Source organism: Plectropomus leopardus, chromosome 9 (assembly GCF_026936395.1).
Source record: "Plectropomus leopardus strain MGB_pleo_1.0 chromosome 9, ASM2693639v1, whole genome shotgun sequence".
NCBI classification, from domain to species: domain Eukaryota; kingdom Metazoa; phylum Chordata; class Actinopteri; order Perciformes; family Serranidae; genus Plectropomus; species Plectropomus leopardus.
The window spans coordinates 4,760,000-4,863,090 of record NC_142184.1 but is presented as its reverse complement, the minus strand read 5'-3'; the positions used below and the strand labels follow the sequence as shown (position 1 = coordinate 4,863,090).

At 39.4% G+C, this 103,091-nt stretch overlaps 7 protein-coding genes across 10 annotated transcripts; 3 read left to right on the top strand and 4 right to left on the bottom strand.

Annotated features, from left to right (window-relative positions):
* Positions 1-5,038: 5,038 nt before the first annotated feature.
* fitm2 (fat storage inducing transmembrane protein 2) lies at positions 5,039-8,091 on the top strand. Its single transcript, XM_042491360.2, has 2 exons — positions 5,039-5,251; positions 6,735-8,091. Exons 1-2 carry the CDS (start codon positions 5,079-5,081, stop codon positions 7,342-7,344), a joined length of 783 nt encoding a protein of 260 aa, XP_042347294.2. The 5' UTR covers positions 5,039-5,078; the 3' UTR covers positions 7,345-8,091.
* An 8,909-nt stretch (positions 8,092-17,000) lies between these two features.
* Positions 17,001-61,950, bottom strand: gdap1l1 (ganglioside induced differentiation associated protein 1-like 1). 3 transcript variants are annotated; one of them, XM_088081751.1, is made up of 8 exons: positions 60,242-61,950; positions 41,968-42,077; positions 41,499-41,877; positions 34,803-34,995; positions 27,914-28,087; positions 23,481-23,575; positions 21,178-21,292; positions 17,001-21,083 (listed from the first exon to the last, which is right to left on the bottom strand). In XM_088081751.1, exons 3-8 carry the CDS (start codon positions 41,676-41,678, stop codon positions 20,740-20,742), a joined length of 1,101 nt encoding a protein of 366 aa, XP_087937877.1. In that variant the 5' UTR covers positions 41,679-41,877; positions 41,968-42,077; positions 60,242-61,950; the 3' UTR covers positions 17,001-20,739. The 3 variants fall into 3 exon arrangements, with proteins under 3 accessions (XP_087937877.1, XP_087937878.1, XP_087937876.1); XM_088081752.1 differs by having other exon boundaries at positions 41,499-41,872; XM_088081750.1 differs by lacking the exons at positions 41,968-42,077; positions 60,242-61,950 and having other exon boundaries at positions 41,499-41,961.
* jph2 (junctophilin 2) lies at positions 51,320-78,078 on the top strand. The gene is made up of 6 exons (XM_042491345.2): positions 51,320-52,152; positions 56,357-57,173; positions 71,991-72,109; positions 73,921-74,834; positions 75,303-75,403; positions 76,409-78,078. The coding sequence occupies exons 1-5, from the start codon at positions 51,774-51,776 to the stop codon at positions 75,381-75,383; spliced, it is 2,310 nt and encodes a 769-aa protein (XP_042347279.2). The 5' UTR covers positions 51,320-51,773; the 3' UTR covers positions 75,384-75,403; positions 76,409-78,078.
* Positions 78,079-79,125: 1,047 nt separating this feature from the next.
* On the bottom strand, positions 79,126-82,719 carry LOC148188655 (tubulin alpha-1C chain). The gene is made up of 4 exons (XM_088081748.1): positions 82,579-82,719; positions 80,558-80,780; positions 80,318-80,466; positions 79,126-80,187 (listed from the first exon to the last, which is right to left on the bottom strand). Exons 1-4 carry the CDS (start codon positions 82,579-82,581, stop codon positions 79,210-79,212), a joined length of 1,353 nt encoding a protein of 450 aa, XP_087937874.1. The 5' UTR covers positions 82,582-82,719; the 3' UTR covers positions 79,126-79,209.
* A 1,505-nt stretch (positions 82,720-84,224) lies between these two features.
* Positions 84,225-87,453, bottom strand: LOC148188654 (tubulin alpha chain-like). The gene is made up of 4 exons (XM_088081749.1): positions 87,295-87,453; positions 85,768-85,990; positions 85,522-85,670; positions 84,225-85,381 (listed from the first exon to the last, which is right to left on the bottom strand). Exons 1-4 carry the CDS (start codon positions 87,295-87,297, stop codon positions 84,404-84,406), a joined length of 1,353 nt encoding a protein of 450 aa, XP_087937875.1. The 5' UTR covers positions 87,298-87,453; the 3' UTR covers positions 84,225-84,403.
* A 2,031-nt stretch (positions 87,454-89,484) lies between these two features.
* On the top strand, positions 89,485-96,151 carry LOC148188653 (tubulin alpha chain-like). Of its 2 annotated transcripts, none has more exons than XM_088081747.1 (4): positions 89,485-89,642; positions 94,025-94,247; positions 94,345-94,493; positions 94,935-96,151. In XM_088081747.1, the coding sequence occupies exons 1-4, from the start codon at positions 89,640-89,642 to the stop codon at positions 95,913-95,915; spliced, it is 1,356 nt and encodes a 451-aa protein (XP_087937873.1). In that variant the 5' UTR covers positions 89,485-89,639; the 3' UTR covers positions 95,916-96,151. The 2 variants fall into 2 exon arrangements, with proteins under 2 accessions (XP_087937873.1, XP_087937872.1); XM_088081746.1 differs by lacking the exon at positions 89,485-89,642 and adding an exon at positions 91,148-91,299.
* A 2,110-nt stretch (positions 96,152-98,261) lies between these two features.
* Positions 98,262-101,329, bottom strand: LOC148188652 (tubulin alpha-1A chain). The gene is made up of 4 exons (XM_088081745.1): positions 101,177-101,329; positions 99,998-100,220; positions 99,758-99,906; positions 98,262-99,617 (listed from the first exon to the last, which is right to left on the bottom strand). The coding sequence occupies exons 1-4, from the start codon at positions 101,177-101,179 to the stop codon at positions 98,637-98,639; spliced, it is 1,356 nt and encodes a 451-aa protein (XP_087937871.1). The 5' UTR covers positions 101,180-101,329; the 3' UTR covers positions 98,262-98,636.
* Positions 101,330-103,091: the final 1,762 nt, after the last annotated feature.

Genomic DNA, 103,091 nt, shown 5'->3' with positions numbered 1-103,091 from the left:
AAAAAAAACAGGTTAAAAAGACAGAAAATTGCACGCTGGCATCAAAGCAACACAGTCAGAAAAGCTGCAATAATTTCATTTCTGGTTTCCAGGTTGTAAATGTGGTTATTTCTGCAGGAATGTGAGCAGAGACGCTCCTGCAGGACAGTGAAATGGTTCAGATTTAGCAGAGGATGATTCTCCAGCCAGCCGACACCAGACGGTTTCCCCTGAGAAACTCCCTCACCCTCCTGCAGCATGACATCATCTGTCTGGTTTCGAGACGCTGCAGGGCGTCCACTTACAAAAGCTCGCTGTGACCTTGTGGTATCTGAAAGGTGACGAGGGGAACTCGGTGGCCTGCTGTATTTGTCTGAGAGGGAACATGAAACAAACCTTGTAACAACTGTATTTGAGGTCCCTGAGCAGCAGTTTTTCAGCTGTCAGTTGGACTTTTAAGCCGTCTGAGCAGCTGGTGTCTCTCACAGAGTTAGAGTCCCTCAAACCTCCTCACACACAGCAGCACTAACACCTGAATTATGGCCCTTTGAATTAGAAGCCAGCGTTTCTGGAAGTGCTACAACGTGTAAAAACTGTGTCAGCTGTGGGTGAAGCTATCCGCTTTTGTCTCAGACAGGAAGAAGATTCACGCTTTAATCAATGAAGAACTCACAAAGAATTATCACCCGACTTGGCCATGAACGTTACTGAGCAGGCCAGCTGGGCACAGGTCCTACAAAATGTCACTCAAATTAATAATAATAATAATAATAATAATAATATTTCATTTTATTTTTATTATCTTTTTTTATCATGGGCTGCAGTACGTGTTAATATAATGAACACGTACAGACCCAGAAGACTCAAATTGACCACAAAGAGACAGAAAAAGGACCCCAACGAGTTGCTAAGGAACTACAAAAAGACACAATATAACTACAAAAACAGGCAAAACAACTGCAAAGAGACACAAAGTGACAAAAAATCGCATAACAATCTCAAAGAGAGTAATTTTCAACACAAACCAAAGCAATAAAAGAGGCAAAATCCCCACAAAAGTCTACTTCTTGATATTGAGCTGCTACGGAGTCCCTTCTTTATGCTGCTCTTGCATTTTTACATGGAAGTAAATCACCGTGGCAACATGTATGCCGGCATCCCAGTAGCAAAAGTGGCGTGATGGGCATGTTTTGATTGGATTTTTGTCATGCCACTATGTTTTTTAAAGAAAAAAAAAATCACAAGAAATTGATTATTTTCAATATACTTCATGCTAAGTAGATTTTTTCCCTGATTATCACAGTCAGTGATTTACAGCAACACTGATTGTGACAATGCATCTAGTGGAAACTGCATGCATTTTTTTTCATTTGACAAATATGGAGAAAATTTGGTGGAAAACACTGAGCAATTCAAGTGCAAAAAATGCACCGTTGAAACCCATTCAAACTGCAATCTGCCAGCAGGACAGGACGTCCTGTCACAAACGCTGTTTCGGCACTGTTACTGCTCCACTGCTGGCTTAAAAGTGAGACAAGTGTGTTTCCCCGATTCTCCGATCGTACTTTTATACAGAACAGAGAGGCGGTATAATAGCACAATATTCCCGTCTTGAATGTGCAGTGTAAAAGGGGCTATCTGTGTGTCCTGGTTCTATGCAGGAGAGGTGGTGGGGCCTTTTGCATGTCTGTGCCCAGGGGCCCACTGTCTCCTAACACACCCATGGACTTAAACACTTTACAGAGCATTTTTAGCATCTTTTAGCTCGTTGTTTTGGTTTTCCAGCAACTTAACTGTTTTAACTCACTCTCATCATTTTTGTCGATGCTTTCCAGCAGAAGCAGACAGACGTTTTCAGCAAAAAAAGCTCAGATAAACCGACTATACGCCACCTGCTTTGCACCAAACAGCAGACAGAGAAAGTCAGCAGCCAGCTGGTGAACACAGTCGATCGTTTAGCTGCTAAAGAGACAGATATTTCCCTCCGGAGCCGGCGCAGCGTGCGTATTCATCAGGCGAAACACAACTTCAGATGAATGCTAATGAAGCAGGTAACAAGTTCATCACCACAACTTTATAAGGTCAATGTTGTGTTTAACCCTTTGAAACCTGGATTGACACCAGTTTTCTTTTGCTGCATTCACAAGCTATTTAAACATTTTAAATCCTGAATAAATTGTTTTGATTTTAAAAATGTAGGGGGAAAAGAAAAGAAACAGAAAGCAGCACAAGAATCCTAAAGCTGATCAAGGTTTCAAAGGGTTAACTGGTCAGTCATAGAGGAAAAAAAACATATTACAATAAGCTTTTTCTGCAGCGTCAGCAGGCGTTTGGACAGTGAAACAGCATGGTCACCTGGCAGCGTCTCCTCCTGACTGTTGGAATAATGTCTGAGCTCAGTCAGGGGAGTTTGTTTGAATAATTCACACTAACATTTTCCACTCTGCACAGCGAAGCCTTTTGATCAACCGGCCAAGATGTCTGCAGGAGAGTTTCACCTCCTTTCTCATGTTTGCTCGAGATTTTCCTCCTCAAAGAGGGTCCGGTCTGTGTTTGCAGTTAGCATGTTCACAGTGGGGATATCTGCAGTCTGGAAGCTGCAGAGCCAAACTGTGAATACTCTGTATTTTAATATGCATCAGATTTTTCTCTTTAATCTAACCACAGAAATCCTTTAGAATCAATTCTTTGAGTGAGATGTCTGAACTGTAATATGCAACCATTTCATTTAGATGCTTTTTCCACATCCAGCCAGAGTTTGTAGTTTGGCATCGGTGCTTAAAGAACAATAAGCAGGCGTGCCTGGAAAATGTCATTTCTAAAGGAGGTTTGTTTGCCAAGTGTGAGTGCATCGAGGACAAACTTTGTCCTGCACTCAGATGCTGCAAGCGGAAAGATTCATCTTCCTCCACTACAATCGCAATGACTCAGCAAGTTTGCCATCACCAGCAGCAGCAGCAGCAGCAGCAGCGGTCAATGAGTTTTACACACAGCCAGTGAACATTTATGCAGGTTATTTAGATTTTGTTTTCGCCCATCCTTTATTGAAACAGCTTGTGCGCAACTGATATACACAATTTTCATTGGTTCCACATTAAAGGAAATAATTACACGTAGTATGCCGTAGCTTAACCATTTGAAACCCAAGCAATTTGGCTTAATTTCTTTCAAAAACATGGGAAGAGGGCGAGGAGCAACTTAACAAGAAATGGCAAAAAAATAGCAAGAAATTAGTAAAAAAAATTACAAGAAAATCACCTGAAAATAAGCACAAATAAACCTAACAAAACCCAAACTGCAAAAAAACCAAAAGGTTTTAAGGTTTTGAAAGATATCAAATCGCTTTGCTCAGGTTTCAAAGGGTAAAAAATCTATTTTTGACTTTCAGTTTTTTCCACTTGGGCGTGTTTTTGAGCCAGACCTCCCAAATATTTGCAACATTAAAAAGTTTCAAACTGTTTACATTTTGTCTGTGACCATGGTTGCATTGCATTGTGTTGGCCTCTTGTATCGAGGTCAGCATGCTTCATAAAAGTCGACACCTTGACCCCTGAGTTATATCCACATGCTGCACTAGAGGGCTCCGTCTGAGCAAACATGACCCAGAGCGAGAGACAGGAGTGTCTGAGTGTCTCTCTGCGTCTGTACCAAAATATTTGATCTGAAAGATCTGAGAGATGCTTTATTCTGTTATCTCCATGGTCCTGTTTTTGTTTTTTTTAATTCTAGTTTGTCATTGTAGCCATAATGGAGCACATTAGACATGATTTGACATCTTGAGATAATTATTTTTAATTGAGGCCGGTTGTTGACTCTGATTTTTCGTGACTTTGTCCCAGCATCTGTCTTGATGTGGAAGGAAGTCAAATCCCTGCCAAAACAACAACAACAAAAAGGACACTAAGGACAAAGTGCAGCACATCCAGCTGCTCTAAGACTACTTCAGATAAATCACAGTAAAGGAAAGTGAAAGTTAAATCTATCATAGACAGGGAGAACTTAAAAAAAACTTTATCTACTCCCTTACACACATTGAAGTGAAATGTTACTTTTAAAACTTGTAAAACCTAGTTTTAAGCTCTTGCTGAGCTCATTTTAATGATTTTACACACTGTACATAGTTCAGTCTGTCACAAAGTCAAAGTCAAAATCAAAAATTCTTTATTGTCATTATTAAAGCACAATGGAAAAGCACAGTATCTCCTGGATACATAAAACAATACTTAAGAGATACGAGTAAATAGCAATAAACTAATTATTATTATTATTATTATTATTATTATTATTATTATTATTATTATTATTATTATTATTATTATTATTATTATTATTGCCTCTCTCCCCCTCTCCTCCCCCTCTCCTCCCCTCTCTCTTTCTCTTTCCTTTTTGCCATGATTGTATTTCATTTGTTATTTACAACATCTATTGCACATCTGTCCGTCCTGGAAGAGGGATCCCTCATCATCCTCTGCCACTCTTCCTGAGGTTTCTTCATTTTTTTCCGCGTTACAGGGTTTCTTTTTCAGGAGTTTTTCCTCATGTGATGTGAGGGTCTAAGGGCAGAGGGATGTTGTAAACTGTACAGCCCACTGAGGCAAACCATGTTTTGTGATAATGGGCTCTATAAATAAAATTGACTTGACTTGACAGAAAAATGCACTGTAGGAACTGAGCGACGCAACATGCCCGAGCGAGCAGATGTAATCTGAATATTAGCTGCTGATTTTAAATCAACTCATCATTCAAGATTCAAAGATGTGATTTAAATGTAATAAATCAACCTTCTACCTTCTTCTACCTTTTATAGCTCTAAAGTAGCAATCTGAATTCATACAGAAGCTTGTTTGTTATTGTTGACATGTCGTTGCAGGGCCCACTACCTAACGGGCCCCCTCACCCCGTGGGCCCCTATATACCTATATTACGCCCCTGGAGCAGTGCGCTGATCTGAACAGCAGGTGGCGGTACGCAGTTTGACTCGGCGGTTTACGCTCCGCTTTTCAAAACAGAGCGAAGAAGAAGAACACGGCAGCCGAGGAGCCTGATTGGAGGAGCCGCGGTGACGTCAGAGGGCTATCGCCTGGTCAGTTTTCGTCAACATGGCGGCGCTGGATGTCATTGTGGATAACTTGGTGACTCTGTGGAGGATCCCGGCCGTCAGACTCAACTTCCACTGGATTTTTGTGCTGATTTCGGTCGCGGGGTCGATCCTGAAGGAGCTGCAGCTCGTCCCGCAGACATATTTCAGCAGCAGCAGAAACGCGTTCAATGTGTGAGTAACGTCTTTGTCAGAATAATGCGGTAATGACGAGAGCTCACCTGACAGGTGAGCGCAGCCACACGAGCTGACCTGATGTCATCCGGACTCTGTTTAATGGAGTTAAAACGCTCAGGTGAAAAAGGTCACAGGTAAACTGGACCTGTGGGGCTGCAGCTGTTTGTTGTGCCCCCTCTGAGTCCGACCCAAACTCTGATGTTTTAGGATTTAATATTAAAAGCACTTATCACTTTATGGTTTTATGTCGAACCTAAGTGTGTTTTAATGTGTTTTAATTATTTTAGCACTTTTTTTTTAAACCTGAAACACATAATTCTGTTTTGAATTATTTATGTTCTTAATTTATAACTGTCATTTATCTTTTGAGCCTATCTAGTATTATTATTATTATTATTATTATTATTATTATTATTATTATTATTATTATTATTATTATTCAATTTCTTATTATTCTGTTATTTTTCAAATATTTCCTATTATTCCTTTTTTCCTCATTGTTTTCTCTCTTTTTCCCCCACTTACCCTTTTTTCATGAAGTATTTATGTCACACATTTTACATTACATGCAACATTTTTTATTATTTAAACGGTCATTTCAACACTACAACTTTGATCAGTGCACCCATACACTGGTAAATCATAGGAGTTACATAACTGATCCTTCCTCTGCCTCTCCTGAGAATGTGGATTTTATTTTATCTTTAAAAAAATTATACGGAAAATTTAAACTATTTTTAACTGGCCTAGTCCTTTTGCACCTGTGCCCTTAACAAACCGAACCACTGAGGTGAGGACTACGCATTAACAGGGGGAAGCACTATTCCCAGGAGCACACTTTGGTACAACAACGGTAAAATCACTATTATATTGTATAAAATTAAATTATTAAACAGTTCAAAACCAGACAAAAATGTGGTTTAATGAGTCGCTGTTCTCAGTCAGTATCAGTCAGCCTGGTAAATAAATGAGTATTAAGACAGTTTTGTTCCTCTGTATGTTGAAGACAGTCTGCTAGATAAGATAAATATGAATTCATCCTGAGGGAATATTATTGTGCAAAAGTAGTGCAAAGTGGGGAAAGGTACAAATATATTAACCCTAAGGGACTGCTGGGCGCATTTTACAAGCTTTTCATTCTTTTTTTATTTTTCATTTTATTTTGTCTGTGTTCATGCATATGGCATACATTTTGGAAAGATTACATATTTTTGTTTAATCTTGGGATTCGCAGCTCAGCCATTACAATAAGTCTGAAAAACACTAAACAAAATGTTTTTTCTCTTTTCATCTAAAAACAAACAACAAACAAGGATCTGCACATTGCCACTTTACAGAAGGGCTGACATCTTTAAATATTACACTGTGGAACCAGTTTAAAAAGTGATGTTTTTGCATCAGAGTGCAGATTATGTGATGAACGTCGTCACTAATCAGCTCTAATAATGAGCGTTATCTAAACACGCTGTTCCTCTTGCAGGTATTTCGTCAAAGTGTCCTGGGGTTGGACGTTGCTGCTGCTGACCCCCTTCCTCCTCCTCTCCAACTCCTCCTTCAGCAGGAGCGTGTCCTTCCTCGGTCGGCGTCTGCTGTCTCTGGCGGTGGCCACAGCCGTCTGGTACGTCTGCACCGAGACCTTCTTCTACATCGAGGACGTGACCGGCTCGTGTTATGAAACCGACACCATGGACGTCATTAACACGGAGTTCACAACCAAAACCAGCTGCAGGCGGGCCGGCCTCCACTGGCACGGCTACGACATCTCAGGACACTCCTTCATCCTGGCGTACTCTGCGCTCTTCATCGTGGAGGAAACGGCACCGATGGCGTCCCTGAAGACGGCCAGTCTCTCGGCGCTGCCCAGGACGGTCCTCAGCCTGCTGTACGTGGCCTTGAACCTGATCGTGATCGTCTGGGTGTGGATGTTCGCCTGCACCTCTGTTTACTTCCACGACCCGTCCCACAAGTTGCTCGGCACCATCTGCGCCCTGTCGGCGTGGTATCTGACGTATCGGGTTTGGTATCCGAAACCTTTGTCACCTGGACTCCCCCCTCAGCGCCACCCGAAGGAGCAGAAACAACACGCCTAAACTGCAGGTTGTTTTGTTGCTTATGTTCCACAAAACAACACACTACAGCTGATGTTTTCCGTCTCCGGGTCCAAACTGGCCGCGCTATTTTAAGCTATTTTAAGTTATTCCCTCCTCACAGAAAGGTCGTTTTGTACAGGATGGTGTTTGGCAGCTGCTGTTCCCAAAATGACTCGTGGTAATCTGAGACAAAAGCAGGACGCTGCTCTGCTGTCCGGCTTCAGCCGCTCACCTTCAGCCTCCGAGGCGCGCATGATTAACCACCGTTTGTCCCCCCGGTTTGTTGCCTTATTATAACGTTGCACTCGTGGATGAGTAATCGCAGTTTTTTGATGCCCGAGTGGAAACACTTGAATGTTTACAGCTCCAGTTGTAAAGCACTGATAACATGTATTTTTGCAGACCAATGTAAAGTAGTTCTACTTTGTTTTATAGGAAATGCCTTCAGAACAACGTCACATCAGACACGACAGCGGGCTTAAATGATGGAAAGATTTAAACGAGCTGTTACGGATGGTTTGGGGTCACTGTGACTGAGTCAACACTTTATGTAAAGTTTGCTCAGAGGACGTAGAGCTTGTAAAGCAGATAATATATTAAGATCATTTTAAAGTCTCATCGTGCACAGACTGCAGTTGAAAATTATTAAATTGCTCAAATGGCTGGAAGAATTTCCATTATTTTACATTTCGAAATATGTCCATCACAATCTCCTTGTTAGAGCCATTTTTTGGGTTATGTGTATTTGTGTTTATTTTTTTTTTGTTTGTCTGGAAGCCACAGTAGGTGGCGCTCTGCACTGTGTGGGCAGGAATGATTAAATAGAGCAAGACGTAATTACTCAGCAGGTGTGCTGCTGAATGAGAGAGCAAACAGTTTTTGACTGCCACGCCACGTCACGTCGGATCGTGGTCGTCGACTTTATTTATGCGTTGTGGCAAATATGTGAGCCCTTTTGTTTGTATGTGCAGTTCAATTATCGGCGCATTGTGTCAAGAGCGTTTATAAATAAATGTGGATGATTACAAGAAGTGTTGGATTCATTGGACCCGGAAGACGACGGACGCGTCAATTATCAGTCTCAGCAGGTAGCAGCAGCCCCTCAGTGGCTTAGGTTCGTTTTGTTGTTTTTGTTAAGAACAAGTCACTATAATTAAGTCAAAAAAACTTCGCTTCAGTTAGTCTAGTTAGTCGCGGAAAGGCTACCGCACGGAGGCAGAGCCAACGCTGGAGCTAACGCCGGAGCTAACGCCGGAGCTAACGCCGGAGCTAATGCCGGTCGAGCCGCATGGAAGACGCCAACAACAGCTGTGTTTCCCGGAGTGACACCGATCATCATCAGCTGATTCATCCCGCCACCGGTCCATCTTACGGGCGCCCACGCTTGCATTACAGGTATGAGCAGTAAGCGCTACCAGCTTATGGCCATAATAAAAATAAATTAAGTGTGCACACGATTTTGCGAAGCGTAATCCCAATGCATTGGTCGCTAAAATAACAATGACGATCATCATAAAACGAACCTTTCTCATCGAAAGTGCATATTGATTTTATTATGGGAAAATAAAAAAAAAAAAAAAAAAGACATGATGGACGGTAAATCTGATGATCCGTTGCTCAAAATGACTGTCACTGCTTCTAGTGAAGTGGGAAATTAAAATGAAGCACTGTTGGGTAAAGGTAAAAGAACTGTTAAATTGACCCACAAGGCTTATGTTGAAAAATGTGAAAGGTTGCAAAATGTAAGAAAGATAAACTACACAAGGTAAAAAATTTAAGAAAGGTAACTGAAGATCATATGCTTGAAATTAATGTTGCAGAGGTTAAAGGTGCACTGGAAAAAATTATTTGTTTGTGTGAAGAAGCAAAAATTGCTCATGATTCTCTGGTGCCTTTAATGTCCACTGAAGAAAGTGAGAAACAGAATGTGGTTTGCTGCAAAAATGTTGGTTGAAATGGTTTCATTGACGATGTTAAACAGTGGTTGAGAAATAATGAAAATGGTGGTGATGTGGTTGATGATGTTCATCCTGATGATAGTATATCAAATGTTGCCAGTAAACGTTCTCACCAAAAAAGCATATGCAGTGGTAAAAGCAGCAAACAAAAGTGGTCACATAACAGCTTCTACTGCATTAAAATCGAGGCAGAAAAGGCTGCCCTTCTTGCTCGATCTGCAGTAGTTAAGAAAAAACATGCTTTGGAGAAGCAAGAAGCAGAACTAAGGAGACAAAGAGAGCAGCTTGAGCTTGATGCTGAAATTGCTGCATCCACAGCAAAGCTAGCAGTTTTGGAAACTGTTTCAGAATGTTCACGCAATCTCAAGCATCCAATGGAATGAATTCATATCTACAAAGGAAAAAAGGAACAAAACACAACTTTTCAAAGAACTCAATTCTGCAGCAAAGTCATATGAACCTTGGACAGGGACTGCATAAGTTGCAAACCGATTTCAGCACTTCATAAGGACTCAAGTGCACAGAACACACACACTGTGGAAAAAGGGCAGGAGTGCATCCCTGGATCAGGGCAGGAGTACAGGAAAACAACAGAAACGAATGGAACAACACAATGTGGAGATGCACAACATCAGATTCTTCATTTGCCAGTAAATAATGAGCAGACTGCATCAGTTGAGCAGACGCAGTTGCTTTCTGCACAAATGCATGGAGATCTATGCACCATAATGCATAAACAGAATGAAATAACAGCAGCTCTTGTTCAACAACAACGCCTACTGTCCTTACCATCTCGAGACATTCCTGTATTCGACGGTAAGATCCTCTCCAGTACAGAAACTTCATCAGAGCTTTTGAGCATGAGTGGAAGCAAAAAGCTAACAAAGCTGACTGTCTTTATTTTTTGGAACAGTTTACAAAGGGTCAGCCTAGAGAATTGGTGAGGAGCTGTCAGCATATGATTCGGATAGAGGCTATCAACTGGCTAAAGAACTTCATGTGAACACTTTGGAAATGAATACAGGATTGCTGCAGCTTACATAGAGAAGGCTCTGGCTTGGCCTACAGTGAAATCAGAAGATGTGAAATCACTTCAGGCTTTTTTCTCTGTTTTATGCGTGATTTGCAACGTGATGGAGGAGTCACTACATGCAAGAACTAGACATGCCAACTAACATGAGAGCAATTATGACAAAGTTGCCATTTTTAAATATAGGGAGAAATGGAGGACAAATGCACATGAAATCTTGGAGAGGTGCAATGAAGAGCTGAAAGACCTTGTTTCTTTCCTTGAACGCGTCAAGTTAAGATCATTTCTGATCCACTCTTTGGGGACATCCAGGACACAAGTGTTTCACCTACATCAAGGAGTGTAAGCAAGTTCAAGTCTCAGCCCAAATTTAGCAGAGTCAGAGGTAACAGCTTTGCTCACTACATTACTGTTGTGGATACAGCAGAAGGTTCACACTCAGACCCACAGAGAGGCAAGACTCAATGGAAAGGTCTGAGAAAGCATGCCTGTTGTTCCCAGTCGCATACATTGGAGGAATGTCCAAAGCTGAAAAAGAAAGAAACATCGACAAAATTACTTTTCTAAAGGAAAGAGGATGTGTTTTGGCTGCTTGTGTAGTGGACACATGAGTAAGGATTGCGACAGGCGCCTGACTTGCAAAGAGTGTGGTCGCAATCATCCCACTGTGCTTCATATTTCTGAAAGGCTAAGAACCAGCACAGAAGGTGAACACTCTAAAGAAACAGTTAATGTTAAACCACCCTTTTCAGAAACTTGTGGTCACATTAGGCCGGAAAGGAGGATAGCATTTTGTCCATTCTGCCAATCCAGGTTAAATCCATCAAGGAGACAAAATAATACAAACCTATGCATTTCTGGATCCCGCAGTACAGCTACGTTTTGTTCAGAGCACCTGATGCAAAGGTTGAACATTGATGGTAGAAGAACCAATTTCCTTTGCGCACCATGGGCATGAAAAAAGTTGTTGTCACTCACGCTTTGAATGGTTTGGAGGTGGCTGGCCTTGACAGTAACCACTTTTACAGTCTTCCAGAAGTTCTCACACAAAGAAAAATGCCTGTGACCCTAACAACATTGTCACAGGAAGAATTGGCAAAGTGGTCGATTCTCTCTAATCGTCCGCATCCCCTGCATAGACGCCCAATGTTGACATGTTGATTGGTACCAACGTCCCTAAGGTATTGGAACCCTGGGAAGTTGTCAACAGCCAAGGAATGGCCCGTATGCAGTAAGAACTGTACTTGGTTGGGTTGTTAATGGTCCCTTCAGATGGAGAGCACAGTAACCCTAAAGCAAGGTTCTCAGTGGCTGCCGTCAATAGGATTTCTGTGTAAGCTGGAGGAGTTGTTGAACAACCAGTACAATCATGACTTCAATGAAAGAAGTACAGAGGAAAAGGGATGTCGAGAGAAGACATCAGATTCTTAAAGATTATGGATGAGTCAGCACAGTTTCAGGATGGCCATTACAGCTTAAAAATGCCCTTCAGAAAAGAACAGCTTACTCTTCCTAATAATCTTTCAATGGTCAAGCAAAGGTTGTTTGGATTAAAGGGGAAGTTCAGAAAGGATGAACTGTTTCACCAGGAATACACCAACTTCTTCACTGATGTTATACGGAAAGGCTATGCAGAGAAAGTGCCTCAACATCAATTGGATGGAGAAATTGGAAAGGTTTGGTATATTCCCCATCATGGTGTGCGTCCATCCCAGAAAGGGTACTTTATGTGTTGTCTTTGATTGTTCAGCTGAGTTTAAAGGAGCCTCACTCAACAGCCAGCTTCTTCAAGGCCCGAACCTGACCAGTTAAGCTGCTGGAGTCTCGGCCAGATTCAGGCAGGAGCCAGTAGCGTTCATGGGAGACATTCAGTCTATGTTCTACCAGGTTAAAGTGGTCAAGAGGACAAAGACTTCCTTCGCTTCTTGTGGTGGTCTGATGGTAACGGTGAGCAAGGAGATTGTGGAGTATCGAATGTCAGTCCATTTGTTTGGTGCCGCCTCATCTCCAAGTTGTGCCAGTTACGCACTTAGGAAGACAGCAGAAGACAATCAAGCTCACTTTTCATCAGAAGTGGTGAAAACAGTCAAGCTTAAATTTTTATGTTGATGACTGTTTGAAGAGCCTGCCTCAGAAGAGGAAGCGGTTGTGATGGTTAAAGCTCTCAGTGACCTCTGCCTAAAGGGAGGTTTCACTTTGACAAAGTGGATCAGTAACAGCCGGACAGTGCTGCAAAACATTGAAGAGGAACACAGAGCTAAAGACTGGAAAGAGCTGGATCTGGAAAGAGATGAGCTTCCAGTGAGAGCCTGGACTACAGTGGTGCGTGGAGTTGGATACGTTCAAGTTCAAAATGATGGTGAAAGAGCAACCGCAGAGCAGAAGAGGATTGTTGTCGATAATCTGTTCCGCTTATGATCCCTCAGTTTTTGCACCAGTGACACTGTCAGCAAAGGTTATGCTGCAAGAGCTCTGGTCGGAGATGCTTGTGGATGGACGACAACATACCTGCAGACATTAGCCATCAGCGGACAGGATGGTTGGAGGATCTGAAAGGGTTGTCTTCATTCAAAGTTGAGAGATGTATCAAGCCCAAGCACTTTGGACAGGCCATTGTGCGCAGCTGCATAACTTTTCAGGACGCCAGTGAAGATGGTTTTGGCACTGTCACCTACCTCAGAATCGAAACAGCAAGAGCGAGGTCCATGTCTCCTTCTTGTTGGGAAAAGCGAGAGTTACCCCTGAAACAGATAACTATTCCTCGTCTGAGCTTACAGCTGCTGTCCTAGCTGTTCGGAGTTGATCAGATGTTGAGAGCAGAATTGAGCTGCCATTGGATCAGTCAACTTTCTGGATGGACAGTACTTCAGTGCTAAAGGACATAAAAAATGAGGACATGACGCTTTCCACACATTTGTGGCGAATCGGTGTCAACCATCAGAGATTCAACTCATGTCTCTCAGTGGAGGTACATCAATACCAAAGACAACCCTGCTGATTATGCCTCTAGAGGTATGAAGGTTGGAGATCTGCTGAATGGTGGGAGCTGGATCAAGGCCCAAGGTTTCTCTTCGACCCAGAAAAGGATTGGCCTGCAGACATCACAGAGGCCACACTTTCAGTTGATGATGTAGAGGTCAAAAGGGATGCCACGGTAAACACAGTCATCACTCAGAACTCTTCTAATGCTACAGACCAGCTTCTATCATACTTTTCAGATTGGAGGAAACTTAAGGTGGCAGTTGCATGGTTTCACAAATGGAAGAGGATCCTTCTGCAATTGAGTCAAAAGAGAAAGAAATTGCATGCTCTTGAGTTCAACAGAAAGGATGCAGATGGGTCACATGTGTCACTGGAGATGGAGAGGGCTAAAAAGCAATGTGTCAAATCTTGTCAGCTGAGAATCTTTGGATGCTGAAGTTTCCATCATTCGCTATTGTCAGCAGAAAAGGTTCAAGGTGGAGATTGCTGCCTCATCAGCTGGAAAATCTGTGCCAAGAGACAGTTCTATTTACAAACTGGACCCATGTCTGAGGATGGACTTGTAAGAGTTGGAGGCAAGTTTGAGTAAGGCAGCTCTACCAGAAGAGACAAAGCATCCACTCATCTTGTCAAAAGATCAACACATCTCCACACTCATATTAAGACACATACACCAACAAGTTGGCCATGGTGAAGAAATCACACCTTGTCAAGATTACGAAAGAAGTTCTGGATAACAAGTGCCACTTCAGCTGTGAGAAAATCATATCACAGTGCAGCTTCTGCAGACGATACAAAAGGGAAGTTGGGTGAGCAAAAGATGGCGGATTTCTACCAAAGGAAAGGTTCTTCCTGATCTCCCTCCTTCACGAATGCGGGAGTAGATTACTTTGGGCCTTGGAGGTGAAGAGAGTCGAGGTTTGTGTCGCTTATGGTGTCATCTTTTTATTTCCTGTTTGGCCAGCAGAGCTGTTCATTTGGAAGTAGCTCCATCCTTGGATACTGACGCATGTATTAATGCCTCACAAGGTTCATCAGTCAAGAGGACAAGTGTCATCTATGCTACTCAGATAATGGTACCGAACTTTGTTGGAGCCAAGAAAGAGCTGAGAGAAGCACTTGCATCTTTAAATCACGGCCAGATACAGAGAGACTTGTGCAAGATGGGATCCAGTGGAACTTAATCCACCTGCAGCATCACATCATGGTGGTGTTTGGGAGCGTGTCATTTGTATGGTAAGGAAAGTTCTCACCTCTGTGTTACATCTTCAAACACTGGATGATGATGACTACACCGCTTTTGTAAAGCGAGGTTGAGGCTATTTTGAATGGACGCCCCTCACTAAGTTTTCAGATGATCCAACTGATCTTGAATCACTCACCCAAATCACATTCTCTGATGAAAGGGAAACCAGTCTTATCACCTGGACTGTTTAACAAAGATGATATGTACTTGAAGAGGAGATGGCGACAAGTCCAATATATTATGGATTTGTTTTGGAAAGATGGGGTACAGGAGTACCTCCTTTGCTCCAAGAACGGCAAAATGGGAATCACAAAATTAGAAATTTTGTTCCTGGAGACATTGTTGTTGTTATGGATTCTGCTGCTCGTGGATCCTGGCCTCTTGGCAGAGTTTTGGAAACTTTCCGACAAGAAAGGTCTAGCACGCCCAGTCGCCTCCAGACGAAGGCAAATATCTTGGAAAGACCTGTCACAAAGCTGTGCCTATTACAGGAAGCTGCAAGTTGTTAGTGTTGACTTTATGGTGACCTCTGAGTCAAACCAGGTTGTTGGTGCACAATATTGGGTATTATTTGGTACATTTTTTTGTATGTTATTGGGATAATGGCTCTGTAATTAAATTTTGAAGGTAATTGTAATGTCAGCTGTCATTTACAATTAGGGGCCGGCGTGTTAGAGCCATTTTTTGGGTTATGTGTATTTGTGTTTATTTTTTTTTTGTTTGTCTGGAAGCCACAGTAGGTGGCGCTCTGCACTGTGTGGGCAGGAATGATTAAATAGAGCAAGACGTAATTACTCAGCAGGTGTGCTGCTGAATGAGAGAGCAAACAGTTTTTTGACCGTCACGTCACGTCACGTCACGTCGGATCGTGGTCGTCGACTTTATTTATGCGTTGTGGCAAATATGTGAGCCCTTTTGTTTGTATGTGCAGTTCAATTATCGGCGCATTGTGTCAAGAGCGTTTATAAATAAATGTGGATGATTACAAGAAGTGTTGGATTCATTGGACCCGGAAGACGACGGACGCGTCAATTATCAGTCTCAGCAGGTAGCAGCAGCCCCTCAGTGGCTTAGGTTCGTTTTGTTGTTTTTGTTAAGAACAAGTCACTATACTCCTAATGCCCAAAGTTACTAGAGGCAATAGTAAAAAACCCAAATCTGTTCATTTTAAAGTCACATAGTACAAAGAAAGGCAACAAATCCTCACAACTGTAAAAGAGGAAGGAATCAGAGAGCTTTTAAGGTTAAAAAATAACCGATTATTAAAACAGTTGCATGTATTTTTTTGTGGTGATGGAATAATCAGTTAGTTGCTTCAGGTGTCATTTAATTCATTGTCAGCAACACCATGAAAAGACCGAAAATAGACGGATTCTACCAACAAGTACTGTCAAATATTGACAAAACTTTATTTATCTTAGTCCTCTGTTCTAAAGAGCTCTATTGTTTCCCAAAAAAAAAGACAATATATTGATATCAGTATTGGTTATCGGTCAAATTATTTGTGAAACATCAGCATATCGGTAAACTGAGATTATTTTAACAGCCTTGTTAAATCATCCTAAAACACTTTTCATTCAAACACAAAATACATTTCAACTAAACAATCTAATTTCGTCTTTCCACTGCTCCAACAATCACCAACCTGTTACGTTATCCCCACCGCTCACAGTCACCATCTTTCTCAGCTCAGCTGCCTGTGACGCCAGTGCAGACTGATCTCTGGTGGTGTATGCTGTGCACTACAATACATTGCAATATTACAGCATTTCCATATCAGTTTAATAGAAAGACGCACGTCTGTTTTTGATGGTATTAATAATCATACTGTCAGGGTTTCTAAATACCATCGTAACAACTTTAAAAACCTTTGAAGCCTAATGGATGCCGAAATGTGTTTTCAGTCCCACACGCACCCTCCTGATGCCATAAATACTAGTTTACAAAACTGTATTATTGTGCATGTGAAAATAGTCCAACAAATGCTCTATTTCCTCCTGTTTGAGTAATGTTTGCTAAAAACGTCCAGCTGCCAAGTAATTAAGTTGATTAAAAAAATTTAAAGTTTATTTGTTTTTAAAAATGTACGTCCTCAGTAGAAACAGAAGGCTTGAGTGCCAAAGACAGGAGGAAAGCTGTTAAGAATTAAAAGATGGATAGATATTTGTTGGTTTTGGTCTTTTCATGAAATTTGTTGACAGATCACATAACGCCAGCCACATTCTGTAATAGGGGATTTTGGGAAACTTGGGTGTATATAAATCATATTGCTAAGAGTGTTAATTTACAATGTCACAAGCAAACGACTGTTTTCTAGCTCTGATGTGTGGATTTTTATAATGTGTGAAGAACATTATTGCAAGCTCAGTGCAGGTAACACGATGGTGGTTTCTGGTTTAGAAAAAACAAAATTAAAAAACAGGATCTGTGTATTCCATTTTCATTATTTATTTGTCATTGATGGCAACTGAATAAATTAAGGCTTATGAACAAACATCATAAAAAGCACCATAAATAAATGCATATATATAGAAATATAAAAAATAAAAAGTAAAAAATAAAAAAATACTATAGTGAAATATAATGGCCACAAATCACAACTAGGATTTCTCGACTCAAAACTCTTTGCGTGTGTTCAAAGAAGTACAGATCGGACCCGTCGGGTAGCGCGATCTCAGTCCGGAGAAGCGGTGGAGTCGTAACAGGTGTGCTCGCAGTGATCGAAAAGCGTTCGCAGTGATCGGCTGGTTATGAAGTTTCTTGACGTTTCCCTCCCAAAGCATTTGTCAGTTAAAATAAGTAAATGTCTGAGGATCAAAAAAGTCAACAAAAATAGCTAATTTTATGACTAAATTGTATCAGTAAATAGTATTTTACACCTTTGCGTGTCCTGCTTGCTTCAAAACTTTGAAAAAAATCCATACATATTTTGTTTTAATCTTCTCTTTTGTGCGATTTACGTCACTGCTGCTCATGCAACAACAGTTTGAAATAACCTCCCCGTTTCCTTAAATCTGTATGGCTATACTGCACTCTCAAAACATGAAACTGGACACAATGAACTACATCTTCTACACTTATTCTCTGCATGAAAAATCAAATTTCTTATCAGATGTGACACAGCAAGGAGATGCTGCTATTAAAGGAGCATTGATCGTCGTCTTTGGTTCAACGTTTTCTGCCACAGATGCAGCTAATCAGGAGAATACAGGGAGAATCTAACTGAAAAAATAAAAACCTTCATTATCCGAGGCTTGTACAGAAGCTGTACTGTGAGTCCTTAACTGCAAGAAAAGTCTGTATAACCAGCCTTAAAACCAAAAGCAGCTTACAACTCCAGCCACATAATGAGTTAAAACATAAAGAGCGCGCGGTTCAGGAGCAGAATTATAAACCCCGGAGGTCTGACGAAGAAAAAAAAAAGCAGAAAAAGGCTCCCATTAGGGGTGAACAGAGCGTGGAGCGAGAAAAGTACACTGCATCAACAAACAACGAGACAGCTGGCGAGGCTCGCCGGGGGGAAGGCTTTTTCTTTTCCCCGCCTCTTTTAAAGCCTTTAGATGAGTCAGCTTTTCCTCCTCTGTTCCCCTCATTTTAACCTTTGAGCTCATTAAAAATTCAAATAAATGCGACAATGTATAATTAAAAATATCTTGTCTGTAAAAACAATCTTGCATCTGTCAGGAGGAGTCAGCGACAAACCAACAGCAGTAAAATCCTTTTGCTCAGTATTGCTGAGAGGCCATCTGCACAGCGCAGGTGCTTCAAAGGTTACAATTAGCCAAAAAACACAAAACATTTAGTGGTTCAAATGTTTGGTAGCCATCATAAATTCTGCCTCTGGGCAGTGTCCGTCCGTCACGAAACGCTTACACAATAAGAAAGAACCCATGCAATGAAATATACATCCTAAACCTAATGCAACACTATTGTGCCGTAGATGCAGAATTTACAATTTTACTACCAGTTCAGCCAAAGTGTAACTTTTCAAACACCCAAAGTTTTTGTAACGTCTGAACTCCTGCAAAGAGAGTGACAGTGGACCAGTGTGTGCTGTGTGATCTGTGGTGCTCTAAATAAACTGACTCTTGAGTGTGTCTCTGTGTTAGTGTGTGTGCATGTTTAATTGTGTGTACAGTCAGTTGAAAGAATAGTTTGACATTTTTTTGTAAAAGTACTCACATTTTTTGCAGAGAGTTAGATGAGAAGATTGATGCCACCCTCGTGTCTGCTTGTTAAATTTGATGCAGCAGATTGTTAGCGTAGCGTTAAGACCGGAAAAGGTTTGAGCCAAATTTTCTGTAGTACAATTACTTTAAAGTCACAGTGCAGCACTGAGCATCTGCTTTTCTTAAAAACATACAAAGCATGGAGATTTTTCACAGCAAACATTTTGGCTTGTCACAGCAGGAAAAGCACAGGTGAAACTGATGACACTAACGATGGCTCACTTCCATTAAGTGTGCCAGCATGAACAACACCAGGACCTCCCCTAAATGGAATGCAGCCACCGTTAATGTTATTAAACACACCTGTGATTCTCCCACCATCATTTTCACAGAAAGTATTCAAAGCCCTTCACTTTTCTCACATTTGTTTTGTGTTGCAGCTTTATGTTAACCGTTTGAAACCTGAGCAATTTACTTGTTTTTTTTAACAACAAGCAATGAGCAACTTAAAAAATGACCACAAAATGAACAAGAGATTATTAAAAAGTTACAAGGACAGAAAAAGTAGAGAAGAGAAAAAAAAGAAAATGAACTGAAAAAAAATCAAAAAAAAAAAAAAAATCTGAGAATTACAATAATTATAAATATAATTTTGGTGGTATTTTTCCTTTTTTATTTTTTATTTCTAATGATTCTCTTTTTTATGGCAATTTTTTTTACGTAATTTTGGGTTTTTTTGCAATTTGCAGGACATCTCGTCAAGTTGCACAGAAACACAGAAAGCAAGCAATGAACAATTTCAAAAATTAACAAGAAAAAGAGTTACAAGAAAAGAATAAAACAACAGGGAAAGATCTGAAAAAAGCATAAATAAATAAATATTAATAAATAAATATAAAATTTTCTAATAATTCTCTTTTTTTTGGCTAATTTTATAAATAATTTTGTTGCCACCTTTTACTTATTTTTTTGCAGTTTGCAGGCCATTACTTGTCAGGTTGCTGATTGCCTTTTTTTAATGTTTCTGAAAGACACCAAACCAATTTGCTCAGTGTTTCAAAGGTTTAAATGCTTGTGAAAGACCTCTGATTGCTACAGAAACTGATGTCGATCCACATCCCAAAGGGTTAAAATCAATCTACACAGTTTTAGGAAGCCAGTCACTGTTGATTCAGTGTTGGTGTGGGTTTAATGAAACCGTGTGGGATGTTAAATGCTACTGCCTAATTTAATTGCCCCCCAAAAAACAAACAAAAAAAAAAAAAACACTGCAACTTGCTGCACTTTTTGTTTTAGGAGAGCTGCCATGAAATCAGACATTTTAGGTCGCTACAATCCCAAAAACCCCACACAAAATCCTGGAGGAACTGCTAAACTAACCCTCTCCTGACTGTTGCTTCATATTTAGAGGACAGACATGAGAGCGCCATCAATCAAAACATCCAAGTCTCTGCAAGAAAGTGAATAGGCAAATTCCCCAAAACTTCAAACTATTCCCTTAAAGTTTGCCTCCATACTTTCATCACCTCACGTGGCAGTTTCTGGCAGCGCAGCACTTATCAGAAAGTATTTGTCATGTAACATTTCCTGCGGTTTTACAGTTAAACCTCAGGCTGATGGAGGAGTGAAGAGCAGGTATGAGTAATGACTATAATAGTGGCATGCGAAGGTCAGTTAACCCCTGTTGGTGTTACTGTGTTTAACATTTTGTCTGGGTTTCTTTAAGTTTTTCAGTGTAAGAAGACCCGTTGCATGCCTCCAACAAAAGTTAAACAAAGACTTGCCGGCCGCAAGTTGGCAGAAATTAAAGTCGATGAAGGCCTTGATTACCAGAAAATGTGCTGTCAAGAATTTCTTATTATGGAATGTTTTTATATTCTTTGTTCACCCAGGTAAGTAATAGTGTTCTCTATATAGATTCATTATGTTTTCCTGCAGTCATAAAACATTACAGAAAAGTTGAAACATCACACAAATACACAGACATTTAACACAACAAGAGGGCATTCACTACATGTATTTCTTTTTTAAATACCAGTAGGCAAAGTAGCCCATCCCTCCCAGCGAGCCCATGAGAAAAGAGGCCCCGAAGAAGGACGGCGGCTTCTTTTTTACCATCCGGAAGGCGTTGGGTAGGACCGCCGACAGAAGGGTCGTGTGGATGTCGCCCAAGACCTTGCGGAAAGCGTAGCGTTTTTGCACACGCACAAAAAAGGACTGCAGGTTGGGTCGGCTGCCGTCCTCCCAGTATTTCTTAGAAAGTCCCAAGAACTTGAGCCTGTGCAACAAGGCTCCGAGGCAGACGTCAGCTAGCGTAAATTCAGGTCCACATAGCCACAACTCACACTTCTGACCTGTAAGGGGAGGGAAAATTTCATTAAGAAAACATTATCGGAGGTATTTGTTTTGGTGCCATTACGATGGAGGATAATAATGATTCAGACGAACCTTGATACTCTAGTTTTCTTTTCTCCAGCTCGGCCTCCACTTGATCTAGAACCATGGCTAACTCCCCCAGAATTTTCTTCAGGTAGTTCACATTATCATGGTCCAAGATTTTCGCCTGATAATGATTCAAAAAAATGATTAAAAGTACTTCAATCCCGAGAGCAGTGGAGGAATGTAACACTCAAGTACTGTACTTAAAGGCCCAGTGTGTAAGATTTAGGGGGATTTAGTGGCATCTAGGGGTGAACTGAAGATTACAGCCAGCTGAAACTTCTCCCACTTCAAATTCCCTCAGTGTTTGTTGTTCAGGAGATTTTTATCGGGAGCTGAATTATCCACAGAGGTCTCTCTCTCTCTTTTTTTTTAAGTATATCTTGAACATTATTCTAAACTTAAAAAAAATACAATTGCATTTAGTTACCTTCGCATAAATTAATGAATTGCTGAAATAGGCCGATTGTTTATTTTATTTTATATGTTTAAAAAATAAAATTAAACAGCCCTTAAAATCAAGAAGGCCTCACGATCACCTGGGAAGCTTTGGCAACCCATAGTTGGAAACCAGTGGAGAATGAAACGTGTTGTTGCGGTCCAGCCCAAAATTCATGTTGCCATATGTTAAAATGCAGAATAATGTTACACACAGCAGAGGGGAGCTGCTTTCTCTAGCGCTGTACCCGCTGACCATACACACATCCTCCCTCTGCAGCAAGAGCCATATTTCGCAAAACTGCAATGGAAACACTTTTCTCAATTATATACCTCATATGATGTGCAACACCAGGTGGCGATAAAGCAACTTTATAGATACCAACCGCCAGTAAAACCCAAAGAATTAGAAAATGTACAACAAAGTCACATGACGTTCTACAAAACATGACTCGGTATGTGTGGACGGAGGAAGAGACCGAGATCTTCTCAACTCTGATACAAGACAAAGAAATCACGGCGATTTGCTTTATTGAGTAGCTACACCAGAGATAAATCTGCCAACACTTTGGACATCGGTCGCCATGGTTACTGGAATGTAATTTTGGATGTTATGTTAACATCGCAAGAGAGGTCGCATAATATCACTCAATGGAAACGCAGTCATCTCGCAATTGTGTTTTATCGAAATTTAAAATATATTGCTTACGTTTTTCGCAAATCTATAACAGAAACGCACTCGCTCACTCAGTTTCGAGTTTATAGGGCTGGCCTCTCATGCTGCGGTCGAGCCAAAAACACTTAGAGTCTACAGCGACTGAACCATCTTTATGAGGCACTTGAGCTCAGTGCTAACGTCAGCATGCTGATATGTTCTCGATAACAATGCTGATGTTTAGCAGACAGAATGTTTACCATCCATGGGACGTGCTCCAATGTGTCCCCAAAGCAGTTTGGTTGAGATATTTCAGTCATAAAACCAACCAACCAATCGACACACACATCAGTAGTGTGGCTGAAAAACACAAACTAATCTCTGCCTCGTCGATTCAAGACCTCACATCTTTGCAACACTGGTGAAACAGCTGCGTCTGACGCAAACGCCCGGGTATTTTCTGCAGGGAATATAAGCTGTATTTAGGTCAAAGGTTCAGTGTTGCAGGGTTTTCATGTTGCAAAGCGTCTCCTTTTCTTTCTTTTTTTTTGGCTCTTCAGTTGTGTAATGAGGGAATACTGCTGAAAGCTGTTAATGATGAAATGCCCCTAAAACCACAAACTTGGAAAGTTCAATTATCAGTCAAAGTGTTGGACCGTTACAAAGGTAAGGGTGACTTTTAGTAGGTTTGTCTATCACAAGCTTTCACACTGATATCTCCTGCATTGTATGTCTGTGCCTCTTCATATAGCTCATAGGTCTGAAATATTTCCAGGTGAAAATTAACAATATCTAAATCCCTGATTGGGCTAAATTAATGGACTTAAATATTAAAGATTTTTTCCTAGAAAATAATATTACAGGCGGTCCTTATTATTATCTAAACTTATATATAAACAACTTTAAGATATAATTGTTTTATAGTCTTTAATTTAGACTATGAAACTAATCAATTAACTAATCCCTTAATTATTACAAATTATTATTTTTTTCATTATTTTTCCTCCTTAAATCCCATTAAAATAACTTGAATGCATCATTAGTGAGGTGTAAATTAATGGAAATCGAAGGGAAAATGAGGGGATGAGTTAAATAAGGGTTGCATCACCCTATTTTGCACAGTCTATGGCGTCACCATATATACACAACATTATAAAATATGTTGAAGACGAGGAAAATTAATGCATTTTAATCACATAAATGAAGAAAAAAAACTCACCATGAGTTTCTTCTGCTTGGAGAGGTACGGTTCTGTCAGCTGAGGCTCCTCATGGTCTAACTTCATCAGCTCCGTCGCAGCGTTGGCCAGGTGTCCTGTACACACACACACACACACACACACACACACACACACACACACACACACACACACACACACACACACAGGTCAAGTCAAATCAATCACAGGGCATTTCTGCACATTGACTTTGGCAAAACTTGATATTTGAACAAATCTAAATAGCGCAGTTTGTCTGTAAAATCATCTATACATGCATATACTCAGTAGGAAAACTAGTGTTAAAGTATAGATATTTTTGTATAATATTAGATGCTTTACTGCCACAGTGCTTCACAGAACAGACACTGTAGGTATAAAGTGTATTAAATCCTTATTTTAGTTATTTTAATGTGATTTACAGGAAAAAGTCTGGCGATATTAAATATTTTTCTTTCCAACAAATGCATGAAAAGACCAAAAACAACAATAAACTGATCTGACTAACAAGTATTGTGTGCGTATCACAGCCTGGTATTTCTTCTCCCTCTGTGTCATTGAGCTCCATTGTTGTAAAAAAAAAACCCCAACACATCAATGAGTCACAGACACTGTTGTTTATTTTGACTCAATCCCACTCACACCCTCCTGCTGCCCCACACACTCACTAGAATACAAAACAAATGTGGATTAATCCGCCACTGAAAATAGTCCCCAACAAATGCCGTATTTTCTCCCGTTTAAGTAAAGTCTTCTAAAACCGACAGTGACCAACTAGTTTAGTAAAATTACTGAGCCTGTTTTGTTTTGGGGGGTTTTAAAGAATTTTTATATTTCTGACTGACTTTTAAAGATTTACGTCTTTAGGTGGGAGCCAATGAGCTTGGAGCTGAGAGCCACAGACAGGAAGTTAAAGAGTATCTAGAGACGGACGAACACATTGTTGCTTTTGGTCTTTATATGAGATTTATAACAAAAATAACAAATAACCAAATGGCCAACTTCATCTTCTCACAGTGGAAATGTACTGTTTCTGGTATTATTGTTGGTGCAGCTTTTGCAGAGACAAACTTTTTGTTTTCCTCAGAGCAAATAATCAAACTAATTTCTGTGTTTCTATTTTAAATACCAACACAATCACTTTTAAGCATTTACACATACCCATTAGACCAAGTGAACAGAAGAACAAACAACCTGAAAACATTTGAAAAGTGTCTATTTGTGCTCTAATGAATAAGTCCTTTTTTTTTTTTTACATTGCAAAACACATTATCAGTATTTATTGCTGCTGCATTGCAAATATTTTATCATGAGCATTCGTCATTAATGCACTGAAATAAGAAGACTACAAGACGAAGCCAAAACTATTGATATATTTAAGTGTAACTTGTGTCTTCAGTCTGAAACATAATCATTAATTCAGAGGCTTTTGACCCAGACTTAATACTAGAGTCAATGTAAAATAACTTAAGTGGATAATAAAAACACAAACATCACTGCTTTTCATGAAATACTCCATCAGGTTGATTTTATAGATACAAGACGGACTGACCAGAGTTCACTGGATAATCAATTCTGCTGCAGACTTCTGTTCAGTCCAGCTCATTGATTTACATCGAGAGTCCAATTACCTTTATGAGAGGTGCAGCTCAGAGACCTGATATCAGCTGCTGGGAATATAAACCTGGCATCACTGCAATGTGCTGCGTTAAGGGCTTTTTGGTATTGAGTAGCGTCAAATTACACAGTATGCTAATCAATTTGTGCATATAAATGCTGCAAGATAGATGAATAGGTTTGCATTCATAATGTTTTTGCTTTGGGAGACTCCAAAAGTTGGACCTCATTCACCTGGAGAGATTGTAAATGTTCAGAACAACAAGTTAAAAACACTGAAATCTATTTATATTATATATCAAAATAAAAAATATACACAGAAAATGGGGCAAAACCAGAAATAGCATCTAGTTTTTATCTTGTCAATCTACACATCCTACAAATAGATTCTTGATAAAAAGTAGCAATATTACAGCGTAAAAACACTGTTAAAAGCAAAAATCCTGCATTCAAAATGTTGTGTATAAAAGTGTTTGCATCGAAAAATACTTGAAGTACCAAGTACTCAATAGTACTCTTATGCACAAAGGCTCATATAAGAATTATATATATATATAGCTATTATAATTATTGATGCTTTAATGTGTGCATTACTTTAATATTGCTGCTGGTATACTTCCAGGTATCTTCCAAATTCCAAATATCTTAATCAATTTATTTGTATTTTAAAGTAACAGTCTGAATCTGCAAAGTAACTAATATTTAAGGACAAAGGTAAGTGTAGATTTTTGGGGAGATGCAGGGGATACGTCAATCTCAGTAGTCAGAATGAGCATTTGTCCTCCCAAATACAAAAAAAAGAATTATTTTGATAAAATGAAAAACATATGCACCATTTATTGAGGCAGAAAAGGCACAGATTGCTGCTAAAAAATATAAAAAAATCCCAAAAATGTCAATGCAGGAAATTACATTTTTGATGCTCAAAATTTTCTGGCAGAGGACCACGAAACCCTCCCTTTCATGTGCCCCTCCTAATGTTGAAAACAAAATCTTCATCCTAGCTATTAAATAAATGTTGTTGCATAAAAAGGACACAACATACGTCCAAAATATGGTGAAGCAAAATTATCAAGTGGCAGAAAATGGAAATACTGCACTCTACTACAGTAATTTGAGTAACTAAGTCACATTCCACCACTGGTTATTATCACTGTAGCCGATATGAAATTTATTTAAATGATAAAATCTAAAATAAAAAATACATAGCTAACATACCACACACACAACAAAAGACACACGTGCATTTACTCAGCGTATAAAACATGTGAATATGTGTTGTGAACTGCAGCAGAAGACACTGTCACATTAAATCACGCCGCATCGCTGCACAATACGAGGTGAATCTGTGAACACTGCGTGCCTTTGTGGGTTAAACACACTTGAGGGGATTCAGCTGCTGGAATTTGTAGTAAACAGTCTACAGATAACAATTGTACTTTTACTGTGGGTCTTTTAAGGAACAATTGTTTGGGCAGGGTTAGATTTATTTTTGTATTCGTAGCTGACCAAGCTTTGAGGCTCTTTGTGCTGTAAGAAGTTTAGGATGATCTGTAACAGTGTCCATGGGCGGATTATGAGACAACAGACAATGGACAAATCTGCTTTTAATGTTTGATTTATGCACATTTCATGCTTGTCTGTCTTGCTTTTACTGATTTTGTTTTTATTTATTCTGTATGTTTAACTGACTTTTATTTGTTTTGTTTTTGTCTCTGTTAAGCGTCTTTGAGTATTGTGAAAAGTGCTCTATAAATAAATGTGTTATTATTATTATTAATGGGCCCCTGGGCACAGTAATGCAAAAGATCAACCCATAGGAGCAAGACGCACAAACTTTGTGGTTTTGTCTCTTTTTGTTGTTGTTGTTCTGTATCTTTATAGTCTTTACGCATCTTTTTGTGTCCCTTTGAGGAACATTTTGTGTCTATTTTGGTTGTTTTATGTGTCGCTTTGTGGCTATTTTGTGTGGTAATTTTAAGTCTTTTCCTGATCGGTGCGGGTTACAGTAATTTAAGTGACATTTTGCAGAAGATCGGGGACCCATTACACTTTGTTGCCCTGGGTCCGTGCCAGGAAGGCCCATTCAGTAATCCATCCATGACAGAGTCCCAACCTGCCTGAAGAAACCAAGCTTGCTGAGTCATCTAGTACTTGTAAATTTAAGTAATAAATACTAAACTACAGCCAGCAGCCGGTTAGCTTGGCTTTGCACAAAGACAAGAAAAAAGGGGACACAGTTAACACGGCTCTGTCCAAAGATAACAAAAAACAGCTTCCATCACATATAAAGCTCATAAATTCGTGTTATAACTTGTTCAACCAACTCAAAACCTTGACTCAAAGAAAAAAAAAATCAGCATCTGCCCCCCAAAAGGGAAAACTTATCAACGTCTGTTCAAACTAATGAGATAGTTTTCAGTCTCATATCATTTTTATTGCAGCAAAATGTAAATCAAGTGAATTGAAAATTGATTCTTGGTGTATCGATACAATATTGCCACGCAATTTATCCTGATACTATACTATATTGAATTTTCCCCCACCCCTAAATCATACTCTTGCAAGATTACCTTGAGTTTTTGTTTATATTTTACTAGAATTGTCTCTCTGTTTCTTTTATCCTTTTTCATTAGCATTGTTTTTTTAATTATTATATTACAAAATCTGATCTGTTTTACTAGATTTTTGTGATGATTTAAATAAGATGCTTTGTGTGAAGGACTTAACTCGATATACAAACATCCACCTGGTTCTTCTTTTAATGAATGCAGAATTACAATCATGCCTGCACAGTACGGTGATCTGGCTTCACTTACTACGTATTTCTGCGGTGGCGTACTTTGGGATCATAGAGTCGGTGGTGAGCTCTGGATGGAGGATGCAGCCGTGTGTGTAAGCGTCCATGGGCAGGCCATCCAGTAGTTGGCGGTACTGCTGCACACGCTCGTGGAGAGGTGAGTCTGCATCAGGAACCAGCTGAGCCACCGTGTCTGCGGACGATACACCGATGTAAAAACAGCAATACAAAGAGAATATTTTAATGGACCAAAGAAACCTTGTAATGGCTCTCTGACAACAAATACAGGCACAGAAAAACGTATGCAGGTTTTAAAAATGTGTAAAAAACATTTTTATATTTTCCAAACACCTGAGGTTTCTAAGCAACCGTTATTAGGCTTGCTTTAACACCCCCCCAACAAAACACAAATCTCCCTGCTTCATCTGTCAGATAGACACAAGGTAACCTGGTAACAGATGACACCCCTCGCTCTCTGCAACACACCACCGGTCACGTCTCACAAAACCTGACATTTAAACAATATAGAAGCAGTCTAAAAAAAACATCTCTGGAGACTAACAAGCGTCTGAGAATTTCTTTTGAGTGAAAAGGTGAACCGGTTTTAAAATAAAAACACTGTTTGACCCCCTGAGATGAAACTCAAGTGAATAACAACACAATGTTCAGTAACACAAGGCTGCAGTTTCATAAAACACACAGGTTAATTAGTAAACACTGTAAGCTGGTTGCATCAATCCCCCACTGACCTGCACTGCTCTATTTATCTGCTTTTGCTCAGGTTAAAGGAACAGTTCCACATTTTGGGAGATGTGTGTATTTGCTTTCTTGCAGAAAATTAGATGAGACGATGAATACCACTCTCACTGAGTATCTGTCTGTTTCAGGTGTGATGTTTTCAAACTTGTCAAAGCTCCTCCAAAACCAGAAAAGGCTAAGCGCAGCTCATCATCACCAACAATCTGATCTTGAGTAAAATTGGTGGGAGTGCCTCTTTAACCCTTTCAAACCTGGGATGCAATCAGTTTTCATGTGCTGCGTTCACATGCTTTTCACATTTAAACCCTTGAAATCTGAGCATAATGGTTTGATTTCCTTTATAAAAACATGGCTAAACGTCCCATAAAAAATGTCCCATAAATTCTAAGAAATTAGGGAAATGAAATATGTTTAGAGTGAGAGAGTGCGAGCAAGAGAGAAATTATTAGAAGATAATAGTAACAGAAAATAGGTGATAATGTCCAGCAAACTATAATTGTTAACACAATATTTATTAATGATTTAATCTATATATTATTTATTTTATTTATTTATTCATTTAGTTTTCATGTAACTTGTAGCTTCTTTCCATGTTTTGAAAGAAATCAAGTCAATTTGCTCAGGTTTCAAAGGGTTAAGTATTAGGCTGTGTTTATTGGAGGTTTGTGACCTGTACTGCCGCCAGCCACCAGCAAGCAATCAAGATTTCCTGGCATCATTTTTCAGGAGTTGTCAAGATTTTCATCTTTATGTACAGTCTACGGCTTTTACTTTAGGCGGTCCCATGTGTGAACAATTGAAAAAAAAGCAGCTGGCAATCAGAGAAAAAAAGAAAAAAGGGGCAGGAGAGAATCTAGCTTGTCTGGCTCTGTCCAAACTTTATGAAATACACTGTCTGGCATCTCTAAAGCACACTAATTAGCATATATATTGTCTGTGTGGTCCAAAAAAAATTTAAAAATTGTAAAAAAAAACAATTTGGCATTTTACAGGGGGTATATGCCAGACTATTTCTTGCATGGACCCAGTAACTTCCAGCAGCCTCCGCTGGTAGCTTGGCAACTGCTCAGTAGTCCTAATATTAAATAGTAAAGTTTTACACTTCAAATTTTGAGAAAAAACATCCATCCACCCATTCATCCATCCATTGTCTTCTGCTTATTCAGGACCAGGTCGCAGGGGCAGCAGGCTGAGCAAAGCACTCCAGACATCCCTCCCTCTAGCAACGTTTTCCAGCTCCTCCTGAGGGACCCCGAGGCGTTCCCAGGCCAAATGAGATAAATAATCCCTCCTGCGTGTTCTGGGTCTACAGTGGGGCCTCCTACCAGTTTAAATAAGCCATATATAAAATCTTCATTAGTGAGCTTCAGGAGCGCTAGTACAGATTTTTACCTTTACACAGTCAGGCTAGCTGCTTCCACATGTTTCCAGTCTTTATGCTATGCTAAGCGAAGCTAAGTGGCTGCTGGCTGCAGCTACATATCAAACAGACAGATTTAAGATGTGAGTATCCTCTCATTGAACGCCATACCATAAAGCCACTTCTTACACTTTGCTTTTTGAACTGCTCCTGTCCTAGTTCTTGTGCTGGCTGCACGCTGCGGGCTGAGAGGGATGCTGTTCAACTTAATGACCTGCTGCTGCGACTCAGTATTAGGGATGAAACAAGTTAACAGAGCAGAATGAGTTTTTATCTCAGTGCAGGGTCACAGCCAGGGACGCCATCGCTGACAGAACAGAGATAGTCAGTTGGCTCCTTGAGCATGTTTGGACCGATGGAGAGGCCTGCGGAGGGGTGGAGCTGCAGCTGGAAGAGCGCCAGAACGCTGAGTAATCAGTCCCAGGACCCGCATGCTGACCTGGGCATGCCATGCAGAGGTCCTGCAGGTGGTCTGCTGCAGCACCGTGATGGAAATATCACATCAGCAACTTAAGAGCCATCTGAAGAACAACCCAGAGTTCAAACTGTTTTGGAGACAGTGATGCACATTATAAGAGCTGCTGATTGTTAGGCGACAAACAGTTTTCACACAGTGAAAGGCCTCTGCTGCATCTCAACAACACTGTAAAGTAGTTTGAGCTGGCACGACGCTCCTCTGTGCCCGTATAAGAGTCTCTTTTCTGAGACATCTGCACTTTCCAGGCCAGCTGCTGCCCACGTTGCCAGCATTCATTAGGGATTTACACGCAGAGAAAAAGCACGTCTTAAACCCTTATCCTGCAGCAGCCTGGCTTCAGGCTGAAAGCATGTGCAGCATGAGGTCCGCCTCAAAATGTGGTGCATTCAACAGAAATATACCTTAACTTAAGTGTTACATCACACTTTACAGTCACAGGTTCCAGCATGAGTTCAAACCAACTTGTTACAAAGGAACCAAATGTAATTCCTTGCATGCAGCCCACTATTAACCCTTTAAAACCTAAATCGACATCAGTTTTCTTTTGCTGCGCTCAGGTGCCTTTAACATGTATTTAAATCTCCTCTCTTTTCAAAAGATAAGGGAAAAGATATTGAACAGCTTGACAAGAAATGTCCCACTAAATGCAAAATAAAATTAGTAAAACATTGAATATTGAATATTTGAATATTTGTACTCATTTTTTGCTATTGTTTTTTGCTTATTTTCAGATAATTTTCTTTTAACTTTTTACTAATTTTAGGGTCATTTATTAATAAGTTCCTCATCATTTTCTTCCCATGTTGTTAAGAGACATCAAGCCAATTTGCTCTGGTTTCGTAAGGGTTAAACAGCTAAAATTAATTCTTCTGAATGAGAACAAGACATCAAACACCAGGGTCAGTTTCTGCCTGCTGGCCTTTTATTACTGACGAAGCAATGAACCAGATCCTCTGCAAAGCTTTCAAGCATCACTGCTCTGAACGATTGACCACAAACTAAACTAAGACAAGGGAGCTCTCCAGTTATTGGCCGACGTCCCTCAGGCCTTTACTGGGTTGAGGCTCCCAGAACATTACATAACGGCATAATGTCTCTGCTGACGAATCTATAGGACACGCCACCCACAGAGACAACAGGGTTCAGTGTATGAATCTTATCTTTTGCTGATGCGATGCAGTGGATAACATTTATGGCTGTTAATTTGAGTCACCGCCTCACAGTGCACATTTCACATTTTGACATTATCTGTTGTTGGACTCTTTTGGTAATAATTGCTTGGTTAATCATTAAATTCTCTTCCTATCTGTGTCTTGTTTGCCACAAATATCCCCCAAGAGATGATTAATCCAATTCAATTTAATCTAAGCAGAGTTCATCTTGGTGACACTGCTGCAAAAACACTGTTGCAGCGACTTGCAGAGTTTCACAGCACACCACACACTGATACACACTGCACAAAAACAGCAGATGGCCTCGACTTGATGGCTTCCAATTGTCTTTGCTACTCCAGCTTCACACACTGGGAGAATGCACTGTGATACTCTGTTAGCAACAGGGCAAACCTGCCGACTGCTCCCAAAATTACTCTAAATTATTAACACCTGGATTGACATCTTTTTTCTTGTGCTGCATTCAGACGTCTTTTACTAGCATTTAAACCTTTGAAATGTCAGACGATTGTTTTGATTTCTCTCAAAAACATGGGAAAAACGCAATGAGTAACAAAAAAAAAAAAAGGAAAAGGTGACAAAGAAATGATCTGAAAATTAGCTGAGGGTATAGATATCATCAAAAACACAAGGGAAAATGTAAAAAAAACCCTATATATTTAAAATTCTCTTAATTATATATTTAAAAATATGCTACATAACAAAAGAAAGAAGTTTGTGATTTTTTGCATTTTTTAGGTAATGTTCTTGTTTAATTTTTGTTGTTTGTTTTGTTTTTACTTCCTTTTTCTTATTTTCTTGTTTAATTTGTGTTTGTTTTGTTTTTTAGAACTTTTTTAAAGGTAATTTTGTTGTTTAATGTTGTTTCTCCATGGTAATTTTCTTGTGCCTCCTTACTAATTTCTTGCTAGTTCTGGGGCCATTTCTTGTTAAGTTGCTTGTAGCACTCAAATCAAGCCAATTTGCTTGGATTTTAAAAGGTTAAATGTGAGTCAACTGTTTAGAAATCAGTTAATTAATGTTAATTTCACAAATGCACCACAGAAAAGGGCCTGGGGCATATATTCTCTGTAATTGGAGTGAGAATTTGTATTAGTGAAGTGCATTTTATAAATAGGCCTTCTGTGACGTTACACTGCAGGGTTCAGGGTCATCACTCCTCAACCCACATTTTCAAAATTTCAGCAATCAAATTCACAAATTCATCATAGGCAATGACAAATATGTCTGGTTAATCAGCACACTTGCCAACCTCCAGATATCATAGCCTAAATGATGCAAATTAATCACCTTGACTTCACATTAAAATGTTGAAACCAGCCAAGTGTGAAAACATTCCTCACTTTAGCATTCTGCTTAATAGGCATCTGGAGAATATTGTCAATCTGTTTATGTGCAGGTTTTGGGTTTTTTTTTGCACAGCACACACTTGTTGGAGACTGACATATTAAAAGCAGTTCACATAGTGTCAAAACAAAATGTGAATCACTTTTAAGGCCAGGTAAAGCAAAATCAGTGACTCATTTTTTATCACAATATAAATGTTAGAAAATACTTGCTGAAAACATGTGAAAAGACTAAACTGTGTAGAAGGCCGCTGCACTGTGAAGTCACTGTTTTTCTGTGATGTGACGGACTCATTATACATATTTATTTACATTTTGCTTGACATTAAACGTCTGGTTCACGTATCCTCTGAACCATTCTTTCTAATACCACCACGTGCCCAATAGGTGTGTCAAAGGCGGCTGTCCTCAAAATGATCAAAAGTGCATTGAGCACACTCCTGTCACACATGGCAGGGTGCACGTGACATTAATATGTGTGTGCACATAAGATCCAGTTATAAATATACGTACTTGTCAGATTTATATTTGTTTTTCTCTGCGTGAGAAAATGGACGTGTGAGCGCTTGAAACGTGTCAATTGTGTGAGTCTTAAGGTCCAGAAGAGCCATGCACAGACATTTTTGAGCAGAGATATTCAAGTTTAAAAAAGGAACCCTTCCACAAGGAGCATACTAAAAAAAATTGCAATTGCAAAGCACGCCCTGTCGGGAGGTTGCTTTGTGTCCGCTGGCTGACAGAAGACCCCTTGAAGTCTATGTACAGAAATTTTGGCACAATGACCAGCTGAAAAGCTTGTCTAGATATGAGGTGATCTATGCGACATGTAACTAGCAGGGGGATTTTCCTGCAGCATTACACTTTTTTGAATTGACAATTGATGTTATGGGCCAAATTCAAAAATTAAAGAAGAAAAAAAAGGCTCACAAAAACAGCACTTAAACATTCAGACTCCAAAAGGGCAGGTGCTTGAGCACCACTTGGGGTCTATCTGTGCACATGTCTGCAGTCAGGCGTGAGAGCTGGCAGCCCTGTTTTTGAAAAAAATGTGTCCTTGATTTCAGACAGAGACAGACAAAAGGAGCGTCTCATTTTGCCACCTTAAATAACAACAGTCGCTGGCTGTAGATCGTTAGATCCATGAGATGGTTGAAAATCCTCCCTCTGCACAACTTTTTAATGATTACATCTCACTCGTTTCAAGTAAAAATCTTCAGATTTATGTTGTGTTTGCAATTCATAAATAAGATTAAAAATAAGAATAAAATTGGCTGAGTCTATCTGTATAAATTGAGAACTTTTAAAAAAAAACAGTGAATGAGTGAGACACTGCTTATGCTGGAACACCAACATATAATAAAAAAGATAAATCAGGGTTCCAAAACAGAAAAGAAAGAAAGTGAGTGGAAAGAAGACAAACTGATCTGTAAGAAAAAAGAAACTACAGGTGCATGAAAGATACATGGATCAAAAGAGGAAGGGTGAGGAGCCCACAGAGTGCTTAGGTCCAGAATTTGGTGCTACGCCCCTGCTGAGTATAACTCTTACTACAGCCTCATGCACACAACTTCAGCATGTAGAGAAATCCTAAATTTGACAGACATGCCGTTGCTGCCTCAAGGCTCCGCAGCAGGTTATCTGTCTGCCTGCTTTTAAAATCAAAGTTAAAAGTGAAGAGAAGAAAGAGAAACAGCACCAATTGAAGAGTGAACCACAGTGTGACCGCACCATACCTCCCACAAAGTTTTTCTCCAGGTAATCTATAATCTGGTTGTAGTCACTGATGATGGTGTCGCCGTGGAGGAAGACGGGCACCTCCTCGCCCAGGTTCAGCCTCATGAACCACGGCTCCTTGTGCTCCTGCAGCGGCAAGCTCACATCCCTCTCCTCGCAGACCAGACCCTTCTCATTAATGACTAGACGTACCTGCAATCACAAAAACATACAGCTGATGAGAAGAAGAGATGAGACATAAAAGGGGTTCATTTGGTGGCTCGGTCGCCTTTGAGGGTATTAAATCAAAACAGTAAAACTGAGAGGATGAAAGAAAAGTTTGTGCACACTCTAAACACATCTTTTTTATATATACCTTGTATAAGGAATCAAAATACATGTTGTTATACTATACACAGTGTGAATTTACTTTTAAAAGCATTACCCAGGTGTGAAGACTGATGATTCATTTGATCTAAAGGAAAACATTGTGCAACAAATCTAATCTTTCGGTTATTAAAAGAGTTACTTCAATATTGCAAAGCTAAGCAGGGTGGCTAATAGCCTCAGCTGTTGGTTTACAACATAAAACATGTTTGTGTTGTTTAAAATAAATAAGCGTGTCTGTATTGTTTGTGTGGTCTGGCACAATAATGAGATGCTTCACAGCGTGGTCACATTTGAGCAAAAACCTTCAGGATCCATTGTTGGCGGGATGAAGGATAAGCCAAGGTCCATGGAGAGCTATTAGTGGGAGTAAGATTAATGAAAGGAGATGACACTCGGGCTATGAAGTGCTACATTTGGCCGCTTAGGAGGAACGACCAAATGGGAGTTTTTCCGAACATGGCCAGACACAGTGTAATGAAATAATACTGAATGATTTAGTAACACAAGCGCAGTAATTACAGCAGGCCCGCTGGTTCGGACAGTGGGAACAAATCTGTGACTGCAGCCTCAAAGTCAAACAAGAAAAAAAAAAAAAGGATTTTTACGTCTCCATCAGCATGACTTTGTTACTCACTAAATCAAGGATTTCTATATAAAACTGTCGAGTGTTTCAGGTCGCAGTCTTACACCGCTGAGGTGTCTCTCAGTCATGCTCTAATAACACAGTCGTTGTTGCTTCAAGAGTTTGTTATATAATAAAATTAGTCACTCCTTCGTAATGATGCCAAGTTCAGCTGCCCGGGAGGTGCAAAATAACTCATCTTATTTAAAAAGTAATTAAACATCCATCTGCATGTTACTACGTTTACTCAAGTGCAGTGCTAAAGTACAACTTTGAGGTTTACTTGAGTATTTAAATTCCCTACATTATACTTCTGTTCAGCTGCATTTCTGGGAGGAATGTTGTACTTTTTTCTACTGTAGTTAACAGATTAAGGTTTTCAGAATATGATTTTACATTAAAAAAAATATATGACAAGACAATAAAAAGCAATGGATCGTTACAGGCTGTTAGACATCGTGACCCAATGTCTAGTTCTTCTCACATGGTTGCACTTAAATAACTGTTAAAGGCTCAAAGAGGTAAAAGTTTCCCATAAATATAATTTTGAAAAGCAAAGTTGAGAGAAACAGATAAAAAATTAGTACATTTTGTTTTGCAGAATTTTCTTCTTTCAATACTTATCACAAATATATATTACTAATTTATTTGCAAAAGGAGTGCTTTAACTGCTAATAATTCTGATTTGACTGCAGGAATTTTAACAGATTATCTGTACACTGTTCAACTTTATTTATTGTCATTGTATAAAAGATAGAAGTGATAATAGTGGTCAACTGTTGCTTCTCTTTCTGGATGCAGGACTTTTACTTGCAACAGAGAATTTTACATTGTTGCAGTGAAACTTTGACTCAAGCAAAAGCTCTGAATATTTCTTCACCCCTGGGTGATAATTCATAATTACTATACTGTGAAGCTAACTCTTAAAAGACTGATCAGATACTTGCTGGCGTCATGACACACTGCCCTCCACACAGAGGGAAAACAGCACAGCGTGAGAGTCTCACAGAAGGTGTACTGAAAGTGTGAATCTCTAACATGCAGGCTTTGAGCTTTTCGGGGCTCTATTGATCTGTGATGTTGGCCTTTAAATGTGCCATTACTCCAGAATATCCAGTTATCTTTATCATATCTGTGAGGCAGATGAATATACCGTATGACCCACTACAGGCCATGGGAGCAGAGTCACAGTGGCAGTTAGTCATGAAGCATTATGAACACTGAGGACTGAAAGAAAGAGTCGTGCAGGAGAAATTCAGCGGCTCAGTTTCCCCTCTCCTCCTCAGAAACTTGCTGAGGCATACACAGACTTGTAAATAATCCCCCTGAACGTCTGACGACGATATTGTCTTCACAGGGTTGTTGATCTATTGGAGGAGTGATTCCTTTGTCATTTTCACTTGCAGAGTGTCTCATTGTCAGAGTGTTAACTGTATGTTGTCTTTTTTAGAGAAAGGAAAAAGAGTTTTCACGCCAAGATTGACTAAATATAACACTATCTTTCAAGGTGCTGCAGAGACGCTTTGACCAATCACAAGCATTTCTGTTACACTAAGACCCAAAATATTCAGTTCTGATGGAGGGAACAACTGAGTGCTTGGCCTATAATCTCATAAAAGCCATCCCCAAAATGCCATTCAGAGCAAGCATCAGCTTGCATAACAACAAATGTCAACACACCATTTAGCAAATACCCCGAATCAGGAATTCAGTGCAGTGGTTTTACTGACGTCTATGTGTGTTTCCCTAAAAAATGCATGCCCAGTATTCTCTCTTCATTGACAGTACAGTCACACATGATCGTAAAGTCACTCCAGCTCCAGGATTGACATGATAATAATGACGGTGAGCCTGGTGTTTACCCTCTGCTGAGTGACAACCGGCACAATCAGCAGCTCAGACTCCAGTGGCTGTGAGCCAACAATCGTGCCTTATAAGTGACGTACCAACATGAGAGTAAGCATCGACTCAAGGTTGTTGAGGAGGAATATACAGTAACATCATCCTTCAGCTCATAGAGACGCAGTTATGGCTATTTAAGGGCAATATGTATTAATGATGCATGCATTGAGCCGCTTCTCGTGACAAAAATATTTAACCAGTCCTACTGTTTTGTATCATAAAAGATCAAAGCTCAACCAGAGTGAAACTCATAAGGGCTGATTTTCATTATTTATTTATCTGCCAATTATTTGTTTAATGAGTCGGTTAATCGTGCCTATCACAGTTTTCTAAAACCCAAGGTGACGTCATCAATATCCTTATTTTGTGTAATCAGTCCAAAACTGGAAGATATTCTGTGTATTACCATAAAAAGTCGAGCAAATCCTTATTTTTGAAAAGGTAGAACTAGATAATCTTGAATATTTCTACTTTAAAATAACTCAAACTTACAAGTAATTGATTATCAAAGAAGTTGCTTATATCTTGTCTTTTAATCAACTAGGCAATTAACTGAGTAATCATTTCAGCCATAAAACTCACATATATTAATAATACGTGTCATCGATGTGTCCACAAGGCACAGACGGAGGTCAATAAACAAGAGATGAAGCAGCAACTACTGTTTCATAACAGTGAATGTGCATTTTTTCAAAGGGGTACTCCAGCAGGTTAGTATTGCATTTCCATAAAATTAAGAAACTTAAAACAGACAGTCAAAATCGAAGAAGCAGAGGCTGAGATGTCCTGACTTTCAGTCCCTAATATGGGTTAAGCTCCATAAATATTGGATTTTAAAATTCCCGTAATAAAACTTGATATTGTTTACAGCCTAGAGAGACAAAGTGAAACTTTTGGGTTTGCTCAAGGCTATTAAATGCAGGCTGACACACAGTCTTTTGCACTTCAGAAATATTGTATTTACCATATTTATGAGTTAAAAACACATGAACGGCCCTCCAAAGTCATAATTACAAGTGAGAAATTGGGCAATTTTGATGATACTCGAGTTGTGCCGTTGACATTTCAGGGCAGCAGAAATGGCAGAAAGCATGGAAACAGTGTCAAGAATTGATGGTAAAAAATAAATAAATTTTGTAATTTTGTTCCTAGTAGCTATCATTTACTTGTAGTAGTTGCACATTTTAGTATATGTACATATACACTTTAGTATATTTTAGTATTTGTATATATACATACATTGATAACGTTATTTCATAACAAAGTGCTGACTCAATGTCATTAATGCATAAACATGGCGGGCAAAAGTCAATGTTTGGTCAAATATCAATTATGATCACATATAAGGTGTAATATGGTATAAATGTTAACTGCTGTCCATGTAGAAATACCTAGATTAAATATAAAAATATATATATATATTATATCATAATATAATATATCATACATAAAATACATGAAAAATAGAATAATATATAAAAATTGAAATAAACTGGAAACAGCCATCTTCTTCGTTGCTTTCATGTTGTTCCCCCTTTATGACCTCAAAGCACACAAACACAACAAATGCGGAAGAACGACTTTTTAACTCGGAAACTACGACCTTCCGACTTCACGCGAATGCAGCATTTGACCCCATGGGAGCTGTGGGGTACAACACAAGCTGCGACAACAGCAGGCGAAGCTAGACATAATGATGGCATGATGTCTGCTCAGGTGCTCTTTGGATGCGCTCTGCACTTTTTGGGTACACTTGAACAGCAGCCGATATGCTATAGAACCTTTTAAAGAGACTGCACTTATTTTGGACCTTTTCAATACTTACAGACTTGTAATTCTTACTTCTATCTTTATTTTCTGTCTAAAATATATTCTGAGCTAAAGCCTACCGCAAGTTCAAATGCCTCAGTTAAACAAATCCATTTCCCTTTTTAGATTAGATTAGACAGTCTGTATTGCCCCTGAGGGAGGCAGCAGTAGTCAACACAACCAAAATCATACACAACCAGCATCATAAAATATTACAATGAATAGACATAAGCACATGTAACATACAACAGATGTCACCATGATATGAACTGTAATGAGACAAAGTGTTCACAGTCCAGCTAGATTAAAAAGGCGACTTGATTAAAAGCCAAAACTCAACTGCTGATGGGACAAAGACATAAAATATCTGCACAGTTTGGCCATCAGACTAAAATATAAACCTCCTGCGTGATAAAAGTGCCGGAAATTTTACATGAAGAGGGTGATTCTGGGTAGCTCTAACGCTGTAAACATGACCAAGAGCTCACAAGTCAGTGCCACTGGTCCTCTGACAAAGTTTCACAATATCTCCCCTATGTTCAATGATAGTGCACCAGCCACTGAGCCCTTCAGCAAGGGCAGACCAGACTTTACTGCACACGTGTAGCACCCCGACAATGTGACGCAACTTCTCCTCTTTTTAACCTCCTTGGTTCTGTTCCAGAAGTGAAAAATCATATTAACATTTCTGACAACGCATATAATTAAAAAATTAACACAACAGAGGCTTTCTCAACACTGTGCACTCTATTTACATAAGAATGGATACTTTTTTAGGATCTTATATTCATGTTTATTCAATATTCAACATTTCTTTCTGGGAGAAAGCCCTGAGAGCAAACTTCACTCAACAATGTTCAGGTACAAGTCAGAAGATGTTGTTAGCAATGAGCGAAGCAAAGCAAATTTATTACTATAACACACGTTATACCCATATCCCAATCACAAAGCACGCCGCAAAGGACCGTACCAATAATCATTTCAATTCAGTATCAGTAGTAGTTAGGTTAGCCGTTGACCAGGTGACACTTAAGCTTTTATATTGTTGATGCACAGAGTGGTCATGTTGCATTTTGCAGTCGAGGTTAGTGAGGTTACTGAGTACTGAGAATACTCTGTGTTTAGTCAATTTTCCAGCCAGAATTACCAACTGGGGACTCAGAAACATCCTAATTTAAATGAAATGCCCTACGAGATAACCCCGGTGACATCAATGTGACACCCAGGGAGTTATTTCCTCTCAGCTCACAGCTCATCAAGAGCCACAAAACATGACACGCTGTCACAGGCTGACAATGTATAGTAAAGTGAACTTAACTTGTAAAATTGGTGGAGTGTCCCTTTAATATACATGTATATACATGTTGTTTGTGAGGTCATGAATAAGAGTGCAAAGCCCTCTTTATAATGGTTAATACTGTGAATGAATCATGTCTGCTTTCAGAGTTTTGAATGGCTTTATGTTATCACCCGTGCTCATTTAATAAGAAAGGTACAGTCTAAATGTAACCAAAGAAGCCTCTAAAATAACAACATATGGTATGATTCAGCTGCAGAGGGGAAGATGGCCTTTGGTTTGTTTTGCACATCATTTTAATCAATTATTTAGGATGTCATGTGTAAGAGCACATAGGTTGGAGCCACATTCACCAGCCACAGGGAGACAAAACAGCTTTAACGTGTGTATGAAAGGTAGAAGCTGGTGAGATATGGGGGGTGGTTTATGCGGTGGTAAATAAACATAATATTGACCACCAACCCAGCTATATGTCGAGGAATTGAGCCCCATGCTGCAGCGCTTTTCTAACGGGAGATCTGCCCAGCTGCAGGATCGTATTCATATTCCGGAGGTATGTGCAGGAATAAACATGCACACACCAAAAAAAAAAAAACATGTTTTGATCATAACAAACACACGGAGCTCCACGCTGTAGCATCATGCAAAGAGACGTGGAGCCACCTCCATTTTCAAGCTCTGCTCTTTTTTTTTTACCTTTTGGGAGGTGAAAGACTGCGTCCAGTGGTACAAAACGAGCCTGTCTTTATTGAAGGGTTTGGGCTCTGCCGTCGGTTCTTCGCACTCCTCCCCGTCTGTGATTTTGCCGTCTTCGTCCATGGCTGAGATGGGCCACCAGCTACAGTTGGTGGGGGTAACATGGTTGGAAGACGCCATGACAGAGCGTTTTGTGCGTGTGGAGGAGAGGAGCGAGGAGGGAGAGAAGAGGGGAGAGAGGGAGAGAGAGAGAGAAAGAGAGAGAGAGAGAGAGAGAGGGAGGATTTCAGCAGCTCGAGCTCCTCAGCATCATCGGTTCACGCGGCAGCAGCGTCCGTCAGTTTTCGGAGGACAGCTCCGGTGCTGAAATCGGCCTTTCCTCCGAATAAAAAACAAAAATTCATTAAAATTCATTCAAAAATCTATATGCAAATAGCTACTTACTCGAGCATGCTGCTGCTGCACTTACAATAAATCAGTGTGTAACCATGGCCTATTACATCACACGATGAGCCACGCACAAACATGCGCGGTGGAAACCCGCGGAGGGAGCGTTTCACTGGAAGGTCAAGCGGCTCTCTGTAAGGACATGGAAGGATGCTGTGAATGATAATATGCCTCTTAGCTGCTTAACTGGCCAAAAAAATGCAAAAAGAAATCTAAACAACTATTTGCAACATGTGTGCAGGCTTATAATTTGCAGTAGTTGAACTTTTTCTCAAGCACTGTGCTTACATTTGTACTTGACTTACATATTGCCACTTTTGCCGGTTTACATTTCCATTTCAGAAGAAACTACAGCCTACTGTAAAAAATGTCAGTAAAATTAACAGCAAAGTGCTGCAAAATCATGACATCATAAAACCTTAAATAGGAAAAACAAGTGTTCAATTTACACTAATATTTCCTAAAGCACTGGACCAAAAACTGTTGATTTTTAACATAAGAATATGTTGAAATAATGCTATTTCTTTGTAGGAGTTACAGAAAGCTTCAAACACAAGAAAACTGCAATACAAAAAAATAGTAAAATTATATTAAAATTACAACATAACAGTCTAAAGGTGTTTGTCAGGTAATTGTTTGTTTGTTTTTAACAGAAATAAAGTGCATTACATTTTATAAATTCATAGCCTGCAAATGGATTTTACAGTGGATTTTAAAACATTTGAGTGTCAAATCGGATGTTCCTTAAAACTTGAACTTTGGTGTTCAATCTAAAAACTAAACAACAAATGTTTTTGGCTTAAATATGGATGTTGACAAAAAAACAAAAAACAAAATTCCATATAATGCAGTAGTTTAACTTTTTCCTCAAGCATTGTAACAACTAATATTGCCACTTTTTGCTGGTCTATACTTCCATTACACTATTTCAGAGGAAACCATACTTTTTTATAAGGGATGCACAAATAATTTAAATATTATTGAAATAATAATATGCAATATCCAAATTAGGAGCTGCAGTTCTTTTTATTTATAAAAGTAATGGATAAATATACCTGTAATATGTAAAACTATATTTTTTCTGTGAACTTCATATGACAATAACATATTTTTTTGTTCATGTCAATCAAGTTATTTTAAAACCGTCACAACATACATTATAAATGAGGCACTGTTGTGCTACAGAAAAATAAAGAGTAAAAATTACTATTTATTCATTACATATCATGTACCCTAATTTTCACTGTAGCATACCAACAGCTGTGTTACTGATAACTTTTTGGATTAAGATTAAAAGATTTTTTTAAAAAAAAAAAAACTCCACATCCGAACAAAGAAAAATCCATAACCTAAAAAAATAGCCCTTTATGAAAACCAGTGGTTTCCAATCTTTTGTTAGACCTTACAAAAAAGCAGTGTCTGCTTATAGACACTATATATAATTATTCTTTTTTTCACTGCAAAACAAGCATATTTTGGACAAGCTATTCTGTATTCTGTATGTATCTCTGTTTATTATTACTAAAGTTAAGTTTTGTACACCCCCTGGACAATATTTTGAACCTTTTAGTGCAAGATTAGGCTATTACTTACAACCGTTCAGCTATTTAATTTAAACAGAGATAGGCTACTGTAGCCTATGTATTTTTACAACATACTAGTTATTTTTTTTCATATTTTTATTGTATTTTCTTTTTCGATATTACAGCCCATTTATGTTTCGTGACTTTTCTCACCCTATGTTTGTTATTATACTATAATACGCTAAAGCAAATTCCTTGTAGCCGTGAAAACCTAGCTAGGCTACATAGTAAAAACTGGATTGTGTTACGTGACATTTTGATATTAAACACAAAAAAAGGACAGAAAATGTAGGATAAAAACATAAACACATTAAAGTTAACTTTCTTCTATCCTTTCCCATGAAAAGCATACTCACCAATTTAGCACTGGTTTATAAAAATACTATAAAAATCGATGCAGAGTAGAGCCAGGGATGTCATTAGAGGTATTCTTTGTCTTGGGGGCCTACAATACCCACAATGCATCTGTACCTTTCGCAATTTGAGCGGGAAATTCGGTTGTTATGCTAGCAGCAGCCAACATTGTAGCCTAGCAATTACTGCGACACAGATGAGGATCAGCAAAAGAGGTCTGTTAAACTCACAACTCCGCACACCCAGATTTGTTTTCATGTTAAAGTAATGTACATATAATGGAGGGTCAATAGGGGCGCTGTCATGGATTAGACGTGTATTTCCTGCGCTCCGTTGTTTCTCCCCTAAAACACAACTCAAACTACTGCACCAGTGCCTATTTTTTGTCTGAACATCTTGTTAATACTCATCGGTGTGTGCTCGTTGTATTTGCCGACCATGAAACCCAAAAAGGCCGAAGGGAAGCCGCAGAAAGTAGCGACTGATGCTAACACCACGGCAGCGAGCAATGACATGGTAATAGCCATCAACGCGCAAGCTACGGAGTTAACCAAAGTCTCCAAACTCCTGGACGACATGAAAAAATCTACGGAGGGAACATTTGATGCCATCGAATCCCGTTTAACCACCCTACAGAAAGAGCACCGTGAGGGTGAGCATCGTATGGACACCTTAGACGAGACTGTCACCGCTGTGGATGCTCGGATAACTGCCCTGAAGGCTACCTGCAGGAATCTACAGGTGGCTAACAAGTTGCTAAAAACAAAGTTGAATGACCTGGAGGGACGCTCACGCAGACTGAACATAAGAATTGTTGGTGTCAGAGAAGGGGAAGAGGGCGGCCACCCGACGGAATATGTATCGAGGTTTATCCCGGAGCTGCTTGGTAAGGACAATTTTGACAAGCCGGTTAAAGTCGACAGAGCCCACCGCAGTCTCAGACCCAAGCCTGCTGCGGGCGAGCGGCCGCGCATCATCATTGCGAAGCTACATAACGACCGGGACCTGGCTACGATCCTCCGCCTCAGCCGGCAGAAAGCACCACTCCACCACCAAGGGAGCAGAGTGTCGATATTTCCAGATTACACGGCCGAGGTGACAGCGCAGCGACAGGCTTTCAACAAGGTGAGGAAGATGTCGACAGAGACTGGAGCCAAGTGTACACTACGCTTTCCTGCCAAGCTACACGTCGAGCACAACTCCGAAGTCAAGATTTTTGACAGCCCAGAAGACCCGGAACGGTTCGCTAAATCCTTGGCTAACTAACTTGGACTCAACCATGGCTTCAAGCTGTGGATAAGGTTTTGATTTTCAACTCTAATAACATTAGTTATAGCTACATTACCTCTGTTACACACTGATTTAAGAGGCATTGCTATCACATTTTTGTTATTTACAATCACTTGGCAAAAAGTAAATACCTATGTGACGTTTATAATAATGCAGTAGGACGGTACGTATTTATGTGTGTATGACATCTATAACATTTTTTCTTCTCTCTCTGTGCCCACACTTATCTGTATGGGGATATGTGGATGCGGGTATTAGTGCAAAGACAGATGTGTATGTGTGCCTGTGCATACCTATACACACTTAGACCTACTATTGGGGGGATTCAAATGGGGCTGCTGTGTGGTGTTTGGGTAGTATCCTTTTTTCTAGTTAGTTTTCTCCCGCGGCAGCCTTTGTTATAATGAGGGGTAGGGATTTGCTGCGCAGTTTGAAGCAGCTACGTGGGGTTAGTTCACTAATATTTTTTTTGTTCAGGCCAGTTCCTTGTGTACTGCATACCATGCTAATGTTAAGCTTATACTCTCTGCTTAATGATGACTAATCACACATCTTGGCTTGGGGGTAGCCATGTTACTTTCACCTCCTGGAATTGTAGAGGTGTTGGACCAACACTGAAACGAGGTAAAGTCTTTGCGCACTTAAAATCTCTTGGCGCTGATATAATTTTCCTCCAGGAAACGCATATAAGACCTACTGAGCAGCGGCGCCTGAGGGCTGCATGGGTCTCACAAGTTTATCAATCCAATTTTTCCTCCAAAGCTAGAGGTGTCGCTGTGCTCATCCGAAAGAGTATACCATTTGATTTTAAATCCCTCACTACTGACACAGATGGCAGATTTGTACTAGTCACAGGTAATATTAACTCTGTCCCAATAACACTGTTAAATGTATATGCCCCAAACTATGATTTTTAATCTTATAACAGACCATATTTCCAATAACATAATTGTTGGTGTGGATTTTAACTGTTACCTGAACCCCATTATTGATCGATCTTCCACTAAACCTCCCTCTGTCTTAAAATCAGTTGCTGTATAAAATAACCTGATAAATTCTTTGAATCTGGTGGATGTATGGAGACACCAACACCCCTTGGACAGAGAATATTCATTTTTCTCCTCTGTTCATCGTAGCTACTCCCGGATAGATTATTTTCTTTTGGACTCCAGACTCATACCAAATGTGATACAATCAACATATCATAACACATTGGTCTCAGATCACGCCCCCATCTCAGTTGTATTAGATTTTTCTCTTCCCAGACACTTCTATAGTTGGAGACTTAACCCATTGATGCTCTCTGATCAGACCTTTTGTACAGCTATGAGAACTAGAATCTGCGAAATTATTCAAACCAACGATAATGGGGAAGTGTCTGATTTAACTTTATGGGAAACTTTCAAAGTTGTGATGAGGGGACACATTATAGCTTTTCAGTCTGCACGTAAGAGGGATCAACAAAAGCACTTGACGGAGATCCAATCTCAACTTCCCATACTTGATGAGGCCTATAGAGGGTCTGGATCACAAAAGCTTCTCGATGAAATATTGAAATTAAGATATGAATATAACCAAATTTTAGGCAAGCAAGTTTGTGTAAACTAAAACAGAAGCACTTTGAACTGAGTGATAAAGCAGATAGATTGCTCTCACGACAGCTTAAGGGCTTGCAGTCTGAAAGAGCGATCCGTAAGATCCGCTCTACCTCTGGGAATATTGTCACAGATCCTAAACAAATAAATGATCGGTTTATGGAATACTATTCACAGCTGTATTAATCTAAGTCCACAGCTACAGATTCCGAAATTGCAGATTTCCTCAATTCTATTAAAATGCCAACTCTCAGGACTGATGCCAGGGATGAGCTAGATGCAGCAGTCACCCTTGAGGAAATCAAATCTGCAATAAAGTCTTTCCCTAATGGAAAAGCTCCTGGTCCCGACGGTTTTGGGATAGAATTTTATAAAACATACGCGGAGGCAATAGCCCCATTGCTCCTACGGATGATTAGATGCTCAGTGGACAATGGAATTTTTCCTGGTTCATTGTATGAGGCAAATATATGTCTTATATTGAAAAAAGATAGAGACAAGTCTAATCCAGCCTCCTATAGGCCCTTAAGTTTGTTGAACAATGACCAAAAGATAGTTGCCAAGGTCCTAGCTAATCGGCTGAAAAAACATATTGGTTCGCTCATACACCCTGACCAGACAGGGTTTGTTCCTGACAGATATTTATTTTCTAATGTTCGATGCTTGCTAAATACAATGTACTCTGTCAAATCTGCAAATTCTGTTGTTATTTCCTTAGATGCTCAGCAAGCTTTTGACCAAGTTGAGTGGAACTATTTGTTTGCCGCTCTTAAACGCTTTGGAATTGGTGAGAAATTCATGACTTTGTTGAAAATGCTTTATGCATGTCCAAGATCAGCTGTCTTAACCAACAGCGATAAATCCATTCAGTTTCAATAACATCGGGGGACCCGACAGGGGTGCTATCTCTCACCTGTGCTTTTTAATTTAGCACTTGAGCCTTTGGCTATCTCTATCAGGATGAATCCACTAATTACAGGAATTAGGCTTGGCGCTACAGAATCCCTTATTGGTCTGTATGCAGATGACGTGGTTTTAACTCTCTCCAGTGTCCAGACTTCTCTTCCTCCTCTCTTACATCTGATAAAATATTTTGTAAAACGTTCAGGTTTCGCTATTAACTGGTCCAAAAGTCTTTTGATGCCCCTTACAGATGACGTAAGCTCAATTTATCTTGACACCCTGCCCTTTAAGATTTGTACGGATCACTTTGTTTATCTGGGGCTAAAAATTCCCAAGAATCCAAAACATCTTTTTAAACTCAACCACCTTGAAATGTTAGGAAAGCTCAAAACATACATTGAGAAATGGAGGCTCCTGCCACTTTCACTGATCGGACGTGTAAATGCAATAAAGATGGTTGTCCTCCCTAAATTTATGTACCTTTTTCAAAGCATACCCATCTTTCTTACAGCTAATTTTTTTAAGACTTTAGACTCCATAATTATGCCATTCATTTGGGCATTTAAGGCCCACCGCATTTCTAAATTGCAGCTACAAAAACCCAGAGAGGAGGGTGGTTTGGGGCTTCCTGTATTTCGACAGTATTATTGGGCCTGCAACGCAAGAGCAATGATTTTTTGGCATTTGAGCTCCTCCTGTGTACTAGAAGTTAGCACATTGTTCCCAAGGTGGCTAGTGATTGAGGCCCAGAAGTGCGTGGATTTGACAAAATCTTCCTTGTCAGCTATTATTTTCTTCAAACCTGACTCGGCTCCAAGATGTGTGGTTAAAGACTTTGTCCTCGGTAATTCATTTAGGATTCTCAAACAAATCAAGAGGGTACTTGAGGTCACAGATGCATCAATACACTTGCCATTTCGCAATAATCATAATTTCATTCCAGGTCAAACTGATGTTGTTTTTCGCAGTTGGGCAGAAAAGGGCCTGTTAATAATCAAGGACTTTTATATTGATGAACATCTCTCTTCTTTTAACCAGCTAAGAGATAAATTTATTCTGCCTCATAGTCACTTTTTCCGTTACTTGCAGGCGAGAAAGTATATCAGACAGTGTTTGGCACACGCTGAAGTCTTACCTAGACAGCATGTCTTCTATGAACGCATGTTGCTAGCTCCCACCTCCAAACATATAATATCACAGTTTGTCACTCTCTTCAAGGTAAACATCTCCTCTACATATCTCAAGGAAGCATGGGGAAGGGAAACTGGCTCTGAAATTCCTCTTGAGCTCTGGGAGAATGGGCTAAGTAGAATTAAAGATTACAGCTGATTCAACTTAAAGTTATGCACCGTATACACTACTCCACGGTCAAGCTGAATAAGATCTACCCCTCCCTCTCCCCTACATGTGACAGATGTAAGTCTGAGGAGGGGACTTTAGCTCACCTCTTCTGGTCGTGCCCCAAACTTAAGAAATTCTGGGAGGAGATATTTCAGTGGTACAGTGTTATACTAGCAAAGCGAGTGACCCCTGATTGTAATTTTGCAATTCTGGGCTGTTCTGAAAATTGCTCACAACTTCCACACGAGAGTCAGTTGGCCCTCATGTTTGGCATGGTGATAGCCAAGAGGGTTATATTGAGGGAATGGAAGTCTTCATCCCCTCCTTGTTATAAAAGATGGCTCAATGATATGATTTCCTGCCTACATCTAGAGGAGATAAGATATTCTTTGTCTAACTCTAATTCGAAATTTGTAAAGATTTGGGGGCCCTTCGTGGATCACATCATGCAACAGGGTGCCTAAGTTGTACACCTACTTAATGATCGCTACATTTTTGTGGCTGGAGTACTATTAATGAGCCATGTTACATGCTTTAACTGTCTAAATTTAAAGGACATTAAGTGTGTTTCTGCTTATTTGTTGTTGGTCCTGGTGGTTGAATCTGGTTTCCTGTTGCTACCTGCCTTTGCTGGATTTTTTGTGGCATTAGCATTGGGTAATACCTGCACTGTCTATTTAAGTATGCATGTACAATATATGATGTATAATGTATTATATTCTGTACATACTGGCCTTTTGTTCGGGTTGGGGGTAGGGACTCTGTGTCTCATTCTCTTTTCTTTTTATTGTGTGTTGTTTTTGTATTTTGTATATATCTAAAAACCTAAATAAAATTATTAAAAAATAATAATAATGTACGTATAATAACAATAGTTAATAGTTCAAACTTAGAGGATAGATAGAGGCTCTATAAACGATTTTTAGCCCCTGGTTTTGACTTATTTCTTGGTGTCATCCTTATTGGAAAAGAAAGAGAAATTGAGTATTATACACAAAGCAGGCTATGTTTTGTTTAGTATATAGACACCTGAAAATAGAATCATGGTTTTTTTTGTTACTTCATGAGCTGTTTATATCTTCATAGGGAGCAGGTTCTCGTCCGCAGAGATGACCATGTTTCTACAGAAGCCCAGAACAAACCAAACCAAACATGTAAGAAGCCCCTGCACAACAAGAGCATCATGAAATCACACCTTTTTTTAAAAGATAAAACTGCTTTAAATCTGTGGATCCATTTGCAATCTGCGATCCTCACCACTAGATGCCTGTAAAACCCCCTAAATTTTACGCACACTTCAGTAAAACACTGCTGCTCATTAATGTCACAGAAAGTTTTACACAGTTTAAAGACATTTTTCAAGTAGAACTACAAATACTTTTACTTTTGAGAGGCCTATTTTAACCACATTTACCTGATAATATGCTATTTACTAATAGGACTTTTATTGACATATGATTCTGAATACAGAACTTTTACTTGTAATTTAATACTTAAACATTAAAGTGATATTTTTACTTGAGTAAAAAGAAAATCTTCGCCCACTGTTGCTCCTTAGTATTCCAAAAAGTTAAACCCAGATTACAGGGGGAATTTAAATATCTATAATGCAGTCACTGATATTACCCAGCAGAGGGAGTGAAGAGAGTGAAGTGCAGGACCATACTGCTACGTTCAACAATGAAAAACATTCATTCACACTGTTTGTATATTAAATTAGGTTGCATTGTAAAATAAAAAAGTGATCATTGGTGTATATATTCCCAGTAAATGACACGTGTTGGAAGTTGGCTCCTGCAGTAATCAAGCAAACTATTACTCTAACTACTACAATATCTTATGATTTAGCTTTGATATTAAAGGGTTGCAAAATAGGCTGCTGTAATGATAACATCATAGGGCTACACCATAATAGGTATGGGCCTACTGTTAAATAAAGTTATCATAACCTCAACCACAGACACACAGGCTCTAATTTCTTATTGTAGTATTGTAGAAATGTTATTGTATAATAAGATCTATGAGCCCATGCAGGTCACACAGGAACGTAAATTGGAAATAATACAGATATATCTACTTGAAGATATCTATTTCATCATGTTTAATAGCCTATTACAGAATAATTACTGCATTAAACTGCAGGAGAAAACTTGTAGAGTCCTGAATGGCATGTTCTTTAGCCCCGAGGTGGCAAGACTCTGGCATGGCTCCTTGCAGGCAGCAGAGTAAGGATTGGGTTGTATTTTTGGAAGGGTGTGTGTGTGTGGATTGGTCGCCTTGTTAGGTCTGCTAAAATATTTCCAACAGCAGCGACTGTGAGGAGATAGCTGGGTGGCAGGGACAGGGGGAGAGACAGGGGCTTTTCTCTGCGGCCACCTGGAAAAAGCCATGTAAGATCAGTGGCTTTTCAAGACAGAAATACAGAAATAATTCGATTTTATAATACAGTCATCCAAATTTGTAACACAGCACAACTTATTCTGGAGAAATCTAAGAAGACTACGACACTGGAGTACAAGAGGGCAAACTTAAAGTTTCTGTAAAGTTTAAAGTGCGCACCGGAGCTTCATGGACACGCGCAGAAATCCCCAAACCGACTCCAAAAGAACAAACCCCCTCAAGTTGAGCACCAAGGATATCTCCAATCAGTTTTGATGTCAGGTGAAAGTGAAGTCAGACTGACGGAGGTTTTATCTTTAGCCAGGTAACGAACTTTTTAACTTTACTTTACAGATCGGTGCGTAATTGCGCAGCGGTGAGGCATGAGTGGAGGTCGCTTTGAATTTGATGACGGAGGAGCTTACTGCGGAGGCTGGGAGGGAGGCAAAGCCCACGGCCATGGTATCTGCACCGGACCCAAAGGCCAGGGCGAGTTCTCCGGCTCCTGGAACTACGGCTTCGAGGTGGTGGGGGTCTACACCTGGCCCAGCGGAAACACCTACGAGGGGTACTGGTCACAGGGGAAGCGTCACGGCCTGGGAGTAGAAACCAAAGGACACTGGATTTACAAAGGGGAATGGACTCATGGCTTCAAGGGGAGATATGGGATCCGGATCAGTGTGGGCAGTGGAGCGAAGTATGAAGGAACATGGAATAATGGGCTACAGGATGGATATGGAACAGAAACATATGCTGATGGAGGTGAGATTTACAAATTCAGACTTTTGATTTTTTATAGTGCAAATGAGGCAGTAGAGGAAGAAGTACTCTGATATTTCACTGGCGTAAAACTATCAAAACAGTGTTAAAATACTCAGTTACAAGTATAACTCATTATTTCCCTTTGAGATGCAGTTTAGTTGTTGTATAAGTAGCATTACACGGAGATAAGCCTACTCAGGAAAAGTTCCTCAAAGTTGTTCTTTAAGTACAGTACTTGAGTAAAAGTACTTTGTTACACTGGAGCTCTGTATTAAATTCCTAAGATTGCAGCAGTAGTGTAAATACGCAACCTTTACTGAAGTAAAAGTAGCAATACTACTATGTAAAAATTACTTAATTTTCAGATAAAAGTCATAGCAGATTTATTTCCCTCTGAGGTATGGACTAAATGTTTACTATAGACATGGAAAATATGAAAATACTCAAGTACAAGTTACTTGTACTTTAAGCACAGTACTCAAGTAAATGTACATTGTTACACTGGAGCTCTGCAGTAAATATGATTATACCAGTGGTGGGAGAAGTACTCAGATCCTTAAGTAACAATGGGCCCACAAAAATATTTTTTTTAAAAATACTTTACTCACAAATACAAATTCTGCACTTAAAGTTTCATTAAACTTAATGTACAAAAGCATCAAATTATACTTTAAGTGGCAAAAAAGGAGGTTAAAGTGGAGCAGCTTTTAATCATTTTAGTTGCTGGGAAATTTGATTTAAAAAAAAAGATCAAATGCTTTTATCCAATAATAATAATCAAATTGCGTTATAGATTGTTGGTTTAGCTAGTGATTTCAACCCAACGGATTAATACCATTTTACCTTATTTTATAAAATAAGATCATCTTAATTAAATAAGTACACAAGTATCTTAAAATGTTCCTGAGTATTTGAGTGAATGTACTTTGCTACACTGACGCTCTGCAGTAAATATGACTACACCAGTGCTAGAGGAAGTACCTAGATCCTTTGTTTAAAAGTAGCAACAGGCCCACCAAACTGTAAAAACAAGTACAAGCTCTGCATTCAAAAATAAATTTAACTAAAGTACAAAAGCATCAAAATATACTTAAAGTGCCAAAAGTGATGGTTAAGGCCGAGTAAATTTAAATCACCTCATGTGCAGCTGGAAAGTTTAATCTAAAAATCTTTTTCTACCACTAAATGTGGAAATGTGAAAGCACATTAATAATGCAGCTAAAGATCTCTGCAAAAGTAGGGGAAGCATTTAAATAAAGTGGTAACATTATTATAGGCAAAAAATAAAGTTTCAAAGAAAAAAGTACTCTTAATTCAAAGAAAAATTACACTTCTGCATGTTGAGAGTCATTACCCGTATTATTGACGCAATAATGTATACCATATATATATTGTTCTTAAATTGAGTTTAAAGGACAGGGCAACTTTTTTAGGATAACTGAATCAAAAACCCCACAAGCTAAGTGTGGCCACACGGTCCATCGCACCAAGTTCATAGCAGGCGAGGTGGAGACAAATCAGCTCATGATGCCTGTCTGTAACCGGAAGAAAATATCACCCTGCTGCTGTCAGTCAAAAAGTGTTTAAAGCTCGCTGGAAATCAAATCCTACAGGAATCTTTCCACTTTGTTAAACTACACCAACATCAACAACGCCAGAAGACGTATGCAGAACTTTAACTGAAGTAAAGTCGAAATACTGACCTCAAAGAAATTTAAAACAGTGTTTTTAGTTGGACAAACTTTATATCAGTTGAAACTTGAGACCAGTTTTTAGATGTAATTATGTTCAACAAGGCAGTCTAGGGGGAAAGGAGATGCGCAGGTGCAAGAGAGATTCTCAGTCTGATTGCTTTTTTTTTTTGTCAATATTGTAGAAAAGTAAATGTCCATGGTGTGATAACCGTCAGCTTTCATACCATGGTATACCTTGAAACTGTTATTTCCCTGCAACCCTAAAATGTACTGAAAGTATTGAAATAAAAAACATTAATTATGTAGAAAAATGTTCCCTCGATAGATACATACATAGATAGATAGATAGACAGATAGATTTGTGTATATACTGTATATATACACACTCTTGTGTAGTTAAATCTATTATAAATACTCAAAAAAACTACTAGTAACTATAGCAATTATTTAACTTTGGAAGTAAGTGGGTCAGATAAAAAAAGTGGAGTAAAATGTCCAATATTTCCATCTGAAATGTTGTGGACCAGAAGCATCAAGTAGCAAAAAATAAAAGTACAAGTGCCCCAAAACTTTTCTTTAAACAAAATATTTACATAAATGAACACACTTTGATAAAGAAACTGTTAACAGGCCAGAATTGTATGTGTAAACTTCAGATTTATATCTCAAATTAAGTAACAAAAACTCCCAAACATGTTACATAAGGTTGACTACTCTTTGGGAGCTTCTGGTGCGTTTATCTCCCACCAGCTCATCCATTCGACTATGTAGAGGAAACTAAATAAGTTAGACGAATAAAAGCGATTGTGGTGATCTCTGCTTGTACAATAGAGGTGGGAAACCCTCCTTGACAGCTGACTCATCAGCTTTGAAGCCCAGTCTGGTGGAAGTTGCTGTGGGGGATGTGATAGCACCAGATGTCAGGATGTAATAATAGCCCACGAGCCCCATGCCCTCCTGGCCTCACGGGCTGAGGCCTAGCTGTCACTATAATCCACACTCATGTCAATTATAGCATGAGACCGGACCTCAAGATGACTTGTCAGTGAGAGCATTAATGAACTTTCACACTAAAGATACCCGTGACATTCTGACAGAAATAATAGGACGGGTAGTTTTATATGGAGTGATCTATTTTGGTTCCACGCCATGTTTCAGAGTCTGCAGCCGCACTAGCAGCTCTGTGAGGCTGTTGGGATTAATGTTAGCATGCTAAAATGCTCACAGTGGCCATGGTTACATGTTAACGTTAAGCAGGTATAGTGCTTACCAGGTGCAACACCTTAGTTTAGCATGTTAGGATGCTACAGGGTTCCTATGATTATGAAATTCCTAAAAATGTTTTCCAGGCCTGTAAATGGTTTGGAATTAACAGAATGTTTTTTATTATACATTGTTTTGGCTATTGTTTAAAATATGTATATAAAAATCCCCAAACATGTCTGATGTTACATGAAATACATTAGTTTTATTACTCATTTAAAATCTAGTGCTGTGCTGCATGACTGTGATACATATAGATCAAGCCAGTATTGCATCATTGCTAAGACTTTATCCGCATTAGGGGGAGAGAAACAAGCAATCACATAAGGAGAGAAAAGGGTAAATACCATGAGGTATATCTATACATATGCTTCATTCATGTGATGTCAGGAGGTCATAGTTGGGAAGTCATATTTCTAAATTTGTTGTGTTCGTGTGCTTAGAGGTCGTAAAGTGGGAACAACATGAAAGCTACCAAGAAGATGGGCTGCATTTTAATGTTAAAAGCATTTAAATAAGGTGTTGATAGCTTTTTCCAGTTTATTATTTAATCTAGGTCACTCTACATGAACAGCAGTTAACATTAATACCATATTACACTTATCAAGATTTGATATTTAATATGTGAATTTTAAACAAAGTTTTTTTACCATTGACCAAACATTGACTATTGCCTGTCATGTTTATGCATTTATGACATCAAGTCGGCAACTCGTGTTATAAAGTACTGTTGATATCAATGCTCAGTGTAGTCGCCTGGCATGCTTTATAGTTCAAAGTTTGCTCACTTGTTACAGCTGATGGATGCAATGATAAATGATAAACGTAAATGACAGCTGCAAGAGCAAAATAATGATATATATTATATTTTACTGTCTATTGCTGACACTGTTTTCATGCTTTCCACAATTTCTGCTGCCCTGAGACATCACGCAAACGTCACAACTCGTGTATCATCGAAATTTCCCAATTTTACACTCGTAATTACATCTTACAATTGGAGGGCCTTTCATGTGCTTGTAACTCATAAATATGTTAAATAAGATATTTGAGAGGAGCACATGAAGGCAGCAGTAGATGTTCTGATGAGAAATACCCGGATACTGTGTTGGGTCAAGTCCTAACTGAGATATTTCAGTCTGGACCAAAGTGAGGAAAAAACAACCAACAAACATGTGAAAGTTGCCTTTGTCGTTTGGTCTGTGCTGCAAGTTGAAATGAATAATTCCATTTTCTGATGTTTGCAGGTACTTTCCAGGGTCAGTTCACAGGTGGGATGCGGCACGGCTATGGAGTCCGTCAAAGTGTCCCTTATGGCATGGCAGCAGTTGTCCGCTCCCCTCTCCGTACCTCCCTGACCTCCCTTCGCAGCGAGCATAGTAATGGCACCGTCTTGCAGCAAGACATCCCCGTCATCACTACCACCAACGCCTCAGGTGAGGAGACACCCGTCGCCACCCCTACCCAGCTGGGACCGTCCCGCGGAGGCTTCGCCCTCACGCTCCAGGTGGACCCAGAGGCTGTGAAACCCAAGAAGAAGGGCCTGTTTCGCAGGAGCTCCCTGCTGGGTAAGCTGAAAAAGTCCGACTCAAGCACCTCACTGTCCAGCCAGAAGAGCAAGATCAGCTTCCTGAGGACTGAATCGGCTCTCAGCTCCAACGCCAGCGACACCAACTCTACCATCAGCATCGGGGACGAGAGCCTGGCTGGAGCCGAGGACTTCCCCCCAGTGGAGGCCGACATTGATGCGACCACCACAGAGGTCTACATGGGCGAGTGGAAGAACGACAAGCGCTCAGGATATGGAATAAGCGAAAGGTCCAGCGGGCTTAAGTACGAGGGCGAGTGGCTGAACAACCAGAGACACGGCTACGGCTGCACCACCTTTGCCGAGGGTGGGAAGGAGGAGGGCAAGTACATGAACAACATGCTGGTGAAGGCCATGAAGAAGAGGGTGATCCAGCTGAAGGGAACCAAGATCAAGCAGAAGGTGGAGCGGGCGGTGGAGGGCGCTCAGAGGGCTGCAGCCATCGCCAAGCAAAAGGCAGAGATCGCTGCTTCAAGGTAAGAAAAGATGATAAAGTGATGATTCTCCCTATCTCTCTTTCATCTCGTTTATCACGGTTCGTATGAAAAACCTGAATCCAATTTTCAAATAGAAATTTCCAAGCCTGAAAAGGTTTTGGAAAAGTAATAGAAACCTGTTTTATAAACCTTTAACAACACATGATGTGTTCAAGGTGTGAAATTTGAAAATTCAACAATAATGTCTGTTGTTATAGTTTCTGGCTTTGATAAATATTGTAATTTTGGAGATTTTTTTTTAAGAAATCATGCACAGGTTTGGAAGGCTTTTTTTTTCAAAGAAAAAAAATCACCAAAAATTTGTAAAGAAAAAAAAGCCAAAATGTTTTCTTTAAAAATCACCAAAGAAGTTAATGAAAAATCATCAAAAAAAATGCAAGAAAAAAATGCCAAAATGATTTTGAAAAAAAATTAAGAAATTCATAGTGAAATAAAAAAACAGCCATTTAAAGTTGTATGCCCCTAGTAAGTAAGTAAAAAACCCTTTTCAGTGCTTAAATAATTATTTGTCATGCCTCCCCCTTTTTGCCCCTCACTTCTCATAAATAAATAAACAGTCCCCAAGTTATATTTAATCAACCATTTGTTTTAAAAATGATATATATTATGAAAGCTGTTAAATAGTAATTGAAAAAGAGAATTTATGGTCTTAAAATGTGCCTCAAAGTCTCAGATATTCATTGATAAAAATGTGTCTGAACTCTGTTATTAGGGAAATATTTGTAAGAGTTTACTCTCGTCTGAGTTTGTACCACTCATGCATTAGTCACAGTGCTAAAGAGCCCCTGACAAGTCATAAGGGGAATTTTTCCATAACCTCTTTTGTGTTTCCTCACAATGACTTTTTCATCCCCGTGATTCATAGAATTACTTTGTTTATTCAGTCCGGTTATAATACACTGCAGGAGGGCTCTGCAGATAGAACTACACAAAAGACAGTCGGTGTTACATGATGCATTCATTGCTCATTACTCCTTTCAAAAGGCCAACAGTTTACAGCCACTGGCTATGAGGCGCAGCTGCTCTGTCTGGCTGGGGTGGATAAAGCTGTGGCTGTGGTTTTGCTCAGAGTACGGTTGCACTTGTGGTCGAATTACAGCTACAGAATCATCCCATGGCTGTAGTCATCATCACAGCTAGTCTGTCTAAATTGGCCTCATACAAGAAAACTACATGATTATACAGCTCTCAGCCTCTTCCTGCGAATCAGGGGGAACATTAAGTATTTCAGAAATAAACCTTTTCTGACCATTTAGGGCCTCTGTGCAGCGTTAAGCACCTGTTCTCTCTAAAAAAATAATTACCTTGTTATCTCTGAAAACCCAAAAGCTCATTCAACACTTACAGCTGTTGTTTCCAGAGTACTCAAAGACTCTATATCCATCTGGGTGAAATAAATGTGTGCATCACGCTGAGAAAGATTTTTACTTGTCTCTAGAGTTACATTTTTTCCCGTCCAAACAAAGATAGTAACTGAATGAAACAGAATCTTAACCCTTTGAAACCTGGAACAACATCAGCTATATGACCCCTTGAAAACAGAGCAAATTTGATTGGTTTCTTTTGAAAACATGGGGGGGATAAAGGTATTGGCCATTATAGCAAGAAATGTCCCACAAATTAGTCAGTCAGTCATTTTCTGTAACCGCTTGTCCTCATAAGGGTCGCGGGGGGGGGGGCTGGAGCCAATCCCAGCTGTCATCGGGCAGAAGGCGGGGTACACCCTGGACAGTTTGCCAGACCATTGTAGGGCTGACACATACAGACCAACAACCATACCCACCTAAGGGCAATTTAGAGTCACCAAATAACCTGACCCGCATGTCTTTGGACTGTGGGAGGAAGCCAGAGACCCCGGAGAGAACCCACACAGACACTGGGAGAACATGCAAACTCCGCACAGAAGGGCCCCCGCCTGGACCAAAACCCGTACCAACTGGGATTCGAACCAGGGACCCTCTTGCTGTGAGGCAACAGTGATAACCACAAAGCCACCGTGCCGCCCAACATAGCCGCCCAACTGTTGGTTCAAAAAATAAACTCAATGAAAGTAGAAAGTAATTGATTTTGATTGATTTTGAAAAGTGCATTTTGTGTGCAGAGCAACACAAGTATGTGTAATATTAAATCAGGCCCAAAGGGTTAAATGCCACATTGTAGTTAAGAAATAATGAACACAGTGGCTAAAGTGACTGTTAAGAGTCACAGTTCGAACCACAGATTTCATATTTTGCTCTGATTAACAAAATGTTCAAACCCAACATTGTGTTTCATAATAAATCCAGTACAAGTTGCTTGAATGTTACTAACTTGTGATGCAAACTTTCTTTTGTCTCACTTTAGTCTTTGCAATGATTGCATCACTTGCAAAGACTTTTCTCCCTCTGTCTCTGTTGCTAAACTGTGTAAAGTGTCAGAGCACACGGCGACATTACATCAACTAAGACTGGATTAACTTTCAGAGCAGCACTGTCCCAAGTGGCAGCCTTAACAGTTAAAATAGTTGAACAGAACAACTCTGGGCACAAAAGAGTGGCTCATAAAAACAGACTAATGAAACAGTACAAATGAACGGCAATATGTACCTCCCATTCTGTTTCTTTCTTTGTAAATATTACAAAATAAAACCAATTTTAATAGAAATGCTCTTGATAATTATTAGCCTTTGTGATCAGAGATTCAAAAGAGCCAGTGTTTATAATTAATTTTAACAATTCCACAAGATTCCTTGCATCAGTTTGAGAGAGACTTTTGCTTTTCATGTTCATATTTTAGCTCAGCACTTCTAGAGTGGCCTAGGATTTTGCCTTTGATGGCAATACTGACCTTAGATATTAAATTGAGCAAGAGAGTGTGATTATTTTTGGTGTCTGAGCTCATGAAGCTTCAATAGTTTTATTAGTTGCATTTTTTATTTGTGTCTTTGCTTGATTAAACAGATATATTTTTTTCATAAAACTGTCACGCAGGTGTTAGCGCGAGACAAGAAGGGAAAGGACCAATGTTTTTGTGGGGGGGGTTCAAAGTGAAAGTATATATAGGCTTACAGGCAGAGAGGCACCAGCAGGGTCAGGTATCAGGGGTCAGGTTCAGGTACAGGATCAGGATCAGGATATGATGGCTCCAAAGCAAAGGCACAAACCAGCACAGAAACTTTGACAATCTGGCAGGGAACAAGTGGAAATGGGCTGCTTCTATACTGCAGACTAACGAGGGAAATGGGGAACAGGTGAGGAGGTAGATGGGGAAGGTCAGGTGATGGGAAATTTGGAAATTGGTTACTACAGAGCAGATGAGATAAAGTGGAAGCAGGTGAGCAGTTAATGAAAGTGCCTGGGGAAAGGGGGACCTGGCTGGAAGAACAGAGATGCAGAATGTGATTTAAATTCTGGCTTAACCCTTTGAAAAATAAGCAAATTGGTTTGATTTCTTAAAAAACATGAGGACAAAGCAATGTGCAGCATAGAAACGAGCAAAAAGTTACAAGAAAGTGTCCCAAAAATAAGAAAAAAAGAAAAAGATTTTTTTAAAAAAACAACCCAAAAACAATACATTTTTTCTGTATGTGAGGAAAAAGGACACTTAGTAAATGTCACAGCAGTTTATTAAACACATTTTGATCCTGCTTGGATCTGCGACAGGTCGAATGTTTGAAAAGCTGAAACCATGCCTATATTTATACATAGTGCAAATAAATTACACAGAAAATGCAGAGAAAAAATACATCGGAAAAGAAAAACAGTGATGTCATGGCCATCGCACAAAATACCAAACATATCTCAGTTGATAAAAACATTTTTCAACAACTTTCAACTTTTTTTTCTACGACGTAATTTTGTCTGTCACCTGAAATGTGAGCATAAAAACTTTTTTGCAATAATTTTTTTTTTTTTTTTTTTTCAAAATTGACTTTTTGTATTCACAATTTTAATTTGTGCAATTTGAGGGTTAATGGAAACCTAATGCCAGTTTTTAATCTTTTAAAAGTTGCCACTATAACCTTAGACAAAATGAAATTAATCATCTTTAAACCTCTTTCTAATCACAGTGCATTCTTAATTAATTTGTATCAAATAAACCCATCAACCTGCGAGGAAACTTGTTATTTTAATGTAGCACATTGTTAATATGTGTACACAGCTACCTTCAGTTTGTCTGTGACCGTACAAGGCTGCGTCGTGTTTTGGTCCACAGTCGTCTTCAGCACCTGAAATGAGCTCAGTGTTTACAGCAGTGAGACTCGCGCTGATGGACTGCAGAGCCCTGTCCCAGCAGCAGATAGAAATCTAAATATTGTACTCGCCAAGGATAAGCAGTATATAAGAGTTATGGGCCAGTGTTTGTTGAATCTGTGCTTTAAATTCACCTACAGCAAATCCACAGGCGCCTGCAGAGCAGAGAGAGGAAGCTGTGTATTTATGTAGGACTGCTCTCAGAAACACCTTGGTGGCCTCAATAAACCAAACACAAACTTATCAGAAACTCCAAACTGCTGCAGGAAACTAGGTACATTTACTCAAGAACAGCATTTAAGGAATTATTATAAAAGACATTTAGTTAAAACTTAAACTTTAGTTAAAACTTTAGTTAAAACTTAAGCTCCACTGCATTTCAAAAGTATTGAACTTTTTATTCCACTAAAGTTGGAAAAATTTTTTGAGAAATTTTGTGACCTAGCCACCTGATGGAAACAGTCGAGCCAAAAACAGCATTTTTACAGCGAAACAGAGCATGAAAATATGTTTCTGTTAACAGTTGAGGTGAGAAATAGCCAGTGCAATAACAGGATCTTGATCAGCGCTGCGTAATTTGACAGTTTGGCTGCAGCTCACAAGCAGCGATTGACATGATCGACAGCTCCTCGGCTCTGATTGGCTGTTTTCTTTTAGCCGCTGGAGATTCTTGTAAATGCCATTAGAAGAACATTAAGAAGATGAAGAAAAAGTCATCAAATTTGTACTTTAGAAATGTGCAGATACCTTGTGTATCTTTAAAGGATGTGGATACTTTTGCTACCGCAGTAACTAAACACCAGCTACTCTGAAGCGTTCCTGCACGTTGAACTGAAATCTGTTTATTATACAAGCAGTGGAGACATGACACATCTGTTCCTGGCAGTGGTTTCCTCTCTCCATGATCCTTTGGCAGTGAAGTCGTCAGTTAAAAATACATGAACAACCTGTGCGCCGCATGGGATGCCAGACCTCTTCAAGTCCAGCTCACTGAGCGTTCGCTGGTATTCAGACACTCTGTGGACATTGTTCTGTTGTGTGGGCCGGCTGAAGGAGGACCTGTGTGGCAGGACGGGGTGTAAATGACGCACACACACACACTCAGGGGCCCCGTGGTCACAGAGGAGCCCTGACTAAATATGGGCAGGCGCACTCTTGCTGTATCACAATCACAGGGGAATGCAACAGCTGATTATCCCCCCTCCCCGGCCTCTAGACCCCAACTTTCCTGCCTCGTCACAGACACACACCCAGACCGCTCTGTGCGTTTGTCTGCATGTCACGCTACCACTTCACTTTACTCCTGGCCTGTTTAAGCCAAATGGTTCGTAGCTCTGCTTGAAAACAGCAGTCTGATTTAGTTTCTGTCACCCACTGTACGCTTTAGCTCTGCTGCTCGCCGGCAACACTCAGAGATCACAGATCTCCGTCCATCTTGCGTCAGCAGTGGTGTCAGATGGTCGCACGGATATAAATATGACACAGCTCATAAGCAAGTGCTTGGGTATAAAGGGTTAGCGTGTAAATGTACCACACCTAGCTTTAGTTGTGCGGCTTGGATTTCATACTGTACTGCTGATACGAGCATTTTGTGCGTTGCATTTGTAAATAAAGTCCTCAGCTCAGGACTATTGATGAGATCTCTGTAGAGTCCAGTTAAGGACATTTACTCAAGCAGGCACGATTTTAAAGTACTTCACTTGAGTAATTCCATTTTATTTTTTTACTCAAATATATTCTTTGACAACTTCAGTTACTTTTCAGTGCAAATCCAAGATATAAAACAATTTAATTTCAAAGTTAAGAGTTTATTGATGAAATATATAAACTACGTGGCAGTATACACTCAGTGGCCACTTTATCAGATACACATGTACAATCTGCCTGGAAAACATCTTTGTGAAGCGTGTAATGTTCAGGTTGTGTTGATATGTTCCTAAATGTGTACATTTATTTTGTTATTGAGTTCGTAGTTAAAGGTGGTGTTGTACAATAACAGCATTACATGTAGATGTGTTTCTAATGTTTTTCTTCTTTCCATTTCACACCACGCAGTGTGACGCATCATAAAAACAGACCTTGAGACAAACCATTTGTATTAAACTGAACAGCTGTACCTAAAAAAGTGGCCACTGAATCAAGGGCCCATTCTACATTATAAGATTTACTTTTACATAATATTTTTAAAGTAGATTATTATTGCATTGAAGCAATATTTTAAAGTAAAGAGTAATGTAATTATTTAAATCACTTCATCAAAGTAACTTATTAAAACTTCTGAGTACTCTTGTGAAAATGTTTTAAACGCTGCAGTAAAGCTGAAAATGTTCGGAAGTAGTCGATGCCAAAAGAAGACATGCGAAAGACGCAAAGCAACAGAATGACTGTTGGTTTCTTTTTTACTGAAAATAATATATTTGGCTGTAACTCCTTTAACCCTTTTAAACCTGAGCAAATTTCATTTCTTTTAAAAACATGGGAAGAAGGCAGTGAGCAACAAATATATGTATGTGTGATTGAATTGAATCAACCTCTGAATGTCACATACATCTTTAAGTTGTATTACTGCTGCTTTGTGTGTGTGTGTGTGTGTGTGTGTGTGTGTGTGTGTGTGTGTGTGTGTAGGTACTCCAGTGCTTCTCCTCAACCAAACATGACATTTGACACTGTGACCTAAATACCCTTTATGCTTTTAGTGCGGCCTTAAGGAGACGCTTGTTGTACTCTGAGGAGTGACGAGACGTCAGCTGTAGGAAGAAACTGCCTCCAAAGCTGTGAACAATTGTGCACCTTAAATCTTAATTTAGGGCCGGAGCAAAATGAAGAAGTGTTTCTTCAAATAGCTGCTGGTGTTTTCCATTTGTTTTTTGTCACGCTGCAGTTGCCCTGAAGGCTGCTGATGGCAAGATATTCTGTCATTCTGGCATGTGTCACTTTATCTCTGTGGAGGGTCCTATTCAACCGAACGCGTGTGTGTGTGAGAGACAGAGGGAGCGTGAAAGAGTGATTTGGTGTCTATAAAAAGACGACTAAATGTTTCCGACAATAATCAAATCGCTTTGTGAAAATACAACTAAATCAAGAGCTAATTGCAAACTCATTATTGCAGCATTGCTAAGAGGTTGCATAAGGAATACCTTTAAAAGAAGTTCTCAGATATTTAACTTGTACAGCAATGACAGTGTAGAAATAATCTGTTACAAGTGATTGCCAGGCACTCAAAAAAGTACAAAAGTATCAGCAACAAAATATACTTAAAGTACAAAAACTGAAAGTAATCACTATGCAGAAATGCCCATTTCAGAAAAATATGTATGGTAATATTGAATAATAATTATTGACACATTAATAAAGCAGCAAACCACTATTTGCTATAAGATAAAGTGGAGTGAATGAGAGAATGAAGGCATGCTACTTTTGTGAGTGTTGCAATCAACCTGTAGACGGTGCAGCTGTGTTTTCATGCACTGTTTGTACATTTTTATATGAAATTTAATGCACCAAGTTTCGTACATATCCTATGGTATCATGAGCGAGTAATTTGTGTTTAAGCCACATTTTTGGAAAGGCTGCAATCACATGAGCACTGCACCGACGGGAGTAAGGAAGATAGCCGTTGTGTTCAGAATAGTGTGAACTTTGAGTGAACTTTAACTCATTTTAAGGTATTTCAGCACCATGTTTATTTTCCAAAAGCTACCTAAAATAACTTTACATTGGCTACGTAACTTTACGTTAAGTGCTTAATGGGCCACTATTTAAAACGGGATCATACGAGCCATTGTATGAGGATTTGTTGACCTCTGTCAGCACTGTTTCCTTTGTTAATGCTGTACATGCTGTTTGCACAGTTAGTGGCAAGCACCGTTAGCTGCTAGCTGCTGGCTCCGCCATCTAGATGTTGCGAGCCACGTTCAGGCAATCTCAGTTTAAACTTTTGAAATCTGAGCATATTGGCTTGATTTCTTTCAAAAACATGGAAGGAAGGTCATGAGCAACTTAACAAGACATAACCCATAATTCTGCAAAAAAATAGTAAAAGACTCAAGAAAATTACCTGAAGCAAAAACAGAAAATAAAAAAGTTAAAAAATAAAAAACAAGGAAATGACCTAAGAAAATAAAAAGAAATTCAATTGTAACATAATTTTAAATATAAAGTTACAATACTAATAGTTTTCTGGACATTTTTCCCTTTTTTGATAATAATAATTTCCTCTCTCTCTCTCTCTCTCTCTCTCTCTCCTTTAAACAAATTTTCAGGTCATTTTTCTGTCACCCTTTGCTATTTTCTTGCAATTTGCAGAAAATCTCTTGCAAAGTTGCTCATGCCCCTCTTTTTCCATGTTCTCAAAAGATGATTTGACTCAGGGTGAATAGATTTTAATACTCGTGAAAAGTGTCTGACTGCAGCACAAGAAAACTGATATCTATCCAGGTTTCAAAGGGTTAAAGTCATCACTTGACTCCAGAGAAGTGTTTGCTTGTTTGATTTTATCTGGATTTCTGGCAGTTTTCAGTTATATTGTACTATGTTCTAACACCTGTTTGAATGTTTGTATTCAGTAAATTAAGCTTTTTTTAAAGCTTGTACAGCAGTTAGTTTCTATTATATTACATTACATTAGGAATCAACAGCTGAACAGCTTTTCTGTGTTCAGGTGGGAATTATCAGTCAAAACAATACCACATTGGCATTGCCATCTACCATGTTATTTATACATAATTTTAGTAAGTGATCACAGTGGAGGGTATCATGCTGCACTGCTGGCCCTCAGTACTCAGCTGCTTTTTAGTTCCTGGTTGCACTGGTTGTCTGCAGCATCGACTACATTTGGATAACTTGACCGGTTATTTTAGGGTTTAGTCTGTTTTTCCTTTGCAGTGCAATACAGGGGTGAGCTTCTACTCCACTCTCAAGGACATTTGTGGTGAGCACCATTAAAGTCTAAGGTTTCTGCACATTTATGGTGCTGAGAGTTGCGTGAGACTGATGCTGCATTCATGTGATGTCTGAAGGTCGTAGTTTACGAGTTGGGAAGTCATTCTTCTGACTTCATTGTGTTAATTTACTTTGAGGTCTTAAAGTGGGAACAACATGAAAGCCACAAAGAAGATAGGTTGAATTTTAATGCTGAGAGCATTTAAGTAAGATGTTTATAGCTGTTTATTGACATTTTTATATATTATTTCATTTTTTTATATATTTTATATATTATATTTTCATATTCATTCTAGGTCACTCTGCATGAACAGCAGCTAACATTAATACCATGTCACACTTTACATGTGGTCAAAAATTGATATTTAATATGTGAATTAATTATAGAAAAAGTTTCTTAACATTGACTTTTACGGAAACTTGTGTTATAAAAATTAAGTTGTTTATGCTTTCTAGTTAAAAGTTTGCATAGATGCATATACTAAAATGCGCAACTACTAAAAGTAAATAATGGCTACTAGGAACAAAATAACAAAATCTAATTTTTTACCGTCAGTTGTCGACACTGTTTACATGCTTTCTGCCATTTCTGCTGCCCTGAAACGTCACGCACTTTGGACGCCCTCTAAACACTATATGAGGGCAGTTTTTGTGCCGTTCACAATGACATAGAGACATGCCCAAGACTTTAGACATGACACCCAAAAAAAGTTGTAAGGCGAAAAATAACTTCTGCAGCAATTATTGATGTATTAAAAGTAAAAGTACCCATGCAAAAATGTTCAAATAAATTTAATAAATTAAAAATAATTTAAAGGAAAAGCAGCTACCCCTCATACATACATTACATATGAAAAGCTGGAACCATTAAACCTTTTTTTGCATGAAAATGACTAACACGTTTATAAAAATAGTTGCCAGTTAATTTTCTAAATAATTAACTAGTTGTTTTAGCTGCACTTGTGTACTTTCATATAGTTTGTGCGCAAAAACATTAATATGAAAAGTAGTTATCTAATAATGTAAGTGGAGTTAAAAGTACAGCATTTCCCTCTGAAGTGTGGTGGAGTAGAAGTGGAAAGTGCCATGAGAATAAAGTATTCAAGGTGATAATGTGAAAGTTTCTCAGATTTGCACTTCAGTACAGTATTTGAGTAAATTTACTTAAATTCCAGCACTAGTTAGTAGAGCGACGCACAGAAAATGAAATTACAGTCACTGTAATCAACGGGCCACATTTAGTAGTATTTTTTCAGCACTGAAATGTAACAATACAATCATTATAATTACTCTAAAACATAATTTAAATTTGATTAAATGCATTTTTAAATGCTCTTCAAATGTAAAACTTATTTTTCCTTAAGCTGCACAGCAATTTGTGACCTGTGAAAATTAGATGTTTTTCTTTTAAGTTCGTAAAAGTGCTTTTGTCTTTTTGTAAAATTTTCTCTTAACTGAGAGAGGAGCAAAAATAGGAAAATGAATGAATCCCAAAAAATTAAGGGCACCAACAAAACAAGAACAAATCCTGGATATGAGCAAAAAGAAAAGAAAATTTGTCCGAAAATCGTTTCTCGCAGGATGTCTATTGTTTGTTATGGTCTTTTCACATGATTTATTTACAGTAAGAAAAAGATATAATAACTCCAGCTTTATCCTTCAGGATCCATGTTTCAGTAGTATGATATTTTGTAAAGTAGACATTCAGAACTACATGATACCCTCTTCATAAGTCGTGGTCTGCCAAATTAAATAGTATATTCCTAAAGTGTGCGTGTTGGGATTGGTACCACGAAGCTTGTTGCTAAAAAGCAGCTGTTGTTATTATAGATCTACATTTACTGACAGATTTCAGTTTTAATTATAAACGTGAGATTTGAGGGTGTCGCGGTTCCTGGATGAGGACAGAGGTGCTGACGGTGTGTGGACAGGTGGAGCTCATCTGTCTCAAACAGGGAGCCTCAGGAGTCTCTAATTGTTCCAGCGGGAAGCACCTTCCCCGCAGAGTCTTAAAGTGGACCGAGGAGCTATTTTCAGCTCAGTGTAGAGTTACAGTATGTCAAGTATCCACAGAGTAATCACAATCAGTAATTCTCCCAGTTAATGTGCAGCAGCAGCCTTCAACACTCTTAATGCAGATGTCTGGTTTTTAGCCAGTCAGTCCACAACTTTGGCCCACACTGAAATATCCAAACAGTTTTAGACGGGTGGAAATGAAATTTAGAGCAGATATTTGTGATTTCACACAGATGAAACCGTCTGACTTTGGTGATGCCCTGACTTTTCCTAAACCGCCACCGGCAGGTCAACTGTTTCTAAAAAGTTGAATATTTCTACTTCTATTAGATGGATTTTTTATAATGTTTTGGCACAAAATGTTGAAGAAATTGACACAAATATATGTCCCCCTCTGGGTCAGTTGTAATAATGTTGGTGATGCCCTTCCTTTTCATTTAGAGCCACTGTCGGGTCAAAATTTTAGTTTGTCTGCATGATAATACCTGCAAAATTGACACTCCCGCACCCATATGGGCAGACTGTGAGACAATGAGCCCCACGGGACAGACATGCAAAGGTCCCCACCACCCCTCCTACAAGGAGCAAGACACAGACTTTGTGGTGTTTTCATGTAACTTCTGTTATGCATCTTTTTGTGGGTCTGTGTTTATTAGAGGTATTTTTTTTTGTTGTTTTGTGTCTCTTTGTGGTTATTTTGAGTCTATTCAAGGACATTTTATGTTTTTTTTGTTGATTTGTGTCTCTTTGTGGTCATTTTGTGTCCTTTTTGTTGTTTTGTGTCGCTTTGTGGTCTTTTTGTGTCTCATAGAGGTAGACCCTCTTTGTCATGTCACTATGTTTTTTAGATGACAAAAAACACAAAAAATAATTATTTTCAATAAACTACATGTAAAGTAGATTTTGTTTTCTTTTAATCATCACTGCGTTGGATGTGACTTGATTTACAGCAACACTGACTGTGACAGTGCACCTGGTGGAAACAGCATGTATTTTCTCTACATGCCTCTAAAATGACATAATCAGTTGCAAAATAGTAAAAATGACAAATTTCAAGGCAAAAGCCTAGAATGACACTCAGAAATAATACAACACATGTTTTATGCTTTGATGGCTGTGGCATTTTTGGCACTAAACAGGATGCATGTAACAATTTGAAAATGCAAAAAGATCCGGGCAATTAACAAAGTAACAAGGGGTTAGACTGAGGCTCAACCCAAAAATATAGGCAGCACTGAAAATCTAGATCAAAGTCACAAGGCCGATATGAAACACTGGAAAGCTGAGCCACGGTGCACAAAGATTATCTGGCAGAGAGTGAAAGTAGAGAGAGTAGATATACCAGGGAACTAACGAGGACCAGGAGAGAGATGATCAGCAGGTGGAGTGAATCTGCTGACGAGACGGCAGGCAGTGGTCTGAAATGGCTTGATTTCTTTTAAAGGCATCGGAGGAGGGTGACGAGCAAAGAAATGACCCAAAAATTCAGCAATAAAATAGTAAAAAGGAAATTAGAAAAGAATAAAAAGAAAGAAAATTACCTTAAAAAAGATAAAATAAAATAAATTACTTTTTTTTCTTTTCTGTAGCATAATTTTAAAATGTATAAAATCCAGAGAATTCTTCATATAGTGTCTGGAGATTTTTCCCTCATTTCTGATAATATCTAATAATCCCACCCGACTCATTTTCAGATCATTTCCTTTTCACCTTTTACTCTTTTTTTGCAGTTTAAAGGTCATTTAATGCCAAGTTGCTCATTGTGTTTTTTTTCTCTTGTTTGTGTTTGTGTGTGTGTGTGTGTGTGTGTGTGTGCGCGCGCGTGCGTGCATGCGTGTGTGTAAGAAATGATACCAGTTTTCACAGATTTCAGAAGTTTAGATTCTAATGAAATGAAAATGGCGTCTAAAGAAAACTGATTTCTATTCAGGTGTTAAAGTCTTAGAACAGAATATACAAACAAACCATTAAAAAAATGACAGCCTACATACACAAAGAGTAATCAAAAATCCTCATTCTTGAACTGTTGGTCACAACTAATCTGAAGCTGTATCTTTATGCATATGCATATTATTATTATGCATCACTCGAGTGACTTCTCTGTCTCACAGAAATATGTGTGATGATGGAGCCTTCAGTAACTCACCATAACTGCCATAACTTTTATCGGGGTGGCGATAAAAGCGTAATTTATTTCTGTTGCAGCCCAACAGCAGAAAAGGACACTCTCTCTATAGCTAATAATACTAATGAGCCGTATGACCTGCAGCCGTCCGCCCCTCATTGAATACTATAAACAATCTCCCAGTCTGCGGCGGTATTTTTGGTTAAAGTATTTGGCGTCATGTTTAAGGGTTCGTATTCAAGGTCCATACTTTGATTAAGAAGGTCAAGATCAAAGTGCATTTAAATATACATAAATATACCACATCATCACCAGCAATACTTTACAACACATTGTCAGACCCTCCTGGCAGAGATACTTTGGCATTTTGGATGGTATTTTTGTTAGAAGTAACACCCAAACGTTTAGTCATGCACATTATTTCACAATATTGTATTAGTCAAGATCTGGAGCCCATTCCTAAATTATTAACCACCAATTATTTACATGCTGCTGCTACATGTAGCTCTCGCTCTCCCTTTTTCATAGGCCCTTTTTAAAAAAAGTAAATCAGATATAAATCTCAGGCATTAAGTTATTTCTATTTTTATTTCTTTATTTATTTTATTATTAATTATTTAACAACACTGTCACTTTATTGTACGCTGTTGGCCTGATTCACAAGTTTCGCTCTTTTCATGTGTCAACATGTGCAGAATGACAATGAAATGAACCTTGGACCTTGAGCCTTGAGCCTTGAGCCTTGAACTCAAACAAACTCACACAAGGTCAATATCCTTCAGAGTGGAAGCAAACTATACCCAGTGCCACGTGAGATTTCCTAATACTTCCTGATAATTGTTGATGGATAACATCATTAATCTGCAGATTTCCTCCTCTGATCACTCTCTGGGTGGGTCTATAAATCCAGTCTATATATGAAGTCATCAGGGTCCCCATTTAACAACAGCTAAACAACATCAAAACATCTGTTTGCAAACCCTCACACACCTTGTGAAGTATAATCCAAGTCTCATCTTTCCTGTCATACGCTCAAAACCTTCAACCAGCTAAACTAAGAGAGTAAAACTTCTTCAGAGCCAGACTCCACTGACAAAAACAATCATTTTACATCTCTGAACACGGGAACTGCTGCTCTGACACTACCTCCATCTCTTAGTGTGTGTGCATAATTGTGTGACTCTGCTTAATCCGAAATCAACCCGAAAACCTTAAACTAACCTTTTAAAACACTAAATAAACTAAAAATTCAAGGCAGAGGAAGACCAGCAGCTCTCGTGTTCAATGTGGTAAAATTACTGTTTTTGTCAGTGGAGTCTGGCTTTGAACAGAGCCATCCTGTTTGTGAACAATGTTTCGATGTAGTTTTAAAATCACTCCTTCCTGATTGTAACTTATGCCGCTAACATGAAAATAAAACACCTGAATGATTGTTGAAGTGCCTGTGATTGATAAATCCTGTTGCATCTGATCCTTCTGCAGGACGACTCATTCGAAGGCCAAGTCAGAGGCGGCCGAACAGGCCGCTCAGGCCTCCAACAGAGAGTCCTGCATCGCCAGACTGGTGGCCAAAGAACTCTCCCCATCCTTCTACCAGCCAGGTCAGTGTGAAGAAAACTGCAGAAATGGATAATAACATAAGAAAGTAATGCCTTTATAGCTAACCTAACATCATTTTTCTTGTGCTGCTTTTAGAAACCTTTCACAAGCATTTAAACCTTTGAACCCTGATCAGATTGGTGCAATTTCTTTCAAAAACATGGGGAAAAAGGCAATGAGCAACTTTGCAGGAAATTGGTAGATTTAAAAGATTATTTTTACAAAATGTCCAGAGAACTATATATTTATAATTATCATAATTATATGTTTAAAATTATTTTGCAGATTTAAAAAAAAACAACATATTTTTTAAGCTTTTTTCAGGTCATTTCAGCTTCCTTAGTGATTTAAAACTATACTCTAAATAAATACACATATATGCAAACACCCACATACCCAAAATCGAATATCTAACATCTTTCATAATTATTTACAGAAAAAATAGGAAGATAAACTAGGAAAAAATAAATATTAAGAAAACAAATAAACACCTGGAGACTGTGAAACCTCATCTTTATCACTGTACCGCGTAAAATTCATATTTTTTTATCATTTTAAACTGGTTTATGGTTGGACATTGTTTTAGCTCCAAACTGTTGTTTAGCTTCACTCACAGATTACTTTCACTTTTTAAAATTAAGTTTATTTTAATGCTTATAGTAAAACATTTTATGTATGACGTTCACCTGTAACAGAGTATTTCTTCCAGCATTAAAAGCACAGATGTGGTTTATAATGTTTCCCTGCGCATACATCCAGCCTGCGCGAGCCGATCCTCGGCTGAGGCTCAGCACGAGGGTAGCCGCATTTGAATGTCTAAAAAAGGAACATCTTATTGGGTCGAAGGGATCATATCAGTTTCATTGCGAGTCTGGCGACACTCACACGTTCACACAAAAGCACAGCAGCCATTTAGGAGCCTGTTGCTATTTTTCTCTGGCTTTCTACCTCAGCAGACAGAAAGTCATCCAGCTTTCTGTGTGGCTGCACGAATCGTCTCAGACTATTAACGAGACACGGACGAAGCCTGGCTGAGTCCGGCTGTGCATTCCTTCGTGAACGATCTCTCACCAAGGAGACAACAACACAGATATACAGTGTCAGCGTGAGCTGGTGTGTGTGTGTGTGTGTGTGTGTACTGGGAAAAAAACAACACGTTAGTCTCACAGTTTGAAGGACGAGTGTGGCGATATTAACCCTCAGAGCCCGCTTCAGTATTACACGCTCATACCGCTCTGCACTCAAAATGCCTTCCCAAAATGAGGTTCTAAAAATATTATACATTAATATGATTTTCTACTGTCACTGAGTTTATTTTTTAACCAGCATCACTCCTAATCATAAATAGCAAATATTCATTAATTTTCAGAATTTTAACCCTTTTAATTTCAGGTTTTTGTCATGATGCCACTGTTTTTAGATGAAAATAAAACAAAAAAAGAATTAGTTTTAATATACTACATGCAAAGTAGACTTTTAAAAAAAAATGATCTCAGCCAAGGATACGTCAGTGGTTAGCAGCAACACAGCTGCTGCAGGTTTGATTCCAACCCAGGCCCTTTGCTGCACGTCACCCTCCCCCTCTCTCCCGCTTTCACGCTCAGTCTATCGATTAAAGGCTAAAAAAGCCCAAAAATAAAACATAAGACATCAGCGAGCCGCCGTTTCTCCAGATGTGAAACATGCCTGACGAGCGCAGTAGTCCAGGCGTGATGATATAAAAGCATGTATGACTTTTTTTCTGTCATTAAATATATAAACGTCGATACTCAGTGAATGATCCTAATGTACTGGTTGAACTGGTGTCCCACAGGTCCTGAGTATCTGAAGAAGAGAGTGTTACATGAGGCCGCAGAGGGAAGTGAGAACACAGACACCGTCATGCATGAGCCGCTGCTCGCCGAGGAGGAGCCCCTGCCCACGCCACCCGAAAGCCCACTCATGAATGAACTGGACAGCCTCATGCCGGGCTCGTCCCCCGGCCGCACCCCCTCCCCCAGCCCGGGCATCTTCGCCAAGGAGGACCCCAAACTCCTCAGTCCAGGGAGCTGGAACGAAGACAAAACCATCAAAGGTGGAGGCAGTAAACCCAACAGCAGGCCCAATAGTCGCCCCACTACCCCGTCAACTTCCGTTTCTGCTCCCGCCTTGGCCGCACCTGAGGGCGGAGCGGCCCCCGCCAGTCGTGGCCCCTCACGCAACCCCAGCCGTCAGAGCAACAAGAACGAGCAGGGCTCTGACCTGGAGATCAAGCCACTGCAGAAGTTTGACTCCGAGACGAAAGCTCCAGAAGTCTCTCCTGCACCCGCTGCCCCTGTAAGGAATAGCCTCATCTCTACGGATGAAGAAGAAGCACCGCGCCCCACCTCAAAAGTGTCCTCTAAAGCTGTCACCCCTGAGCCTAAAACCATCGAGGTCAAAACCGAAAGAGCTCCATCCGTCCACGAACGAGCGCCATCCGTCTCTGAGAACAAAGTAGAGTCCAGGGAGGTCAACCGGCCGTCCAGCAAAGCAGAGACAAAGCCATTACTGAAACGGCAACCCAGCCCAGCTCCGTCTCCCAAACCTGCACCCAGTCCCGAAACCAAACCAGAACCAAAGAAAATCGAAGCCAAACCCATCGTGGCCAAACCGGCATCGAAGGTGGAGCCCAAAGCAGAAGTCAGACTGAGGGCCATGGTGTCGAGTCCGAGTCATGAGGTGACTGCAGAGTCTCTGGAGCTGGAGGTGAGACCGCAAAAACAAACACGGACTCACATTTAGCTATTTTTTAGCATGTTGGCAGCGCAGCTATCGGGTCGACAGTGTCGGTCTGTCAGTCGGTCCGTCACTTTGGTCCAAATATCTCAACAACTATTCGACATGTTGCCATTTACTACAAACCTTCATGATTCGTTCATAATTGTTCATGACGGATCCTTTAGACTATGATGATACCCACCCAGTACCACCATGAGGTTCACACGAGGCGGGTTTCCATTACAAATTTGCGCAAAACTGAAAACTTGACTGTGTTTCCACTGAGTGACGTTATGTGCGGCAAAATAATCTTGGTTTATATTCTGTCAGCTCTGCCTCGTTTTACCGTTTGACCAGATTTTGGTCTGATTTTGAGAGAAAGAGCGAGAGAGATGCAGGTTTATTCTACAAGGTGTGAAAGTGAATTAACTGACCTCACGCTCTTTTCTTTTAAAGGGCCCAAACACCATCATGATCTGCATGGTCATCCTGCTCAACATCGGCCTGGCCATTCTCTTCGTACACATTTTGTCATGAGACATCGTCCAACACCTCAGGTAATAAACATCATGACAAACGTCAAAACCTGCAGGGAAAAAAAAGTAAAATATACAAATTTTAGTGAAGTCCAACGAAAGACAGATTCTTGTTAAATTTACAGATCTTTCAAATTTCAAATAGCAAAAATCATTTCTAAGGCTAAAAATAATATACTACCAGGAATATTCAAACATCGTTCAGTGATCGAGAGGTGAGGATACGATGTAATTTAATCTCAAACTAATAGTGTTCGTGCCACCAGTTTTAATGTGAAGCTAAAACAATTTCCAACTTTACATCAGTTTAAAATCACTTTAAAAAACATGATTTTCAGGATGTACTTAATACTTGGTACTTGGTTACTTAATATTTATTTTTCAGAGTTTATCGTCCTCCTTTTTTCTGTAAATCATAATGTAAATGGTAGATGTTTGTTTTTGGGGACGTGGGTGTATGCTTATATGTTTAATTAACCCTTTGGGACCTGGGAAAATTGGTTTGACTTCTATTAATGACACGGGAAAAAAGCAAGAAGTAACTTAACAAAACTTGGTTAAAAAAAAGTAAGAAATAATTCAGAATTTACGAGAAAATTACATGAAAATAAGCAACAAAAGAAAAGTAAAAAAAACAAACAAGAAAATTACCTCCAAAAATTCTTAAATTCATTTTAAAAATATATGTTTTTTTTCTTTCTTTAACATAATTTGTCATATTTTTTCTGGACTTTTCTGGATTTTTTTTCTAACATGCAGAATGAAATTAAAATACTTCAGTAAAGCCTCAAAATTGTACTGAAGTACAGCATTTGAGTAAATGTACTTACATTCCACCAGTGTCTGTTTGTATTGATTCCATATTTGTTAGATTAAATTAAATTTTATTAGATTATTTTAGATTAGATTAGATGGACTTTATTAATCCTGATTTTTTGTCTGTCTGCTTGTTTGCGTAATCTTTTCTGCATTTTCTTTTTTACATGTTTGAATTAAATCAAAATTAAAAATGTGTTTTTGCTGCAGGTCACCAGCAGCGTTGGAGAGAGACGGCCGGCCTCCTCCTCAGTCAGGACCAGAGACAACCAACGACCGCTGAGGAGACGACGCCGCCTCACGCGGACCGCCGCAGCCCCTCTGAAGGTTTTTGGCCGCTGTGATGCTCCTCTCTTTCCAGAGGTTTGACAAACTGAAGGACATGAAAACAGATTCAGAGCGTCCGAATAGGATTGTGTTTGTATGTGAAAGTCGGGGGCTGGATGGGAGAGTACGTCCTCGGTGCTCACACTGGAGAAGCAGCGCTCGACAAGTCTCAGTTTAACTTTGCCACAGTGTGTCACAAGTGTGTCAGAAAATAAAAAGGCTTTAAACTCGATCCTTAATCGGCACGCTCTGGCTGATCAGACGATCTCAGTAGATAAATACACTTAGTCACAAGTTTGTTTTATGAAGGAATGGCTGATTATTCTCTCCACTTTGCCTTAAACTTGATTATTGAGACACAAATTTGACTGCAGCAGACGTGTGAAAGATTTAGGAGTGTCATCATTTTTAATCATCTGTAATGTCCGATGTGTGTTGAAAAAAAAAAAAAAAGCTGCAGCAGATTCATTAATAATCCGACGTTACTGTAAAGCCAGTTTTTCATCTTGTTGCTCTTCTTAAGACTCCAAAGCATCCAGAGTATTTTTGGCTAACTGCATTTGAGACTGGGGTGTACTACACTGTGAAACTTTCTACTTTCACTGGGATTTATATGCATTTATTGACATTCTGCTGCTTTAAGTTTGGGAACTGCTAACCAAATAAATAGAGAAGGACAATAGGAAGCTTTTGTATGTTCCTGTGGTGTTTGTCAGGCGGTTTTAAACGTCTATGTTTTGCAATAGAATGAGCAGAAAGGAAACTTGGATTTATCTTATTTAAAACAATCACTGTATGTTGTTGTAAAGTTTCTAAATCTACAGATTTGGCAGCAGGAGGTGTTTAGGCTGGTGTGTTTGCCTGTGAAATCCGTCCACTCTCTTCCACACTGCTTTATATTCAGGGCCTGTCGTTGCTTTAGAGCCAAAATACAAGTTCGACTTTTGTACGCATGAGGGCACTTTGTGCGTATGTGTCTGTATTTTTTTGTACCGTTTTTTGAAGTGCACGTCTTTTCAGCATTCGAAATATTCTGCTGTAGGATTTTTGTCGGAGGCAAACCTAAATTTATTTATTTCCCAAAAAGGAGTCAGATTACCTCGCGACTGTGAGATGGAGAAAAAAATACATAAAAATGTTCCAAACTCCATGTCTTACACTGAGAAGAGCGCTCTCTAGAACATTTCTACCCATCCTTTAGCTAAAATAGGTCTTGCTTTTGAGTTTGCAAATGAACACAGACCGCTGGTTGTGCGTTTTCATGGAAAAGAGGAAAAAAAGTTAACATATTTGGATTACATTTTTGCCCCAAAGTTAGTTCTTAATCTAATAAAATGCATTAATTAATAGCAGAAGAGTCGGATGAGCTCGATGGTAAGTGCAATAAAACTTCATGTAGGTCAGTGTAATGTAGGAGCCGTTTTGTTTTGTCTGTTTTAGTGCGTTTAATGAAATCAAATAACATTGCTGAAATTGAAGAAATGCATTTCTGTAGCCAAACCTGGTCAAAATCACAAAGATGAAAACAAAAAAATAAAAAAACTTTTACAACACTTGTGAACGTGTTATGTTTTGGTTAGTCGGGGCCGTGCACGGACATTTTTGGGAACAAATGAAAAAAAAAAGTAACCTGTTAAAATAAATAAAGTTAGGCCTCGACTTTTGGTAATATTAAGTGTTTCTTGACCTTCTCAAAGAAAAAACGATTCTGCTCCTCCCTATTTTTACTCTAAATTTCTAAATTTATTACCAGATTATCGTTCATTATCCAGTCTGGTAACAGCAGAACTAAGTATTTTTAAACACCACCTGTCTGCCAGAATGGGACGCCCCCCATCCCTCCCTGGGCCACAGTGAATACCGCACCCTATTTTAAACCAGAGCGGGGTTAGGCCTCAGTTCTTCTCACGTAAAGCACAAATCACACCTTAAATTGGGAAATGTGACAATCGCAATCGTATGCTTAGAACAGCTGATGCCAAAAACGGTGTTTAGTTGTCAAATAACTTGCAACAAAATCTGAATTAGAGCAGTTTGCCATTTCAGCCTCGTGTGGAGCTCAGCATCTGTTAAACATCACTGCCCCCCAGTGACTAACGTGAGCAAAATCACGTCTACAGTCGAAACAATTTCAATCAAAGGTACGGTTATACGTGACAGAGAATTTAAAAACCTTTTGGAACCTCAGCAAAATGCCTTTTTTTTTTATATATAAACACAGGAAGGAAATGAGCAACTAAAAAAAAGGCCAAAAACTAGAAAAAAGTACAAGAAAATTAAAAAAAAAAATAAAGTAAAAAAAAATCTGGGAAGGGGGCTTAAGAATTATAATTTGTGACATAATCATAATTATGTAATTATATTTCTCCCTAGCATTTATCAGGTTTCCTCAAGAAATTTTTCCCCATAACATTTTGAAAATTTCTTTAATCTACTTAATTCTTACTATATTTCATTAACTTTTTACTTTTCTTCAAGAGTTCAAACCAAATTTGCTCAGGGTTCAAAGGTTTAAAAACTTGTGAAAGGCATCTAAACACAGCACAAGAGTGATGTCGCTCCACGTTTCAAAGAATTAAAAAGAAAGGAGAAAAAAAAGATTTTGGTCAATTAACAGTTTTATTTATTTGACATGAATCAAAAAGGTACAGATCTGTGATCAGTAAAGTGGAATGCATGCCTGTTTAATACTCCTCTCCTTCATCATCATCCTCTCCCAGACTCTCTGCTCCGACCTCCTCATAATCTTTCTCCAGAGCCGCCATGTCCTCTCTGGCCTCAGAGAACTCTCCCTCCTCCATCCCCTCACCCACATACCAGTGAACAAAGGCACGCTTAGCGTACATCAGGTCAAACTTGTGGTCGAGCCGAGCCCAGGCCTCTGCAATAGCAGTGGTGTTGCTCAGCATGCACACAGCCCTCTGGACCTTGGCCAGGTCTCCACCAGGAACTACAGTGGGAGGCTGGTAGTTGATGCCCACCTTGAAACCAGTGGGGCACCAGTCCACAAACTGGATGGTGCGCTTGGTCTTGATGGTGGCAATGGCAGCATTGACATCTTTGGGCACCACATCACCACGATACAAAAGGCAGCAAGCCATGTATTTACCGTGGCGAGGGTCGCATTTCACCATCTGATTGGCCGGCTCAAAGCAGGCGTTGGTGATTTCGGACACCGTCAGCTGCTCATGGTAAGCCTTCTCAGCGGAGATGACAGGAGCGTAGGTGGCCAGAGGGAAGTGGATTCGGGGATATGGCACCAAGTTGGTCTGGAACTCTGTCAGATCAACATTGAGGGCGCCATCGAAACGAAGGGACGCGGTGATGGAGGACACGATCTGACTGATCAGCCTGTTCAGGTTGGTGTAAGTGGGACGCTCGATGTCGAGGTTCCTGCGGCAGATGTCGTAGATGGCCTCGTTGTCCACCATGAAGGCACAGTCAGAGTGCTCCAGGGTGGTGTGGGTGGTCAGGATGGAGTTGTAGGGCTCCACCACAGCCGTGGACACCTGGGGAGCTGGGTAGATGGAGAACTCCAGCTTGGACTTCTTGCCGTAGTCGACGGACAGACGCTCCATCAGCAGGGAGGTGAAACCGGAACCGGTGCCACCTCCGAAGCTGTGGAAAACCAGGAAGCCCTGAAGGCCAGTGCACTGGTCAGCCTGAAGACACAGAGGGACAGACACAGAGGGACAGACAGCAAGGGGGACAAACACATGTGAGATACAGTTATGTCATTTGATAATTTTAGTGCAAAACCAGAAATGGATCTTTCATGGTAAAGTTACCCACCAGTTTGCGCAGCCTGTCCAGCACCAGGTCGATGATCTCTTTGCCGATGGTGTAGTGTCCACGGGCGTAGTTGTTGGCAGCGTCCTCCTTGCCGGTGATCAGCTGCTCAGGGTGGAACAGCTGCCGGTAGGTCCCAGTGCGCACCTCATCTGAAGAGACAAAAATATCGAGTCAGTTATGATGACATCTCACTCTTCATTTCGCCTAAATTCATCTTCAGACAGAAGAGACGACACTTACCGATGACGGTGGGCTCCAGGTCGACAAAAACGGCTCTGGGGACGTGCTTTCCAGCTCCGGTCTCACTGAAGAAGGTGTTGAAGGAATCGTCTCCTCCTCCGATGGTCTTGTCACTGGGCATCTGTCCGTCCGGCTGGATCCCATGTTCCAGGCAGTAAAGCTCCCAGCAGGCATTGCCAATCTGGACACCGGCCTGACCGACGTGCACTGAGATACACTCACGCTGTGGAGAGAACAAAGGACGTGTTGTTAAGAAAGTATATACATTTATTCAAATAGGTTGATGCTAATTTTAACAAATTAGATGCTGAAGGCCGCTCATCACATGTGGAGGAGCTGATGCAGGAGGGAAAAAGGCTCCATTGTTTAGCACCAGATACCAGAACATCATGACTCATCACCTGATGCAGTCCCTCGCCCTCTGAGCAGACACGCGTTACACAAAACAAGTCAAAACACGATATGCTCAAGGAAAAAATAAAATATAGTTATTAACATTTTATCAGTGCTATATTGTAGCGTACTCTGTACTTTATTTGAATTTCTGTAAACTTTCTCTCCACTACATAATATGAATACTTTAATATCACTACATACATAAAAATAGGGACGAAAAAGAAAAGGATAGGACTGAAGGAGAGGGATGCAAACTAGATTTTGTTCTTTAAATCCTTAAAGTAGTGGGGAAAAAAAGACCTTATTTTTTAAGCACAACATCCCCTTTTGAAATAATCCTCAGTTCTAACTGCTTGCTTTCAGTGCTTAAGTACATTTAATATCATAGCTAGTTTTAATACTTCAATACAGTAGATATCCGAGACTTTTTTTTTTTTTTTTAATTTTAGCTCATGACCGTCCCCCGCAGCCACAAGAGTTTTTCCTCGAGTCTCCCTTCACTGTTTATACTCATATTTCAAAGCTTCTGGCGATGATGAATGGTGCGATTTTTTGAGATTTTTTTAAGAAAACATGCCTTTTAAATCCACATGCAGGTTGAGGGTATTTAAAATACAAATTATGACTTTTAAAGTTGAATGCCCCGCCCTTAAAATAAAAAAAATTAACCTTATTCCCTCCTCAGAGCTTTTATATCCATTCATGGGTCTAACTCAGCTGTGCTTTTAATCTTTCTGGATTGTCCATTATTTTATTGTGTTGGTTTTACTTGTGTTTTATTATCTTTTATTTATGTATTTCTTCTTTATTCTGTTTTCAGTTCTTTTAATGAATAAGTATTATATTATTTTTAGCAGTCTACTTTTAGCATTATTATTTTATTGAATTGTAGCCATTTCTTTTAGGGAGAATTACTCACATCTGGGTATTTTATTATTGGTTTAGCCTTCATCTTTATACTTTTATGTTTTGTGGTTAGTTTTAAAGGTCTTTTGATGGCTTTGTTTTGTGCATTAGACTTTTAAGTTCCCTGGCGCTTTGCACCACCCCCTCTGATAAATAACGAACAGTCCCTATGATGTGCTTCAGAAACACAGACAATATTGTGTTATGAACATTTTACCATCAAAGGTTTGTGGTAAAACAAACCAAACACTGCTGTAAATTCACATCTTAATAAAACAGAAAGCCTCTCCAACATGAAAGACTGAATGTAAAAGCTCCATGATGTTTTTAGTGAATGGCTTTTGTTTGAAAAGTCTGCGGCGGCGGGTTCATAAAAGGCCTCCTCAAAGTGCCGGTAAACCGGAGGAATGTGTCAGCTCACCGACCTTTGCTGCTAACTGGGTCAATACTCAGACAAGGAAACCGGAAACGGCTTAACTTTATTTTCTGCTTCGAGTTACACCGAAATTTACGAAAAATGCAACTAAAACGACCCAATGAGGAAGTTCAGCTGACGGTCACAAACCGTGAAATATATCTGCAGTTTTCGTCACTTTAAGCTACTTCCCTAAACTGGCACTAGTTAGACTGAACTGCCACGTGGTAACACACTTTCCGAGCGTCCAAATAAAGCTAAATCGACACAAATTAGTAACTAAAAACTATATTTTAATACTCACCATGTTTTCTGAAGTTGTGAAGTGTCTTAAATTTGGATTAAGACGGAGAAAGAGGCGAAGTTAACTCTCACAGCAGGCGGTTAGGAGTCCAGCGTAAGAAGTAACTGATGTGCTTCCTTTAGGCGGGCGTATTTATACTCTTCCATCCGGCGGAAAGGTTCTGCTCAATCCTATTGGTCCGAAGTCACGTGCGCTCGTTTCCTATTGGCTACAATCAGATGAAGCTAGAACGTTCATATATTCGTGCGCCACGAGCACGAGCTCCGCAGGAAGATTGAGAAATTATAACTGACAGTAAACTTTAGACCGGAAGTGAACACTTTTAAAAAATTTATTTTTTTTAACGTTTTCTGTTTTGTTTTGTATCACCTTTGTTTATACACATTATAGTCTGCTAATTATAGTTATTTCAGATTCACTTTTGTGTTTTCTTAAGCAAGAGTGGTAAAATAAATCAAAAAAATAATTATGCCAAAAACGTTGACTTTAAGTATTTTGATTATACATGCAAATTTCCATGTATTTTACATTATTTCAAGGTATAATAATGCATTAAATACAATAATTTAATATCAAATTAAGACAGCTTGAATAAATTTAGTAACTTAGTCAGATTTAATAAAATTAAATTAATGCAAACTTCAACATAAACTTTAGATGTAAACTTACATAATAAATATAGAGTGAAGTTAATCCTAAACATTAACTGTAGTTCATTCTGAGGTGACTATGATAGGGGTGACACACAAACTTACATAAATTGTGCTAGAGATGGGCCCCCCACCGAAAGTCCAAATCTGCCCCAAACCGGAATCAAACCTGGCACCTTGCTGCTGAGCAGACACGGTGCCAACCACTTCAATATAATACATCCATGGTGTTAACCCCTACAACACCAGACTTAGGCTACCTTTTTAAGTCTTAATTTAATATTACATATAAAGCCAAGCTGAGCTTAGACCCAGAGCTGAGGTTGTGAGCCTGCACCACCAAGACTCTGGGCTTGGCTGGAAAATTATAAGTGAGCGGCTCAAGTCTTAGTTTTTTAATAAGAACTGTCATATTCTTTTTTTTTGTAATTTAATTTTTTAAAGAAGACGAGCCAACTTCATCCATCATTTGAAAATTCAACCAGATGTCATTTTATTCCTTGTCATCATTAAACAAAGGTTTTTATGTATATATTTTTAAGAATATAGCTGTTGGTCTAAATAAAAACAATGACTTTGGTTATAAAGTACTTGATGAAAATAATGTTTGACTTCTGACCTTGATAATTGGAAATATTTTTTAAAAAATCAATGTTTCTGAGTAAAGGACACTAAAACTGTTCAGTGAGTAGGCATGTAAGATATTAAGTAAGTAAGATATTTACCATATTAACCACTGCTTAGCATTTGAAACCAGTTGTGATCACAACCCTCCTTTGACCTGGTTTTGACCCTTTTTCTCTCACCCCACCACCAGAGGTCTCCATATGATTGGAAATTGTTCCATTTCATTTGTACTTCAATCACTTCTTAACACTGTTTTTAAACTAAGTTTATATTTCTCATCCAGAAGGGTCCTATAAAGTGATAAGGGAGCTCCAACAGGTCAAAATTCCTCTGAGATGTTTGTGCAGTATGAAAAACAAAACAAGAAGGCATGTTTTTTTCCCAGATTTATTAGCAGTGCACAAACCCTTGAAATGGCTTTTTATAGCTACGGTGATACATTAAGAACACAGAGTCACACATCTTAAGAGAAATTCAAGATACTGTGCTCCTGTGTATTGTTCAGGAATGATACTTTCAAGTAAAGGTTAAACTTTCGTAAGAAGGCCCTACTCCTCTCCCTCCTCCTCTCCCTCGCCCTCAACGGAGTCGACGCCGACCTCCTCATAATCTTTCTCCAGAGCCGCCATGTCCTCTCTGGCCTCAGAGAACTCTCCCTCCTCCATCCCCTCACCCACATACCAGTGAACAAAGGCACGCTTAGCGTACATCAGGTCAAACTTGTGGTCGAGCCGAGCCCAGGCCTCTGCAATAGCAGTGGTGTTGCTCAGCATGCACACAGCCCTCTGGACCTTGGCCAGGTCTCCACCAGGAACTACAGTGGGTGGCTGGTAGTTGATGCCCACCTTGAAACCAGTGGGGCACCAGTCCACAAACTGGATGGAGCGCTTGGTCTTGATGGTGGCAATGGCAGCATTGACATCTTTGGGCACCACATCACCACGATACAAAAGGCAGCAAGCCATGTATTTACCGTGGCGAGGGTCACATTTCACCATCTGATTGGCCGGCTCAAAGCAGGCGTTGGTGATTTCGGACACCGTCAGCTGCTCATGGTAAGCCTTCTCAGCAGAGATGACAGGAGCATAGGTGGCCAGAGGGAAGTGGATTCGGGGATATGGCACCAAGTTGGTCTGGAACTCTGTCAGATCAACATTGAGGGCGCCATCGAAACGAAGGGACGCGGTGATGGAGGACACGATCTGACTGATCAGCCTGTTCAGGTTGGTGTAACTGGGACGCTCGATATCGAGGTTCCTGCGGCAGATGTCGTAGATGGCCTCGTTGTCTACCATGAAGGCACAGTCAGAGTGCTCCAGGGTGGTGTGGGTGGTCAGGATGGAGTTGTAGGGCTCCACCACAGCCGTGGACACCTGGGGAGCTGGGTAGATGGAGAACTCCAGCTTGGACTTCTTGCCGTAGTCGACGGACAGACGCTCCATCAGCAGGGAGGTGAAACCGGAACCGGTGCCACCTCCGAAGCTGTGGAAAACCAGGAAGCCCTGAAGGCCAGTGCACTGGTCAGCCTGAAGACACAGAGGGACAGACACAGAGGGACAGACACAGAAGGATAGACACTCAGCACATGTGAGATACAGTTGTCTTTTAATTTTCATGTTGTGAATCAAAACTAGGAATGGATCCCTTGTGATATCAAGTTACCCACCAGTTTGCGGATCCTGTCCAGCACCAGGTCGATGATCTCTTTGCCGATGGTGTAGTGTCCACGGGCGTAGTTGTTGGCAGCGTCCTCCTTGCCGGTGATCAGCTGCTCAGGGTGGAATAGCTGCCGGTAGGTCCCACTGCGCACCTCATCTGAAGAGACAAAAACAAGGAATCAGTTGTTGTTTACAGTTTTCATGTGTTTCACTTTTGCCTAAATTCATCTTCAGACAGAAGAGACGACACTTACCGATGACGGTGGGCTCCAGGTCGACAAAAACAGCTCTGGGGACGTGCTTTCCAGCTCCGGTCTCACTGAAGAAGGTGTTGAAGGAATCGTCTCCTCCTCCGATGGTCTTGTCACTGGGCATCTGTCCGTCCGGCTGGATCCCATGTTCCAGGCAGTAAAGCTCCCAGCAGGCATTGCCAATCTGGACACCGGCCTGACCGACGTGGATGGAGATACACTCACGCTGTGGAGAGAACAAAGGAAGATTTGGATTCCAGTTTTTATAAATCTCAAGCATTATAAATACCTCCTTAAATCTAAATCTCAACATCTGCTTTAATTGTTGATATAAAAGGGCTAAACTCCGAACAAGTGGGACATTCAAACCATGGTGCGAAGTTCTTCACAAAGAGGGCGTTTTTGTTGGAAAGGCTTTAAAGTCCGCGTTAAGTGATAATTTAAATCTGTTCTGAGTTTGTCACATCACAGAGAGATGTGTTATTAAACACCTGACCAAATTTGAATGACCAAAATTGCAGTATGTAAAAGAAGGTTTCAAAATCACGAAAAAATGCACAGTATTCTCTGATCTGAAACGCTGGGGGTGTGTCCGCTGGAGGAGCGGAGGCCAATGCTTCTCGTTTTTACATTGCTATATTATCAGGGGCGGGATTATGCAAAGTATACAGTAGCTCCAGTGCGTCATCGAGCTATGATTTTAGGCCCGTCCAAAAAATCTTAAAACAGGAAAATGGTCAAAAAACAGTCAACCGTCCAACTCTATAATTCAGTACAATATAGTAAAGGGTTTGTTTTCAACAATCAGTTTCCAACATTTATAAAGTATGTTGAAACAAATCTCCGAATTAACTTTACACAGATTTTAAATGAACTGCAAAATGGCAGTGCGTAGACCATTTAATCCATCTTCCCCATCCTGCATGAAAAGCCATTACTGCTCTTATTTTCTGAGCTTCAGACTATCACTTATTTTGCAGCATTATGCATTTTTTATTCTGCTTACTGCTGCCACATCAGACTGTGGCCACTGCATGCAGAGCGAGGGTTATGTAGGTCAGACATGATGCAGTGTGCTGTCCCTTTAAAAAGCCACATTTACATCCTCCACTATCTAAAATTCGTTTTTCTCAACAGTGAATAATGAACAGGGATATGTTAGAAGATCTGAAAGTCGGTCACATAAAAGCATCATCATCTTAACATGGTTCACTAAACAATGTTGACATTAAATGCATTAAAAATGATCTTAAAATCAAGATAAAGAAACAGGAACAAATTAACGTGATATGAAAGAGGTGTTGGCTTACAGTGCATCGAACTACCTTTCTATTAAGCATGAAAATCAACAATAATTTTATTTGACACAGCAGCCATGTTGACAAGTAAACAATGACTCACTATGGTGTTATGGTGAGGAGAAGAAAGGGTGACGTCACAGAAATACCATGAGTTATACCTCCTTTACTCCTCGTCTCTGAGACTCTCGAACAAAAACTCTGAAAATGAAATATCTAAAACATCACTTACCATGATGGCTCGTCGATATTATGCAATGTAATGAGACAAGCCAGAAGAGTGTGTGTGTGTGTGTGTGAGGGGTGCGGCGTCTGTCTGAGGCTGATCTGCTGATGTACCTCGCTCACAGACTCTGCCTCTGGAGGAGAACACATGAAGTGCACAAAATTTAAAAACTCCTCCTTCCTCTGCCGCAGTAACTGTTTCACATCCAGAGGACCAACAGGATAAAACAGGAGGACTGTGTTCATGATGCGATGACTTGGTTCTTTAGGATGCGCAGTCTGTTGTCCAAAATACAGGATGTTTACATTATCCTGTGACCAGAAGCAGCCAGTTTAGCTGGATGCTGATTCACAGTTTTTGTCCTGTCTGTCCCTAATGCAAAGGTAGAGGAAGAATAAAGGTCATATTAATACCACAGAGTGAAATACTCTGTTAAAAGTAAAGGTCCTGCATTCAAAATCCTACTTTACCATTTGAAACCTGAGCAAATTGGCTTGATTTCTTTCAAAAACACTAGAAATTACAAGTTATGCATTACCTGAAATGTACCCCCAACCACCCACTAAAAAAAAAGAAAATAAAAAAGTTTTTTAAAAAACCCCAACAATTAAAAAAAAAAATCCCATATAACATATGGGGATTTGTAACATAACAAATACACGTATAGATAAAATAATCTAGAATACAATTATAATGATAAACTTTATTTGTATAGCACCTTTCATCCAAGAAATGCAGCCCAACGTGCTTTACAAGACAGAAATTAAATGCACCAAGTGCTTCACATCAAAACACATAAAAGACAAAAAGACGTAATAAAACATGCATGTAAAAATAAAATAAAATCAGAATAGAATACATAGAATGTATCTTCAAATGGATAAAATCCAATTGATAATACTAGTAAATGTAAGATAAATTAAGGATAAAAATTTAGTGCACAGAATGCATAACATATGTAAAATAAAATAAATATATATAATACAAATAACAATAATAATAATTTCTCCCTCTGTCTTTTTCTTTTTAAACTTATTTTCAGGTCATCTTCTGCTCACCGATTCCCAGTTTCTTGCAATTTGTGGATCATCGCTTTGATTTGCTTTATTGCCTTTTAGCCATGTTTTAAAGAGAAGTCACACAACTTTGATCAGGTTTCAAGGTTCAAATGTATGTGAAAGGTTTCAAAGGGTTAAGTATAACGTTTTAGCATCAAAAATACTCAGAGTACCAAACTCCTAATGTATAATGGTTCCCTTCAGAATAATGCGTTAGAATTAGTGATGCATTTAGGTAATATACAACCAGGGTTCAATCCATAATAATTAATTACATTTTGTATCAATAATCTGGAATCACAAAGCAACTAATAACTAGTGTTATCAAATAGATGTGTATGAAAACTACATTATCAGGTACCAAATTAGGCTGTAAACTATAGTGGAGTATAAAGTAGCAGAAATACCAAAATAAAGTGCAAGTGCCTCAAAATTATACTTAAGTGCAATATGTGAGTAAATCTACTTTTTTTCTTTTTGCATATGTTTTCATAAGTTGCAGTGTGCTGACTTATCAGGGCCACCGTAGTGTAGGTGCACTGTATGATCTTGGAAGGTCAGCTGTTTTGGGCACTGGTTTAACTGGTTGGTCTACCACCTTAACCACCATCAGACTGTATCTGCCCTGCAAACAGTACCCATAAAAGCACGAGACCACCAACTTTAGCTGGTATATTTTTTCATTATTGTAAAAAGTTAAGTTAACTGAACTTTTGATTTCAGCCGAATCAATGATGTGATTTCTGTCTTTTTTGTGTTGTTTTGTTTAGTTTTTTTGCAGGACTCCTGGCTTGAATGATAACAATAAAAGTTGTAACGGCAGAGTGGTCTTGAATTTTGACAGAAATATCAGTTTTATCAACATGGTTCATTTTCGCAGACTATTTTAAGTAGCTGCAGCAGAAAACAGTTTTTTCTCCATCATATTAGGGACAGACTTGTGAATCTACATCCAGCTAAACTGGCTGCTTCTGGTCTCAGGATTATATAAACATCCTGTATTTTGGACAACAGACTGCACATCCAAAAGAACCAAGTCATCACATCTTGAACACAGTCCTCCTGTCTCAGGTGCAGTGTCCTGGTTGTTGCCCTGGATGTGAAACAGTTACTGCGGCAGAGGGAGGAGGAGTTTTTAGATTTTGTGCACTTCATGTGTTGTCCTCCGGAGGCAGAGTCTGGAAGCGAGGTGCATCAGCAGATCAGCCTCAGACAGACGCCGCACCCCTCACACACGCACACACTCTCCCTTCTGGCTTGTCTCATTACATTGCATAATATTGACGAGCCATCATGGTAAGTGATTTTTTAGATATTTCTTTTTCAGAGTTATTGTTTGAGTCTCAGAGAAGAGGAGTAAATGTGGATGGAGGATGTGAATGTGGCTGCAACATGTCTGACCTACATAATCCTCGCTCTGCATGCAGTGGACACGGTCTGGCGTGGCAGCAGAGAGCAGCACAAAATGCATGTCGCTGCAAAATAAATGGCAGACTGGACCCCAGACAGACACGATATTAACTAATTTATTTATGACTTTTGTCCTGATGGAGCTTCTTTCTTGACTTTGCCTTTTCTATCGTCGTAAGCCTTTTCTCTGTTGATTTACGGCATAAAATGACAAATCTTAGTTTTTTTTTACTTTATTGTGTGTTTTTTTCATGTTTACCTTTTCTTCTCTTGTTCTTTTTATTCGTATAATAATTTCTGTCCTCATTTGCCGGCCCCTTCTAATTTATCATATCTTATCTATATCTATATATATGTATCTATGTTATTTTATGCATAATCTTTTTCTTAACTTTTTTTTTTAGAATATGTGAATTTAATTAAGAAATATGATTTAAGCTGCTCACCTATTAATTTCTTTACTATTATTTTTTAAAATATAAATCTGAAGAACAATGGACCTGTGTCACACTGCCATGGCTAACCATTGTTTTTTTAGTCAGGGAGTAGATGCAACAAAGGATAGAGTATAGCTGCAATGGTGGAAATGATGCTATAACACAATCAGATACAAATAGATAAGTCGGGGTATATTAAAAATCAAGAGTGGAAAGGGGATTTTTTTAACAAAAAGGCAATAAAAACAAAAGTAGAAACATAGAGGTAAACACACGGGGAGCACAAAAGAGCCTTTAACTTGCTCTGATTCAGCTGCTTTGCATTCTGCTTTGCCCTTGTGTACTGCTGCATCTTTAAGATGTTGTATTTTCAGTGATTTTATGCCTTTCATATACTCTGTTTTTATGCTTATTTTATGAATATTGTTAGTAGGTTATATTTTAGTTATCTTATTTCCCATTTTATTTTTATGCATTCTGGCCATTATATTGTTCTCCTTACTTTATCTTACTTTTACTAACATTATCAAGTGGATTTTATCCATTTGCAGATGCATTCTATGTATTATATTCTGATTTTCTTACATTTTTAAATGCAGGTTTTATTATGTCTTTTATGTGTTTTTAAAATTTCTTTCTTGTAAAGCACGTTGTGTTACATTTCTTGTATGAAAGGTGCTATACAAATAAAGATTATTATTATTATTATTATTATTATTATTATTATTATTATTATGAGAGCGTGGACTTAGATATAGATGTATACCTTTTTTCTTTTCTTTTTTTTTTTTACATGTATTATAGGGACTATAAGTGGTTGGCAGTTTCTCTATGAACACAATGAAATCTTGTTTAAAGTTGTCAGTAACACCTGTATTGTGATAAAAGGCCGGTTTGACGAGTATTTCCTCTAAACCAATAGGAAACGAGCTCCTGAGAGTTTCGACCAATCAGATTCCGCTGCTCCTGTAACGTCAGTATAAAAAGCTTCGCCGAGCTAAACTCGATAGTTTCTCACTCGGCTCTCTTCAAAGTGCAGCAGTGAGCCTCAAATCAGCCTTTTCATCCTCATTTCAACCTTTTTAGACACATCGTCAGGAAATATGGTGAGTGTGGAGCAATGAGACGTTTTCGTTTTGATTTAATGAGGCTTACAGACCACATTTAGGCTAATCAGGTCATTTTAAGCTAACCGTTTATCGCCGTTAGCTAATTTCCAAACATTAGCTCAAGCTAACAAACGGCCCCAATGACCTGAGATGTAACATTGATTTGCACAAAACATAATAGAAAACAGAGAAGACAAAGGTTGTGCAGGTGAGATTAAGAAGACAAGAAAAGTCAAAGAAGAGCAGGTAACAGTGTTTAATGATTTGTGGCAACATAAAGATTTAACTGTCTTTTTTTGTAATAATAAGTGCAGATGGAGTTATTTGTTTTCTTTCTAACGGGAAAGACTTCGCTCAGTGCAAAATGAGTCCGTTTGGGTAACATATGAAAGTACACACGTTATATTTGGACGGTTTAATTTGTTTTTTAACTCTTTGAAGCTGAGAAAAATTGATTGATTTCAGTTTTTTTTAAATGGCAATAAATTAGTACAAAGTTACAAAAAGTTGAAATAGAAAAAAGGAAAGAAAAAAAAAACAATGAAATGACCTGGAAAAAAGTGATCAAAATGTATATAAGGTATTTTGAATATCATTTAAATAATCATAAATATAGTTTTTCTGATTTTTTTTTCATTTTTTAAGATGGTTTTCTAATATATATATATAGTCATTTTTCCCAATTTCTTGCAATATGCTCCCTGCCTTTGCCCTTTTTAAATGTTTTTATTTTAAAGAGAATTAAACCTTTTTGCTCAGGTTTGAAAGGCATCTTAATACAGCACAAGAAAAACTGATGTCCATCCACTTGTCAAAGAGTAAAATTTGGTCTGGACCCTTTTCCCTTTCATAAGGACATTTTGGGATTTTTCTCCGTACAGGTTGACTCAGTGATCAAATTATTATTCTAAATTATGAAAATATAAGGTTTGGTGTCCAACTGGACAACAAGAAAGCAGAGTTTTGGATTAATAATTTGATTATTTTGGCAAAATATTGATAATTAAAAAGTGTTATTTTATTTTCTTTCTTGTATTTCTAAATGAGATAATACTTTACCTAAAATATTTTCAACATGTAAAAATAAAAAGGCCTTATGTCTATAAATATGTGTGTACCTCATTTCCTAAATGTTTTGTTTGGGGTTTTCTTTAAATTTTGTCTTTCAATTATTTTATGTTAAAACTGTAATCTGTGTTCCGAGCCCTGAGCCCTCGTCCTGCATGTTTTGCTGCGTCACAGCTCATTCAAATGATCAACTGGTTGTCAAGCAGCTTCAGGAGTTCATAAAGATTTGGTCATTTTAGAGATTAAATCATACAGGACAAGAGCAACATGGAGAGCTTTGGAAGACGCTTTATAATACCATCAATGGATCAAACACTTTTCTGTCTTTTAATGTTGTGAGGAACTGGTTTTATAAGCTCCAAGGGTGTGGAAACTGTAACCACAACTCCAAAATGCATATAAGGTATTTTGAATATCATTTAAATAATCATAAATATAGTTTTTCTGATTTTTTTTCTAATATATTAGAAATATATATATATATATATATATATATATATATATATATATATATATATATATAGTCATTTTTCCCAATTTCTTGCAATATGCTCCCTGCCTTTGCCCTTTTTAAATGTATTTATTTTAAAGAGAATTAAACCTTTTTGCTCAGGTTTGAAAGGCATCTTAATACAGCACAAGAAAAACTGATGTCCATCCACTTGTCAAAGAGTAAAATTTGGTCTGGACCCTTTTCCCTTTTCATAAGGACATTTTGGGATTTTTCTCAGTACAGGTTGACTCAGTGATCAAATTATTGTTCTAAATTATGAAAATATAAGGTTTGGTGTCCAACTGGACAACAAGAAAGCAGAGTTTTGGATTAATAATTTGATTATTTTGGCAAAATATTGATAATTAAAAAGTGTTATTTTATTTTCTTTCCTGTATTTCTAAATGAGATAATACTTTACCTAAAATATTTTCAACATGTAAAAATAAAAAGGCCTTATGTCTATAAATATGTGTGTACCTCATTTCCTAAATGTTTTGTTTGGGGTTTTCTTTAAATTTTGTCTTTCAATTATTTTATGTTAAAACTGTAATCTGTGTTCCGAGCCCTGAGCCCTCGTCCTGCATGTTTTGCTGCGTCACAGCTCATTCAAATGATCAACTGGTTGTCAAGCAGCTTCAGGAGTTCATAAAGATTTGGTCATTTTAGAGATTAAATCATACAGGACAAGAGCAACATGGAGAGCTTTGGAAGACGCTTTATAATACCATCAATGGATCAAACACTTTTCTGTCTTTTAATGTTGTGAGGAACTGGTTTTATAAGCTCCAAGGGTGTGGAAACTGTAACCACAACTCCATTTTTAGCCGACTAGAAAATTGTTCTTCCACACATACTTGAGATAACATGAGATATTTTTTCTGCCTTAATCAAATTTTATGCATTGATAATCAGTTATGTGTTTGTCTGAATGGACAGATTGATTTTAAGACGGTAAAGAAATGTCCTGCGTGTGTCAGGTGACTCGATCATGACGATATGGTATCTGCTTCCTCAAAAAGTCCTTTCATTTCTTCTTTGGACCTCAGTGTTAGAGCTGCCTTCAACATGTGGGGATAATGATCTCACATATTTTCTTAGACATGTTTAAAACAGATGTCTGGTGATATTTAATGTTAAATTATTCAAATTGTCTTCCAGCGTGAGTGTATCTCAGTGCACGTCGGTCAGGCCGGTGTCCAGATTGGCAATGCCTGCTGGGAGCTTTACTGCCTGGAACATGGGATCCAGCCGGACGGACAGATGCCCAGTGACAAGACCATCGGAGGAGGAGACGATTCCTTCAACACCTTCTTCAGTGAGACCGGAGCTGGAAAGCACGTCCCCAGAGCCGTTTTTGTCGACCTGGAGCCCACCGTCATCGGTAAGTGTCATCTCTTCTGTCTGAAGATGAATTTAGGCAAAAGTGAAACACATGAAAACTGTAAACAACAACTGATTCCTTGTTTTTGTCTCTTCAGATGAGGTGCGCAGTGGGACCTACCGGCAGCTGTTCCACCCTGAGCAGCTGATCACCGGCAAGGAGGACGCTGCCAACAACTACGCCCGTGGACACTACACCATCGGCAAAGAGATCATCGACCTGGTGCTGGACAGGATCCGCAAACTGGTGGGTAACTTCAGAGCAGGAGAAGTTACTTCAGATCCTCAAGAACTGATCAGTGTGACTACAGTACATGTATTTTGAAAATAAGTTCAAAGTCTTATTATGCAGTTTTTGCCCCCAGAGGACAGCATTATTAATAATGATACTAATAATCTGCTGGTGTCACTTCATCTGATGGTTAACATCTATGCACGAGAAGATTTATGACCCTCTTCTGTTCAATCTATTCAACATTGGCTCAAGTTTTTTGTGAAATGTGGCTGGCGGTTAAATTGTAGCTTTTTAGTGTCAGATCGGTTTATAGATTTTAATAGAAGTGCTCAAACCTGTCCAAGTGTTTAAATAAACTTCAAGCTTGATTTATTTATTTTTTTCTCCACTGGATCTCACATCTGTCTGTCCCTCTGTGTCTGTCCCTTTGTGTCTGTCCCTCTGTGTCCTCAGGCGGACCAGTGCACTGGCCTTCAGGGCTTCCTGGTTTTCCACAGCTTCGGAGGTGGCACCGGTTCCGGTTTCACCTCCCTGCTGATGGAGCGTCTGTCCGTCGACTACGGCAAGAAGTCCAAGCTGGAGTTCTCCATCTACCCAGCTCCCCAGGTGTCCACGGCTGTGGTGGAGCCCTACAACTCCATCCTGACCACCCACACCACCCTGGAGCACTCTGACTGTGCCTTCATGGTGGACAACGAGGCCATCTACGACATCTGCCGCAGGAACCTCGACATCGAGCGTCCCACTTACACCAACCTGAACAGGCTGATCAGTCAGATCGTGTCCTCTATCACTGCGTCCCTTCGTTTTGATGGCGCCCTCAATGTTGATCTGACAGAGTTCCAGACCAACTTGGTGCCATATCCCCGAATCCACTTCCCTCTGGCCACCTACGCCCCTGTCATCTCCGCTGAGAAGGCTTACCATGAGCAGCTGACGGTGTCCGAAATCACCAACGCCTGCTTTGAGCCGGCCAATCAGTTAGTAAAATGCGACCCTCGCCACGGTAAATACATGGCTTGCTGCCTTTTGTATCGTGGTGATGTGGTGCCCAAAGATGTCAATGCTGCCATTGCCACCATTAAAACCAAGCGCACCATCCAGTTTGTGGACTGGTGCCCCACTGGTTTCAAGGTGGGCATCAACTACCAGCCGCCCACTGTAGTTCCTGGTGGAGACCTGGCCAAGGTCCAGAGGGCTGTGTGCATGCTGAGCAACACCACTGCTATTGCAGAGGCCTGGGCTCGGCTCGACCACAAGTTTGATCTGATGTACGCTAAGCGTGCCTTTGTTCACTGGTATGTGGGTGAGGGGATGGAGGAGGGAGAGTTCTCTGAGGCCAGAGAGGACATGGCGGCTCTGGAGAAAGATTATGAGGAGGTCGGCGTCGACTCCGTTGAGGGCGAGGGAGAGGAGGAGGGAGAGGAGTATTAAAGGGGCAAAAAGGCCAAAAGTTAAACATGAAACCATCGATTCTATTTGGCCTTCAATATGTTCCAAAATGTCTATTAATCACCAATTTGGCTGTTATACCTGAGGAGTATTAAAAGGGACATAAAGCACTAGATAAAAAGGAAACAAATGTTTTTCTACAGACATCAATGTTCAAAGTGGTATTAAAGAATTGTGAGTTTGGCTTTGTCCTAAATAAATTTCTTGCAACAGATGAAGTTATTTGTTTCTGGTTTTTTTTCCCCAAGAATGAAAAATGGCCTTTAGGCAGGTATTTATTTAAGTTTATGTCATCAGATAAGGAATCATAGTTTGACAAATAGCTTTACACTACTTACAGTACCAACAGTGTTCACATTCTACTTTTAAATCTTTTGTTGTTTTGAGCTGCAAAAAGTAAAGTTATGTATTTGCTTTTTTATTCTTTTTGAGAAGTCTGTGTTATGATGTTTGCAAAAAGATTATTGTAATAACTTTAAATGTATCATAAATCCAGTGAATAATCTGATTTGTGGTAAATGCAACATGTGTTTGATCATGTAAGTGTCAGATAAGACAACAAAAAAACTTAAAAGATTTCTGCAAGTTAATGCACTGGTGCATCTGCCACTCAAAACTCTAAAATGACCAATTAACCCCTCGTTTTCTTTAAAAGATGAGACCTGAACCATTTTGGTTATGTTTCCATTTTTATTTTATTTTTTTTTTTAAATCATACCATCTCAGAAAAAAATCAAATCAAACGTAACCTGGATATATTTACTGTTTGACTCTAACTAATTTGAGCTAATTTATCTTATTTTCTGCTTTTTCCAAATGAAACATCTGATTTTTTGTTTTTTAAAAGTAACATTAATGATTCAGTTTAATGCTTAATTTGCTAGTTTTATTACTATGAGGCTTTACAGAAATTAGTTGTGTTGCAGTTATTCGAATGTAACGTCTAAAGCAAAAGTGGTCAAGTGATTTCATTGCATTTAAATTTGAGTCAACATACACATTTGTTGAACTGAAAACTTTGACCGAACATAAGTCCATTTAATCAAAATTCAAAAACTTGAATGATTTGCAACAGTTTATCCCAGAGAAATTATACACTGCAAACTAAAGAAAGTACTACCAAAAAGAGCCAAATCAAGAAAACACTCAACTTTTTGAAAATGAAAGAATTACTCAAATCTTTTAGCTACTTTAAAGTATTAAGAGCGTGTTGTATAATATTTCATAGATCATCAGCTGAGCTTAAAAATGAACGTTCAGCTAACTGAGGTGTGTTTAACAATAGAAAAGCATTCATTCAGACTGTTCATGGCCATGGGTGGATTATGAGACAACGGCCCCCAAAAGACCACACCACCACCTTTTATATGTTTTTTTTTTTTTTTTTGTCATTTTTAGTCTCTTTTTTGAGCCCCTGAACCTGTGCAGAGTAGCCTGCTCATGAATCACTTATACATGCCTGTACCACAGACTTTTCATTTATATACACTTATCCTGATGGTGTATGAATGTTGTCATAAATAAATGAAAGAACGGACTAAAATTTGACCTGATGGGCGTTCACGAAACGGCTCCTTTTTCACAAAATACAGGCAAACCGTATGCAGGACTGCAGTGTGCTGTAATACTAGGAATGGAATTAATAATGATAGCAATTTAAGTTTCTTCATGATTAAAATGACATTTTTTAATGATTATTTCAGACGGAAGCGCGTGGTTGCTGGTTGTAGTATAGCATTTTTTAAATCAATACTTTAGAGCATTTTGACCATTTTTTTAATACATAAACCATAATTTATTAGGTTATATACATCATAGTTCCTTGGACTCCAGACATTTTACAAAAGTGGCCTCTGGGCAAAGCAACATGAGCAGCTTTTCCCTAATTTATGGTCTAACGATTTTGTAATTTTCAGACTGATAAAGACTCGTACTTATTCAGAATATGCATCAAATCAAAAATATTGTAGTTAAGAAAATGTGACATTTTGACCTGGTAACTACAGCTCATATTCAAACCATAGTTTGAATATTTTTACCACAGGTCAGTTAGTTTATGTGACCCTGATATTAAAACTGCTGTGTCCTGAGATGGTGTGATGAAAAAATGGTGCAGTACAATTTTTTTTTTTAAAGTATAGATCTCTATTTTATACTTTTTTTTAAAAAAAAAAATAAAGATAGGAAAAGCAACACCAGAGTATCCAGAAGACATGTTTATTGGGATACTCCTATTTCTTTAATCACATTAAATGGACTCCCAACTGAGGATTATGCTTTATTCTTAAACTAAAAAATAAAGAAATAAAGACAAGACAGACAACTTGATAAGTAACAGGAAATTTATTCAGACCAGAGCCAAACTGACATTTCTTGGATCACTTAGTCAGATATCCAAACTTGTATCTGACAGACAAACATTTCTTTTTGGAATGATGTTTATTTGAGGCAGTTGTTTCCCATTTAGTGCTTTATGTCCCTTTAATTCTCTTCTTCACCTCTGAGAGAGCAAACTCCGACCTAACCACCTGCTCTAGTCCTCTGTGGCCCTTCCTGTCATTAACTGAACTTCCAAATTGACATTTTCAGGTGTTTTATTCTCAACAGCCAAACTGGTGATTAATACAAACATTTCTTTTTGGAATGTATTTAAGGACGCATGGAATCAATTGTTTCCTGTTAAACTCTTGCCATTTTGCCCCTTTAATACTCCTCTCCCTCCTCCTCTCCCTCGCCCTCAACGGAGTCGACGCCGACCTCCTCATAATCTTTCTCCAGAGCCGCCATGTCCTCTCTGGCCTCAGAGAACTCTCCCTCCTCCATCCCCTCACCCACATACCAGTGAACAAAGGCACGCTTAGCGTACATCAGGTCAAACTTGTGGTCGAGCCGAGCCCAGGCCTCTGCAATAGCAGTGGTGTTGCTCAGCATGCACACAGCCCTCTGGACCTTGGCCAGGTCTCCACCAGGAACTACAGTGGGTGGCTGGTAGTTGATGCCCACCTTGAAACCAGTGGGGCACCAGTCCACAAACTGGATGGTGCGCTTGGTCTTGATGGTGGCAATGGCAGCATTGACATCTTTGGGCACCACATCACCACGATACAAAAGGCAGCAAGCCATGTATTTACCGTGGCGAGGGTCGCATTTCACCATCTGATTGGCCGGCTCAAAGCAGGCGTTGGTGATTTCGGACACTGAGAGCTGCTCATGGTAAGCCTTCTCAGCGGAGATGACAGGGGCGTAGGTGGCCAGAGGGAAGTGGATTCGGGGATATGGCACCAAGTTGGTCTGGAACTCTGTCAGATCAACATTGAGGGCGCCATCGAAACGAAGGGACGCGGTGATGGAGGACACAATCTGACCAATTAGCCTGTTCAGGTTGGTGTAAGTGGGACGCTCGATGTCGAGGTTCCTGCGGCAGATGTCGTAGATGGCCTCGTTGTCTACCATGAAGGCACAGTCAGAGTGCTCCAGGGTGGTGTGGGTGGTCAGGATGGAGTTGTAGGGCTCCACCACAGCCGTGGACACCTGGGGAGCTGGGTAGATGGAGAACTCCAGCTTGGACTTCTTGCCGTAGTCGACGGACAGACGCTCCATCAGCAGGGAGGTGAAACCGGAACCGGTGCCACCTCCGAAGCTGTGGAAAACCAGGAAGCCCTGAAGGCCAGTGCACTGGTCAGCCTGAAGACACAGAGGGACAGACACAGAGGGACAGACACAGAGGGACAGACATTCAGCATATGTGAGATACAGTTGTCTTTTAATTTTCATGTTTTGAATCAAAACTAGGAATGGATCCCTTGTGATATCAAGTTACCCACCAGTTTGCGGATCCTGTCCAGCACCAGGTCGATGATCTCTTTGCCGATGGTGTAGTGTCCACGGGCGTAGTTGTTGGCAGCGTCCTCCTTGCCGGTGATCAGCTGCTCAGGGTGGAACAGCTGCCGGTAGGTCCCAGTGCGCACCTCATCTGAAGAGACAAAAATATCGAGTCAGTTATGATGACATGTTACTCTTCATCTTGCCTAAATTCATCTTCAGACAGAAGAGACGACACTTACCGATGACGGTGGGCTCCAGGTCGACAAAAACGGCTCTGGGGACGTGCTTTCCAGCTCCGGTCTCACTGAAGAAGGTGTTGAAGGAATCGTCTCCTCCTCCGATGGTCTTGTCACTGGGCATCTGTCCGTCCGGCTGGATCCCATGTTCCAGGCAGTAAAGCTCCCAGCAGGCATTGCCAATCTGGACACCGGCCTGACCGACGTGGATGGAGATACACTCACGCTGTGCAAAGAAAAATCAGATAAGTTATTTTACTGTATGCATTCAGTTAAGACATTTGACACTGAGGAAAAAAATGGCAATTTAAATGTGAGAACCTTTCTACTTTCTTAGTTGTACTGAATGAAAAAAAAAATGCTATCATTCAAAATAACTATTAAGTCTTATTTTGAAGGAAACCGTTGGTGAAAGTATAAATGTAACCGTTTTAATGTAATTAGCAGTTTTAAATCGAATATGACGGGCAACAACCAATCAGAGGCGGTCTAGAACACCGTTGCTATGCGACCAGCCCATCACTCCAGCAACAGATGACGTTCCATGAAATTCGAATCAAGTAAACGGGTAAAAAGTTCATATCTAATGGCCATATAAAATGTGAAATAACAGTTTAAACAGCAGAAGATAAAGCTTTTCTTTCACAGGCGCAGGAGCTATTAAGGGGACAACTCAGCAACGTCCATTACTGACCTAGCATGAATATTTTATGCCTTGCGCCATGCTGACAGTGCACTTAATCCATTTTCCCCACAGGACAGACTGTCTCTGGGTGTGGGACATCTAAACGAGCATCCACCCAGCCGAGTGCTGACGGGCTCAGAGTGCATAAACGCCGCATAGAGCTGGCGTTTGGACCGCAGCCTTCATTATTCATTCTGTCCACACTGCCAACTGATGAAAACGTCTTTTGTTCGGTCAGCCCGCCACGTAACGTTAGCTGGCTGCTCCCCACCCAAAGCTCCGCCACAACATCCAACATCCACACCAAACTTCCTGTTATAAACGACTAATTTACAATTAATCATTCAAAAAAAGTGACTTTGAACCTTTTATGATACCTCAAGCTCATTCCCACTTTTCCGTTAGTGTAAAGTCCCCTCCCATCCTCCTCACATCCCTAGTAAAAAAAAAACCCCTAAAAATATGTCTTTTCATTAAAGTTTTATAAAAGTTCCTACCATTTTGTTCTGTTGTAGTCGCGGTGGAGGGATGAAGCTCCTAGACAGGGAATCTTACAATTCGACAGTTATGGGGTCGATGTAAGAGATAATGGCGTACGAGTCATGGATAGCGGTATATATACAGGAGCAGCGCCTGCCCCGGTGTCTGCTGTGCCGCTATTGGTCGATTCCCTGTCAGTCTAACGTTCGAAGGCCATCCGCGGCTTCCTATTGGCTGAGAGGCTCTCTCGCGACGCAGACCGCCTCCAAAGCCACACCCGGGTTCAGTCATTGTGCCGCAAGCATGGCGCCTCTTATTGTGAAGAAAATGCTGCTTCATTTTCAGCATGCTGGTACCACACAGACTGACACTCAGTGAGGGATTTGTTATGCACGTTCACTCTGTAAACAAATAACTACATGCAGAATTATATTCGCTTAAAATAGATACGATTAGATAACTGTAGTTATGTATTTATGATAGAACAAAGTACAATTGAGTAACATACAGTCTATAATATGAGAATATATCACATTATTTCTTTGATATCAAGGCAAATACAAATTATTTACACCTGCCTGTACAAAATAAATAATCATCTTATCTGCCCCAAAATAAGAATATAGCACTAATTAGTAAGCATCTGCCCAAATTTCAACCTCATGGTAGTCTTCCACACTGCAAAACAAACAACCTTTACACAAAGATTGGGATGCTGGTAAAATATGTCATTGTTAACCCTCCCCCTGAGGAAAATATCCAAAATATGCATCTGCAGCTCATGCAAAATGTCAGAATCAGAATGAGAATAAGGTTTGTTGCTGTATAGATTATACATGCAATGAAAATGTTTAGAGGTAATAAAATTAAGGTGAAGCAGGTGAAATGTTATACATTTTTTAGATATTTTTTTAAATTACCACGACAGTCAAAATGTAAAATATATACTTCAGAAGTATGTCAGCATTATAAAATATGTACGATAAATATACAATATACAGGTATGTAAAAGTCATTAAGACAGTCAGTGAGCTCATCCTCTTCCAAATAAGAAAACTGCACTAATAAGAAATCATCTGCCTAAATTACAAATTAGGTTGCCTTCCACACTGCAAAGTTATAGCCCATACAAATTTTACAAAAACATTGGGATGCTGGAATAAAATGTTATTAACCCTTCACCAAAGGACAATATCCAGATATATGCATCTGCAATTTATACAAAATATCATATCAGAATCAGAATCAGGTTAAGGTTTATTACCGAGTAGGTTTTCGGATATGATGGAGTTTGCTTTAGTTTTTGCTGCATAGATTACACATGTTATAAACATATTAAGAGGAAATAAAAATAAGGCAAAGCACTGCAACACTCTAGAATATAAATATAGGTAGAAAAGTTACAATAAATATGTGCAAAAAGTATGAAAAATATAGCTGTTTCAGAATAAAAAGCTGTTCATTTGTGCAGGATGTGCAAAAATATTCATCAGGGGATGTGAAAAAGTGCACGAAAACAAGTAGCTTGAACCTTATTTTTAGGTACAAAAAGTATAGACATCCTTTTTCCTTTAGTTGCATTTTGGTGCATTTTTGCTGACCATGTGTCTTCTCTGGTCTCCTATGACACCTGTTAAAGGCCACGTCATGCAGTTCTCAATTATTCTGCATGTTAAATGTTTATTTACTTATTTATGGCTGTGGATGTTATGAGCTATAGTATTATTTTCAGTTTTCATATTTAATCTGCAGTCTATCTTTGATAAAAGAGGTCAAACTGCCTTGTCAGAGATGAGGGACATGTAGGCCACAGACAGATCCACAGGCGCCCAACCCCCAGCTCTCCTCCCAAGATTTAACCGTTGCTAGGAAATGAATAACGGAGTTGCCTGGATACAGCCTAGTATCCACATAGACCGCCTTTATCTGGTA

What these genes read in the sequence shown, in the direction of transcription:
- fitm2 (XM_042491360.2), top strand. Translation starts at nt 5,079, where the DNA reads ATGGCGGCGCTGGATGTCATTGTGGATAACTTGGTGACTCTGTGGAGG. An exon ending in AGCAGAAACGCGTTCAATGT is followed by an intron (nt 5,252 to 6,734) that starts GTGAGTAACGTC and finishes TTCCTCTTGCAG; the next exon opens with GTATTTCGTCAAAGTGTCCT.
- gdap1l1 (XM_088081751.1), bottom strand. Translation starts at nt 41,678, where the DNA reads ATGGCGTCTTCCAACCATGTTACCCCCACCAACTGTAGCTGGTGGCCC. An exon ending in AGTCTTTCACCTCCCAAAAG is followed by an intron (nt 34,996 to 41,498) that starts GTAAAAAAAAAA and finishes TTGTGATTGCAG; the next exon opens with GTACGTCTAGTCATTAATGA. An exon ending in AAGAAAACTAGAGTATCAAG is followed by an intron (nt 21,084 to 21,177) that starts GTTCGTCTGAAT and finishes CTCCCCTTACAG; the next exon opens with GTCAGAAGTGTGAGTTGTGG.
- jph2 (XM_042491345.2), top strand. Translation starts at nt 51,774, where the DNA reads ATGAGTGGAGGTCGCTTTGAATTTGATGACGGAGGAGCTTACTGCGGA. An exon ending in CCCATCCTTCTACCAGCCAG is followed by an intron (nt 72,110 to 73,920) that starts GTCAGTGTGAAG and finishes GGTGTCCCACAG; the next exon opens with GTCCTGAGTATCTGAAGAAG. An exon ending in CAGAGTCTCTGGAGCTGGAG is followed by an intron (nt 74,835 to 75,302) that starts GTGAGACCGCAA and finishes TTTCTTTTAAAG; the next exon opens with GGCCCAAACACCATCATGAT.
- LOC148188655 (XM_088081748.1), bottom strand. An exon ending in CCTGGAGCCCACCGTCATCG is followed by an intron (nt 80,467 to 80,557) that starts GTAAGTGTCGTC and finishes TTGTCTCTTCAG; the next exon opens with ATGAGGTGCGCACTGGGACC. An exon ending in TGGACAGGCTGCGCAAACTG is followed by an intron (nt 80,188 to 80,317) that starts GTGGGTAACTTT and finishes CTGTGTCTTCAG; the next exon opens with GCTGACCAGTGCACTGGCCT.
- LOC148188654 (XM_088081749.1), bottom strand. An exon ending in CCTGGAGCCCACCGTCATCG is followed by an intron (nt 85,671 to 85,767) that starts GTAAGTGTCGTC and finishes TTGTCTCTTCAG; the next exon opens with ATGAGGTGCGCAGTGGGACC. An exon ending in TGGACAGGATCCGCAAACTG is followed by an intron (nt 85,382 to 85,521) that starts GTGGGTAACTTG and finishes CTGTGTCTTCAG; the next exon opens with GCTGACCAGTGCACTGGCCT.
- LOC148188653 (XM_088081747.1), top strand. An exon ending in CCTGGAGCCCACCGTCATCG is followed by an intron (nt 94,248 to 94,344) that starts GTAAGTGTCATC and finishes TTGTCTCTTCAG; the next exon opens with ATGAGGTGCGCAGTGGGACC. An exon ending in TGGACAGGATCCGCAAACTG is followed by an intron (nt 94,494 to 94,934) that starts GTGGGTAACTTC and finishes CTGTGTCCTCAG; the next exon opens with GCGGACCAGTGCACTGGCCT.
- LOC148188652 (XM_088081745.1), bottom strand. An exon ending in CCTGGAGCCCACCGTCATCG is followed by an intron (nt 99,907 to 99,997) that starts GTAAGTGTCGTC and finishes TTGTCTCTTCAG; the next exon opens with ATGAGGTGCGCACTGGGACC. An exon ending in TGGACAGGATCCGCAAACTG is followed by an intron (nt 99,618 to 99,757) that starts GTGGGTAACTTG and finishes CTGTGTCTTCAG; the next exon opens with GCTGACCAGTGCACTGGCCT.